At 40.4% G+C, this 144,179-nt stretch overlaps 3 protein-coding genes across 3 annotated transcripts; 1 reads left to right on the forward strand and 2 right to left on the reverse strand.

Moving 5' to 3' along the window:
- Positions 1-15,650: 15,650 nt before the first annotated feature.
- Positions 15,651-47,700, forward strand: CCDC93 (coiled-coil domain containing 93). Its single transcript, XM_030952331.1, has 23 exons — positions 15,651-15,946; positions 16,960-17,073; positions 18,752-18,846; positions 21,354-21,465; positions 23,917-24,015; positions 25,086-25,142; positions 27,209-27,309; positions 28,400-28,439; positions 29,822-29,914; positions 30,384-30,434; positions 31,409-31,495; positions 34,511-34,627; positions 36,049-36,111; positions 36,296-36,369; positions 36,924-37,005; positions 37,368-37,439; positions 38,563-38,634; positions 38,899-39,007; positions 41,527-41,609; positions 43,629-43,666; positions 44,523-44,607; positions 45,270-45,383; positions 46,529-47,700. Exons 1-23 carry the CDS (start codon positions 15,905-15,907, stop codon positions 46,580-46,582), a joined length of 1,854 nt encoding a protein of 617 aa, XP_030808191.1. The 5' UTR covers positions 15,651-15,904; the 3' UTR covers positions 46,583-47,700.
- Positions 47,701-47,703: 3 nt separating this feature from the next.
- On the reverse strand, positions 47,704-60,167 carry LOC115905714 (5-hydroxytryptamine receptor 5B-like). Its single transcript, XM_030952332.1, has 2 exons — positions 59,120-60,167; positions 47,704-52,182 (listed from the first exon to the last, which is right to left on the reverse strand). The coding sequence occupies exons 1-2, from the start codon at positions 59,891-59,893 to the stop codon at positions 51,850-51,852; spliced, it is 1,107 nt and encodes a 368-aa protein (XP_030808192.1). The 5' UTR covers positions 59,894-60,167; the 3' UTR covers positions 47,704-51,849.
- A 5,534-nt stretch (positions 60,168-65,701) lies between these two features.
- Positions 65,702-75,040, reverse strand: DDX18 (DEAD-box helicase 18). The gene is made up of 14 exons (XM_030952752.1): positions 74,851-75,040; positions 74,550-74,735; positions 73,434-73,568; positions 72,799-72,934; positions 72,386-72,486; positions 72,090-72,289; positions 71,888-72,002; positions 70,923-71,062; positions 70,562-70,723; positions 69,504-69,656; positions 68,734-68,847; positions 68,245-68,301; positions 67,056-67,233; positions 65,702-66,429 (listed from the first exon to the last, which is right to left on the reverse strand). Exons 1-14 carry the CDS (start codon positions 74,966-74,968, stop codon positions 66,287-66,289), a joined length of 1,938 nt encoding a protein of 645 aa, XP_030808612.1. The 5' UTR covers positions 74,969-75,040; the 3' UTR covers positions 65,702-66,286.
- Positions 75,041-144,179: the final 69,139 nt, after the last annotated feature.

The following is a 144,179-nucleotide window of genomic DNA, read 5'->3' on the forward strand; positions in this document are numbered from 1 at the left end:
CCTGGCAGCTGAAGCTGGGCTGGGAGCAATGCTGGGTGTTTCTAGAGGTGTGTGTGCTCAGTACCAGGCTACAAGGTCACCACAAAGCACAGCCAAACCTGCAGCACCACACCATCTGCTGTGTCCAGCCTGTCCCTGCCGTGGGCTGGCGTTCAGCTGGCTCCACGGTCCCCAGCAGGAGCTCAAATTGTTATCCAAGCCCAGCTTTGGAGCTACCTGTGCAGGAATACCTGTGTCCAGCCAGAGGCCGAGTGGGTGTTAAGGAATGTGAGAGCAGAAGAAAGGGCTCAAACTCTCATTTAAAACACAATCCTGGTGTAGCCTGTGTGAAATAGCCACCCCAGTTCCAAAGGAATCGGTGTCTCCATATGAGCAGACAGAGAGAGCTTGGCTCTCATGAACCCAGGCCTGAGCAGCCACAGGACAGGAGCCAATTTCTTGGATTTTCCCTCTGTGCCAGAATGGAAGCAGTCTGGTGAGCAGGAAAGCCTGAGCTGTGGCTGCAGTGCCTGGGTGGGGGCAGCTCAGGGACCTGTCCCCAGCTCTGTACCATCACTACATTCCTGCAGAGCAGGCTCTCCATCCCTGGGCTTGTCCCACCTGGCCACTGGGAATGACAGGTTCATGCCCTGTGTTGATTTTGCAATTGGCTTCAGTTTTATATTAATATTTAAGTTTCCTTCTCATACATAACTTGTCTTCAGACACACCAGCTTTTCATGGAAGTAATTAATTTACAGCAATATCACTTAGTCCATCCAGCTGGCTGGTTGTGCCTTATTAGTGCTTAGGAACAAGACTGGGCTTTTTCTTCTTTCTGACAGGGATTCTTGGAGCCTCAGTGAGCAATTAGTTTAAAAAAAGCTGTCCTGGGGAGACAGAATTAGTACTAAAAAGGCCCAAGACCTAACTTGAAAATCTTCAAGATGTCTACAATTTTGTTCTTCTTTTTATTTATCAAAGGATACATTATTAACTAACAATCTTCCCCAAATACATATCACCCATTAAAAAATAATAACAACTTTTTTAAGGTTTGCAAGTTGATTTTAATAATTTTAATTTTAATAAAAATTAAATCATATTCCAAGAGATGAATGAGTGTTCTTCTGAAGAGGTGATGCTTCAAGTGTTGTTTGGGGTTTTTTGAAGAATGACATTTTTATAAAGAAACTTCCCAAAACAGAATTACTGCAGGAGTTGACTTTCAAAGGACAATTGGGGCATCAGTTTCTTCTTTTTATTGGAGCTGGTGGGACCCAAGACTAGACTGTAGACTTTTTAACTAATGTAAACTCTGCAATATCTGCTGCAGTAGGAAAATAAATAACCAACAGCAATACATGAAGACATTATAGGTAACATGGCCTGAACTAGTACCTCACTAATGTGTACATAACCTGCTTTATAAAACCATATCTTATCCAGGCTAAGGACTTAATTATTATTGATTAGTTCTGCCCACTCTTCCAAGATCAGTCATTATTGAAATAATCTCCATATCCCTCATTAAACATGCATCTGTTTCCATGGGAATGCATTTTTAAATAAGAAGTGCTATTTGAATATTATTGGTTTCACTGGTTGTTCAGGCACTTGGTACTGTGGTTGCCCAATCTGTCATAGTTAATCAACTCTCATCTCTTAACACTGGCTGCAGTTATCAATGAGTTGAGGATTAATATTCTGGGCGAAGCAGATGATAAATCATTTGTATATAATTAGTGTACAGCAAGGTTACAGCTGACATGAATTTTTATCTTAATTATGAGAGAAATTTGTTCCATTAATTTAATTTAGTTTGCATGAGTGGCTAGACACCTAACAAAGTTAATCTTACACCTGTCATTACAGCAGTAAGGAGAGGCTCATTTTCAAGCTGTAGACACAGAATCTCTGGTATATAAGGATAATGTTGCTCATTCTGATGTGAAAATAGATGATCGTAGACAGAAGATACAGAACCTGCTCTCTTTAAAGGCTTCCCAAAGGATTTATGTGTGAATATTACAGGGACTCAAATCTGCTTGCTTCTGTACCAAGCAGACTAATTTTCCTTCATTCTCTTTCTGTACTTCTTCACAAGAGAAGCATGCAGTGCCTACAAACAAAGGCAAAGGTTTTCCCTTTATTTTCATTTTAATTACTTGAACTATGTACATATAGTTAACATGTGACAATACCATAGCCCTTGTGTGACATAATATCTGCATTAATAGCTATGGGTGAGGAAATTTTGCTGCCTGCAATCCAGCCTTCATATTTATGTGAAAAAGAATTATTCATAACTTCATCTACTACACAAATGGCAATTATGCAGGCATTTCTGAGGTTTCAGCAGACTGAATAAACCTAAATTCTGTGTTAATTATCCAAGCAATTATCAAGTCTGATAAATCATACATGATTGATAGATAAGGTGGGGCTGTTTGGGTAAGAGGATATGGTGTTAGTTATTTTGCTGATAATTAACCAAGCACCGAAATGAAAGAAGACTATTTGTGGCATCTCTTATAAAAATGTTTATCTTTATAGATTTGTTGATTATAGCTATTTTATTTTGGTAGGATGACATGGAAAAAGAAAAGCCAATACCTGAATCTTTTTACAGCTAATGAGATGAGACTGAATACAGTGGAGAGAGAAATATAAGTGAAAATTGCATTCTGCACTAGCTCAAGCCCAAATACATATTTGTAATAGAAACCACAGTCTCCTTCACATTTGCAGCATAAAAATAACCCTCAAACAGAAACATTAATTGAACAGTAACTCAGATTAATGTTTTGTAATATTAGTTCACAATTATTACTCTCAGCTAAGGTCAAGAAGTATGTAGTTGGATATTCACAAAGAAATGACTGATTTAAAAACAAAGAGCTCTAATGGAATTCAATAGTGCTTTTCAGTCATTCCAGTTGGCATCTCTATTACCTGAAATGATTCACAGTCCATTATGGGAGCTTCCATGCTAATAGAATGTCTATCTTCTGTAATACAGACACATCAGGGCACTAACTGAGAATCTGTCACAATGAATTTCATCTAGATTTCACTTCATCTCTTCATGGACTGTAAAATTTGCTCTTGTACAATGCCTAAATTTACTGTGGGTAATTGAGAGAGATCTATAGATGCAGCACACAGTAAAAAGCAGTTTTCCGAAGATCTGTTGTAAATGGTGCAGATTTGGTTCAGTTGGGAAAAGATTATGAAATGCTGGACACCACTGGCTGCTAATTAAATGTTTTTGGTGAGCTCTGAAAATATTTTTAATGGATCACGTTGAATAGAAAAGTGAAAACAGCAGCCTGGGTAAAATATCTCTCTTGCAGCTAGAAAGGCAATGAAAAAGCTTTTGAAATATAAGAAACCCAAAAAAAGAGATAGGCAAATGAGTAAAAGCAAGCTCCATTACCCCTTGTAAGACTTATGGATCATATCAAGTAGACCTATGATATTTTTTATCTCTCTTGTGTTTACATAGTGCAAAGTGGGATATTATCCACTTAATCTGACTTCTTCTAGTTCTTTAGAAAATCCTTCTTACATAGGCAAGCAACTCCATTTTATTTTTGCAACTGAGAATATCCATCCTATCTGAAAATGTTGATGTTAAGTTCTATGCATGGATTCTTGATAAAAAATTAAAATAACGTTTAATGCGAGGTTCATTTTTTTCCCCAGATGAATACTTGCTCCTCTGCTCATGAAATAGATATTCTGAGCATTTTCAACCATTTCTGTCTATTTTTTTTTAATTTTACTTGTTTCCATTAATAGCTAAACGAAGTTATTGGTATCCTTACTGATCACAGGCTTTAATATTTGTTAGCCAATTGCAATTGTGATATATTCTATAGCTTTTTTCCTAAGCTACAAACAGAATAATAGCATCACGCTTCACTGCAAGTGAAGTGATCTCAGCCTTTACATTAGGAGAAAATCAGAATGGTATGACTGCAGTTCATTACTGAAATAGGTAACTGATGAACTGAAAAGACAAAGGGCATTGTTAAATGAAATGTCATTATTAGAGCTGCTCATGTTTAACAAATGTACTGTAAGTTAATTCAGTGGTGTTTTCTCCAAAGTTCTCTGTAGGACATTCACCATTCATGCTTATGTCTTCACATGTTCAAAGTATTTTTATTTTCTTTGTGGAAATAAGCATTAACTAAATCTTAAGTAAACACCAGTTAAACTGTTGTAAAAACTGCTACATCGGTTTTTGGCCAAGGTTTACTTCCAGAGCTATGGCTCACCCAGTGAGCTTTGAAAGACGAGCGTTTTTGAATGTTTTTGAATGTTTATGTATATTACGTTTGAATAAATGCCTTGTTTTCCTTGAAGGAAAACAGAAGATAAATCCAGAATTTCATGGGAAAAAGGTTTAGTCTTTAGGCTTCCATTCAGCAATTTGTGACTATGCAACAAAGCGCTTTGGCACGTGTTTAATGTCAGGACCTGAAGCATCTGTTTTAATATGTTGCTGAATTGGGGCCTTAAAGCACAAGCAGAATCTTGGACCTTGTATTTTAAGAGCTGTGTAAAAGTGGGGTTCTGATATCAAATAAAAAACATATCATACTTTCAGCATCTGTGGGAAACTGTTTGCATTGCCCCAGAGGTGATAAAAATAATTTATGGACTCGGTATTTTTCACAACAAGGAAATGACCTCAGCTTTGGCAATCTGAGGTAGTTAGTGAAGCTTTTCTGCTACATTTATAGATTTACTTGAGCTACATATTCTTTGACCTGTATTTGAGATTTATTGGCAGATACAGAAGTCACAGTGAATAACCTAAAAAGAAATTGATGCTCTGTGCATTTTGTGCATGGATTGACTGACAGATTATGAAGGGCTGCTTCTTCACAAGTGATTGAGGCCTGTGCCCTTGCTTGTTATACATATGTCTGCTGGGGTGTCATGTGAATTTTTTAACTAGAAGTTTTAATACAACAGGAAGATTAAAAGCATATTGAGACTATTGGATGTGTGAATATGAGCTTGAAAAGAGGATATATGCTATGGATGTCACAATAAGGCATCAAACCATCCAACTCCTGGGAGCAGCCCTCTCTTCCCTGAGCAGTCCCAGTGGCCTGGCACCTCTTTAAGAACAGGACTGCAGAGTCCCAGCCTGTGTGGCAGAGCATTAGTGATCCAAAAGAGCAGGGCAAGAAAGGTTCCCCTGGTTCCTCTCCTCCTGCTGTCCCAGTAGTGACACTCAGGTCAGCACTGAGAGCAGCCAAGGCTTCACCCAGAGCTTGCTTTGTCTTGAAGGGGTTTGGAAATGAATTCTGGGCCTTTGAGGTACATATTCATGGCACTCCTCAGTGCTTTGCATGATCCTACAGGAATGAGTGGTTACCTTGGGATGTGAGGGAGGGAGAGTCCTGCTGGGCTTCCTCAGGTGGATTGAGCACTGAGCAGTAAATAAGGGAAATAGGTGCTCTATTTATTTGGTGGTCTAGCATCTGACTGGAAATCACAGACCACACAAGCACCCTTTTTACATGACACTTCCATGGAACTAAGCTATTACTGACATTATGTAGATATCCCTAATAACTTTTCATCCCTTTTTCACTTTAGGCAAGGAACTTAGAAGCTGCAATCAAATATCTGCACTGGCAGTTCCATCATTTGCCTGATGGAAATTGGAAAACAAACAGCCCCTTCTCCCATCCTCCCACCAGAAATGAGAATAATTTAAAATGCAAGGCAAGGCTGTAAACAAAGTTTACTCTTTATCTCTGTTCTTGTGGCCTTAATAACCTTTTCACACAGTTTTTTGGCAGCAAAAAATAGTTGGCAATATAAAAGTCTTAAAGCAACCCATGGTGCTGTATCTTCATTGTCTCAAAGGAAGCACAAGACATAATAAAGAGTAGAAATTTACTCACTTGAAACTGAGCTTCATCCTCATAAGTTCAGTTATGCATAGATTTTAAATGTATAAAAGAAGGATGTAAGAAAGAAACTATAAAAGATTCTCTCTGTTCTGCTGTCACCAAAGACGTCACAAACAAAATAAACGACTTGGACTACAAACAGATATGGATGAATTCATATTTTCTGCCTCCTGAATGTGCTACAGGAGATCTCTGCATTGGAAATGAACCTTGCCCTGTCTCAATATGCCCAGAGCTCTCTGAGCTATCTGCAGCAACACCAGCCACCAGGAAAAACATATTTTCTCGACTTATTTCCACTCATTTGTTTAACTTCACTGCCATCTGCTGTTAAGGAAGAGAACCTGGCCTGCAGGCCTGGGAAATGGCTGTGATGTGCCCAGGTCTGGCTTGCCAAGGCACTTCCAACTCTTACCCAATTTTACTGTGTTGTAAAGGCAGGAAGGAAATTGTTGTTCATAAGGTTTGTGTCCTGTGCATCCTTACCTCATCCCAGGGAATGTTTTATCCCTGTCACACCTTGTGAATACTCCAGCAGCACCAAGCTAAGTCATGCCATCATTCTTTGGGCACGTTTTCCTTCTGCATCTTCCTCGACTTTTGCTCCTGTTCTTTCTGACAGCACTATTGCCCTATGTTCCTTCAAACAGATCCTGGAAAATCTCATCTTTTCCATTCAGCATAAAAGTACATAGAATAAGGGCTTGAAAAGTAATCAGTAATTATGCCATCTCTCATTTTGTGCAATGGAAGCACCATCAGTTTATCAGGCGGAGAGTGCTGGAGCAGATGGATCATCAGCTCCTGTCATTCTGTATATCAGGAAGTTCCTTCCAGAATAGTTACTTCATCCTGGCATTTTCACTGCATCTAAAAAATAACACTCAGTGTGGATAAGGGGCTGCATCCAAGAAAAAGAAAATAAAATACACTCAACCAACTGAACAGCATCCACTCAAAAAAACCCCCAGAAATATATATGTATATTTAGGCTATGAATTGAAAAAATAGTCTGCTTATGGAAAAAGATGTCAAAAGTGGAATATATTCTGCTACTGATGGGTGCAGTTAGAGACAGGAAGTCTGTAAAAGTATGACATTTTCTATTGCTTCCTATGTACATGTTTCCAACTTTGACTCAATGACTTAATTCTTTGGCCTGATTAAATAGAAAACAACAAAACTTTCCTTTGACCACAGCAGGCTTTGGCTGAGACTGCTAGCAAAATTACAGTGGAAGATAAAGGGAAATTTGAAAATTAACATAAATGTTGTGTTCAGATAGTTAACCTAACGGCCTTGAAAGGTAAATGATATTACAGTTATACACATTTATTGCAAACAGTATATTTTTACTCTATAATGTCAGAATAGGCTCTTGTCAGTGGCATTTTACTACTCTGGCATTAAATCTTTCCTCATGGCAATGCTTTCAATCTCCTTGCTTTTCTGATTTTCTTTTTTTAATTACTAAAAGGCTGATGATCAGTACAGATGTAGAAAAAGCAAGATATAGTCTTTGTCCTCTTAAGTCCAAGCAATAAAATTGCATTTCAGTCCTGATCTCAGAATATCTGTTGCTATCAAAGCTAAGTTATGAACTGAAAAAATGTAGTTCAATTTTCAGATACTGTGTTAAGTGCAGACCAGGCAGTTAGAAAATTTTATTCTGCTTTATAAATGGGGTGAATTTGATATGGAGTTCAGTGAAGAAGCATCAGAATGGAACACCAACGTGCTGGTTCCTTAGTAGAACAACATCCCTCAGGGCAACAAGGTGTATGTGAAAAAGTCTTGTCCAGCATTTGGTAACTGTTAGCACAGGAGTGTGTTCTGGTGGGCAGAATGCAGTGACAGTCAAACTCATGTCCAGATCTCCTGAAATACCTCAGTATGAAACATGGAACAAAAGACTCTGAAAATGAAAGGGTTATATACACTTTGCAAAAAAATTGGGCTAGAGCTGACCATGGCCTAAGGCCAGAGATGTTGCTTTTTTTTTCCTTTTATGCTTTATTTCTCCATAAAATATTTTAAATACTTGTTCTGAATCCAGCCTTTTCCCATGCATTTCTTTGTTTCCTCAGTTTCTCCCATGAAACAAATGGATGCTCTACTGAGAACATCCACTCTTCTGCACAACCACCCAGCATATGCGGAGGCAGAATTCATGAGCTAGATCTCTTCAGATCTGGCTCAACATTTGAAATTCGGTGTGTTGGCAAGTTTGTGGAAAATTACTGGTACTTGGTAGTTCTGACTTACTGCATGGCACAAGAGCCACTGCTGTCCTTCTCACTTTGGAGCTCCCTGTTCACTTTGTCTCCCTGAAAGCAGGCTTGGCTGCTCTGTCTCTCAGATCAGCACAGACCTGTTTTCTCTGAGCCACTGTGAAACATGCTGCTTCACTTCATACACACTTCCAGAAATAAAGGCAGGAGAATCCTGATGTGATGTTCTGATAGAGCATATGCACTCAATTCATCCTACTTTCTAAATCAAAAAATTGCAGGATTTTTTTTTTTTGCTATACAAAGGGAAGAGTATAGTCAATGGATTGACTAGATGACAGCCAGTTAGGGAAGCAAAGACTGGCAAAAAAGAAAATGCTCTGTCAGATTTTTCTTTAAATCTGCAGTAAAAAGGGAACTGGGAGGTAGTTTCAGCAGAAGAGATGAACACAGAGAAATGGCTTTAAGCTCAGTATAACAGTAGGCAAGATAAAAGGTTAATTATTCCTTTGGTGGAAGTGATAGTCTTGAATTAATGGGAGTGACTTCATCTCCTCCCTAGAAGCAGTCCCTGGGTTCAGTCATTTCTGCTCCCCATGGCTCCAGTTATGGCACTGCTCTGTGCTCTCTGCTCAGCTTCCCACCAGCTCCAGGCTTCCCAAAGTGGAAGGAAGTCATTTCTGCTGAGTCCATCTGTAGGAAATGAAGAGTTTGGCATGGCTTTTTAGTTTACAAAAAGTCTGAGTAAGAGAAGCAACACATCTCTACAACTGCAGGACATCACAGCCTGGAGTGTGGTAGGTTGTTAGAGCAAGGCTGAGAGATGGGAAGCTGGAAGAGGTGATATTCCCTCACAGAGACAGATTTGGGAACCAGGATGTAGCTGCATGTCTATTTCTTGTAGTGAGTAAAACTAGCATGGAACCCAAGAAAGAAGACAGCATTAGTGGGCAGCAGAGCTTGCAGGAGTTTGTAACACTTGGCTTGTGACTGAGCTGTGGCTTTAACAGCCATTCCAAACGAACTGTGCCGGGCAGCACATGGCATACCCCAGTTGTGTATGTACCTGTAGGAACTTTCCTCCTAATTTCAAAAGTCATGGAAATTACAAGGCATCCTTTTCCACCTTGTTTCTAGAAGGCATAGTTCCTGATAAGAGGGCACGCTTTGGAGATAAGCAGTGTAACTCCAAATGTGTTACTTCCAGCCTTTCAAAATCATGAGGATATGAACTACTGGAGACAGTGGAGGAATTGCGAGGAGAATTCTACAACAAAAGACTTCATTAGCCTTGAATTGTAAAAAAATCCAACACAGTCACTGGAGTCAGCCATGCTGCTGCTTTTGAGGTGACTGATAAGAAAAAAAGCTGACAATCTTAGAGGTAAATCTTTCTCCTGAGTGGCCCTGCATAAAGGATGTGAAGTTGCATAATAAGGCATTGACAATTGTTATTTTTATTATGAGCCTTGCAATATTTGATGTTTGTTTATAGCCTAGCTCCCAGAATCAAGGGATTAGGTGAAAGTCTCTGTTTTAATTAAGAAACAAAGGTTTTCTTCAATTTTTCCATGCACTGTTGTGAGATGCTGGGAGGAAGCACAACATACGACTTTTCCTTCATGGTAATCATGAGATGCTCTGTGCTGACTTATTCAGACATCCTATTCAGTTTTATGCTAGGTGACATTCTGAGAACTACCTTTACACTTTGGAGATCTAACTCTGTATTATCATACTAAATAAAATATGAAATCAATATTATGTGGACTAGATTAATATGATAAATTATAAAATAATTTGGTAATTACATGACCATTTTTTCATGAATTACATACGGAATTACAGTTAAGAACTTCAATGGTTTCAACGTTGTTTATCTTTACCTAGTTTTTGGCAAGATTCCCTGATGTTTAGGGGCTTTGCACAGCTTTTGAAGTGTGAGGGAATCAGGCTGCACAAACCCCAGCCTTAGAAAATCAGTTCTTTGCAGAAAGTGTTTCCTAAAGTTATTACAAACACTAACTGCTTTTATTAACTCCTGATGAAGCTCATATTAGCTTGCCCTTGGTTTTTAATGAAATGGGTGCCATCAGCATTGAGATGAAGAATCCATTCAGAAAAATTATGTATTTTATTTGTTGGCATATTTGGCTTCTATTTGTGCTGAAATGAGCTATGATTTGCAAATAAGAGTTAGGTTAAGATCCATCCTTTTTCTTTATTTCTGGATAGCTAGAACAGCAAAAGGTAATTCATTTTTCTTAATAATTGCTTCTGTGGAAAATCTTTGAAACGACAGTTCAGCCAAGTTTCTTGAATACTGAAAGAAAACACTTGGATCACACTCTGAAAAGCCTTGAACTGTCCAGTGCAATAAAACTTGGGACTGCATTTCATGGTGCCCATAAAACCTGCTCCAAAACCTCCTAAAAAATGTCTCAGAACAATTCAGAAAATGTTTGATTCAAATTACAAGAACTGGGTGATTTAAGAGACAGAAGTAAGGTCACTGTCATCCCTGATTTGTTTTCAGGACGCTCACTGTTGTACTCGCTATGTATAACCGAATAATGAATTAAAAGCCACTAAATAAAGCGCATCCAGGCGGCTTTCCAGAGCACCGCCCGTGCTGCGGGAATGCATTTCCCTGGCAGCGGAGCACGGCGTGTGCCTGCTGTCACCAGAGGGTGCTCTCCCACCATTTGTCAGTGTCCACCTGAGTGCGAGCAAGATTTGATTCGTAAAAAGACTCGTGGTTCTACTGGCAGTTTTGGATTACACCAGAATCCCCTGCTTAGAAGCAGTCTGAAGATGGAGGGAGTGGTAGTGAATGGCAGCAAAGTTTGCTTTTTTTTTAGGGTTAAGTTGCAGTGAGGCTAAAATTCCTAAAAAACATTGCTTGGCGGGACTGTTTCATTTCAAAATGCGCATTTCAAAATGTATAAATTACTGATGTTAAACTGGATGTCTATCCAGATGGTACACAGTCATTTTTTTTCCTGCAGGCTATTTTCCTTTTTGCTTAGCTCTGTCCAAGGTTACACTTCCAGTGCTCACCTCGAATCTCTATAGTTCTGTCCTTTTTATCTCTACATCACTGATATTTTAATCTTACTTTTCTTACCACTCATCTGCCTTTTCAAGTCTCTTTCAAAATATCAACATGGAAGAAGAAAAGCTAAAAAAACCTCCTCCATCTTAGATCATCATTCTCTTGGGAGTGAGGTGTACCTGTGAAAAGTCTGTTACTGTTTCAGACTCTCTCACTCCACTGGGAAATTAACTGTTCATTCTTACAACTATTTTAAGTGAAGGATGTGTCATAGTATTATGGCATGTAGAAGTTAAAGTCTAAATCCATATATTTTCCCTAAGAATGCCACACACTCCTTTGTAAGGATTTATAAATCAGTAATCCAGTGACCTGTAGTCTCTTTGAACTTCAAGTAAATCTTACAAGTAATTCTCTTTGGAGAAGTTTCACCTTTCACAAATATATTATAAGTTCCTGGGCACTTGGTTTTCCAACAATTCCGTATCAGATTTGCTCAGTCTAAATATAAAAACGAAGGAAAACATTTCTTCACGGAGCTGTGATCGGAAATTTAATATCCTGGCCCAAATCAAGGAGTCTGTGATGCACTTACAGTGCAAAGGTTCTCATTTTGTTTGTTCCTTCTCAGGTCGAGGCTCAGTGAATCAGATCTAATTAGTTGTTCCATGGATGATATGTGAGTTAGAAAGACCCACTTCATTCTCCTGGAGATTAATTTATTTTGAGCACAACAGCCACAGATGACCTGAGACTTTCAGAAAAGATGTGCAAAGGCACTGTCCCAAACAAACCTCTCTGTGGGTGACTGCTCTGTGTCAAGGCGTGCTGTGCCTGTCCTTGCCTGGACTTTGCAGTGTGCACCCATGTAGAAACTGAAAAACTCCTCAGCAGCCTGGTTTTCAAAGAGAGCACAGTAGCTCTGGAAATCCAGCCTCTCAAAAATTGAAATACCCAAAATGATTGGCTACTTGCATATCGGTGACTGCGGTCTTTGAGTCATGCGATCAAAATCACGACACTAGAAAAGAAGTCTGGTAAAAACTTTATATTCATCACATACTTAGTTATAGTATTCTCATTACTCTCCAGGAGGCTTCTAGATCTGCCACAGATGAAATTGTAGAGAGGACTGGCCACCAATTCCGTCAAGTTCTGTCATGTAGACCATGAGGGAGCTGTGATTTTTTTCTTACTAGAATCTCAATATTTCCACTATCAGATTACCTTTTCCTCTACAAACTCCACAGGCCACAAAATCTTTCCTCTTCCAAGTAAGTGAGCTAAAAATGTTTGTGTTCATATTGCCAATCTTACAAAACAATATTAAAATGACACCAACATAATTTTCAAGAAAAAGATGTCTTGTCTGCCGGTATGTGTTAAACAATTAAGTACTGAAAATAGGAATTGTTCAGAGACACTGAACAGGACCTTGGCTGGACTGGACCTTCTAAATGTTACCCACAGGTACAACAGCGAGCATGTTTAAAACACCACTATTTCCTGTTATATGTGAGAGCTGAAAGGGCACAATACTTTGCAAAGAATATCAGCTGGTCTGATGGGATGCAATGGTCTGCTGCAGCCCCTAACACAGTGGCCACTGTAACAGGTCTGTGACTTTTTCATTTCACAGTGCACAGTCTCACTTTCACTGACAATAATTGGGAATTTGCAATTGCCCACTGAATGGTTCTCTATGCCTACTACATCTCAGGAAAGAGATGAAGGGGAACTGAGCAACTGTAAGGAGATGGGATACAACCAAGACAACAAATTAAAAGAGTAAATGCATGCAGAGGAAGATACTTGTGCTGTTACCACAGTATTGCTGATTCCAGAAACCTGGATGAAAACCTTTATCACAGGGATCATTTCATTAGGGAGCAGGATGGAAGTGATCTCTGTGCTGGGGCTGCCAGGCAACAAAATGAGTTGCAAAAAGAGCCCACCCAAGATATAAGCCACAGGAAACAATGCAAAATCTGATACTGAGTATGGAAGGCTTGGGCTTAGTTCCCTACAGGTGGCTTCAGCTTCTCCTGTAAGTAGGAATCCAACTGGGAATATGCAGTCATGGCAGTACCAAGGTCCATGGCCTGATGCAACCACTGAGATCCTGTCCATTTACTCCAAGATCTGTCCATGACATTTGTTTTATGGTATCCTAACAAGAACGTTGCACCCTAACAAGAAATGCTGTACAAAGGACCATTGCACAGGAAGTTATACATACTTTATTTTATCTATCATGCAAAATGGAAATAAATCTCTTTTAGGCCTTCTCAGAATAGAGAACATTGGAAAGTTACTTAAATTACTTTATCTAACTGTGTCTGCTCTACAAACAGTAGAGCCCTTGCTGTTGCTGTTACAACTCAATCTCATGTTTTTATTTTTATTACAAGAAGAAACAAATATGTGCTAAAAGTGAGATCTACTGCTACATTTTCAGTGGTGACTGAGTTTAATGTTGTCACAAGTCCAGGCTGAGCAGCAAAATGAATCACATGGCTATGCAAAAAAATGAGGAAGCTTTTTTAGCTCAGCTTTGTGGGATCAAGATTAATGAAATAGAAAAATCAAGACAGGATTGCTGAAAGCAGCAGCGCCAAGAACCAGAGCTCACTTACCTTCACAGATCAAACAGATCAAATAAAGTAGGGAAAGGGAAAACTAAGCCTAAATTGAAACTGCTAGAGATTTGCAAGCACAAAATCTAAAAACCTGAAGGAAAGGAGGTTTTTCTTTTTTAGATGGTACCCCTCTTGGGACTCCTTTTAAAACTAATTGGTATTTAGAAGATTGATTATCCAAATGTCATAGGGGACAGCAGCTCTGTCTGGGTAACTGAGTGAATTTGCATCACAATTAGGTGTTGGGAAGCAGTGCTTTTGCAAAGTATTTTATTGAGGTTTAAGTGATCCAAGATGAGTTGTAATGACCATAGATTTTTGTATTTTCATGCCTTACTCTTTTCTTTCCTAACTACATACCAGATGAAGGAAAATTCCAGCCTATAAAGGAGAAAAATGTTTCCAGTCTTTGTTGTCTCATAGACATAAAGCAAATTAAAAGAACCTATTACATTTCTGTAAGTACATCATTTCAAGCCAGCTTTGTGATTTTGGGAGCCAGCTGCATGAGTTATTAAGTTCATAGCAGTTAATTACCCGTCTCCCTCCTTTGCCTTACTGTGCTTTAAAAAGCCAGACAAACAGTTCCATTTCCCAGGGTAGGTTAGTTCCCTCCCTTGTCTGATACTCAGTTACTACTTAAACCCCTAGTTCATAATACCTTTGGCTTTTTATTTATCATTTTTATTTCTGCACTTGCTGCTGCATCTGAAGGTCATCTACATCCCTCCCTAACACTCTCCTGTTTCAACCCTCTTTGCTTTTTGTGGGCTTCAGTCCTCTTCTCTATGGCAGTCAAATTAAAGCCATACAGTTCGCTGTGAGGAGAAGACAGACAAAACACAGAAAGCGCAGTTTGCTGTGGTGACCACATTAACCTCTGGGGCTGTGAAACAATGTTCTGAAGCTCTGTTTAAGATGTGGCCTGTGGTTACACAGTCTGAGCTGGTTTGGCCTATTTTTGCTTTATTATTATTATTATAATTATTATCATCACTCTGTCAGGGCAGCAGTCATAATGGATTAGCTCATGTATGCTCTGCTGCCCTCCAAAGGACGGGAATGCTGCACTCCTGTTCCTTCACCTTATTGAGAAGCTTCCAGCCACAGCTGAGTGCAAGGTTATTTTTTTTAATATTCTGTGTGTGGTGAAGAGTCTGGAAACAGAACAAGGACACCTGTGATAGACTTGAAAAGACACCCCTGTCAGGTATTTCCTAAGCCATCATCAAGAATGCTACCCATGAAATGCTTCCATGGTTTGCTATCCAGCTGTTCAGCCCATCAAATCCTTGTGCTTTGGTGTGATTTTATTCATGAATGCAACGTGCTTAGGGAAGTGGTGGAGCCAGTGTCCCTGGAAGTGTTTAAGGAAAGCCTGGAAATGTTTCTTGGTGCCAAGGTCCCATTGACATGGTGGTGTTCAATGTTGGACCTGCTGATCTCAGAGGTCTTTTCCAACCTAATGGATTCAGTGATTCTGTGACCTGTGTGCAGGGGAGAAAAAACAGAATTAAACCCCACTTTAGCTCTTAGGACACCAAAGGAAACACGGATGGCAATGAACAAGTGTCAGCGCTCAGCGGAGCATGAGCGGCCGTGAGGCGCCTCGCAGTAAGAGCACTCGGTAACTTGTCCTCCATGCTGGCGGGAGGCCTCAGGACCCCTTGCAAAAGGAAAAAAGGGAGAAAAGAGCGGCGGGCGAAGGGCAGCGCCGCGCAGGGGAACCGCCCGGGGCCCGCGGGGCGGAGCCGCGCTCTGAGGGGCCGCGGGCACGGGGGCACCCGGGGGCGCCCCCAAGGGCGCAGCCCGCGGGCGGGGCCGCGGCCGTTGCGCTCCGCGCAGCCAGTCAGTCACATGAGCCGCCGCCCTCCTTCCCCGGCACCCCTCGGCCGCGAATGGCACGGCCCGGATGCGCTTGTACGCAAGGAGGGTGCGGGCGAACCATTGAGCGGGGGCGGGGGAACCCGGCAGCCGCCGGCCGGGAACACCCCTTCGCCGGGGAGCTGCGGCGGCGGGGAGCGGACGTGACAGCGGCGCGGCCGGCGGCGGAGGGCGATGGGGGTCCCGCGGGGACAGGAGCGCCAGGCCCCGCAGGAGGTACCGGAGCCGCGTCTCTCCCAGCCCCCCGTCCCCCGGGCGCTGCCGAGGCCCCGCTGCACTGGCGTCCCCGCGATCCCCGCCTGCTCCTACCCCGGTTCCCGGCCCTCGCCGGCAGCGCGGGGGTCGGTGCCGCGCAGCGGGCTGGACGCGGGGGACGCGGGGAGGCCTGCGGGGCTGCCGGCAGCGCTGTGCGGGTCACCTTCGGTGCTCCATCGCCTTGCCGTGTGCCCGCTGCAAGCCCGGCTGGCCGGGTTCCCGTGGCAGACAGCGGAGAGGAGGAGGGTGCCCGGAGAGGTGGAGGTGGGCAGGGTGTGCAGGTGGGGCCGTGCAGCCCTCGGGGCACACCTGGAGCCCTGTGAGCGGCTCTCCGGCCTAGAGCCGAGGTGCTGGGGAGCTCTGTGCCTCTAGGAAATCGCGTGTATCCCCGGAGCTGGGGGGTTTCACCCTGTAAGGGGGGGACAAAAGCCCTGGGACGGGCTGGCTGTGCTGGTGAGGCTTCGGAGCACTGGGGCTGTCCGGGCTGCCGGTCACAGTTCACTTTTGTGACTGCCGCACTTAGAAATTGCATTGCCCAAAAAGTGGAATTCCGTGTGAGTGTCTCCTCCTGGTTTTGTAGAAGGATTAGAGAAGTGTGTCCTGGTTTCGTCTGGGATAGAGGTTAAATTGTGGTGTGTGAGTTTATGAACCCTGAAATTGGAAGAAATGTGTGAAATGGAGAATAAGTTAACTGGCTCATGGCAATAGGACAATCTTAGTACCTAGAGGCAAGCAGTGGACCAGGAGTTTGAATAGCAAAAGCAGATTAAAGTATTTAACTGGGTGAAAATATGTGATGTTAAGTCCATGTACAAATGTGTTACCTGTTTCTTTAATATCTTTCAAATTTACGACCATGTTGCCAATGGAAGGCAGGTTTCTCCTGGAATGTGATCCATGCCAAGGCTCAGAAAATGCTCATTCTTCAAATGAATGAGAAAAACTGAATTAGTGTTTTGTTGTTTGTTTGTCAGGTTGAAACAAGAGAAGATGAGGAACAAAACATCAAGTTGACTGAAATCCTGGAACTGTTGGTGGCTGCTGGGTATTTTCGAGCAAGAATCAAGGGGTTATCACCCTTTGACAAGGTGAGGCCATTACAATATTTTAGACCCCTCTTTTAAGTATAAGAGGCTTATACGTTTTGCTGGTTTGCTTAGCAATTCTGAGTGACTTTATAAGACAGTTGCAACCTATGAGGCTTCCCTGTGTGAATAATTCTGCAAATGACCTAGTTTCAGACAGACATGGACCTCCTCAGTCTTGAAAGACAATTTTGTGCAGCAAGGCCTGTTCTAGAGGAGACGATTGGATGCAAACTAACTGCTGTCTGCTTTTTTTTGGGTGCTATGGCCTATGCTAGAGTTGTGTGCAGGGAATTTTCCTCTCTCTTCCAACAGCAGTTAGAATAGCTAGTCTTTGGATACTTGGAGATAGCATGGTAATTTTTAAAACAGCATTGATGAGAAATGAGGAAGTGTCTGTGTAAGAAAGGAACAGTTAGCCTGGTGAGATTATTTTTGGGGCTGTTTTTACATATCTTTAGACTGTCATATTTATTAACCTTTCATTGTTCTAGACAGGAAGTGTGTGATGCTAACAGTGAGCAAAGTGCAGGTTGAAGAGAGATTTCTGAATTGCTTTAATGCTGACTCTGTGAGAAATTCCTGAACCAAGGTTTGAAAACACAGAACTACAGCAGCCTTGAAATGGATTCTTCTGTTTTTTGCTCTCTCTCTGATCATGGCACAGCCTCACTTTGCAATGCACTTTTATTTTATTCTTGGTATTGTTACCAGTGGCTACTCAGGAGTCTGTGCTCGCAGACAGTGAAGTTTCAGGGAGACTGCCTTAGGATGTAACATTGTTGCATTTATGTGTAGAAATCACTTATAGGTACTTAAATACAATTGCAAAGTTGCCATTCCATTGCGGGGCCCAACCTCACCAAAGCGAACCTCTCTACTGAAAATGATCACACTGCTTATGCAAAAGGGATATGCAGGTTATCATAGAGGGGAGTGTGAGAGGGGGAATATGTCAGAAACCTTGTTAGAAACCAAGGTTCCTAATCTGCTGTGTGATAATGGCAAGTTATTCCACATTTTAATCCCTTTTTCTCTTCTTTGCCTTTGCCTACATTTAGGTTATTTTGCACACATTTCTGCAAGGTTGTCTTTAAGTATTTATGTAAAGTTGATGAAATGGGTCAGGAGTTTAAATATGCCCATGTCAGAATAGGGCCTAAAATAGAGATTTCTGCAGAGCTGGGGATTTCCTGTGTGCTGATGCTGTGTCTAGCACTTTGTGTTGCATGTGTCAGCAAGCAATAAATAATAGTAGCAAAGATGTGTATAAAAAGGTAAATATAAGACTGCAGTAATTATGATCTTTGATAAAATTTTGATATGGTCCCTTTTTAGAGGTCATGACATTTAACATACTGTTGTGTTTTATCCTTTTGGTTGGTCGGTTTTCTTTTTTCAGTCTGAGAGCTGTTTCAAAACTAATATATAAAGCTAAGAGAGGAATTTAGATTGTCAATAGCTGCTGAGTTGATTTCTGTCTTCTTGTACACATGTATTGTGTATAGTATTGTATGAAGTTGGTATACTTGTGTTCTGAATCTGTCTCAGAGCAGAGAGGATACTGAGGATGGTGAGCTACTGAGATGTAGTTTCTAAAATAAATAAAGCCTGGAAGATGCATTTGGGTTTACCTCTTCAGTTTAGAATGGCCCTGACCATGCTGTTGCTCCTTTGCCAGGTGGTGGGAGGCATGACGTGGTGTATCACTACCTGCAGCTTTGATATCGACGTGGATTTATTATTTCAGGAAAACTCTACCATTGGTCAAAAAATGTAAGTTGATTAAATGGCAAGTGGGGGGGTTTTTCTTCTTAGAAAATAAAAAGTGGATGGGGAGGGGGAAGTTACCTGCTGTGTTTCTAAGGAAGAGTTTTAGTTCAAATTTCCTGCTTTTGAGGACTGCCTGTTTACAAAGCATTGCACAGGTTTCTGGGTTTCTCAGACTGTAGTTCTACAAATCCTAAATTCAGAAAGAAGCTTATTTCAAAAAAGGCAGGGCTATTCCCTTTGGGCTGCCATGTTCTTATATCCCTACTAAGCACTGAAAGCATTTATGTGGCTCCGCACTGAACTGAATTGGGAACTGATCCAAATTAAAACCTACCAAAAAAAACCCCAAAAAACCAAAACCCAAAAGAAAAAAAAAAGAAAATAGTTTTAACATGAATGAATTCCTGGATCGAGTTCTCTGTGCAGCTGTACAGATGCTTGTGCTGGCACAAGGGGATGATGCAGAGGCCAAAGCAAAGGGCAGAGGGAGACCACGCTGCTGGAGGCTGGAGTGCAACATTAGAAGGCCTTCCCTGAGTTCCCTGTGTCTGCAGTTCTGCTGTGTAAATAACCTCTGACTCCCTTTTATGGTTCTGGGTTAGAATTGTAGACATCAGCAAACAGAATTCAAAGCATTTCACTTACCAAAATAGTTACCTGCCCCATACTGAGGAGGAGGATTTCCTTCCTCAGGGTGACCCAATGAGAGCATTTTGTTTTGATTCATTTCTTATGCGTGGAATTTGCTCATAAGCCAGCTACTTCCTGTGCCAGAGAGCTTATACACATTGTTTATGTTGGGAAAAGGAACACGTTCTAAACTCCATTATTTCTTTATGTATATCTGGCATAAAAGAGGCATAATTAAAATTTACAGGAAATAAGTTTAGCCTGATAAGTTACAGTGGTTTATTAAGAGACTTCTTTACTCAGTGTAGTTAAAAATAACATCTTCCTATGTTTTCTTGAAAGTCATAGAGAATTGGCAAGGGTTTTCAAAATAAATGTTTGTGGGTATTGCATTTGGAGACACTCAAAGATATAGATAACTAACTACATAGATAACTAACTACATCATAGATAACTGAGTACATAAAGCATTGCTGAGTGCAAAGAATTAAGTAGAGACTAGGAATGAAAATGGTAGTGGTAGTTTTTTGTCCTTGCTGTCCTTAAAAACAACATGGTAGGAACCAGTTAAGTTGTTCTCAAAATGTTCAGTTATTTTTCCAGCTGACTGGATGCAAAACTGGCAAAACAAAAATCAGGCTTCTCTCCCAAAACAGCAACAATGATTTATTTGTAAATCTAAAGTGTTCAGAACATAGGAGCATAGGCTGTTTTGATGTCCATGTAATGTTTGTGTTGGTAGAGGCTCAGGGCTTCTGTGGTGTTTTCAAGATTAAGCAAAGTTAAACTGTGTTTTCTCAGTATTATTCCAAAGTGATGGTGTTACACCATTGTGATGGTGTCCTGCTATTTAATTGCTGGGCTGAAAGAAACATGGAAGCATACATTAGGATAAATAGTTTTTTGTTTTAATTGCATTTGCTTTGACTGTGCTTCACTTCCCTTTAGGAAGTAAGGTGTTTCAGGCTCTATTCCCAGATTTTGGTCACTGTCTCATATCTCTTGATCCCCTTTTGTTCTCCCAGGACCTTACTTGTCCATTTGGACAGTACTAAATATCAGTGAGGTCAGCACTGGACCAGTTAATTTTTTTTTCCTTCAAGGGAAAGTAGCTTTGGTTTTCCAAGTGAAGTTCTCATCCTCAGTGGTTGCACCTGCTTTAAAAATGTACTTGCCAACATTGACAGCAAAAAAAATTCTTGCCCTAAAATTAGGTATTCAGTAGAAACAGGATGAATTTCTTGCAGATGGATCCCTTGTGGCAGAGTAATCCTTTCACTTAACCAGCTCTTACTGAGCTCTAGAATGAAATTGCTGCCAGCAAATTCAGTTTTAGTCACTTGAAAAGTATGTGAAGTGCACTGTGTATTTAGCTTTTAAGTGCAGTATGTATTTAAATTCAAAAAGTTTCAGGTGTAACATCAATATTTATTTTGAGAGTCCTCCTAAATAAAATTTTAAGTCGTTACATTTGTTTCTGGATTTGCTTGGAGTGTACATCTCTTACTTAATGTAACTGTTCTTAAAGCTACTGTCTCTTCATGTTGGGTGTACCCTATAACATGCAAAGGTGTTTGTAGGTGTATTTTATCTGGATATTTTATCTGTCCAGACATGCAGATTTTGAAATTTTCTGTAGTAGTTAAATGAATTTCCAAGGTAGGAGCCTGTAAGTGGGGCTTAATCACCTCTTCACAGACTGATGATATAAATAGTGCCTGTAAAAGCTGTTTTGGAAATGAGTTTGATTGCTTTTCATTATATATAGTGGAAGTTACTAGAGGGAATCTTTGAACTACTGTATTTGCAAAAATAATCTGTAATTTACAAAAGAAAATTGTAGCATATATACATCTGTCTTTTTGTTGTTTTTATAATAGTGCCTTAACTGAAAAAATCGTGTCAGTATTACCAAAAATGAAGTGTCCACATCGTTTGGAACCACATCAGATCCAGGGATTGGATTTCATTCATATATTTCCTGTTGTACAGGTAATAATTTGGTGGTGTATTGATACCTTGCTGAAAAAGGCCATAAAACTTGCATAAAAAAATAGAACAAAGCTTTGAATTATTTGGCTCTTTATTTAACTTCAGAATAAATAAGCACAGAGAAGTAGTTTGAATTAATGTTTTTAAAGAATGAAGTGACATTATGGAAGATAGAATTTTTAAGTATTGTTTTATCCGCATTTAGAAAGTAAACAAAACAAACTCTCTGAATTCTTTGCATTGGAGTGAGATTGTGCCTATTGTGGAATGCCTGCTGAAAGAAACCTAAATTTAATCTTGTTGTGGAATCTGATAGTCTGCTTTGGCAGATTAGGAAATAGAACAAATACCTTGCAGTCTGTGTTTAACTTATGGAGTAAGTTATTCAGATAAACCTTGAGTCAGAAGGATATGAATAAGGCAAAAGTCATTGGGGTCATTTCTTTAAGCATAATTCATCCTTGTTTCCTATCACTTAAAAACTGTGTTCTGACAAGTGATCCTCTTACTGTGTATTTGCTGAGCACCACTAACTTACCATGTGCCTCATTCTCAAGTTTATTAAGGTTTAAGCTAACACTTGATGTGTTCCAGTTACATGTGGTATTTTGAGAATCCTTGGCATTTTTTGATTTTCCTTTCATCCGCACACAGAAGGGTATCTTTTGACAGATAGGAAAAATGAAGACTGTTAAGCAAACTTCCTTTCCATTAAATATCTCCTTACCTCATGCCTGTGAAGGAATTTAGCAAGTAAGAAGAATCTAAATTTCAATCTATAAGAAGTGGGGAAAACTTCCTGGTGCTCTTTCCTCTTCTAGTTGGAAGCTCCTGAGGAAAACCACACTTAACTGTACTCCCCACAAAACATTCTGTGGTGTGTGCTGCTCTTACACAGCTTTCGGGCTGTGATGATGCTGCTTCAGGTGGAAAGTTTGTATCTTGCTAATGTGAGGTTTTGCTTCTGAACCTTTATTTCCTTCACATAAAAAAAAAAAAATCAACCTAGGTAAGTTTCTTGCCCTGGTCACTGGATGGCAATGAATGGTTACATTTATCAAACACTAGGCTTCTTTCATAGGATATATATTCCTCCTCCTGTAAAACCAATAGCACTAGGTGTTCTTTTCTTTCACCTGCTTTGTCCCAAATTCTGGTTTGGGATATTTCTTCTGGAAAGGAGAACTATTAATTCTAAACAGGGAGGAAGTCTGCTTCTGGGTTTTTCTGAGAGCAGGGACTCCCAGTATTTGTAGCTGACCAGCAGGTGGTAGAGCTGACCCATACAAGTCTTTTTTGATGGGTTTAGTTTTTGGTATGTAGAGGATCTTGGTTTAAAAATTGTGGCTTTCTGTCAGGTCCCTGTAAAGTTCTGCCTGCTCCACATACTGCAGGTTCCTCATTTCATCCCAGCCAAGACAGACTTTCAAGAAAACTTGTTGGTGTCACCAGAATACTGTGTTCTGAAAAAGACCATGCAAAATATAAAATGCTGACTACACCATGTAGGAATTATGTGTTTGAAAATGGCACTTTATTCAATGCCCTGTTAAAATCAAGATTCCACTTGTTATCTGTAAATCTCAAATCAGTTTTCAGATACTACAAATGCTTGATCTTAAATCTGGCATTGTCTCCCATTAGCTCTTGCACTGTGCAAGAATTTAGATGGATCCTTCTCTACAGGAAGAAATTAGGCTGAGTTGGCTCACTGCCATAGGCTGCAGCAGAACTTTAAAAAAATTTTTTAAAATCTTACAAATATTCAATTGGGCAGAAATGTCATTGTTCTTCCTAATAAATTCTGCATATGATCAGAGGCAAAAGTATGTACACAGTCTTGTGTTGAGATGTTCTTGGTAATTAATATTCTTCATTTTCATCTCTTGTTGTCATCATGTTCCCCTCACTTTCCAGGGGTTCATGGTTATAGCACAGGAAACAGTTGCTGGTTCAAACTTGGATCCCACAACTGATCTCATCTCTTCTGTGACCTCCTGCACAGGCTGTCAACAGTCTGCAAGATTTATCTTCTCCAACATTGTTTAAAATGTACTTCAGTATTTTGTGGCTTTTTGTGTGGTCTTATAAATGTCAGAAGCCTTTTTTCTTGCACAGGCATGTGGTTCTTCATGAGCACTTCATAGGCTTGAAGATCTGTCTGTTCCTGGTGGAGCTGTAGTCTTTTAAACCAGTGAGTGATCTACAGTAGGAGAATTTCATACAGGAAACATATGCACAAAAAAAAAAGAAATGTTTATAAAGTAGCAAATACTGACACATTTTGTTAGGGTTAGGCAAAGAGTTGCTGTGTTTACAAATAAATCACATGCTCTTCTTTCCATGCTTAAACATGTGCTTTTAGCTTTTATCATGTGTTTAAAAATTAGGCAGCAGTTTGGTGCTTGCTGCTATTATTGTTTTGTTTTCAGCTAATACATTTTTTTTCAGTGGCTGGTGAAACGTGCAATAGAAACAAGGGAAGAAATGGGAGATTATGTCCGTTCCTATTCTATATCACAGTTTCAAAAAACTCACAGGCTGCCAGAGGTAAGATCAAGGCAGTTCTTGTTTCTGTTAAATGTCAGATGTTCAGTTACAGTACCAGCCACACAGCTCTGAAATCTGCACACTTCACCAGAGTTGCTCTTGTCATTGTTTTGTGAGTGAGTCCTAAAGAAATCCCCTACAAATTTGTCTGGGAAAAAATTGAAGTACTATTGTGACAGAAATTTTGTAGATTCTGGTTAACTTTTGCCCAATGATTGCCTTAGTTTTTCTGCAGTATTTGGTATTTTTGTGTCATTCTAGCTGTTCAGCAACACCCAGCATGCTGTGGAGAACCTAGTGTAGTTAATTGAGAATTAATATGCTGTTAATGCTCTGTGATTTGGGGTTTCTTTCAGAGTGCTGAAAGGCAGCTCTCATCTTCCTGTATCCAAACCCCAAAATTTGCTCTTGAAAACTTGATTTGTTAAAACCTTCATTCAATAACTGAACTGTTCTTCAGCAATGACGTGACGTTTCCTTGGTAGAGGAGGAGAGATTGCATGAGCTGGGGTATGTGCCTTGTGTGTAATGCAAAGCCATGAGTTCTGTTCTTACGTGTCACAAGGCAATTCTATTTTTAACATCTAGAACCCAAATTTTGTCCCTTAGTAACAGGATTAAAGGTAGATGTCCCTAGTCTTGGGATAGACTAGATTTTATTAACTTGAGGTGGTTTAAATTTTGGTTTTTTTTAAATTATTATCTTTAATGCTTAGAAACTAAACAGTAGAGGAAACTTCTCTTTTCCACGTCAAGTCTATCCCAGCTTCACTTCTTGCTAGTGTATTAAAGATTGGAGATCCCATTAGGGGGCTGGGACTGCTTTTGTGTCAGGTACTGCCTGAGCAGAGAGCAGCCAGGCTGCTGATCTGGACACAGTTTTGATGACCTATCTCCTTACTGAAGGCAGAAGCAAGTACCTTTTCTTGTTACAGCAAATCACTAACATTTCACCAAGTCACTGGGCAACTCAGAAACTGTTTGACAGCTTTGTTTCACAGAATCATTAGAATGTTTGATATTTAGTGTCCATTCCTGCAATTTTAATTATCTCCACTAATGTCTTTCAGGATGATGAATTCATGCAAAGAAAAGAGAAGGCACTCAAAACAGTTACTGATATCTTTGTAAGTATGTTAGATTTCTTTTTTTTTATGGCCAAGAGAGTGGTTTTAATAATGAAATGGAGGTGGTTAATTCGGTGTTAATTGGGTTTTCTCATGAGAAGATCCCACTTAAGTTGCATGTTGATCTTCATCCTTGAGGCAGGTCTCAAATGCCAATATGTCACATTGATAGATGTGCACTGCATGAGGAGATAAACCATATCCACTGCCTGCACGGGCTGTGTGGAATCCCACACTATCAAACAAAACTCACAGGGTAGCTTACAGACTATTAAACCCTCAGCAGATCTAAATGTGTGTTCGAGGCTATCAGCAGTTGTGCTGTTTGCCTTGAAATTAGTTAATATGGTGATGATCTCAATTATCTGCATTTCAGAACTTGACTTCTTCACTTGTAATTAGCAATGAAAGTAAACACCCTGCTTCAGAAATGCTTTCTTCAAGTAGCAGATGTTGGTTGGGAAAGGTGATCTCACCTGTGTTCTCCCTTTTCACATGCAAGTCTTCTAACTCTTGGATAAACTGTTTGTATATATTTTTGATAGCTTGTTCATGAATGCTACAGAAGTAAAATAGTAAAACACCTAGACTCTCTCACGGTCATACCTGAATTCAGCTGTCTGTCTGGCAACTGGAGTTTCTGTCCTTGCTTTCTAATTTCCCTCTTGCTTGGGACCATCTATTTCTGCCTCACAGTAGTTCACTATTGCTTTGGGGGTTTTTGGACCATCTTGATAAATTCCAGGGCAGCATTTGACGAGAGAGGAGGAATCTAGATTTGCTTTGAATGGGACATTTTCAAGTCTCTTCAATAGAAAGTGAAACCCTGCTCTCCTCAGAAAATCGTTTTTTCAGACAGCTCTAGCCAGGCACCCTGAGCTCTTCATGCATAGATGGAGGTGCTCAGGGCTGGTGTAAGGAGCCACATGAGAGGTTGTGTAATGGGCCAGACAAGTCACCTTACTCTTTTGGCAGGTTTTGGAGGGAGGTAGTTATTTTTCTGTACAAATGACCTTAGTGTAATATTTGTGGTTGAATTACAGCATGTGTTTGTAGAATAACATTGCAATGAAAGTCTCCAAGTGATGACCAATGTAGCTCCTTTGTTAACTTATTTGAATAATTGTCCTTGCTTTGGAAATTTCAATTGCAGTTTCTAAAGTGTTGTTCCCTGTGTTTTGATTGGGTTTTTTAATTATTAGCAGACTTACAATGAGTCTTTTACTCATAGAAACACTTGCCTTTCCAGTGAGACATGTATTCTGTTTTACATGTTAGCTCACCCTCTGTCAATTTGTACTTGGTTGAAATCTCCGCTTTGGGATCACATCTTTGAAAAAGATGGAAAGCCATTTCAGCAGTATTATGGTGTAGGAATTGTTTGTTGAAAATAATAGTTTATGTGGTATGAAAAGCCAGATTTAAAAAGAAATGTTCTCCGTTCTGTTTTTAAATTGGAAGCAGCTCTATCCAGTACAAAATAGTAATTGTGAATTCTTGTTTTATTTTATGGGCTGTTGTTGACCTATTGGATTACACTTGGATAGCAAGAGATTAAAGTCATTTTACTACCAAACGTCTTGAGACTTTTTTTCCCTTAAATTGTAATAAAATCTGCTTTAATTCCATTGTAACCTGTGATCATTGAATAAATAATAATTGCATTTCATTATCTAATCAGAGTTTAAGAATATAATTAACTCACAAAGAAGGTAACATTTCTAGACGCTGGCATTAGCCAAATCATTTTAACAGATGTTCAGTGTGTTACTTTTTATTCTGCTGTCAAACATGACAGAGGAGATGGTTGAGACATTGTTTCATGTTAAACAGTCATTTATAATGTTTTTTGAACTCAGAAAATTTCTATAGCAAATTGCTTAGAAATTAATGCAGTAAGGTTTTATAATGTAATTCCAGAAAGAGAAAGTGAAGGATGTTTATTTGGGTAAGTATATTGAGTTGGAAAGCAAACAGTGTGTATATCACTTTAGATGACAATTCCTCATTTATTTTTTTATAAAAAAACCCTTTTAGAAGCTCTGAACTCATTCGCTGTCTTGCAGGAGGTTTACAAACCCCAGAGAAAATACAAACGTCAGACAGGAGCTGAGGAGCTGCTGGATGAGGAATCAAAGGTTCATGCCACACTTCTGGAATATGGCAGGTGAAAGGCTTTATTAGCTCTCTCTGGATTTTACAGTGTGTATTGCAAGCCATATAGATAAAATTTGGATTGTGGTAGGGTTTTCCTACTACTTCAGAATTGAGCTAGTTCAGATTTACTCCTGTTTGGTTTCAGATTTTGTTTCCTTACCCTATAAGTTCTCTGGGGATTGGACAGTCCTCATATTTGTGAACCATATTTTGTACAATGGGAGGCCAGGTTTTATGCTCCTTCTAGGGTGTGTTTTTTTAACATACCTGTTTTTTATAAAAACAGCTTAAATACATCATCCTTCCAGACAGTGTGTGTCAATCACTGAAATTCACTGAAAATTTGGTGATAAAGGACCTGCAGTTGCTGTTGCTTCTTTTTCTCGTTCTCATGTGGTTGCTGCATCAGGAGGCTGAATCATGGTTGAATGTTTTGTCTTCTCACTTTGCTGCAAACTTTCATTCAGAGACAAAGTTACCAAGGCTTTCAATTTTCCATTATCTCTGAAAGTCCCTCTGGTTTACTGAGAGCTCTCCAAACACATAAAAATGAAGTTACAGAGCTTCTATTTCTAGTTTCTATTTCCAGTTTGCTTTTCACAGTTTAGTGGTAAGGACATCTTGTCTGCTGTCTGAGCTCTTAATACTTAACAAGTGCAGATTACATCTGAATTCCATTTTGTATCTTCTGGGGCTTCTTTTCCCCCATAGCCATAGATTTTTCGATTTTTTTTTTGTCTCACTGTTTTGAGTACTTTCCTTTTAACAGTAACATGGGCTGTAGTCTAATAGCTCAGGATTAACTTTCAGATTGGAAGAGAACATTGCCTCTTCCTCTCATGAGCCTTACATGACAATATTTTATGGAAAGTCAAGATTTGCAAATCTTGATGGGATATGGAATATTCAGATAATGGATCTGAAACCATTCTGTAAATATGCTCCAGTACCTGCTTATTTCGTTTACTCAAAACATTTCAAAACTAATTTGATCCTGGCTCCTGGTGCATATCTTATGTTGAAAATTGATAAAAATTTAATGTATTTGTGGAAGTCATAAACAACAGTATTTTTCCTTCATGTTATTATTGTTCTTTTAGGAGATATGGATTTAGCAGACAAGCAGGAAAAACAGAACAGGTAAAAAATATACTAATTTAAAATACTCAAATTGTGGGAAGAACTGCATTGTTGAAATGTTAGTTAGTGTTAAATCTTAAAATACAGCAGAATAGACAGCTATAACTTCTACTGTTAACAGATTTTAAAAATTGCTAACTGCAATTAAAAATCTGCATGCCATGAAAGGTGGAATTGATTGGCCTTCTTAAAGAGTTTCTTTAATCTCTACTTACAGATCACATTTTGCAAACTTATTTTTTGTTTAGAAGAAAGAGGGTTTGGGCATTGGGTTTGTTTTGGTTTGACTTTTATTGTTAGGTAATAACATATTTTGTCTGTTTATATTTTTCAACTGAGTGTTCCATAATGTGATCATTAAAGGGTCTTTCTTTTTAAAGAACCATTCAACGTGGTAAGAAATATGGTAGACATTTATTACAAAGCACTTTGTTTAATGTGATAGAGAAACCTATAAATAAATAAATCATTGTTCTTCTTGAAAATTAGCATCCTTGCTGTGCTTTTGATGATTATGGCATCTTAAAATGTCCATAAAATGCAGGGTACCTGCAGTTTTGTGATTTCAGTGCAGATATTAATTTGGCTACAAGTCTTTATTACAGAGATAATGAAGGTAATGCATTAAACACATCATGGACCCTGCAATACATTGAGTAGATTAAAGTTGCTCTTCTTCATTATCTCAATATTCCACATACAAATGTCACATTTATGTTTTTATAAATGGAGATATTTCTCAATCTAGGCATGCCTGTTTTCCCCTCAGAGTAACCCCTAGTCATGTTTATAGAGTCCATTTTGTTTCTTCAAAAGTTCTGTTCTCTTTGGGATATTGTATATTAGATGTTGTGGAGTCTGAGCCTCCAGTAAGGCAGAAGTGGACAGTGAAATATGTTAGTGATGTGGTAGGGTGACCTAGAAATTGAGTCTGGCTGTGCCCAGTTCTCTTTACTTCAGTGGTACAAATTCTTCTAACTGAGCCAGGCATGTTTGCATTTTTTATGTTGTATGTTTGTTACACAAACAATATTAAGTTGCAAAACCAATTTATTAAAAAAGAAAATTCATTCTTGTCCTGCGTAGTAGGCATCATATTCTGGGTTGTCTCCTGAGGCTGGCAGCTCTCAGAAGGCTGTGCAATAAGGAACCTTCAGGCCAGATAAGTCCATAGGAATCCAGAGACACAGTTGGAATACTTGTGAGAAATCAGGAAGGCTTACAATTTCAGTTGGCATGATTTGGAAGGTGAGGGTGTTCCAGTAACTGAAATGTATTCATATAAACAGAACAGCTACATTCCAGTTTTCTCCTTGATGTCTTTCTTAACACTTTAGAATATTGGAACTAGATATAATAATGTCTTAATTTTTCTTTAAAAGGCTGAAGATAAAAAAGCAGTGCTACCTCCAGGGCTTGCAGCAGCAGGGAAGGCTGAGCCTTGTGATGAAGATGACCTTCAGGCTGCTGAAGAGGTGAGCCCCAGACACAGCAGGCATGGGAGTTAATACCCTGGGGGAGAGAGCAGCAATTTTCACTGCCCAGTCTTTCTCCAAAAGAAGGAAAATTTCCATGGTTAATTGAAGTGAAAGTTGCTTCCCACAGGAGAATACAGAGCTTGAAATTGATCCACAAAATTAATGCTTTTTGATGTTTAACAACCCAGAACCTCTTTATTATTTCTTGAATCTGAGCATTTTTAAAAAGGTTGATTTTTGGTTGACAGTGGGAGCGGAATAGTCTGAGTGAAAGTTTACTGTTACAAGAAATTTTCCTCACATTTGGTAACTTTATCCACCTCTTCTTTTCACTGACTTAGGGCCCTGTTGCCTGTTTTAAAATACACATTTTATGATACTAATTTTATGTATGTGTCCCTGGCAGAAAGATAACAAAATGATAGAAGTTAAATTGTTATGTATAATTCTTCATATTTTGCTGTAGCTTCGCATTAAAACTCTGATGACTGGAATGGCTGCAATGGCAACAGAAGAGGTCAGTAGCATTTAAAACTGATACAGCTTTCTTTAAATTATGGCTCATTGTGGTAATTATTCTTAAAATCAGGCTGCTGATTCAGGTCTGAAGTCATGGAATGACTGTGTTTAAATTTTCATAAGGAGAGTGCATAGAAAATGGTTGAATTAGGAAGACAGTAAATTTTCCAAGGGTAATTAGTTCATCATTTGCCTTGAAATGATAATGACAATATAAATAAATGCCTATTTCAAATGGTTTCTACAAGAATTTCAGGGGAAAGACATCACTCTGCAGCTGTCCAGGATGCACTATCTTACTTTATTCATCTTGTGGAATTATTCAGAGGATTACTGGGGAGAGTGCTGGAAAACTGTGCCTTTCAAGGTTCTTTTCAAAGCACTTATAAATACAACATTAGTCTAAGACACAGAAAATACTGGATATGCATCTTCTTTTCTTAATTCATTGTTTTCAGTGATATAGTGGAACTTGTAGTCTGTTCTTTGATTTCTGGGTGAAAGGACTGGAAATAATTTCAGCTGTTAAACATTGTTTCTGTTTATGCTGGAGTCATGAAAAAAAAGGTAATAATTAGTCTAGTCTCAGAGTTGACTGACATGCTTTCTACTGAAATCCATTGGAGAATCCAGTTCTGTTTGGAAACTGGTTTTATACATGCATGCAGTTTAAAGGTGAATTCTTGCACGTGCCTGCATGCTTAGAGGTGTGTTAAGCAAAGCAAAATTCAGTATAAAGAATAAAAATTAAGTTTCTGAAATAAGAATAAAAATTTGCTAAAAAGATTTAAGTGAGAAATTTCTGTCAGCAAAATTATGTTTGGAGGGTGGAATGTTTCCTGGACTTTTCTTATGATTAGATATTTTTACTCATTTTGCAAATTTCTGTTTAACATTAGAACTTATTGGAAATTATCATGTAAAAGTACAGGCAGTTCCAAAGCTCCAAGCATTTTCTTGATACAATTGCAGGGCAAACTGACAGCAAGCACTGTTGGCCAGATTGTTGGACTTCAGTCAGATGAGATCAAGCAAATTGTGTCTGAATATGCTGAGAAGGTAAGTGTGTTACCTGAGTGGGTTTAACAATGTGGTGTTTGATAGCTTTTTAATTTAGGCTTTAAGCTGCCAACTTCACTGCCATGATTCTCTTGAAACACACTTTTTAATACATGCTGTGGGCAGCAGCACAGCCAGAGTACTTTAAAGAGACTTTAAACATACCCAGGCTTTTGATGTGATAGTACATGTCCCTGAATTGCATTTGTGACTAATTTGGGTTTCAGCACCTGCCTAATTCCTTTCATGGATGGAGAGAGGCCTGAGTTGTATCTATGCAAACCAGCAGCCTAAATTCTTGATATGCTTTAAAATGTTCAGTGTTAAGCACAGAAATACAGCTCTGTGGGCCAGCTCAGAGAAAAGTCTAGGCCTCCTGCACTCAGATTTCCAGATGTTTGCACTGGACTCCAGTCCTCAGTCATGCCCTGGATCTCAAGTTTTGAATCTCATCTCATCAAACCCAAACCTTTGTTGCTTTGAGAAGTCAAAGCAGTTAAATGTGTGTGTTTGCTCCAGTTACTGTGTTCAGCTGTGATTGTTTTTTCCAGTAATGTGAGAAGAAAATCTGGCTCTTCAAGCAATTAATGCATCCAATACATCACTGCCAGATATGAGTTATAGGTCGCTCTTACTTGTCCAATAGTCTTCTCATATTTCTTCCTTTTTGTTGACACATTTGAGATATGGAGCTTTCCCATTTTGGAGATAAACCCTATAGCTCAACAGCAAATTCTTGGCCTTTCTTTATTATAAAAGATTGGAAGAACAGAAGCCCAAGAGTCATATTTCAATGTTACATTTCTTCTGTTCTGAGGGAAGGGAGCAGGACCTTGACTGTTATAGTAGAGCAATGATTAATACTCTAAAAAGTAAGAACTGATTCAAGTCAAACCAAAAATAGATCACTTTTCAAATCTATGGGATGTGATTAAAAAATAGAATTTCTGTGCACGTATGCATGCACCAGGAGAAGAATTAAGGATGTTATCAAAGAGTTTATTGAAGCATCAGCAATGTTTGGATACAATTCTAATAGTCTTAGCCCCTGCTAACTGTACATAGCCTGAGAAACACAGCAGTGCTTAATTTTTTACCAGAGTTTTGTCTCACCACAAGCCCAGTAAAGATACCTGACAAGCCAAATTCTAGGTCTGATGGTGCCATGGGCCAGGACCTTTCTTATACGAGGCATTTTTGCAGAAGATCAATGCTTAGAATTTCTGCATTTGCCCCTCCATTCTGCCATGTTAACCTGCTGAGTGATGAACTGGAGGAAGGATTGTAGTGTCATTCCTCACCTTCTGAAAATACTGGCAGAAAATTATTAATGAGCAGCAAATTGATCATCTTTAAACAGTCAGAGACATTAGTGATGGTTCTTTTCCATTTTCAAAAAGCAAGCTGTAAAGTTCACTTCTTGAAATAAGATCCACTTTTTTTTAATGGCAAAGCTGCACTACATGGATTTTTACTATTTCTGCAAACATCAGTCTCAGAGTAGTTTAGCTCATGTTTGTTTCACTTGCATTTCCATTTTTCTCCATTTGTATCTTATGCATGTGAGAGGCTAAATGTGGTGGTGAGAAGGATAAGGTTTTGGAATGCATTACATGATGAAGGAATGTGATTTGACTAAATAATGAGAGGAATTAAGTAAGACTGAGTATGTATTTGTTGAGTAGTTCAGGGTCTCAGGTGTTGCTTAGAGGCATTTCTTTCTTTCCTAACACAAAAGCAAAGAAAGCCTCTGAATTGTTGGGTTAAGCCATCAGAATTGGTCTTTTCTTGCTGTGGATGTAAAAACAGAACAGATCATTAAGCTGCTCTTCAATATGAATTACATAGAAAACGGAGAGGAGGAAGACAGGCTTTGCCTCTTATTTTCATTTAAAATTAAGCTGCTTACCCATCTGCCTGGAGTGGAACCAGGAGCAAATATGAGTGAAGAGTATATCACATTTCTTGTAGCATTTTAGCTGATTATGCATTGTAGCAGTTGTCAACATTGGGTAATTATTCAAAAAGCACTTAGTATTGAAGTCTTTGACAGACTATAAATTAGCACTTGAGGTACTTGAAAATTAACTGGTTTTCTAGTGAAATATTGGAAAATGGATTAAGTGAAAAAAAGAAGTCTGAGTGCATGAAGCAAATTAGGAAAACAGATGGATGTAAGTATCAAAGTGAAGACTTTCAAAAGGTACAAATAATTTTTAGGCAAATAATCCCTTAGAGATCAAGATATCAATGCTTTTTAATGATTCTTTTGTCTACTGCAAATATACAATTTCTATTCTAAATGTTATTTTTATAAAGAATGTTTCTGTCAGCTTTGCTTTCACAATTCAGAGAGAAGAGGAGGCTGGATCCAGATTGCTGTCTCTGTTATGCATTTATGAGACACTCCTGGCAATGCATGCTGGATGGAGTAGTTCTCAAAGGCTGGTGTCAGCAGTGCACATGCACACACAAAAAAACCCCAGAGTGGTAAATGCATCTACCACACTGAGTATGTCATTGTCATTCAGCATGGAGATGCAGCCAAGCCTCTATTTCAGAATACACTCTTGTTCAAGGCTTCTGAAAATTCTGGAGCTACTTGTTGGGGTGTGGAACATCTCTGATTGAACAAGTTCAGTGAATACCACAGCTTAAGGGGTTTTTTAATATGCTTGTATTTTTTTCCATTGAAGAACTCTACCAGGTTTAACCATAATGCTGATGCAAAAAAAAAAAGAAAAATCTATCTTCTAGTACACTGTAGTATTTTCCACCTGTCCCAGGGCAACTGACTTTTTTAGCTTACTTTACTTGCAAATTCTAGAATATAATTCAGTTGCTCAGCTGCTTGCTTATTTTGACGTGAGGTACATCAGTCAGTCATTCTTTTGGATAGACACAGTTCTTGATAAGGAATATCATAGGTGTGTCCCACCTTGGTATTTCCTGAGCTTCTGAAGAAGCAGAAAACAGTGCTGTGAGGTCCAAAAGGCTGTTGTTATTGTTTTTCAGCAATCTGAGCTTTCTGCTGAGGAGAGACCAGAAAGGCTTGGAGCTGCCCAGCAACACAGAAGGAAGGTGGCATCTCTCAACAAGCAGATCTTGCAGAAAACCAAACTCCTCGAAGAGGTAAGTATTGTGTATGTAGTAAAGAAGAAAACATTGATAAAAGTGGTTGATCACAAAGTTTTTGCCATCCAGAAAATACCTGCAAGGTATCTTCTGCACCAGCAATTTGTCATGCTGAACACTCATTTCTCTGCTTGCATTGCCCTTGGATTGTGAGAGCAGGTTGTATTCCAGGGGGCAGTTAGCTCAGCCTTAATTTTGGGGAGGACCATGATTTTGCCATTTTAACAGTTGAGGGCCCTTTAATTCTGTGCAGCTTGTTTTCAGTACATAACAATCTCAGTGCTGTTTTTATATGGGGAAAAAATGTACTGACAGCTGTAAGCCAAATATAATCCTTTAATCACTTTACTAAAGTAAGAATTTCCTGGCTGAATTTCATTTACCACTTGCCAAAAGCAGCTTTTGAAATCAGTGACAGTCAAGAACCCTGTCTTTTAAGAAATATTTATGGAGTTCTGGCTTCAATACTGCAGTAAGTTTTGGCAAGATTTCTCAAAACTAACAATTCATGTCAGATTTCATGAGATGTGGACTGCAGACTTAAATTTTTTTAGTCAGAATAAAATTTGTTGGTCAACTATTGGTAAAAAACTATGAAAAACAATGAAAAAGCTTTATTTTTATACATTTGGAAAGGGAAGAGTGGAGCATGAAGTCACAGCTCTGTGTTGTGAACAGCACACTAAAATAGCATGAAAGGAAGTGGAACTGAGCTACATGTGCATTTTTTATTTGCTCACTTTTGCTCCACTTTTGTAAACCATGTCTTATTTTTGTTGTTACTATTTGCAATGTTATCTTAAATCATAGGGAATTTAAAGAAGGATGTTCTTCTAAAATTAGCTTCTGTAAATTAATTGAGAAGTGAAATACCTAATATTTTTTTGTTTGTAATACATATTTTTCTAACTGCCTTATTAGACTTTCCATAGTTACACAGAAGAGAACCATAAAGCAGCTTGGTTATTTGGTGTGGCAATGCCTGTGGTTTGGTGCCATGGTGCTTCTGTGCAAGTCTTGAATTGCCCTGACTTATTTGGAGAAGTATAAAATGGGACTCTTTCTTAGCTTGGTGTGAAACTAGGCCAGTACAGCCAGGCTAGAAAAGTTTGAGCAGTTTAGCAGAGTTTCTGTCCAATTCTATTGGCCTGTAATTTGGGAAAGCTCTTGTTTATTCTGGGACTTTATGGACCTAAAGGATCAGGTGGTAAATGTTTGCTATTAGTAATTAAATATTCAGTCAGAATTCTTGCAATCAGTTGCAAGAGTAGCTGACAAGAAAAGACAGTGTTTGTTATGCTTGGCCTGCTGTTTGACAGACAACCATTATGAACAGCTCAAATATTCTCTGTTCTCCATTACAGGTGTAATTAGTGTGAATATAAAATCCAACTCTTTTTTTTTCTCTTTTGTAACAGTTGCAGGCTAAATGTGCTGATCTGCAGGCAAAATGTACCAAAGCAAAAGAGACATTAACAGAGGTAATCTTTGGTTTTTTTCTGTGCTGTTTGTAGCTGAAACTTTTTTGAAGGGAATTCTGTTTGTGAAGGGATGTATTAAACACTGAAGGTGTTTGCCAGCTTAACTCACTGATCTCATGGTGGGGGAAAGTCAATTTATTATTAATCAGTTTAGTATCAATTTATTATTAATTGTAACCCTTAGGTTAAGAGTTACAGTGAAAAGCTGGACAAGGAATTGGCAGCCTTAGAAACAATAGAATCCCAAGCAGATTCTAGGTAAGTTTCTTCCTTTGTTATCTTTGAAATTGTGAAAAATAATGGTTTTTAAATGAATCATTCAATGATTCTTGGTTTGTCAACCTTAACAAATAACTAAAATTTAAAAATTAAATTATTCTCCAGCTTGCTTTCCAGAGACAGGGTAACATTTCAATACGATTCAGTCAGAATGAAAAGTGTCAGTCTGTAGTTCAAAATAATTGTAGGTGTTTAAAGCAGAAGAACCCTAGACACATCTGACAAGTAGATGAGGCCTTCTTGATTTATTTTGTTCATGTTTGAAGCCTTCATCTCACATAAATTAAATGGAAGTCTCTCAAAACTTTCACAGTAATGAGGTTAAAACATAACAAAGCCATCAGAATATTCAGTGTAAGATTCCATCTTTATTTTGACCTTGGTATATCAGTGCTGATATTTTGGGGTTTAATTTACCCAGGTTTTATTGTAAATTTATTTAGAACTAAGCTTGTTTTAATATATGTTAATTCTCAATCTGTTTAAATTAGAAACTAAAAATCTAACATAGTTTACTGGATCTTCAAATTTAGCATATTACAGAGTCTGAGAGCACTGGTGGCTATGAATGAAAACCTAAAGAGCCAGGAGCAAGAGTTCAAAGCACATTGTAGGGTAAGTTCCAGTGTCTCCTAGAAGGATTCATTTAAAACTTGGTAAATAAGCACTTTCCTGGTGTGTTGTTGTGCTGTGTGTCCATGTCTGTCATCTGTCTCACACCCCCAGGTACTGCTAACTCCAGGTTTAAATTGAATATTAGCACCCCTGGAGCAAGGAAGAGTGAGGAAGGATCTGAGCTGGTGTGGCCTTCCTTAATACCCTTAAGCAGGGAATGCTGTTTAATCTTCCAAATTTGAATACTATGTGTGTGGTCAGCTCTGACATTTTGTTAGAAGTTGTGTTCAAGATCCTTCCCTCACTTCTCTTAAGAGAAGAGGTCTCAGTTAAAAAAAAAATCAACTTTTGTTTGTTTAAAGGAAGAAATGGAGAGACTGCAACAAAATATTGAGACTCTGAAAGCCGAAGCAGCGGAAGATGGGGAGGAACAGGTAATAGCAAAAGCCTAAGTTCTTATTTTCAAATTGCATTTGGGAATGTTTGTTTAAGTCTTTCTGACTTCTGGAACATTCTTGTAAGCCTTAAAGTATCTGCTGGAATATTTAAAAAGCTCTGTAAAGCCACAGTTCAGGCTAATAATCCTAGAAATACAGGAGTCTGCAAACAGCAACAGCATTATCTGTTCTTTTCACAGAATCCATGCCTTTGGAGATGCTTTTGTGCCTTTTACTTCTTTCTTTGTAGTAGCAGAGAAGAATCTCGGTGTTGTGCTAAAAGCTGTGCATATCTCTGACAGAAACATGTCCTCCTTAGAAAGAATGTCTGGTTTGGTTGTTTTTTTCTTAGAAGTGGGGTTATCTGAAGGATGAAAGCATGAGCTTTCAGTGGCTCAGTGCACTGCATGCAGTGAGCAGCTGTCAGAAGTTAGACTTGAACACAAGTGCATCCAGACTGATGGCAATGAATAATGAATGAACAGAAAAGTAAAAGCTTCAATGACTTTATTTTCAGTGGGTAAACATTTGATGCATTCATACCTCTGGAACAAGGCAGATTACAGCTTCCATGATGCTGCTGTCCTCCTCAACACAGCATGAAAAAAATTAAAGTGCAAACCAAAATCTTAAATTTTTTAGCAAGAAAAAAAAGTATCTAACATAGTTTACTGGATCTTCAAATTTAGAAGCCCACACTGCAGGAAGTTAACACATGTCAGAGGCTTTATGTTCTGTTCAGGTGCCTTGTTTATTCTTAATCCCACCACTGAATCAAAGTATAAACACTCAGACTAAGGGGTACTGACAATCTTTGAATTTGTATCTTCATTTAAAGTGTGACTGTTGTAAAGCAGTGCAAAAGATATTGATAACTCTTAAAAACTCAAACATCAAAAGTTAAAAACCATCTAAATGTCCTTGTTTAGAGTAAATTATGTCAGGCTTTTAATACAGATAACAAATTATCATTTAAAAAAACCCCAAACAACAAATGGTGGTGTTATTGTGGGAGCCAAAGATAGGCAAAACCAGAAAACAAACCAAATCTGCCCATTTTTGCACTGCAGCTCTCGTATGCTACTGTAATACACAATTGTTTTGGGTTCTCAACTTCCAGGAGCCAAATAAGATTATAGAACAGCAGTACAAAGCTGAGAAAGAGAAACTTCAAAAGATCCGCCTGCTACTGGTGAGTTACTCTTTGTGTCATTACTTGTGCAAAATTGCTGATGTTTGTCTTATCTTGGAACTTCTAATACTTTGTCCTGTTGTTCTAATTATAACAAGTGTTTCTGTCACAAATCAATTGCAAAAAAAATGATCCTCAGCCAAAGCTTTTTTTGTTTTTAAAATCAATTATTTAATAACAAAGTATTGCGGGGGGGGGCTTCATCCATTTTAAGAAGAGAACAAGAAGAGGCTTTGTTTTCTCCCCTCCTAACTTTCTATTCAGGCACGAAGAAACAGAGAAATAGCCATTTTACAACGCAAGATTGATGAAGTACCCAGCCGAGCTGAGCTCACACAGTATCAGAAGAGATTTATTGAACTTTACAGTCAGGGTATGTATATCAAGCAGGACCATCCTGCTGAAGGCTAAAGCCCTGAAACAAGGGCAGTTGCATTTTAAACATATGGCATGTAACAACAGCACCTGCTAATTTGGTGGTATTTTAAAGGTTTTTGGTATTCATGTTACACATCGTATTTTTGAGGTTTTATAAGCTGGGCTTTAAGAATACTCCTGAGGGTGAAACTCAATGCACAAGACCTCTGGAATGAATTTTATCTGCAGCAGGTTCTGTCATTTAGGTTAATAGCCAGTATGTTCTGAAAGTCCTTAATTCACCATTTACAAATGAGGTTGCTGTAAGTTTGAATCGTGTTTAATTAATTTGCCTTACCATTAGATTGCTTTATTGTTTCCACTGACATGACATAACTGGTTCTGAACCAAACTATGTCAAGAACTACCAAGTAAAAACAGGTTCTTGAGGGGATTGATTTCTTTCATTTTTAATTAACACAATCCTGCTATATCTTGGTAGAAGCAGAATACAATTTGTCTTTAACTGTTATGATCAGAAATTGTAAAATTGGAAAAGGTGCAAATGGAATAAAATTTGACAGTTGTTCCACTAAACTGATAACAGACCAGTATGCTTACTGGTGTATATTTAACTAACTTGTGTGTTAGCATAAGAAAACCTAGCTAATGATTCAGAGGTATTCTGCATTTATTAAATAAATGTGTGAAGCAAGTTCTGGAAGAATGAGCTGTTCCAAACTGGTTATCTGAGTGGGATCCAAATCCCCTGCCCTGGTGAGGCATCTCCAGTGGCACACTTCTGTGCTGTCCTCCACATGTATTATCTAAATACAAGGAATAGATGTGAGTACAAGTCCAGTGCTTCTTCCTCCCTCTGCTGTGCCATGCAGTTTATTTAATCAAGTCCAGCTATGAAGAGCTTTGTTGTTTTTCCTTAAATTTTCTGCACATTCTCTGTCGTGTCTAATTCTCTGTCATGTCTGGTCAGAGCTACGTGCTCAAAAGATGGAGCTTCCTTTATATCTGAAGTACAGAGAGATTAGCATCAGAGAGACTTGGGCACTTTGGGTGTAGATTTAAGATGCTTTGAATTTTATGGGACTTTGTTTTCTAAAGTACAAAGTGTGAGTAGTATCTCAGGATAACACACTGCTCAGTCGTTGTTGGGAACCTGCATTATGCAGGCTAAGCTTCTAGAGAAATGAGTTGGTAATCTCTAGCCAGTTTTTCTGTGAATTGTTGTATTTTTAGAGGCATTTAGAGGCTTTTCCCTTAGCCAGATTCAGGTGGCCTTCAGTTGCCAAAATGTGTTTTTTAAACTTTTCTTCAAGGAGTTAGACAGGACAATCTTCAGCACTAACCTCAAACCTTAGTGATTTTGTGATTTTTGTACCAGAATCCTTTTCAGTTATATTCAGAGTTTTGGTTTTGACCTAACTGAGCCTCTTCCATTGAAAATGTTTAAGAGAATCAATGAGCCAATTGGTTCCCTCTTCCTCTCCCCCCTTTGTTTTACTCTGCTTGGGTTCTGGTGTGTGCCCATAAGGCTCCAAAAGTTGGCACAACTTTCCAACGCAGATGAAATCTTGAAAGGCTTTCTGAGTTGTTTTGTGGAATCCACTCATGAAAGACTTGTGACTACCAGAGCTGCTGGAAGAGCAGGAGTTGCATGAAGGAAATGGTTTGGGAAAGGCCTCTTTCATTTGGCAGCAGTTCTGCAAATCCCAGACTAATGAGTAACATTTCATCAAGGTTTATAATTTTTAACCCATACATTTTTTCCAGCTTGTGGTTTCTAGCCAGAATTACTTTTGCTGCCTGTTGAACTCTTTCCTTGGGAGTCACAAATATATTGGATTTCCTTAGGCATTGAAGAACTAAAGATTAGAGTAAGACTCAGCAGATTTGAGTACCATCTTGTGAGCCCAAAGGGAAGGCATGTCTGAACCTTGCCTTCCCAGCTGAGCTCTGACCAACACATCTGCTGTAACCACCTAAACCAGAAAGTATTACTTAATTCTATCACCACACATAGTATAAAGAAGATAAAAATAATTTAAAACAGCAAAAGCTTTGTTGGGCATCTTTGCACATGTGTAGCTTGACATTTATGGTCTAATGCACTTTTTTTCCCCACAGTACTACCAAGATTATCTGCTCTTCCCTGTCCCTGCTGAGCCTGTGCCCCTCCAACAAGCCAGGCAAGGCCACTGTGAGCAGCACAGCTGCCTGGGTGGTGTCAGGGTACAGCACAAACAGGCAGCTGATGGTGCCAACATGGGCTGCCAGAAAGGGCTGTCAGCAGTTGGGGCTTAATTTAGACACTGAGCTGTGTTGTTCTTACAAGAGATGATAGCTGGAACCCTGCTGAGAGAAACTCTGGGAGGATGTTCCCTCTGCATGTACATTAGTGACTGTGTTCCATTCTTGATAGTGGAAAATATGTTATAGAAAGCCTACAGAGTATTTTTACAGATTCCATTTTACCTCATATTCTTTTATTATTCTACCCCCTTTTTTTTTTGTTTGCAGTCTCAGCAACTCACAAAGAAACGAAGCAGTTTTTTACTCTTTATAATACACTGGATGATAAGAAAGTATATTTGGAAAAGGAGGTAAGAAAATGTTATTACTGTTTTCCCAGTATTCAGTCTGTGGGGAAAGAAATAAAAAGTTTTTGCTTGGCTTTCTCCATATTCAGTCCTGTTAGAGCAGACTTACTGGTCTTTGTAAACAAAAATGGAACAACAGATTCATAAGAATATTTGTAATCTTGGAGGGGCAATGGTCTGTGTTGTACAAGAATTGCTGTTAGTACAGTATGTTTAAACTCACTGTGCTTTTGAAACCTGAGTAACATTTGATCAGCAAATGTAATCATAGCACCAAAATCAAGGTTTTGGCGAGTAAATATTGTCTAATGGTGTATAAAACATGTCTTTGCAATCTGTGCTTCACAAAGATTTCTGGAATACACCTGGACTTTGTCTTGTTCCTGGGTTTTGGGGAGATTTTTTCCCCTTTTTCCTCCCCAAACCAGCCCTTTTGTAAAACACACTGAGCATCATTGCTTTAAAACAACAACAGTAAGAATTGTTGTACAGTTGAATTTTGGCTATGAGGGTTTTAGTTTTGACATAAAAGGTCTCTGGCTCATATTTAATCCTATTTTGAGAAAGATGTATTTTTTAAAAGGCTTTAAAAGTAATTTTTTTCATAATGTCTTTCAATTTTGGGGTGTGTATGCTGAATTCACTGTAGTGTAACACATCCACACTCTTCCTATGCCATGGTTGTGCAGCACTGCTGGGCAGGGCTACTTTTCCTGGCTTGAATATATATATGTATAAACTGTAATTATGTTCTCAAGCACAGGCTTAGTGGAAATATCTTGAGGCAGGGATGTGAACATGGCAAATATTGATGAGTAATGCAATATTTTCACTGCTGTAAATTACAGGAATTCTTAAGCACCTTGGCTGCTTGGGAGTCTGTTCAGAATTTGTTTGAATTTATCCAAGAGAAGGCCAGGAATACCTGCAGATTCTGCCATGCCTGCTTATTTTTATCTCATTCAGGTGGAGGATTTTTGATTTAGGAGATGAGTTCAGTTTTCTCTGGCAGTGGGGCAGGTGATTCTGTTTGCAGCCCTTGGGTTTGCTTAGTGCAAAACTCTTCAAGTACTCATCAAAAGGAGAAACTGCTTGGAAGGCTTAACCACAGGAGACTTGCAAGAGGTATTCAAAGCTGAGAGAAAGGATCACATTAATTTCCAGTTGCTGAATTTTAATGCTCTAGGCAGTATGTAAAAAACAGGAAAAAAATCAAAGGCAGTTACATAGGACGTATCCCATATAGTTTTATTAGTTGGAGGAATTCATACAAGCAGCAAAATATTCCTGGGAATAAATGTTTATTTTTGTCTTCATTGAATGCAATGTTACTGTCTTGTAAGAGAAGCCACACGTCTGAAATGCCATTCTGTACTTTTTATGAGTTCACCTTTTAGCACCCAGTAAAATACACATAAGCAAAGTGAGTAATGATGCCTGGCTGGCAGGGAATCTGTAAACCTCATCTGCACAATGAAAGCAGTGCAGGAATTCACCTGCTGCTCCTGCACTGCCTGGTGATTCTTCAGAGCCCTCTGTGAAATAGATTGTGTTGAGTGGTTCCCATCTGAAAAGCAAAAGTGGTTTTTTTTCCTGTTTATTTGTGATGTGCGTGTGCACATGTCAACAGTCGCTGTTGAACACTGGACCAGCATCTGCTTTTATGTCAAATTTCAACACATGTTGAACACGTGTGCAGGCCATTTTACTTTATTGCTTTAGTTTGGGAAGGCATCATGCTGGAAAACTCTCAGTGCTATAATTGAGTGCCAGTAAAATTTAAAATATCAGTTGTGGTCCAACACTTCTGCTTCTGTCATTCAACCATAGATTTTACTAAATCAAAAGGATTGTGGTTTATCTTCTGAAAGAAAGCTCATGGTGATTTTAGTACATCTGTCTGCTTTTGAGGGCATTATCTATATAGTAACTTTTTAAAAAATAAAATTAATCTTATTGTCTGTGAAAACTCATACCAGAGAAGACAAATGTGTATTTTCTTCTTTTTTTTCCAACTCACAGGTTAACTTACTGAATTCTATCCATGACAACTTCCACCAGTAAGTTATGGTTCTTTATCTTGTAATAGCTGCAAAGAGTGGTAGAATTGGTTGGACAAATAGGAGTGGGCACCAGTTATAGAGACTAAAAATTTCTTAGAAGATTTTATAGTCATAAACTGTTTTATAGAATAGTTTATTAACTCTGTTTAAGCCAGTTTGGGGAATCACGGACTTGGAATTATGTAACTTTTATAGCCAACATATGTTTTTAATATCTGATTCTTTAGATGTGGAAATTCAGTCATAATTTTCCTGGAGTTAATTTTAATCTTTTCCTCCTTTTAGTGGAGTTGTGGTTATTACATTATGTACAAAACATTAGACTGGGACATATTTCAGACATGTTTATTATAAACTACCTCTGTATTTGGAGATTTTGATATATTGTGGAGTCTGTGTAAAATTGTGGTTGCCTTGGAAGTTCATGGTCAAAAATCAGTGTGTGAATCAGCCAGTGTTTATTTTTCTCTAATGATTTCGAGGTCTAAAATGACTTCTAGGCTTTCCCTATTACAGTGTGAAATTGTACAACATTTGCTGTTCTCCTAGACCTCTAGTCACCTTCTTACTATTCACAACAGAGGCTTTTCTTAAAAAATAATGTTTTTATTTAGTTAGGAGCAGACTTGAGCTGACAGGGAGCACACCTGTGAGGGGCTCTGAGCTCTCTCTGTGCCTGTCTCTTTGGTAGCTGAAGAGCTGCACTGTCAGTGGTACCAGTGATTAAAAGAATGAATTTTTCCACGGAACACTAAGCAATGAGAACTTTGGACATGGGTAGATGTGCAAGACAGCAGCAGCTGAGATACAGTGTCCCACATCCCTGTCAGGTGTTCCATTTTCTTCTTTCCAGAGCCATGGCATCGTCCGGATCTCGGGAGCAGTTTTTGCGGCAGATGGAGCAGATTGTAGAAGGCATCAAACAGAATCGAATGAAGGTCTGACTCCCCTCACTTTCTTTGCTAAAACCTGGGAATTATCTCAGCAAAGCCTCTTGGATCTTTCTATGCACTATTATTATCCATTACATGAGGTGCAAATTAGGCAAACAACTAAAAAGGATTATTTCTTTTCACATTCATCAGAAACTTGTCACCACTAAATGTCAATGAATAGAGTATGACAGAGGTGTTGTAACACCTCTGTCCTGACAGGAATCTTATACCCCTCAACTTCATTACTGGCAATGTAGTGATTTAAATGCCTGAGATAACTGAATGCCACTGAAAGCAGTGAGAACTCTTCCATTTGGACTGTGTGGGTGCAGTCAGACCTGCACCTCAGGCACAGTTTCTCAGACTGTGGGAGCTGACTGAAGCTGCTTTCTGCTGCTGAAGAGGGTCAGCAGCACCTCAGAGTCTCAACCATCATGTGCCCTTTTCCCAACTGCACCTACAATGCCACTGGTACTGAGACTTCAGCATTAGGCTCTTAATTTTTAAGAGCTGACCTAAATGTTCATTGCATTTCAAGTATGAGCCAGGGGTATAATTTATGAAGTATCTGTCTCCCCTAGTGTGTTGCAGATAGCTGTTCCTTCTGCAGTGTGTCCATGTGTATCCCATACATATGATCTCTTACCCTTCCTGCATACCAACAGATGGAAAAGAAGAAGCAAGAAAACAAAATGAGAAGAGACCAGTTGAATGATGAATACTTAGAGCTTCTAGAGAAACAGAGGCTTTACTTCAAAACAGTGAAAGAATTTAAAGAGGTAAGAACCCTTTTGCTGTGTTCAACTGTCATGTTCTGTGACCTATTTTGATGTACTTGTGCATTAATATATGCACAAGATCTTGATATGATGCTTATCACACCATGTTCATGAGGTATCTTGGTCGTTTTCTCCATGTGAATCTTGGACTCTGAATTTGATTCTGGGAGTTCTTTCACTGCTAGATTGGCACCTCTCCATGTTACAGGGAGAGGTTATCAAGCAAGTGGTGTATTTAGGTTTTCAAGTGGAATCTCTTGAAGGTCTGTGAGCAGTTAGTTATTGGAGCAAAGAGGGGTGTGGAAATGTGTGTGAATGAGGAGGAAATGCAGGATCTTGGTCATTAATCTTCAGGAACCAGCCTTGTTGCCTAATGATTGTGAAAGCACTGTACAACACTTCATTGATTTAGCCTTTCCCAAGCTTCTGTTACTTGCTGTCTCCATGAGAATGAATGAATGAAAGGGAATGCTGCAGGCAAAATTGTCATCTGGCTTCATATGTTCAAGGAAAAACATCTTTGTGTAATTATTCCTGCTTTGTTCTGAGACAGTTCCTTCCTGCTTCAGACACTGTGCTCTGGCAGAATGACAGGGGCTGTTCAGCTACTCTGACATGCAGAATTTTACATCCTACTTGCAGAATTTAGGTAGATTTATTGTTAGGTTTTTTACCTATTTTTCTTCCATGTGAGCTGCTCAACTCTGCTACCCTTAAAAATAAAAAAGTCATGGTGTGGTACCGAACACGGGTACTTGTGTGAATATATTTCCTGACCAAGAGTTGTTCCCTGAGCACTGGCTCTTTTGCAAACTGTCCTGAGAAGTTCCAGATCACCTACAAGTAATCTCCATTTCAGATTTATTCTACTTACAAGTAAAAAGCTGAATTGCTTTAGCAAAAACTTCAGATGGGTGGTCAGGCAGTGTTCCTTCTGGCTTGCATATTATAAATTTAATTAATATTGCCATTGAAATAACATTATGGATGAATCAATATTATCTTCAACTCATCACTCACTCCAGGCTGCTTTGGATTGTGGAGATGTTTCAAAATGAAAGAAAGAGTTTGGTTCTGTTGATGTGGTGATACAGGTGGCAGAGTTAGCAGAAATTCTTCCTTACTTGTTTGCTCTCTGTTAACAGGAATGCCGTAAAAATGAAATGCTGCTGTCCAAGCTGAAAGCCAGTTCTTCCTGAAGAGCTCCAGCTGGGGAAATTTACAGAAGATTGTTCAGTCCATTGAATCTCTTTTGGGAGGTGACAGTTATAACTGCAATGTAGATGTATATATATATAGATATATATAAAAAAAATATATATACACACAGCTGTAAAAGTCTGGTTTTTCCAGTATGTGTTCAGTTTACATTCCCTCATCACATGGCTGTATTATTCATTATTGCCTCCCCAACACAGTAAAGAGTTAACACAGTACAGCAAAATAGAAATACTGTCTAATTTTATTTATTTGGGTTTGGGGTTTTTTTTTCCTACAGTAAGGACAGTGGGAATGTTTTCTTTATTTGGGTTTTAACACTGAATTAGGTGAAAATTTTGGAATAAGTTTACATTTACTGTGTAGTATGTCCACCACCCCACAGGATGAGCACTGCAGAATGCGGTAGTTTGTTAATTTTGGCCCAAAAAAACCCCACAGAATGAGATTCTTCAAACTCACTTTTCCAGCTAATAACTTCACATTATTTTAGTTTATACTGTAGCCATATATAGGATTCCAGAGGATAACAATTAATTTCTAATGGCTAAGAAAATGAAAACTTACCTTGGATAATTCCTGGTGTAAAATTATAGATCTATATTTTTATAAAGTCTAGCTGTTGTATAAATTTCTTTGAAATTTCATTTTTATATATAGAGAGTGTGCTTGTTAAATTAATAGCTCCAGGAAAAAAACACCTTAATACTAGGATCACCACGTTATCCCTGGCTGGGATGAAAATCAGAGCGTGTCACCTGTAATATAGGAAGATAAAGATTGAGACATTCTGCTCCAATGAACTGATGCTCACCTCTGAAGACAACAACCTACTTACCCTGCTGAAGATTTGCTCTTGAAAGTTCAGAAACTTTGTGGGACACTTTCTGAGACATTTTTATATCTGTATATACAGTATTTTATAATTCAAACAGTTGCTTTTTGTACTTAACTCCAGGATTTTGGACTGGCTTCTTAATGTACATGACATCTTCAGGAGAAGAAGACCCAAGTTCCTTTTTGCCACTGACACTGATGACAGCACTGTTCAATTACTGTCTATGGCAGCAGATATAAAATAAAGGATGTTTGGAATCCAGCGACATTCTGATATCGTGTTTTTAAGGTGGAACTTGCCTCAGAAACTTTCCCAGGTTCCTAAATTACAAGTGCATTAAAAGATGAACTGTGTCCATAGTCAAATGAGTCACTGTGTTTGTGATGTCCTGCTCCTTCAGCACAAACAGAAAGGAAACCTTCCCACTGAGCCAGCTGGGACCTTGCTCCCCCACACTGGTTAGTGAGGGAATAGATCTGGGCTGCCCCTCTTGAATCTGTTCAAAAAGTCAGTCTGCCCAGAGCTAGCAAAGTAATGAAGGCAAAATCAGATTCCAAGTCCCTTCAAAGAAGGAGAAATTTACACTCAGCATTCCTTCAAAGAAGGAAACCTGCATTGAGTGCTGCTTCCAGACTTTCTGTACTCAGCTTTGATATAGAAGGCATTATTTCTGTCTACAAACTTTGCCCTCTATAAAAACTATATAAGGCTCTTTCCAGTTTGTAAATTGAATAACTCAGCTTTGGCACCAAGGAGACCTGCTTGGGAATTCAAGCTGTGCTGTGTTTGTGTACCATGCAACTCTAAAAAAATATCTTAAATGGGCATTTCAATTTGGGATTTATCATTTTAATTACAATTGCTTTTTAGCGTAGAGTAAATAATGAACTTGCATGTAAGAGTAAGTGATGTGATTATTTGTTCAGTATAATGTTAAAATTTATGCTTACCTGCTACAAACACAGTAACCTGGAAACTTCCACAAGAAATATAAAAATATGAGATCTGTTGCTCTGACTAGGGTTTGTTTGATTTTGACTAAGATATAAATCTGAGGTTTGTAGAATGCCGTTGTTGCTCACAAAGGATAAATCAGAGTCCAGATCATAACTCACTGCCTGCTGTAGATGGAGCCCAGGGCAGATGGCCACAACCTTTGGTGTGAGGCCCATGTGAAAAGGAGAAGAAAGGAGCTGGTGAGGGTGTGAAAACAGTTCCATCGGTTGTTTTTGCTTTCTGGCACAGGCTCTGTGCGTTGGGTGCCATTTGTCCTCGGACCTGGGGAGGAATTGACAGCAAGGAAGAATCTGCCTTAATTCTCCATCTCAGCTGGTTGCAAGCAAGGAATTCTGAGAATTTTTCTTCAGTATTGCTGTATTTCCTTGTTGAAAGAGAAAGGTCTTGCCCTGAACTCATTTGCTGTTACCTTGTAAGGCTTGTAAAGTAACACTTACAGGACTTGCAGCAAAACCTAATTTCATTATTAGGGTTATTAGCATAGTCTGCTCACACTCATCTTCCAAAGCCCTTTCATTCCTGCACATCCTGGGCTCCCACAGTGCCACTGCTGCAGGATTCTCAGAGCCTTGCTGCAGGATGCAACTCTGCCCTTCTGCAGAGCAATAGGCTTCAGTAAATTTTTCTAAGAGCAAATTCAGTGTCAGGAAATAAGTTTAAAACTAGTAGTCCACTGCTTACAAGCAGAGATGATTGGTGTACTCCAAATTGGCAGCTTCTATTGGGGAAATAAACACATAACCTCTAAGCTGTGCCAAATGATGTCCCTTTAGAATATTTGATTATTTTTTTTTCTGCTTGGATAGTCAAGATACTGTGTCATTAATCTTAGTTCATATGGGAGCATGCAGCAGGTTAGGCAGCAACCACTGATACATATTTTCTTTGCCCCACAGCAAGCTGTGATTAAAAACCGGAATTTTAAATCCCGAATCTGAGCTGCCACTCTTCTCAATGCAGTCTGCATTTAGAGCCAGTGTGGGAAGCTGATTTTGTTGAAAGCTTTCTAAAGCCACTGCAATGAAATGAAAGCTCTGCTTGCCTGTCGTTGCCTCTGGGTGTGTAGGGAGGCCGGCTGTGTGAGCCCGTCACTGTAACACACTGCTGGCACAGATGCTTGGGTGGGCAGAGCACTGCCTGCTTCGCTTCAGAACTCCTCACTCCAGCAAAATCCCAGAGGCCCAGCCTCGCCTCCTAAGGGAACTAAATTCATCCTTGAGGAGGAGGAGAGCTGTGTCAGTGCCCTGCTGCTGCTCTCCTGCTTGCGCTGCAGGTCAGTGTCTCAGCAGTGCCCTGCAGGTGTGCGGGTGCAGGAACTGCACAGGCGCCTTGCAGCTCTGTGGTGTCCTCCCAGGTTCCAGAGCTATGGCAGAAGGTGCCTGCACAGCCTGTGCTGCTTCTGCAACTGGAGCTGGGTGCTGCTCCAGTCAGTCGGAATGTGCAGCTGGAGATCACTGCAGCCAGACTGGGATGGGCCAGGGCATCAGCGTTGGCATTGGATTTGTGTGACAGTAATGCCTTGGCTTACCAGGCTCAGGGAGTACAGGCACTAAAATTTGTCCAAAACATGACTATTAGAAACTTAGAAGTTCCAAATGCAGAAGATTTGTATGCTTTTCAACTCCAGCTCAAGATGACCTCTGCATTTCCTCCTTCCATGTCATCTGTTTGGATTTTAAATGTTTTACAGCAGTGACTCTCTTACATGAAAAAAAAATCAATTGACTTGAAAAATTTGTGAGTGGTTCTGAATGAGGCTGCAAGTTTTAGTAACATTCAGTCTCTTACATATGTGCATTCCTTCTGGTTTAATTACGCCTCCAAACACTGGTTTGAATAGTAGCTATTCCATATCCAGGCAAGTTGAGAGTCACAAGGGAAAGTTATTTAAATCAGCATTTAAGTCTGAGTCACTGTCTAACAACTCTTTGAAATTCTAGGTAATTAAAACTTCTGAATTCCTGCTGAAATTGAGATAAGCATCCTCTGCAGGAATGCAAGACACACAGGTGGCTGTGGGCACAGCAGGTCACACTGGACTGTCACAGCACTGCAGGTGTGAGGTACAGCACTGCCTGTGCTCCTGAGGTGCAGCCAAGTTCCCTTAAGCTTCCTGGGACTCTGTGCCATGCTAGAAATAGTCAGAGATGCTGTCAGCTCTCCCACTCAGAGCAGGGGAGGAAGTAAAACCCACCAGAGAAACAAATATGGAGCAAGATGGACTTAGCAGTATGCAAGGAAATAGATTATTTCTGTATATATTGTTGGATCAGGGATGTTTGTCAGATCTTGTGAAAGTGATTTAAGGCCTGGGTTTGAGTCTCTTTGGGTTTTGGGGAGTCTCTTAAACTTGGTGGCATCAACACCTTTGTTACAGTAGGAGGAGGTTTATGCCAGCTGACAAATTGTGGCCTTCACCCAGGTTGGGTGCTGAGCACATTGATGGTGCAGGGCCCCAGACACGGTGCAGACACTCACCCACCACTGCCAAGCAGCCACACGTTGCTGCCAGCACACCTGGTGTGACTGAGCATCCTGTTTAGTGTTTGTAGCACAGATGCCTGCTCAGTTTTATGGTAGCATGAAATAACCATGCACACAGTCCCAATTCACTTGGAGGTGTTGGCGTCTATTTGAGCTCACCTGGGTTCCATAAAACAGGGAGAGTCTGAGCCTGGCAGAGTGAGAGAGGACAACACAAGTGAAAAACCTCACTGGACCCTCCTGTGCAAGCAGTGAGAACACATTCTTGGGGGCTCTCAATAATTCTGTGCTTGCCTCTTAAGCTTCACTTAACCACAGGGGACACAGCTGACCCTGTCTGACCAAGCCTGCCCATCAAGCCCTGCTGCTTGCAGAACACACAGGCCCTCAGTCCTGGCAGGCTGTGTTTCTGAGCTGCTTGGTCCTCCACTTCAATTTCACATCAACTCAAGGACTGATTGACTGCAGCACGTTTATTTCCTCCCAAATAAATCTCAACCCCGAAGCCAGCATCCTGTTCATATCACAAACACGTCAGGATTGCTCAATTAGCAGCTCCCACGGGTGCCTTTGCTAATGAAGAGAGAGCTGCAGCAGGGCCCCGGGGCTGGCTGGGTGGGATCAGCCGCGGCACCGGACACACCTCAGCCTGTGATGACTGAAGAGCAGACGGGAGCCATTCCCTGCTTCCACCTTCTTTGCCGAACACTGGCGTAGCACATCTGCATTTCCAAGGGGAGACTGTAAACTCTCAGTAGGTTTATATCCAGACATCTTCCATCTTCTTTTTCACTGCTCCTAAATCCCCTCAAGTAGCTCTTGTGCATGGAAACTGTTCATATCACAGGCACGTTTCCCTCAAGAAATCTCTCTATTATGCAATAATCGTTTTCTCCTCTGTGTCCCCTTTTATCTTTGCTTTACAAAAAGGTTCTTGAAGGCATTGTTGTAATTTTTGTTAAATGCTGTATAAATGAGAGGATTAAAGAAAGAATTTGAGTAGCCAAGCCAAAGAAAGATGCTTTTCCAGATGGGCGGGATGTTACAGGAACAGAGGGGACTTATTAATTCTGTGATGAAGAAAGGGATCCAGCACAGTACAAAAACTCCAATTAAGATGCCAACCATCAGAGCTGCCTTTTTCTCTTTCTGTTCTCTCCATGTTTCCCCATCTGTCTGGAAAGTGATAGCTGCACGACGAGCTGTAAACACCATCTGTGGTTCCTGCGAAGCTTCCTTCACCTCAAACAAAAGCAAACACAGTTTCTTACCAAGACAGTCTGAGTGAAGTATTACTTTTAAATGACAGCACAACATCTGTGCACCTACCACAAAAGGCCTGGACTTCATTCCTTCCATGTTAAAAGAAAGAAAATGCCCCAGAGTGCCAAACTCATTACACTGGAAAAGCTGCCAAGTGTAGCTGACAAACAGAGCTAAATAAAGAGTACCTGGTACCATGTGTGTTGTGGTACTGTTTTTTCAATTTATTGTCTTCATACCTATGGGAAATGAGGTTGTTAAGGCAGGCTAACAAAGGCCTGTGTCTGCTGCCTATCCCTGCACCAAACTCATGCTGCTACATGGCCTTCAGACCCGCTCTAGGTGAGCTGCTTCAGCTTCCAGGGCTTGGACCACATCATCTCCAGAGGTCCCTTCCAAGTCCAACCATTCTGTGATTCAGTACTTTCTCAAAAAGTACACTATTGCCAGAAAAACACCATTTCAACTGACCTTCAGTTCAAACTCTGGCTTCAGTAGAGGTTATACAAGAGAGGAAAGAATTTCAGCTACTCCAGGCTGTCGACAGTGCTTCTTGTCTCCTCTCACTGAGGGCAAACAGCTTCTGGGCAGAAGTTATTTGTGTGCTTTGAGTCTGACCAGATGAAGACACTCCTTAGAGATTTTAATCTGAAGATGGAAGTGTCTGTGATATTAAAGTTCTTCTAGGCACTACAGTTATGAAGAGAGCACAATAAAAGCAACAGCTTAAGGCTGTAAAATTTGCCTGAGTGATAATTCACAGGCACTCCAAATATGGGCCATTGTTAAATTAGCTACATATTGCACATGCATGTGCTACCTCAGTAATAGAAGGGGGGCCTGTACTCAGTATGAGCACAGCAATTCAGACAGTGAAGCACTGGCAGGGGCTGAACAATCACTCTTCAGGATGGATATCCCTGTCTGCACCCTCAGACACGAGCCGGGGCTGCAGAACGTAAGGGCAGCAGATTATGGGCACAGGCAAATAATGGAGGAAAATGAAAATCACATCTGTTCTGACAATTAAAATGGGACACCCCTCATGTAGCAAGGATCACACCATTTGTCTGCAGAAGGACTTGCTCTGCACGTCCTTAATCACACTCTGCAAAAAGGGATGAATGAATGTATGACACGAGGACAAATCTCTGACAAGCAACCCTGAAAGATTATGTCTTAGCGCTGAGGAGCAGTTACGTAAGTGCCTCTTGGGAACAGCCATACAAAGGACTTCCTCACAAGCATCAAGCACACTTTGGTACTGTATTTAACCTTCAACTCTTCCTCAGCAGATGGAGCTTGCTGTGTGCCATCATCAAATCACAAGATCAAATCAGAGCCTTCCCACTACTTCTGACTGCAGAATTTCCTAGCAGTGACCCTTTTGTCATTTAATTGCATATTGTAGGAAAAGGTTATTTCGTTTCCTTTGCTAGAAGATACCTCAGTCCTCAGGTGTTTTCCACAATGAAGCCTGCATTTACAGCATGGTCAAGCTCCTCCTGAAGTAAAAGGAGTTTTTACAAACTTCCCTGGTTGTTAGGTCAGGCCTCTGAAAACAAAACAGCAAGTGAAACTAGATCATGGTACATTTTGTAAATTACTTGCTAGAACTAAATGCAGCTCTAACTGTATCAAATCTGCAGTTCCCAGTGCCAGCCCCAGAAGCTTCTCATACTCCAGTTTCCAATGTAAGTCACAACAGCTGACCTTTATCCCCATAGCACACAGAACAAAGGACAAGTATAGAACCTTTGCCCCCATTTTGGGCTTTCTGATGAGCACTAGCAAGCAGGCTGTGACAGCAGAAGAGGTGGTCACAGACTGTAAATTATTGCAGTCCATGGAGATGCCTTGGGTTATGCTGGAGCCATCTCTGCAGTGCTGCACACTATTCTCACTCAGTGTCTAGCGGCACACTCTGCCTCAGGCACAGATTTCCTTCCATCTGCCCGGGCACTGCTCCAGGAGCTGCGAGTCAGGAGCACTGGGGAAATAGCTGGCATGAAAGGACTGCTCCTCTGAGGCCAGAATTTGCTTCAGAACTCGTGAAACCAGCTATTTCCAGGACAATGGGCTGTGAGAACTGCAGAGATAACTGCTGTTCTGTGAGACTAATAAAAAGTAAATGAAGGAAATGAGCTCAAGTACAAATCCTTCTACAGTCACAAAGGAGTTTGGTTTTAGTTCCAGAATTTATTCTTCTGTACATTGATCAGCAATTACAGTTCAATGCCTCTTCTCTTGTTTGTCTGTCCCCAGTAAATTACTATTCCTAAATGGATAGATGTTCCCAGAGCTGTACGTTCCCAATTCCTGAGTTCCTAGAATGTCATAGAAAACATGCCACCAAGGAGCTTCTGACAAAATCCCTTGATTTAAAATGTTCCTTATAGCTTTAATGGCTGTTATTATTGGTCCTTCATGGCAGGTGCTCTGTGTGTGTCTGTCCTGCACCTGCAGGGCCTGCAGTAACAAAACAACAGTAATGATAAACATCAATCAAATCTGCCTTAGTACCACAAATGTAGAGCTTTGCCTACCACAGTGTGGCTCAGCAAAGGTCACTACTGCCTCAGTGCAGCCCTGGCACACTTCTTGCTCTTCGAACAAGAGCACAAGAAGCTAAATGCACAACAAACGATCAAAACACAGAAAGGTCTACACTGTCTTGGATGCTCCACCAACATGACAAACAGCTCATTTGACAGGGAGAAAAACATCAGCTTTCTGTCACAGGATTCTCTTCTGCTGCAAGCAGGACTAACTGTATTTCTCCTAGGAAATCATTAGCCACTCCACTTTGCTTCCTGCCTCACTCTTTTCTGGACATTTTTTGCACCTCTTCTGGACAGCTGAACTTTGTTTCCTGACCCATCTCTTCTACTTGTGCAGAGGCACAAATAAGAAATAAAAGGCCCTTGACCCCTTCAGAAAAGGAGAGTATTTTTTTTCTCCCACATTGTCCTGACTGGTAAAGTGAGTTGGAGAAGTGGAATGGGCCAAGGTGCAGAACAACACAGCACCTCTGGAGCTCTGGGGTCTGATGTTATCCAAAGGGGGAAGGACTCTCACAAAACTCTAAGGTTTGGATCGTGCCTAATGCTTTTATGCACTATCCAAGTACTTTGAGAGGGGAGAAATAATAATAATTAAAAAAACCAAACCAAACCAAACCAAAAAAAAAAAAACAACAAAACCTCCACCAATCATCAACAGAACTGATTTTTAACTCCCCACATGAAAATTTAAGCCTGACTTTTCAATTACTACATGTAAGTAATGCAGACATTCAGATCCCATGATTCTCGTTTTGCTGGGCTATCCCTATGCTACAAGTGATTTCACTGATTTAAAAGGGCACTATCCAGCAGCATCTGCTGGTTTTCAAGCAGTCTCATTTATTTCAATTGGACTGCTTAGAAAGAGAATTATTGCCTGCTGTCAACCAGGTGTGACAGAGCACAGCTCTCTGTCAGTGATGATATGTCACTAGGTTTTTAATGAGGGTCACCCACGTCAGTGTTGCCTGCAGACTCACTTTTCAGAGAGTTTCATAATTGGCTAACCAAAAATTATAAAAGCACCAGCTTAATTTAGGATCCCAATTTGGCAATTATTTTATTTAAAGGAGAGCAAAAACCAAGCTGTCACTAAAACCAGAAGTATCTCAGATGTTTCACATCCGTCTCCCTCACCTGAATTTTTTCAAAGGTTTTGAAAAGTATTTTTCAAAAACACAAGTAAAATTTTAACCAAAGAATGACTCAGAATAGTTATTTTGTACCTATTCTATTCTGCAGCTCTGTAAGACCATAAGGTATGTATGCCAACTCCCAGTTTGAAAGGAATGCCTTTTCTCTGTGAAAAAAACCAAACCATTTTATATATATACACATATATATATACATACATATATATATATATATACACATATACATGTATATACATACACACACACGTACATAGACACATATATAGGCAACCTGCAAAGCACTTTGGTGCCTGACTCTGCTGGCTGACAAACATCAAAGTATCACCCTCACTGCTCCACTTGGTGCACTGGTTTTTCCAAGATTCCCCTACTGGCACCTGAGTGCTATGAGCTCAGACCTTTTCTGTCCTTAGACGTGCCAGAATTAACCAGCTGGTTGTAGCTCAGGCCACCAAGTGCAGCCCTGCTGTGCAGTTCCAGTCCAGCACTACCTGACAGCTCATTCCTGAGTGCAACACAGACGTGTCTCCCAGCAGGGATCACTGCTGTTATTGCTCACCTCCAGACTGGGAAGCACTGCCAGCCTTTGGCATCGTCTGCCAAAAAAACCCTGCTAATACTCCTCAGATCAGCTGGTGCAGGGCACCTGGAGTGAGGACTGACATAGATGCAGAGGGGAATTCACATCCAGAATCACAATGACAGAAGGAAAACGTTGCCAGGGTGAGCATGACAGGTGAGCATTCTCTGAGAACAGAGATGGAAGAAAGTAGAGGGAGGAGAGACATCAAGGGAGAAAGAATGGGAAAATCAGAATGAGCTGATGGGCAAACCATGAGAAGCAGAACAGAATTTGCCCCATCAGAGAGGACAGAGCTGATGCTGACAGCCTGATCACCCCTGCATGCAGAGAAGCAAAGCTTGGCAATGTTACCTTTGTGTTTGCATGTTAAAAAAACAACAGGGTTTTGCCAAAGAAGAGCAGTGAAGTGTGTGAAGATTCCCGTCCAGAATTCACTGGGGAACTGCTACTCTTCCTGTGAAAGTGATGGATCCTACTACCACAAGCTTAAAAAGGATCAGAGCTTAAAAAGGATCAGGATAACACTCAGTGAGTAAATCTCAGCATCTTAATTTAGAAAGAAAACAAGAAATGCATCCTGAATGCCAGTTTGCTTGATCCACAAGTTCATTTAATGTACACATGTGCAGCATCAGCTCTTCCTTCAGGTGAGGAGTAAAGCTTGCATGTGAATCACAGAAGTCTTTTAATTTAAGTCAGCAAATGGAGCTGCTGGGACAACAGGGGAAGTTGCCACTACACACCAATTGCAGACTCAAGAATCCCTGTTAGGAGAAGTCAATCACAGTTGATATGTCAATCACACCAATGAGAAAGAAGACTGGCTTGAGTATCTGCTGGCGTTGCAATAACTCCCCCAAAATGGGTGTGTAGCCCACTGTGCCAGAGCCCTTTTGTCAGTGCAGCCTAAACCAGCCCCCAGACTTTGCATCACAAAAAGCACTCACCTGGCAGCCATGCTCAGGGCCTCCTGCAGACAGAACCATGACATTTTGCAGCCAGACTCTGTCTTGCTAAAACTGTCAAGTGATGTGTCTCTCCACTGGCTCAAGCAGCAATGCCTCAGCTCATTTCACTTCCCAGAATTTTAGATTCCAGACAACTACTCCTGTATGGGTCTGTGTGTATGTAAAAGATAGAGCATGCAAAAACACTACAAATAATCAGCTGGCTTTTGTGTTTGAAGAGATTATACCTTAACTCCAAGCAATGCTTTCATTGTACTTAAAACAATTTGGAAGACATTTGGTGCAAACTAGGGGCTGAAGATCGTAGGAAAAAAAAATGCCACTAAAGGACTAGAGGAGACATTCCCTACTTTTCTAACAAATTTTTTGCTTTTTCATAGAAGATACCTTCATAAATCAATACATATTAGAAGCAGCTTCAAGACATTATGATCCAAATCTGTGAGTCTAATCACACATAATTACCAGTGCATTATGCAATTATTGCCAGTGAAATTATGCAATTATCTGGGGACACAACCTACAGACTCTTACTTGTGACCATCATAATGAGCTTCACTGCCTCCAAATCTAAGATAGAATTTTGCAGGGGAATGAGGCTCTGCAGGATTAACCCCAATGGAACAGAAATGTTCTCTGTAGGTATCTCTAACAACCACACAGCTCATCTCTGGCTACTGGGAAGGGACTGGGCTTAGGAAGTACAACATGTAATCACAAAAACATAAAGATTGGTAGGAGTGAGAGCAAGAGTATGTGACAGAAAGCAGGGAAAGTTTACAGAAAGCACAGCCAAGCACGGTGGAGGCATGGAATGGGTGACAGCAGCATCATGCAGAGAGCCTGACTTATGGAGCACAAGGAGCCAACTCTTCTGAAGGGACACAGCTTTCCTGTCAGCAAGGTGTATCCCCAAAATGAACGAGACCTCCCAAATGGCTAGGGCACTGCAGGATTGTAGACAATCTTTGGGATAAGAACATGGTTTTGAAGCCACCAGGTAATTTTAAACCAGAAACGATTGCTCATTGCTTCAACACTATGCAGTGAGCAGCATTCAAGGAAAAACAACCCAAGCACATCAATATATAAGTTTATATTGTGAATAGTGCTTAATCTGCTTACCAGAATGTATTCAGACACACAAACTCTGTGCTGGTAGATAAATGTGCATTTATCTTGGTACAGGACCTGGGGATTTGTTTGTCTTTTTTTAGAGAAACCAATGCTTTTTTTGGTTTTGCTAGAACTTTGGTTTCCTCCACCAATGCTTTAAAAAACATAAAGAGGAAAAAACCAAACCCAAGGAATGGCAAATTCAGAACAAAGAGACAATTTTCAAACGTCTCTCCTGACTGGCAGTGAATGCGCCTGTCCCTTACTCTTATAACACAAAGAAAAAAATAAGAGCAAAACTCTTCTCCAGAAGCTGCACTTTTTGACTGGCTAATTACTGCTCACGTCCAGTCTGTGACAAAGTCAAACACACGGGAGCCCCAGGGCACCTCGCAGCCTTCTCGCTGTGCCGAACCCACCATTGGGGGCAGAAAAAAACCCCTCACCACGGGTGAGGGCCGGAGCGGAGGAGAAGCAGGACAGCCGCGCCCGGGGAAGCAGCGAGGGCTCCCTCCCCTTGCCCAGCCTTACCTGGGCAGCCTCGGGCAGGGGCAGCACGGCGTTCCTCTTGCGGGCCCCCATGTGCAACTTGGACGCCTTGTAGATCTTCCAGTAGACGAAGAGCACCACGCAGAGAGGCAGGTAGAAGGCGCCGCCCGTGGAGACGATGGTGTAGGACGGCTCCTGGCTGAGCTGGCAGCGCTCCTGCTCGGGGCTGTAGGTCTCGCCCCAGCCCAGCAGCGGGGCGAGGGAGATGGCGGCGGACAGCAGCCAGGTGAGAGCGATCATCACGTTGGAGATGCGGCGGCGGGCGAGCAGCGTGTACTGCAGCTGCCGGGTGACGGACCAGTAGCGGTCCAGGGCGATGGCCGTCACGTTCCAGATGCTGGCCGTGCAGCACAGCATGTCGAAGCACACCCACACGAGGCACAGCTCCCGGCCCAGCCGCCACCGCCGCCCGGCCGACAGCTCCTTCACCAGGCTCAGCGGCATCACCAGGGCCGCCACCAGCACGTCCGACACCGCCGTGGAGGCCACCAGGTTGTGGGGCACCCGGTGGAAGGCCTTCACTCGCAGGATGGTCGCCAGCACCAGCAGGTTCCAGAGGAAGGTGGCCACGGTCAGGAGCACCAGCAGGGTCAGGATGAGGACGGTGAAGATGGAGAAGGGCTCCCGGCCCCTCCACGCGCTGCCGCCCACCACCGAGGAGGAGGCGTTGGCGTCCACGTTGGCAGACGAGGTATTGGCGCCCATGCTGGGCTGGCACTGGCCCCGTGGGGAGCAGGGGCTCAGGGTCTCCGCCATGCCCGGGACTAGGGCTCGACCCCTCACCGCTGCCCCTTCCCAGGCCGCCGGCACCGTCCCCAGCGCCGCTGCCGACGAGCGGGAGCCCCACACCGGGACGCGCCTCCGCTCAGCAGCCGCCCCACATGTGCCGCCGCCGCCTCAGCACTGCCCGCGGCTCCCGCCCGCGCCCGCCGCTCCGCACGCCCATCCCGGCCGGCTGGAGAAGGGAGGCAGGCTGGAGAAGGGAGGGAAGCACGGCGAGGCGCCGGCATGGGCAGCGCGGACGGACGGGCCGGCGGGCGGCACCGCCGCTGCCGCCCCGCCCCAGCGGCCGCCTCGGGGGCGGTGGCGCGGCCGGGCCGTGCGGGGCGGGAGGCGGCGCCTCCCCGGCTGCTGCCCGCGGCCCCGTGAGGGGCCCGCGAGACACCCGCTGTTCCCGGGTTATCCGAGCTGCCGGGGCTGGAGGGACCTCTGGCGATCACCCCGTCCTACCGCCCTGCCCAGGCAGGGCCACCTCGGGCAGGTGTCAGGAACGCGTCCAGGAGGGTTGGGAATGTCCCCGGAGAGGGAGACTCCACGCTCTGCATGGGCAGCTTTTAGTGCGCTGCCGCCCTCAGTGTAAAGTTCTTCCTCATGTTGAGGTTAAACTTCTTGTGTTTTAGTTTTTCAGTGGTGTTGCTGGGCACCACTGAAAAGAGTCTGGCACTATCCTCTTGGCACCTGCCTTTGAGATCTTAATGTGCATTAATGAAATCCCCTCTCTGTCCTGTCTTCTCCACACTAACCAGGCCCAGCTCTCACAGTCTCTCCTCATAAGAGAGATGCTCCAGACCCCTCATGATCTTTGTGGCCTCTGTTGGACTCTGTCCAGTAGCTCCTTGCCTTTTTTTGTATGGAGGAGCCCTGATTTGGATATAGTGCTCAGATGTGGCCTCACCAGGACCAAGTAGACAGCAATGGTCTGTGTCCCCACAGACCCAGGTGGTGATGAGACGCCCCCGTCTCCCCATGGACCCCATGAGCCTACAGGACACCATCTTCTCTTAACAGCCTTTTCCTGCCATGTTCCCTCAGTGCTCCCACCAACCATTTCATTGCTCTTAAAATAAACAATCAAATATGTGACCAAAGGCTTGGAGACAGACAATAGAATCAGCAGTGAATACAAGGGAATGCCATCTTTCCATCGGGATGTTTGGTGCTTTGTGGCGCTTTTGAGAAGTCTGAGGGATGCAAAACACAAAAGGGTGGAAAATAGCAATCTCTTGTAAGTCTAGATACTTCACATCTTCCTTTACATCTGTTCTCACTTTTCCCTGTTGACCTGAGAATTGATGAGAAAAGGACTTGTGACAGAGGGGAGGAATTGCAAAACATATTTCCTAGTCCTCATCACTTCACCAAACGTCACTTCAGGACTCTCAAACTGAATCTTTTTGGACCCAGTCTTGTCATACTCTCTCTGTCAGTCTGAAAGTTCTTCTTGGCTTAACCATTCCTGCATCCTTGTAATTCGTGTCCAAGCTCCCCTTTGCTCAGCTGTGTGAGGAGGTGTCTGTTCTCCCCAGGGAGCAGCTGCCCAGGCCAGCGTTGTCACAGCACCATTTCCAACCATGTCCTTTCAAGGACAGCATGCAGCTTAGTAACAGCTCTGGAGGGTGATGATTCATCCAGAGATAACAGAATTCCAGCCTATTTTGTGAAGTGATGCAGTATTTTTATAGCAAACATATAAAATTTAATATTAGATTTTCCAGAAGTTTTTTTTTATCCATTACAGGCAGATTATTTTTAGACCATTATAAAGGGACTACACTGAACTTGACTCTTTACATATTTTCCATTTTTTGTTTTAGATTCAGAAGTGCTAAAAAAGGTTCTAGCAGATGCAGTTTTATTCCATCCTCTTTAGTAGAAAATCAGCCTCCTTTCTAAAGCATTTTAAGAAAGCTCAGTTATATAAATCCTGCAATTGATTTGAGAAATATACAGAAAATTTCAGCTCAAGACAAAAAACAAACCTTCCAAAGTCCTTTGACAGCTGGTTCCATACATCCACAATTGAAAATGTGATGAAGAATCTAGATGTCACATAGATGCCAGGTAGTATTGATTTTATTAATAATGAAAACATTCATAGGTGATTGCAGCCGCTCATAGAGGAGCCCAGAAAGCCCTGGATGTCTCATCATCTTTAGCTGACAGCCAGAGTAGAGAGGAGAGTTTGGAAATTTTGTAACTGTTGTACAAGATTTTGCAGAGCCCACAATATTCCTTTTTTTTTTTTTTTTTTTTTTCTTTAAATTCTGACCAACTGGGAAAAAATAGTAGATGGTTGTGTTTTTCAATATTGCAGCTTACAAAAGTGTCTGGGAAGATAGACTGCTATTGAGGAGTATGCTAAGGTTTTGGGGTTTTTTTTGAAAAGTGGATGCAGTTCTTAAGCTGGATGACACCCATATAGCAAAGTGAATGTGTTTCTAGACAGGACCCTGATTTTCCATTTGTCTTCCCTTCTTCTAATGGCATCTTTCCTCCACCTCTCCTCACAACTCCATATCAAAAGTTTATCATGGTGGCTAAGAGGAAAAACCAAAAGTAATCTCTTCCCCATGTGGCTGTGCAATAAAGAGATTTGACAGAAGCAACATCATGGTATTTATGACTCTGATGCAAGCCAGCAGATTTTTTAGCAGCTAAGAGCATTCTAGCTCAAGAGGCTGGATTCTCATTGTCAAGGCTTAACATCTTCTATAAATCCAAAAGGATCATAAAACAAAAGCCTCAGTAAGCATTGCATGAATTCTAAAATCCTGAGAAAATCAAGCCAATAGAGCAAAAGCCAGGAGCAGTGATAGACATTTATTCTGTATGCTTAGCCCCTTGATTATAGGCTTCTTTCAGCATTACTTTAATTTGAAAAAAATTTAAAAAGCCAAACCCAGCAACAAACCCACCTTTCAAGGGCTAATAACTGGCTCTTTTCTGGCTGTTTTCAGGGCTCTGTAAAATCCCTTCTAAGTTTTGAGCACTTGAAGTGACTGGACAATGGTCTCCTAAGTAGGGCAGTGGTAGAACTAAAACCAAAGTCACAGTCCTGTGCACTATCCTGTCAGCACCATGTCTTCCTTCACAGTGAGACCTCCACTAGAATATTATTTTTTAAAATCACACAGCCCTTTTCACCATCCCTGTGAGTTGCTTTCCCTGAGCCTCAAGTCACTGGCTTGAAAGGAAATCATCAGAGCTTTGTTAACTTACTTAAATTGAGTCATCAAGTCATACATCAATCAGAAAGGCTGATTACTGCCAAAATACAAACATACTTATTTACAGCAGACCTCAGTAAATATCTTACTCAATTCTCAACTACTCTTGCTCTACAGTGTCAATAAAGGTGCCTTCTACCTGTGACATTCACCCTGAAAAATTTGATGGCAACCCTTTCTGACCAGCGTTGTGCTTGTCTGTAACTCTGCAGCTTTATGGCACACGAAACTCTGACCATGACAAGATTTTTCACCATTATGAGCAGTAACTCAGTGGCAGAGTGCTCCTTTATGGGCCTGTTCCAGGAACTGTCAAAACCATCTTCCAGTTCAAGCAGGAGAGTTTTGATCACCCCCTTAAGTGGTTTAAAGAGCCCAATTTCTTTGTCAAGGTTCTCAGAGGAAGAAAGCAATTTCTCAAGGCACATGATATTAGTCCCTGAGCGATTGGTCACTGCTGTGAGACAAGCCTTGAGAGCCTGATGGCTGAGGTCTATTAACTGCTCACAAGATTGATAACAGGGGAAGCTGCAAAGGAAACCTTAGAATTCCAGTTTGACAATCTTTTGCACTTCTTGCAATACCATGGTGGAACAGATGCTGCCCAATACACAGATATTTCATCAGAAACTATTTGTCATTTACGATTTCATAAACAAAGCAAAAGGTAATTGCACCTGCACAAGACAGAAAGCTTTTGATTCCCACTTAGCTCATGAATTTCTGTTCTGCTTAATCAGGAAATTAGAGCTGACTTTGTAGCTACTACAGGCAGGGAGTAGCCATTATACCTCTATGTTCAAGTAATGGTGTTAACTTCTATTTTTTCTTCAGTGTAAGCTACTATTACTCTAGAGCAGTAATATCCAGTCCTTCCATCTCCTACAGAAGTTTGTTTCAAAGTTTTCTTTGTACTAGAAAATTAGGAAATACAACTCAAGTATCACAGGGAGGAGTTGTGCAGGCTCTTTGTCAGTTTTCCATGTATTCAGACTTTAGAAGTGGCAGAATTTTGATGCCTTTTTAAAGCCAACCAGTTCTGGCCATGAGCATGTGGTCAGACAGGTGGTCACTGACTCCATATCCCAAATTTTTCCTGTTCCAAACCAATACTCCACACTACTGCAACCACTGCTCACACCCACATAACCACACTGCTCTTCACAGTGGTTTACTGCAGCTTTGCTTACATCTCTTTCCCAGTAATTAATTTTGCAGTTCATCTAATGAGTCCCTCAGCATTTCTTTTGTTTTAATGAAGGATAATTCCCATACAGTAACTGCACAGCTGGCAGGTATAAACAGAAGCCTTAAACTGTATGATGATGTAGATCTCAGAGAGAACTCCTAAGATGTGCTATTAATGAAAATAAAATTAAATTAATGACATGGAAATTAGTTGGACATCTATTATTTATAAATTTTTAAGAAAACCCAGAATCAAAGATTAGAACTCAATGAGACAAGCATCATAACTAGCACTGCTTACACTTCAGAGATTTTGCTATTTCATTGCAAGATTAGAAGCACAAGACATTCAAATTCTAGTAAAAGAATTACTTCGACATTAAAAATCTTAAAAGCCCATTAGGGTCTAAAGTTAGCCATTTCATAAGAGGGAAAACCAGACAATGCTCAGTTCTGAATGGTGGAAGCACTAGAAACAGAATGGTCCTATTATTTCTCCCCATCTGCTTTCCCCAAGGATGAAAAGGAAGTCCACTGATTTTTTAAAAAATACTTCAATGCATGCTACCTCAGAAGACCTAAGAAATAACAGTCCAGTTTATATTGGAATAACTACCTATGCTTTGTATTTGTAACTGCACCTGGGTTACATTTTAAATGTAAATTAAAAGCTGGTTTACTGTAATCACAGATGGCCCACATTTCTGGATCTTGTGACATTTTAGTCCTTGCATGACACATGAAAGAACACTTTTGAAACACTTCTTACCACCACTGTAGCCTCTAAGAGCAGTTACCTACTGCTACAATGGCAGAGAGATGGAAATAATACGTGTAATACAATTACTCTTTTACCCAACTTATGTATTCTTGTACTGAAGCCTCCACATTTTTTCTGTCTGCAATGTGTATTCCACCCTCTTCCATTTCAGTTTTTGTATTCCTCCTTCAAAATACTCTTCTAGTATATTTATAAGCCATTTCACTTTTTCACTTGAGTCTCTCCCAGGACCTCCCAGTCCTGTGGCAGTATCTTTGACTTTGCTCATTGCTGATCTGATAGACTAAGACTTGAAAGCACTTCACTTTTGTAATTTACAAGATACAATTGCAGAACTTCTCACTGCATCAAGGTTATGAAGCGTCTTTAAAAAATACCTGGTTTGAGTGCTTTAATTTATGCAATCTGCTTTCCTTAATTCATTGCAGAGTACACTAGACATCCCCAGATTAATAAATTCAGATTTAAACATGAAGGAAAACCAAGTATTTCAGTATAGTGTTACCATTATATCACATTTAACCAGTATTACTCATTAAATGTGATATAATGGTAACACTATTATACAGACAAGCAGATGTACCAGAACTGATGTAAGATATTTGTTTTATTTTGGACACTGTACTTGTTATACAGATACCATGTCTGAAATTATTCACAAGCTCATACAGCCTTAATTATTCATCCATGGTTCAGTTCTAAAGGAATCTTCTTATATTCTTCAGTGTATTTGATGGCCAAAGCAGAGTTCTGTAGCATTAAAATCCCTTGCAATGATTCATGTGAGCAAAACCTTTTTATCTCACAATGTCCTTATGCTGTCCACTCTAGTAATTTTCAGAGGCATGCATAGAAAGAAGGGTAAATGTAAAGCAAATTCTTCTATAAAACCTAAAGGTATTCTCTCTTTCTTTAATAACAATCTCTGTAGTATTGACTTCAGGTAATTTAAATGATCTTCCTTACAACCAGTATGGCAAAATTCCCTGGCCATATTCTTCTTTAAGCCCCAGTTCTGAAGAGTCTTCCTGAAGTGAAAAATAAAAGATGTTCCCAGAAAAGAAAAAATCCTTAAAGAGACCTAAAAATGGGAAAGGAGCTGTTTAAATTGGAAGTAACTGCCAGATGGTTTTGATCAAGGTAGGCTGCTGCAAGGCATTTTAATGGGCAGAATTAACGAGAAAACTGCCGATTGTCAGATTTCTTGCTGATGTGTTTGAAGATTTTTGCTTTGTGGACACTCTTTGATTTCTGGTAGCCAAATCCCCCACCTCCACCTCTCTTCTGTAGTCTTCTGCCATGGTTGCTGTTCACATCTAAAATTTCATTGGTTAAAGAATTTAGAAAGGAGTAATTTGAAATATTGCATTTTGGGTTTACTAAGGGTTATTGATCTGAGAAAAAAACAGAGAGAAAGTTGAGCTGCCTAATTACAGAGAAAGCCAGAACTTTGTGCCTGTGGTTCTAAATACTCCTCCAGCTGTCCAATTAAGCTGTTCAATGTACTACTGCTTAAAATTCCATACACTGTCAGTTTTGAAAGTAATTTAGATATAGTCTTCTAGTTCTTGCTCTTGCCCCTCTATGCCAATATTCCATGACTAAGAAACTTAAGCAAGTATCTTTCAATGAAAATAATTTTGCATGGAGGTGAACAATACTTTGGAACATGGATGCATTCCAGTCTGCCCAACAGCAACTGAGACCTGTACTGCACGGACAGGTGCTAAAAGAGATGTTTGTAGGCATTTCTGCAGTTAATATTTACATTTCCTTTGATAAAATACTGTTGGAGCATGATGCATTTTTACTGTTATTAGCAGAAAAACTCCAAACCCAACAACAAAACAGCAGAACTTGAGATACCACAGGAATTCAGCAAGTTGCACTGAACATTTATAATGCAGAAATTCAGCTTTGAAACACTGCAGTAAAAGGATACTGAGGTCAACAAACGGAGGAACTTTAAAACCAAACGAAAGGCAGACTTTGGGAAGATCCAAGTTATTGACATCATAGATCTGCTTCAGAGAATGGGAGTCATAAGCTCTGATGTAAGCTTTGTAAGCCTCCTGGGCTGACTTGTGAAGGAAGTAGTTCTTCTCTATCAGTTTTTCCAGCTGGTGAGGGAAACATAAAACCATAAGAGACATAAAGAATTATAGCTGTTAAAAATTAACATTATATTCAACATTATACATTATATTCAGACTTTTTTTTTACTGTATGAGTGCCAATGATATTCACTCCTTACTTCAGCAACACTGCCCTGTGACATCAAAGTGCACATTCAGGTGTAAAAATGCTTTTATAAACAAGAAGAGGGACAAAAAAGAATCCTGAAGTTGACTTACAGTACAAAGCAAGCCTCAGCAATATGAAAATTTCCAGAAATATTAAACTGGGTTGTCCCAAACAAGTTAATCAAGGACAATACACCTGCAGCCACACCACAAAACCATGTGTATGAAAACTGCCAGCCTGACATGTCAGCTGTGTGATTCCATGCAATTCCATGCAAAGTCTGATATATTATGGTGCCAATGCACTGTGAAATCAGCATTATTAATTCTAAACAAAAAATGCAGATACACAGGCTAAACTATCATTTTATTTGATGTGGGCCAAGTTCCCAATACTCACTAGATCCCAGTGTTTCATTTGATGTTTAATGTACATTAACTCAGCATTCTAAAAATAAGCTACATTAGGCACCACTTCTTCCTGATTATGCTTAATTAGGAACCTCTCTCTGTAAGGAGTGTCTTCACTGCTTCCTGTACTTGCCACTTTAAATTCAAGTTACTGCAAAGAAACTTTACAGGACTCTTATCAAAAGAATGATTCACAGAAGTAATCAACAATAGAAACTCACATCTTCAGAATTATCTGTGCTACTCCCCATAACCCTGTGTTCCTTGGCTATTTTTGTAGTCCAGAGCACAAAAGAATTTTAGCTCATATTGGGCTTTATTAACACCAGATAATTAAAAATACACATGGGCTTATATACTAACATTCCTAAAGAAGCACACATATTTTTGATTTGCAGTCATTATAGACTGCAACATTCTCCATGCAAATTATAACAAAGGTATTCAAAGTAGTTGAAGTGTAAAAACTTGTCATACCTGAGATTGGATGTCTGAGATTTTTGACCAAGAAAATTCAAATTCACTTAGTGGTACCTTAAAAACAGAAGAAATGAAGTATCAACATTATTTACACTGTGTAAATATAGTGAATGTGCTTCAAGAACGAGGACAAACAGAAAACAATCTGCTAGATAACAGATTTTTTTTAATACCACAGCTGTATCTGGAAAGTGCCTTTACATCAACATGACAGTATTATCACTTCCTTTAAGCCAGAGTAATAGAGACACTCAGTATGACACCAATTTTTTACCACTTTTGCTTTAGAAGTTAAATCACTTTAATTAAAGTCACAAAACAAGTCCATAAGGAGAGCAACCAAGCAGCTCTGTGCAGTTCTGTTAAAATGATTACCTTTAAAAGAAGACTATTCTTTTGGAATTAAACACAATGAAACTGATCACTGAAAAAGCAAAGCAAACCAAACCAACAAGTTTTGCCTTTAAAAACTGGACAGAAGTTTACCCTGGCTTGTTTCAGGTAACGAAGGAAGCCCAGTTCTTCTGGTCGTAAGATGAGCAGAGCATGTCCTCTACCATTTATTCCTCTGGCAGTCCTACCAACACGATGGATATATTCCTTTGGGAAAGAGTAACAGACAACAAGGTCAGGCAGTCTTAATCATCAACAAAAAATGCACCAGAGTTAACCTTAATATAATGTAATGCACCATTCACTATTTGCTAAGACTTTTTCTTGGCACAGACAAATGGATAAGGGAAAACAAATGCTGAAGGTGCAAAGCAACATCAGGCTGAGACAGCCCCTGACTAAAGCATTTTGTCTTTTACTGAAGAAAAAAAATTTTAGTCCACAGTAACTGAAAATTAAACCTTGATTTTAGAGATTTTTGAATTTCCCTTGTTTAGAGTAGACTTTTATTCAAGTAAGAATATTATCTTTAAACAAAAAGCAAATTTCAACTGGAAAAGCTCAGGGATGCATACGTAAACTCACACTCCTCTTGAGAAGTGTTTGGCTGTTTAGCTGATTAGATTTTAATTTCATAGCACAAACAGTATTTTAAAATGCAATTCTTAAGAAGGCAATCAAGGTCTTGGCTAGGAGCAGCATTTCCTAGGAGCTGGTGAAGGGCAGTGAAAGAAACCAGCAGCTGGATATGACCAGCTGAATCCTGCCCTCAGTCAAGCGGCAGTTTCAGCTCTTCTCTGCAACTAAGTTTGTAGTCAGAATTTGATTTCTTGCTGTGACACTTGTCTATTTCCTTAACTTACCTTTGGATCATCTGGAGGGTCATACTGGACAATCCAGTCAACCTCAGGAATGTCCAATCCTCTGGCAGCCACATCAGTGCACAGCAGTATTCCAGACTCTGCATTACAGAACTGGAAAAACGTTGTAGTACGTTTGGTCTGTTTCTGCTTGCCCTGAAAGGAAACAAACGCACTGGGGATGAAATATCAACTAAAAAAGTAATTTGAGGCATCTTTCCAAATCATGGTTTTGTACAGACCAAGCAGAACCATTTGCAGTGAAGAAACAAAGAAAAAGATAAACCACACAGGGTTACAAGAAGTGGCATCCCTCAGAGGTTACAACGTATCTCCCAAAACATTAAAAATTGCATAAACATTCTTCTCATGAGCACAACATGCATGTTTCAAGTTCAGAAAGAGGACATTTGGAAGTCTGGCAATATGTGAGACAGATTAAAGGTTATAAAAGCAAACAACCAAACAAAACCGACACCTGTCACATTTCTATCAAAGAATAGCAAGATATTTTCCCCCAAAACGAAATAAAAAGGAACATTTGTGATTAGTTGCAACTGTTTCATAGACTTTCACTCAATTCTTTGTTCTCAACTGTGCATTTTGTGGTTTTGACAAAAAATTTACAATGCTCATCCAAATGGTAAGAATTGGCATAGTAAATCCAAATATCACCCAGGCCTCAGAAAAAGCATCAAACACTTTAGGCATCAGACTCTGGATTTCTCTGACAAGAAATTCACTCCACATACTGAATTTTAGTGCTTGGGAAAGGTAACTTCTCAGAAGAAAACAGAAATGTTGCTACACAGAGAGCATAAATTAGTATCACTGTTCAGCACTGATTCAAAAAATAGCAAGTCTGATTACTGAAGTGTTATTATATAATCTTTGCTTTATCTCCTTCCTCTACAGACTAATCAAGACCATCATCAGTTTTATGAGCAGCCTGTCAGTTTATTAGAAACTGGACTGAAACAAACTAGGCAAATGTAAAGCCAATAACAACTTACAGGTGTTGTCAGAATAATTCCAAATAAATCAATGAATAAGATACTTACATGAATGGCCAAAACAGGCAGATCAATGTAGTTGAGTAATTCATAGTGGTACTTCACTGACATACATGAAGAAAAAAATACCATCAGTTTCTTCTTCCGGTTCTTCTTGAGGAATGTGAAGAGCAAAAGGAATCTTTTTTCAGATGGACAGACCACATAACCCTGCAAAAATTTTAAACATTGTTAAATAAAAGTAGTAAGGAGCAAACTTGTGTTTTAGCAACACAATTACATCAGGGAAGGGCTACTTTGTGAAAAAAACCTCACCAAACAGTTATACATCTGAAATACCCCAGGTAAAAAAAACCACAGGGGTTGGTATGGTCACAGATCTCAAGCCTCCCACTAATGTTTGTCTTACCTGTTCCAGACCATCTACAGTTGCTGTCTCCTTGTTATCATCAACCCCAACATACAGTGGCTCTTTCTTCAGAGAGATCTTGGCCAGATCTTCCACCTTTCTGGTTTGTGTGGCAGAGAAAAGCATCGTCTGTCTGCGCTCTGGAACATATTTGAAAGACAGCCTCACTTTTTAAAGAACAATTCAGTGATTCCATAAAATCTAACTGCAAACTTCCCTGGGCAAATCTTCCAACTAAATTCCAATTCAAACATACTGCTACTGACAAAGAAAGAGGTGTAGTTGTATTATGGGGTGTACACCATGTTTGTTTCACCTGTCCCCACCCCCAAAATCCTAACCACTATCAGAAACACAGTGTTCTTTCTCTGTAAAAATGTTAATAATAATTTGCAATCCAATTCAGACACAAAACAAAACCAAGATCAATCTTCTAATTCTGAATTAATTTCCATGAATACTACAATATTTTTGTTTGAAAAAACAATTCAAATTGTGTTTAATACATCAATTACAAGGAATAGTTGAATGAAAAATTAGGAAAAGAAAAATTTCAGGTAAACACTTAAAATTTTCAAGATACTGGTCTTGGAGGTATCAAAAAAGATTGAACTGCAAGTCAGAACCCCTTTTTCCTTGAATTTAAACCTTATTAGGAAATAATGAATTGCAGGAAATAAACAGGCAGAGGAAGATGAATGAGAAAATGGAAACATTAAACTAAAAGGATTTTATATGAACAGAAATATATCTCTGAAGAGCATTTAAAAACTCTGTTCTTCAGATAAATGATGTTGAATAAGTAATATATACTGGCTAGCAGAAAAAAGGATAGAGTAAGAAAACCACTATGAAGTTCATTTACAGAACTATAAAAATTAATAACTTCTCCTATAATAATAGAGTCAAAAAGAAGACATAATATTAGTCAAGTGATTTCCAGGAAAGAGAGGTTTTTTTCTTACTTGGTAAAAGTTTTATGATCTGTTTCATTTCTTCTTCAAATCCAACCTCCAAGATTCGATCTGCCTCATCAATTACCAAACACTGCAAGTTCTTGTACATGAAACCTGGAGTGTTCTAGAAGATTAACAAACTCACAGTCAGACAGGGAAAGGAGTTTTTTTACGTTTTAACAACCAGATTAGACATCAATATTGTATCTACCTGCATATGATCCAGCAATCTTCCTGGTGTGGCTACAATGATGTTGATTCCATTTCCAAGCTTCTGTGCTTCTGCTGATCTGTTACTGCCCCCCATTATCAGACCATAGGTATGAACGTGATGATTCATAAGTTCCTTAAGAACTCCGTAGGTTTGCATAGCCAGCTCTCGGGTAGGCGAAAGAATAATAACACCTGTTCCTAAAAATACATCAACCAGAGAGTCACTTACAACTCATCCAACCCTCCAAATGGCTGCTTTGCAGTAAAATTCAGCTGTGAAATGAAGAGCCTTACCATTCCTAGGCATGAATTTCAGCTTGTAGATGAGCTCTACTGCAGGAATTAGAAAAGCGAGTGTTTTTCCACTGCCTGTTTTTGCAGCTGCTAAAATATCCCTGTAAGCAGCAATAGCAAAAGAAGTATTTAGTTGACCATACCAAGAGAAGAGCAATCTCACTCTGATCCATGCTGACAATGTAAAAAACTAACATGGCTTAAAGAAGACCAGTGGAGTTGGTACTGGGAGCTTGCTGGCAGAGGCAAGTCACAGCAACCAGCCAGTGAAAGGCTGGCCTCAATGACCATGGAGGTCTTTCCCAACCTTAATGGTACCATGATTTGATTTTATGATTCATGTATGTAGCTTGCCAGCAAAATTTACAAAAAACCTGGGGTCATTAGAGTGACTAAAAAGCCTTATTTCTTACCTGCCTTCCAGAAGAGGCTTAATACTTTTATGCTGAATTTCGGTCATGTGTGTAAACCCCATGTCGTTTATGCCTTTCAATGTATTCTCACTGACAAAACCAGCCAGGGAAGCAAAGGAATTGTCTTCAAAAGCACCTGAAGTGAGGGGTAAAATAAAAATATTTAAATTTATTTCTTCTGCCATCTGAGATTAACCAGTTCAAACTGACCAAAGGACTTCTTATTGCATTCTATCACAAAATCCAAAGACACTGGCAAAATACTCTGTATTAATAAGTTCATAAGAAAACTACACAGAGTTAATAAAAATGAAGATGAATGCACTGCTTCTTCTGTCAGATTTACTAGTTCTACACCTCCAGCATGCTCTTCATGAACTCCTTCCTTTACAGATAAGCATATGTGTATATAGGTATAAAAAACACTTTCACTAGTAATTGTAGGACCAACAGATGTGTATATAATGCAAATTTCCAAGAACAGCAGGTGGGTGAGAGCTGTACAGCTGCCAGTGTCAAATCATGTATCCAAACACCTGACTCACAAAGCTCACTTGAAAACTGCAACTTGCTCTGGAAGAAAAGCGTTAGACCTTGGGATTTTGCCTGTGCATGAAAAAGAAAACACAAGATACCTGTTACACCTAGTGGCAAACTGGGCACTTCATCCTCCTCCTCTTCCACTTCTTTTTCTCCAGAGTCCTGCTTATCTCCATCTTCTGCCTCTGCAGATTCATGTTCTTCAGTTTTTGCTTTTTTGGTTTCTATATCTGGAGTGTTATTTTTACAGAAAACAAGTCAGTTAGAAATACAAAGATCATGGTTATCATGAAAAGCTGTTTCACAGACTGAATTTCCTTTAGTCTGTAAACTATGTATAAAGATCATGATTTTTGGGGTGGAAGGGGGCTGGAGGAGAGACAAGGTTTCTATGGAATTTTCTGAGGCACAGAGCAAAAATTCCCCAAGTTCCTTCCATACAGCCCACTTTGTACAGTGAAACAATGTAGCTTCATGTATATCATGTGACATCTTGTGTGGAAGCAAGATAAATTGTCCTTAAACCGATTACAAAATTCTTTCCCATTGGCAATGCAGACACCAAATTTCCTACACCATTTGTGCCCAGGGTATGTGAGAAGTTGCATTTTAGGTACCTGAATCTTTAGAAATGAAAGCACCTCTTCATTGCCATAACCATGATGTGTGTCCCAAAAATCAAATATATTTTGAAAGCTTATATTCTTCATGTATGTCTAGATAAGTATCTATAAATATATGCATATAAAACCATATGCAAACCTAGCAATATTTGTGTGGTGCTTTTTTTTTTTTTGTAGTTTTCAAGTATACTTCAGTTTCATAATATATAAATGTTGTCAAAGGCTGGACATCTTGCTAAAAAGCAATACTGGCTGCACAGCCAAGTACAGACAGCACTCATCTACTACAGCCCTGAAACAAAGGGCATGTATTGAAATAATAAACAAGCAAAACATCCAGTCAGCGTTACAAAGCACAACCCCATGGAACAAATAACTTGGCTACTAGTATGGATTAAGAATTCAAATCTCGCAGCTGGAATGAAACGTGTAAATCTTTAGACCTCAGGGTCTTTAAGGCGCACACCTGACCGGCACATGGCATTTCAAACTTTCCCCGGCGCCGCGGGAAACCTAAGGAGGCGCTTGTGGGGTCTCCCAGACTAACTCAGTCCTGGGATACACGCTGTCTTTGCTAAAAACACGCACCATCTCCTCCGTTAGCCACCGCTTTTCTCTTTTTCTTCTTCTTTTTCTTCTTTTCCCCGCTGCGGGGTCCGGCTCCGTCCGCAGGCTCCGCGCCCTCCTCGGCCGCGGCATCCTCCTCAGGCACCGCCGCCTCCTCCACCTCCTCCTCCGGGGGTCCCTGAGAAGCCGCCTCGCTCGGCGAGGGCACTGCACGGCGGAGACAGAGACAGAAGGAGGAGAGAGAGGGGAGAGAACACGAAGTTAGTCACGGCTCCGCCGGCGCTCGGCCGGGGAGAGGCTCCGCGGCGCCGCCCGCCCGTACCTGCCCCCTGCGCCGCCAGCAGCTTCAGGTTGCGCTGCCGCAGCTTCAGGTTGCGCTTGTGGATCTTCCTGCGGAGAAGCCGCATGGGCAGGTTGCTGGCAGCAGCCGGCACCGACATCGCGGCAGCGGCAGCAGGAACCCCGCGCTCCCGGCACACGTGGGGAGGCCGCGACCGGACCCGCCGGAACCGCCGCCCGCGGGGCCTCACGGGCCACGGGCAGCGCCCTCTGGGGGCCCGGCGGAGGCAGCGCCGCGCGGGGCCCGGCCCCAATCCCTGCCCTGCTCGCGGACTCGATTCCCGCCCCATTCCCGGCCTCCGTCCCTGCCCCACTCCTGGCCTCGATTACCGCCCCATTCGCGGCTCCCATCCCTGCTGCGCTCCCGGCCCCGCTCTCAGGCGCCGAGGCGGAACACGTCCCGGGTTTCCCTGAGGGGGGGGGCTCGCCGTGTCCCACACAGAGCACCCCAGCCTCACAACGCCTGTCTGCTCGGTGGTGCCTTCTTGGAAAAGAACTCTGAAATCATCGAGTCCAACCTACGATCAAAATCACCCCGTGGCACTGAGCACCATGTCCAGGCTTTCCTTAAACACCACCAGGGATGGTGACTCCACCACCTCCCTGGGCAGTTCATTCCAATGTTTAATCACGATTTGTGAAGAAATTCTGTCTAATATCCAGCCTAAGCCTCCCCTGCCGCAGCTTGAAGCCGTGTGCTCCTGTCCTGTAGCCTGGGAGCAGAGCTCGCCGCCCCGGCTGCCCCCTCCTGTCAGGGATTGTGGAGGGCAGAAGGGGCCCCGAAATTCCTTTTTTTTCGGGCTAAACACCCCCAGCTCCCTCAGCGCTGCTCATCAGCCCTCGCCCAGCCTCACTGCACCCAGTGCAGCACCTCGGTGCCCTGGGACTGAGGGCACAGCACGCAGGTGTGGCATCGCCAGTGCCAAATACAGAGGCAGAGTCACTTCCCTGCTTCTCCAAAGAGGATTCCCGGCTGCTTCCTGACAGCACAGGGCACAGCCAGCACAGGGATGCGCTTTGCCACGTGAAACCAGAAACCAGTGCCTTCTGAGAGACCCGAGACTGCAAACTAAGTGAGGTTCAGCCCTTGATACCTTGCTGTAACACAGAATAAACTGCGGAACTAATTCCATATTAAGTAACGAAAGTAATTTTTCACCATCTGTAATTATTTGCTTCCATAGGTCGTTTGGATCACCAGGATGAGAATTAAGTTTGTTTTACCAGAGCTTCAGTCTGTAAACCATGCCATCCTGTCCAGACTCTCACAGACTCGATGCCACTGCTTTAATAAATTGAATGGATTATTGCTATTTCCATCAGCTGCATTTGAATCTGAACTGATCCATCCTCAGCAAGAAAGGCTTTTGGTACAGACTCTGGAGGAACTCAGTTTTACCTGCTTAATTTTAAGCAGGGGAAAGTTCCTTGCTGCAGCTCAGTGTAATTTAGGTTTTGTGTCTATTTTCTCCAGGCTACCTTATATTGTATTTGCAGAATGTATTTTTAAGTAGACATGGGTTTGCTCTTCCTAGTCTGTAGTGATTTATATGGATGTGACTAGGTTTGCTATTTGGACCCAGATTAACCTGGACAGTGCTTCTTTCTGGAATATGGTCATTGTGCAGATAAAATGTATAGAGGTCTGGACATCAGGGAGCTGACACTAATACACTGAGGGAGGACAAAGTTATGTCCTTTGGGCATAGCATGGTCTTCATGTTCCCATCTTAACCAGTAGTGCCAGAATTGTCATTTTTTTTTTGCTTTCACCCACGTCATCACACCCCCAGCTCTGCCAAGAATTAGGACCTGGTAAAGGATTCTGGTCAGGTAAAAGCCTTTATATAAAGAACTCACCTCAGTGTCCATGCTGGGTTCTGCCTGACTTGGCAAGTCTTTGTGAAATTGCATTAGTGTGGCACAAGGCCCACATTGATAAACTGTCCTGAACAGTTATGTCAGGTCACACTGACCTGTTCTGTTGGCTACAAACAGCATGGCACACAAGGAAAACTTTATAGACAAAAGATGGTCTTGCATCTGTGTACACAGATGTCAGGGCATTCTGTATCAGAATTCAGGAAGTACAGATTTTTTTTTTAGGTGGCAAATTATCATAAGCTCCAAAATTGCTTTCTCTCAATATCTTACAAAACATGTTACTTAGCATTAACAAACAAATGTACTTCTCTTGAAATTTCAAAATGTGTTTTTGAGCTTCCTTCTTTTAGCATCTATTTGGTTTTTTTCAAGCTGTTATTGTGGAAAGTCACACACAAAAAAAAAAAGAACACTCAGAAGACAGAAGATAATAATGATAATATTATTGTGATAAGTCTAGACAGTAATTTAAACCACTAACTCATGTTAATGGTTTTTCTCTGAATTTTGGCATTTCTTAGATAGCGTATGAATCCCCTGTAGTACAAGTGTCATTTTTGTCCAATACATTCATTCCTAATTGCTTGATTTATCAGGCAATCATTACTAACAATGGGATTTTCTCAAATGGTTATTGAATTGTTGTCAAAATGTCCCAAATTTTCTGCTTGTGATCTTGCAGGAAGGTTTGTAGGGAAACATGTTTTGTGTGAGTAAAACCCTTATAGAGCTGAGTAAGTCCGTATGAGATAAAGGTGAATATTTTTTATGGGCTGCCAATGTCAGTATTTTATCTCCCAGAGTTATAGCCAAATTCAGAATATTTGTGCCTACTTACCATAAACTAACTTATGTTGATTAAAATGTAGCACAGAAGACAGAAGTAGTCATTGATTTCAGTTGTATCATTTCAAGTAGAAGGTGTAATTTATACAAAAAGTACCAAAACCCCATCTAGAAAAGGTTGTGAAATGAAAGTGTGTAGTCATTTTTTAATAACAGGATTTTGGGTACAGAGCTGAATTAAAGAAGACAAGTTTTATTTTCAGAAATCAGAATTTTTGAAGAAATGCTTTTTTGATGTCTTAGGTTGAACATGAAGAAAATCAACACTGATGTAATTTATGAACATCTGCACTATTCAGCTAAAAGTTCTGAACCAGAAAGCTAAAGCTTTTATTGCTTGCAGCCACAAACTGGAAAACTGTTCAGAGCTGTCTTTTAATTTTTAGCAGATTATTATTTTCCATGTTATGCAAATGCAAATTTATCTGTCAGTAATACAAAAGGACTTGGTTTAAAATCAGATTTTTTTCAAATGTGTCTACCTTACCATTCTATGTACATATGCAAATGATGGCTACATAGGTGTCTGCAGAAATAATAAATTTTCTAATTTAGTGGAGATATATAGTTCTGAAATGTGGACTTTGACAGAGAAAAGTAACCCAAACCTGAACTGATATATATGGCAGAGTTACAGATACATTCAGATACATCACATGGAGAATAGATGACTTGATTTATAGAACATGTCAATGTTAGCGTGAGTTAGAAATTGGTGGTACAAATCATGTCTTTATAGGGTATCACTGAATATCACTGAACTTGTGAGGGAATTCAAAGTATGGCTGACTAGGAGAGTAAGGTATCCATGTTTGGAAAAAGCAAGGTAAGCTATCGCAATCACATATTTTTAGGGGTTTGCTTTAAGGCTGCTTTCAGCTAATGTGTCCCTTGTGCCACAAGGCAGTTTGGTCTCAGTCATAAGTGACAGCAGCAGGCCTTGGTGGACATGGCAATAGAGCTGGATTCAAATCACATTTGTGATTTTTTTATTTCTCATTCAGCCCATATTTTACAGCTGGAACTGAAACCATTGCAAGTGTTCTAATGCATGATCTCCTCTTTGTCACATGGAGGACCAAAGTCCAGGAAATGCACCTTGTAGGAAATGTTCTCCCTTGCAGTAAGAGATTATTTTATATTTATCACCCACACATTGCAAACAAAAAGTCTTCAGGAAAACAAGGTGCTATACACATTTTTATCCTCACAGAGGCAATGAGAGAACAAAAAATACATAATGCAAGAGCAATGCACAGTTTGTAATGTACCACTGGCAGGCAGGAGGGTACCATGAGGATAACTGAAGTGCAAATTTTATGCATGACACACAGCTGAAGAGGTTAGATTCTATTTTATTTAATTTTATTTTTATTTAAAGTTTGTTTCTGATGTTTGCAATTTAAACTTACAAAATATTTTTGGGGTCCTCAGAAGCTGCTTTTCTGAGTCAGATGAAATAATATTCAAACATTTTCTATTTTAGGAGACTGTTTACAGGTTTGCTTCTATTCTACAAACCCTAGCAAGTGTTGATAAATAGCTTGTTTTGCACAGGACAATAAGCTACAGGCACTTTTATTAAGACAATGTAAATCCACAATATTCTTTTTTTACCAACAAAGATCCAATTTTTAATGTTTTCCTGTTTTTAGAAAACTTAGTGAAGGTCTCTCAAAATGCTGCCAAGACTACAAGTAGGATCAAGTGATTTATTAGCAGATTAATCAAACTGCAGGTCGAGCAACTAGTTTATAACTTACAGACTGACAGGTTCATAACCCTTAAAATAACAAATTTCTCAGGCATAAAAGGCATTCCTTTTACAGTACCCTCATTAATTTAAAGAATCCTTGTAAGTATATTACTGTCTCCTATTCAGAAGGAGTGTGTCTTTTATATTGCTTTATCTTTTACAGATCTTCATTTAAAATAGCTCTGTTCAAACGATATAAAGTCATGATTAAACTCAAAGAGAGTATGAAATCTGACACAGTAAGGGAAATATATAGGGTCAGCTAAAACTCTTTGCAGCTCCGTTGAAGATAAAATTTGAAGGGGAGGAATATTCTGGGTGCATAGCAGCTGGATGGAGGCTGATTAGTGGCACTGTGTGGCTGGAATGAACACAAGATGTCACCCTCGCTGTGAGAGAACTCCAACACACCATTGCCCTTAGCTGAAGAGGAAAGAGAACCAAGGATTGAGGATTTTTTTTTTTAAAGTGTCCATCACGTGTGTTCCTTCATTTACCTGTCCTGGAACACTGTTTCACTGCAAAATTTTCTCCACCTTGCTTTTAAAAAGTATGTTCTGAAATTTGGAATTGGGTTTTACTTCCTTGAGTAGACAGAGAAGGCCCATGTGTCTCAGGGAGCTCTGGGCACAATTGTAATATTGATTAAACAAAAGTGTGTTATTCTTAACGACCAAAATGTAAATTTACAAGTGGTGGAAAAGTGCTATTTTATTGCGAATTATACATCTAGTGCAAACAAATTCTCATCAGCCTGGAGAGAGGAGAAGACTTAATAGGGAACACAGACCATGTCAAATAATCTGTGATGCCTCCAGCTGGCTGTCATTTTAGCCTGTTCTTGAACAACTTCAAGAAAATACCAAAAGGATTCATTCTCACATTTTTCTTGGAGCGGCTCACCCCTCCCTTGCCCAATATCATTATTACATCCATAGTTTTACAGGAAGGAGTCTTCTGCTCTGCATAATTCTACATGTCCCTAAACACGGTCTAAGTCACTTTTACTCCTAAAACCCTTTCAGATTGGCATTTAGAAGAGATTTAATATCCCTGAGAATGAGAATGATTCGTTCCTGTCAATCATTATGTAATATTGCTTTTCCTGATTGAAAGTCAGCAGAAGATTGGAGAGTCAGCACTCCAGAAGAGAATGTTTAAGTAGCTTGTATTACTGGGCTCTGAGCTTTTACGGTTCAGCCCTTTATAAACTGTGTCAAGCTGTGATAGTTATAATTATTGCACACATTGGCTTAACCTAGATCGTGCAGTCATAATGCATTAGCCTTTCCAGCTTTCACTTTCCCGTCCTTTATTAACTGTGACATTTTCCCTTAAAGGTTCAGAGCAAGCATGACTTTATGATCAACCATAAGCTTTAACTAAACCGACTCTTTTTTCCCAAGGAAGGCTGTTGTGGAAGAAACCAGGAGATGGCAGTCTTTCTTAATGGATCACAATTTAATCTCTTGTTGACTACAACTTCTGTTCTTGTGCCCCAGGATAGGCAAAAAATTTAAAATGAGGCGAAGGAAGGGCGACGTTTCTTGTCTTGTTGGCACAGGAAACAATTTCTTGCCCTGGTATCTTCCAGAGGGTTTTCTTTCAGTTGTCAGATCTTGAACTGTCATAAATCCAGGGGGAACTGTGGTTCACATTGGCCTTAGTGCAGTTTTCTTACCTGGCTCTTTCAACATACCTGAAGTACAGTTCCCTGTTCCCTGGTAACACAGAGGAGAAGCCAGCGAGTAGCCAACCTTGCTGAGACTGTGCTCTTGATCTGAAGGCAGGCCATTTCACAGAAAACCAGCTTAGAAACAAAACTCAATTCATTCATCTATGTTTAATCAGCAAAAGCATAGTAACCCAGAGACTGTATGACCTACTCTGTCCCTCAATTTATGTGTCATCATTCTTGGACAACTCAGTGCCTCCTCAGGGCATCAAGATGGTTTTAAGTGGCTGTGGTGCTTTTGATCTCTGTTATGTAATGTGACAAAAGGCAGTGTCACATCTGTTTATAGCCCAGTGGGATAACACTGTCCTGGTGTGAGATTGTCTGTTCTTTGTGGAGAAATAATTATTTCATGGCAGTATTAGATACCAGGTTTTTTTGAGCTGTTGGCTGCAAGCAGGAACAGAAACTTCTTTCTGTATATTTTTCTGCAGACTAAGGGCCAGAAAATGGCACAGGAGGGCACAAATGTGGCTTAAATTGTCTTTGTCTTTATTGACACAGTGCAACTCAAACACAGCTTAGGAAAACCATGATCTGCCTTCAATTATTTATTAGAATAATAAACAACAATTACAAACAAACAAATAATCTTGTATCTCCCCAGTCATCATGACCTTTGGATTCCCAAAGCTGCCTCTCAGCATTACCACTGCTTCCCTTAAACTGCATTAAGATGCATGGGAATGGCAAGTGTGGAAAGACCAAGAGCATTAATTATTCATGACAACATCAGGCTCATACATTGTTTGGACCAACACTTTGTCTTTCACTGGGGAAAATTCTTGCTTTGCACTTTAAAAATAGTTCAAATTCTCTTAAACAACATATAACTGCCTAATAGGAATATTAGAATAATAAAATAAATACATTCTTTTAGACAGTGTTAGATAAGGGGAGCAGATATAGAACTTAGCTGATGTTTATTAGGTATTCTAATTGCTACCTGAACTTGTTGCAGAACCAAACAGAAGGAAAACAATACATTGCTCCAAATGTCCAGCTGAATTCTTATTCATCATATTTGTCAGTAGCGTAAGGGAAAGGTTTTGTGTTTTCAAGTTAGTGATAACAGACCTCCAGGTCATGTTTTTTGTAAAGGCCCTTAACCTTTCTCCTGCAGCTCACCTTGTTCAGTTTGGTGCACGTTACTCAATGTCTTGGCACTGTTTTCCTGAGCATCCATGCCTGTAGACAACCAGCAGAGCCCTGTTTTTAACTTGGTATGCAGGAAGATGATCTGTTCATATCTAGAATGCAAATATCTGGAGTTGCCAGGATTCTGCAGGTGAGAATTGTGTACATGGTGAAGTGTATCTAGGTACAGGTTTGGAATACTGAAAGTTTGGATACACTGAAAATGTAAAACTCTTTAGTATGACAAAACTCCTTGACATATGAATGACACTGAGTGTATTTACCAAAGTTTGTTATTTTATCTGCGTCACAAAATATCAGAAAAAAGTGTATGACATTTCAGTTGCTAGGCAGCATGATGCTCCAGGCCTTTAAAAGCCATGTCAAACATTTAGCTTAATCATTTGCCAGAAATATTTAAAAGCATAATGTCTCATTAATAATTATTAAATCATTGAGTCATTCAAAGAGAGATGTTCCATCTCTACTTTTATAATGGTGAAACACAGGTCATTTACTGGGTATGCAAGAGCACACCACATATTAGAATCACAGAGCCTTATTGGAGGATATGCATTAATCAAAGAAGAAAGCCATGGTATACAGACTAGATGCTATACTACCCCATTCTCTGACAGCTCAAAACATTCTCATGTAAATTGACAGGTGTAAAGAAAAAACATTAACAACATAACCAAATTTCCATGTTGGCTGTAGGACTGAACTCAGAAAACATGTGGAGCTTCTACCTTTACCACAGACATCCTGCATGATTGGGATAAATCATTCATGGTCTCATTCCTGCCAAGTAGTCAGTATCAGAGAGCCTGTGATAAAGCCCTCACTCCAAGCAGTTCTAGTGTAAATTGAACTCCACAGTGGTGGCAGTCTCTCTTCATTGGCTGTTGGGAGTACAGAGTGAACAGGCTCTGAGCAATCCTTCCGAGCAGTTTGGGAAATCATGCTGGGTGCTCCTCTGGATTTATAGGCTCTGAGTTTCACCTGCCTGGGTTGAAATGCTGTACTGCCCTAGAATGTCACTCATACCATTTGGATAGAGTTCAGTAACCATTATGCTTGCTTATCCATTAAATGAGCAATCCTTGACTGGGGTCCAGGGCATGAAATGATCAATCCTTGTCTGGCATGTCCAGGGAATCCTGGACACTGTTAGAGACATTGTCTGGAGGGCTTTCCTGTGTCCTTCTGCTAAAGCCCTGTCCTCTCAGGATATGTTCTGGCAATTCAGACTTAGGGCACACACAGATCTTGGCCTCCTCAGAACAGACACCCCCTTTGAAAGCACTATTTTCAGTTGTATTCTATGTACGTGATTTTGCAGTACTCTGGCTGATGTTGTACAGCTATTTGTTGGTCACTATGAGGCCTTTTCCAGACTCTGATTACTTGGGATAGGAATTTATCTGCTAAAGTGAAGACATTTTGTTTGTGCCACAGAAGTGTTCTTACTTTATTGGTCTGACAGAAGATAAGGCATTGAATAAGTCTGGCATGGGAGGTAATGGTGAGAGACACTGGGAGATAGATCAAATTGAATTCCCTGGCCAGCCCCTGTCTGACTTTAGTGCAGAATGTTTACTTCCTCCAGGGAAGTTAAACCTCACCTCCACTGTGCACTTCTACACATTTACACCTTCTACAACTTTACACCTTCTAGATAGTTCACTATCTTTAAGAAGAATAAAACAAACTAATTGTAAACAAATTTTAATTACATAATTTCCAACATTATATTATCTTTAAACAGCACAGCTTTACCAGAGACACAGACCTGTGACACAGCAGATGTGGATCTGTTAATCTTTCTATCATTATTATTGTGTTTTTCATTGATTTTAAGACAGAGTCTGTGAGTTTCATACTCAAATCACCCAGTAGATTAACACACACAATTTTAAGTGTGATTTGAAAGCTCTTCATCTGACTTCTCTGATTTTGCCTTTCTATGTAAGAGTGGAAGGGCAGAATGAAGACCTGATCCTGCTTCAAAATTCTGCTTTCCTCTTGTTATATTGCACTTAATGGGAAAATGTTTATAATTTCAGCATGTAATTTTCTGCTATTACCAGACAGCTTTAGTGATAGAAGCAGTACTCAGGGTATGTTTGAGAGATACACTTTCATCAGTAAAGAACAGTCTAGTGAACTAATGTAGAAAGTAGAAGAACTGTAGAAAGATTAAGATTTTCCTATGCTATTGGAATTGAAATAGACCCTTGAGTAAAATATTTCAGGAAACAAATCCAGTAGGGTCCTATTTAAAGAGAAAGTCCACTTACATGGATAAGTACAGCTTTCTGACTTTTCCTCTCTTTCAGAATTTCCCCCTAAGTTATAAAATAAGAATAATTACTTCAAGCAAATTTTTCTGATCATTTATTCTACTAGGATTTTCTGGAGTACATTTTCAGATCATGGATTATAGGTGCATTTCTCATTATCACTAATGAGAATTTCAATGCATGAAATAATTTCACAGTGCTATTTTGTCTGACTTGTATTACACCTGTCAGTCTGCTTTCTCCTGCTATTTCATTAATATTTAAATATTAATATTTAAAGGTCAAACTTAGCCTTCAGTGCTATTAAAATATATTATTCCGTTTCATCTGACTTTAGGAGAACATTTCTGGGACAGTTCTCAGTAGACAGGGAAAAAGGCAAATCACCATACACTTTGCTGCCTTTTTAATCCAGGCTTTTTCTTCTCTTTCCAGCAGAGATTGAACAGTTTCCATCTCAGAGGGGGAGGAGAGAGGCTTGTAAAGGAATGAAGTGTAATTCACAGTGCAGTCAATGGGGTGAGGTACCACTATTCTTTGTGCCTGGAGAGCCTTGCAATAAAGCAGTTGCAGAACTGAAAGGCTTCACGGGATGTTTGTCCAGCAGAGTTTCTCAGAGCACATCTCAACAATATGGCAAATATCCTGCAATAAAAGGAAATGTTATGTTTTTAGTGCATTGGTGTGATAAATTGAGCAGCAGTGCTTCAAATTGAGCAGCATTTTTCACACAGATGTATAGACAGCTGAACTGTGTTTCAAATGTGGGATTTTGGATTTTGAGCAAAACTTGATTATCCTAGAAACTCCATATCTGTGTAAATATTTGTGGCATCAGAACTGAAGGTTATCAGGTTGGGTTTGCAAAGAATTATGAGTATGGAGTGTAAAATCCATATAACAATGTTATTTGACTCAAGACCATGCTAATGCTAATATTTTCATGTGACTCAATCCCGCTGAAAACACCAAAGCTATTACAAGACCTTTATTTACTTGTTCTGTTCCAGATGTTAGTCTGATGCTGCTGAGAAGGTGGAGGAGGTCCTGCAAAGCATAGGATGAATTTGCATAGATAATATTCGCTGTATCAAAGCTGCTTCTCCTGTGAATTTCAGGGATTCTGCCATGCGAGAAAGGTAAATACTGAGCTGCACATATGGAGTGTGTGTAGATTGTTGCCTATAGCCTGCACTTGCAGGAGTCCTTGCAATATTTGTTCCTGTGCACACAAAAGAGTCTCAGAAAAGACCTTGTAGATGAGGAGTCTTCTAGAGCTCAGCCACTGCTCTAAGAGCAAGTGGGATATGTGGCAGCAGGCAGCTTAAATGTAGCATATCTGTCCTATCAGCACTGGATATTGATGCAGTTGGACTTATGCTAAGGGACACGTGGGATCCAGTTTTTCCACTGTCTTCTTTCAGTACACATCAAGGGATTATGCAGATTTGAACCCAAATTGTGTCCCCACAATGTGGACACAGTAGTGGTTTGGACTGAGCACAAGTCTGAGCAGATGTTGCTTATAAATAGACGCAGCTCTGGTGCTGAGAACCTGTGCAGCTTGATGCATTTTATTGTAAAAGACTGTCAAACAACAGAGAAACTATTTAGTCAAAGTGTCAAACCTCTACCATGGATGTGAAGAGAAACATAATTGTTCACTTCAGTGGAAATAAGATCAATCTCCAAGTGCCTAACAGTGAATAATCCTGAGCTGCTATTCTAAACCTGCCCTTGTAGTACTTCACCACTGCTGATTGCCAGGCTGTATTTCTTTTTTACCATGGGTCTACATATTGTGCCATGTGAGAATATATTGGTCTTCTAATGGAAAGAGATCACAGTCTCTGAGCCTGTGGACTTACCCACTGATACCTGGCCGTAAGGTGGAAAATTAAAGTGGACTCTATTTCTTTTGTCTGCAACTTTTTACCTTATCTGAACATGTTAGAATGTAACTTTCCTTATCTGCAACATAAGTTGGTGATTATAGCTCTTGCTAGCAGACACAAAAGTAGAAATTGTAAATGCATATACTTTTAATTGGAGAAATTATCTTCAGCTATATAGCTGATTATCCAAACCCTAATGTCATTCTTATCAACCTAGAGCTACCTGCTTCTGAAGGTCTGCTGTAAATTATAATTAATTTTGTGGCTCTCCTCAGCTTGGTGTCATTATTCAGTGTGGTTTTCTGACCTAGGCTGGTGCTGGATAATCAAATGCCCTTGCTATATTTCCAAACACCTCTTTTTGGTGGAACAGCAATAAGAAAGTACAGGTGCAGACACATTGAAGGAAATGATAAAAGTGAGATATGATAACAAGTAGCTATCTTTTATCACTTTTTGCGTATTATCAAATAATAAAAAATATTTTAATAAGCTAAATAATTCTTCCTAAATTCAATAGTTGAGTAATTCTTCCAGGAGGGTGTGTATGGGAAAAAAACAAACCCCTTCCTTTCTGCTGCCATAGAAACCAATCTTAACCAGAAGGTTGTAAATAAAAAGAGCCCCCTCTGGCTTCCTATTTATGTTGAATATGCATTGCTTTTTAAATAGGAAAAAAACAATTTCTCAAGCAGGTAGTCTGTTGACACCCCCCCTTAGATTTGTCTGTATTTGCAGAAACAAACTTAAGAAGCGATTTTTGACTTAGACCCTAAAGAGTTTGCAGAGGCAGCCTGAGCACCCCTACAGATTTTTCCTGTAGAGTCAGAAAGCACAGGACACAGCAGAGTGCATCTCTCCCCTTGCTGTGCCTTCATCCTTCATCTGCCTGTCATGGACAGTGGGTTCTCATAATTTGAAGTATTTTTGGTAATAAATCAAACATTTTCTTGGAGTGGGGCAGCTGACACAGCCACTTTCCTGTAGTTCAGTTCTGATATAAAAAGGAGTGACTCAGGCTCTCCACAGAAAGGAGCTAGTTGGTGCTTTGATTGATGCGTGTCCATCTGACAGCAGTATTTGCATTGTAAAGGACTATGTTTCACTGAAGTGCCACAAGCTAAAATCCCCACAATGAAGGCACTGAAATGACAAATTAAATACTCCCTCTACTGGCATGGAAATTTTGGCACATATCAATTGCATCTTGTCAAAAAAAAAAAAAAAAAAGTTATTTTTGCCAAAATCATGTTAAAAGCTGCAAACATTTTCAGTTCATTTTAGTGTTGAATCTACTTTTTTATATCCCAAACATTTTTTTAATGGCTGAAATGACCTTTTTTTTTTTTCTCAGTGTGATTCTGTTCTACCTTTATATTTCTAGAGACAACTTCAAAATATTCCAGGTTTTTGGAGGCAAAACTCTGCAAACTACTAATGCAGCTGTGAACTGAATTAGCAGCTGGTAGGATCTTTCCACACGTTGTGTGTGTTGTCTGTGTGTCTGCTTTTGGTGCACTGCAAAACTGCACATTACTCATAGAAACTTCAGTGCTCTGTCCTTGACACTGGGGAGATGAGACTGGGCTGGACTGGGAGCACAACTGTGGGAAATGAAGTTCCATCTGTTCTGCTCAGTGCAGTTGTACTTTTCCAGCCATTTATTTGGTTTCTACATTTTATTCCAGAATGAATATATATATAATGCCAACAGAGGTTAAAAAGGCTTTATGCACTCACTCCTGCTGCTTCAGGAGGGACACCTGTCTGATTGCTGCAACTCTCCAGAATAAGTTGAAATGCTTATTTTAACATCTAAGAGTGAATCCAAAGACAAGGCTGGGTACAGCTCATTCTGGAGAGCTGTGGGGACATTCATATATACACTTTTTTGTGGGCCATATGTAGTCCAGCTGCACCATTGTAATGAGGAGATGTGGCAAAAAGCACACTTAGGAAGGATCCTACACTGTTTTTTGTCTGCAGTCAATCATACAGCACTTCCACAAGAATAAACTAGTAGGTGAAAGCAGCCAGATCACAGCCTAGTTAGTTCGACATATTTTGCATATATAATGGAAGGCAGTCAGCCTCCCACAGGCTGGGTGATTGTCAGTAGGTAAAAAATACTGTGTCTGTTGCAAGAAATGTATAAATATATCCTGCAGTAGCAGCAGGATGAAACCAGGAACATTCTGTATGGAAATCTGCTGTCCATTTCTGTAGGGTCTGGGTCAGCCATCAAGGCTTTGTGAAGGACATGTGCTGAAGCTGGTTGCTCATGCTGCAAAAGAAAGTATTTCATGATAGTCTTGTCTTTTTTGCCATTGCTGGTTTCATTCCAGATGAAGTAGCATTTCTTCTCTGACTGGTCTTTGCGTTCTCACTTTCAAATACATACTTCTACCTTAAAATACAGTGTAGATCAAAAAGTTACTATGTAATGATTGTCTCTTCCTTCTCAACCGGGCTGCACTCCGAGAGTATATATGTAATACTCACTGGCTAGCATGACAAGAGACTCCTCAGAACGATTTTTCACTGTTAGCACAGTGCCTGTGAGATTTGCTCAGCCAACACCACAAAGAAAAACACTCCTTTCCTTGTCTCTCTTTAGCATCAGGCCCATTTGCTAAGCCACAGCTGTGCAAACACACTGACAGCCAGGGCGTTACCCCGGGGAAACCGGGCACCTCCTGCCACCTCCACAGCCTCCCCATCCATGAGAGGGTGGTACAAGAAAGAGAAAGGCTTTGTAAGCTTTAGATCTCTCTGCTTTTCTACCTAGCAAGGCTGTTCTTTCACAGAAAGGCATGATTCAGTTCAAAGAAGAATTAAATGCAGTCTCTGGGACTTTTCCAGGTGCTAATGGCTGGGGTGTGCCATAGGATGTGGATGCCAGCATTGGTGTTTCTCAGGGGGAAGCAAAGTCAGGGATGACTCAAAGACAGAATGTGGGGAAGGTAAAGAGGTGTTATATCCATTTTATCTCTTTGGTAAATGCTTGTTTGACCCATGGGTTGGGAGTCTTACAGGGCTCAGTGATACCTTCTACATTCAGAAGTAACTTCAGGCAAACACAGGCAGACCCCCATGGCATGGGGCTGGCAGCTGTGTCCACAGAATGACTAACAAATGACTTTGGGGATGTGAGTTTGGCACAGGTAAAGACTAAATATAAGTTATGTTATTTAAATTTATTCCCATTTCAAAATGATGCTTGTCTGTACTAACAGTCTAGTTTTATTTGGAGCAATGAAGCTCATTAGAACAGTTGCTTAGGCTGCAAAATCAAGTATTTTGAGGCTGAAAATTGTCAGATTAATGCTTGTCCATGCAACATTAACTATATGTCCGGTGTCTTCAATTATAACATCCTATTTTATTTCTCTACAGGGTACCTGCCTTATTCAGTGTTCAAAAAGTGAAAGGAATCAGGGCAACTGAACTGGCCTTGACTAATTGCCTTGTGCCCAACTTTGTTCCTAAAAATCCCCATTTCACTTGTTTTATATTCAACTGATCAGCCCCCTGTTGTTAGTCTGGTGACACCAGACTGCCCTTCCACCTGAAGACTTCCAGGATCTTTATAAACTATAACCTTTGTAAGCCTTCTGCAAATGAAATTCTTCGTTTTACAAAGGCAGCTAGGTATGAAAAAATGAAATTATATACTTGGACTCACAGTCACCTAGACTCAACCTAGAAATATAACCTAGATTTGTGAGTTCCTGACCTTCCATTTTAATAACAAATCTCTTGTCTTATGCCTAGTTACTGATTTTCAATACAAATGGGAATCAGAAATCTATGGTCCCTTTTAATTGATCTGCAGTAAACTGCTGACATTATATTTTATAAAATTTCAGATAGGGTGTTTGAAACAGGTAGAAGTAATCAATTAGAACCAGCTCTAGATGTGTCTATAAATTACTAAGTGACAAAATCTGAAAGTGAAATCTCTTGATATATGCAGCAATATTAGTGAGAGAGGAGGCTTACATGGAAATGATTTTTCTTTTCACAATAACACCTTGTGAAACTACAAGTTGGAACTTTAAACCCATATCTTCACCACAGTTCCATCTCTCTGCTTTCTTCTGCAGTAAATGCACTTCCCATAAATCCCTAAGAAGATATTGTACTCTTAATCCCATCTACCAAATTTTGTGTGACTCTGTGGAGGTGAAACTGGGATTGTGACTGCATTCTACCCCAGCAGCCAGCACAGCTGGTTAGGGTGGGACTGGGAAGGCTCTAGATAATAGGACTGCCAGAAGAGCAGAAGGAAATAGGTTGATAACTCTGTATGGGATTGTTCATGATGACAGGCCAGGCTCCGTGCTAAGCCAGGTGGATTTTTGCTCAAAAAGTTTAGTGTTTCATTAAAGGCATAAACTACCAAATTTTTGGCCCAGTTGAAAAAGCTTTAAGGGTGAAAATAAAAACATATAATCCTCAAAAAGAACATAATACAATTATATATTAAAAAAATCCAATAGCACCAAAAAGAAAGGTCTGGCTCTGAGGTGTTGTCAAGACCTTGGATTGTTTCTTCATTCAAGAAAAGCTGGTGTAGTCTGAGGAGCAGAGGGAGAAGAGAACAATAGTAGAAGTTGTTCTGGCTCTGATGGAGGCTTGTTTATAGAGTGAAGGATATGTTTACATGTCTGTGTGGAATAAGGCTGCCAAAATTCCTGCCAAGGCATAACCACCAAAATAATCCTGCTTGTGTCTTTGGTATTTTCTAAGCAAATTTCTTTACTTAGCATGAAGTCTGCAAGGGGATATCCATTAACATGAAAACCTACTCTGTAATTTAAGAAATAATATTCGTCCTAATCCTTTTTTCCTTCTCTCCCTCCCCCTTTCTGTCTCATCCCTGCTGCTGAATGCTGTAGTTCTACTGAATGCTGATGAGACCACACCAAGCCCAAGCCCAGCCATTCACTATTGACCAGCTAAGTTGGCACCATATCAGCATTTAATACTTCTGACAGGGAGGAGATCGATGGAGAAGGCTAGTCATGATATTGAATTTTCTAGAGAAAATGGAACTATGTTTCCTTTTAGTTTGTTTTTTAATATATTTATTCAAGTCCTACCTAATTATATTCCCTCCTCACCATAGCAAAGTCTTCCTGTGTTCAATCTTCTCAATCCGTTTTCTGATGGTGCACATGCAGAGAGAAGCCAAGACCTTCTTTCAGCATGCAGTGAGAGAGATTTATTGTTCATATTTCCTACTATTTCTGCATGCTTTAGTTGAAATGCTTCTTGATCCAAAAAAGTTTATAGATGAGACTAGCGGATTCAGAAAGGAAACCAAGGCAGAGAAATACCAGAATGGTAGGTGGCATTTTGTAATTCAATATTTGTGCTATTTGAAACATATATACACTACATTTAAGTAAGATCAATCAGTAAAGAATTGCTTTTGAGATCATACTAAAGCTAAGAGGAAAAACAGACAGGCAGTGGTTGCTGTGAAGCAGCAACTGAATACAAGTGTTTGCCTGTGGGTGAAGCAGCTCTTCAATGAAAAATATGGATGTATTAGAGGGAAAAAAAGGCTCTGAGAAACGAGTCCCAGAACTTAGAAGCTGTAAGTATAATCAATAACATGTAAGTGCTGGTATCTTTGAATTATGGAAGCTTTAAAATATATAAAATATGTTACAGTTTCTTTGTGCATTAACAAAGAGGCTGAACTCTTTCTTAGACACATTACTTTGGAAAGAGCAATGGCATCTATTTTTTCAGGTACTTCTGTCTAATAACAGTCCCTAGACAGTAGGAGCAGTCACACTAATGCACTGCAATATAAAGTATACTTCAAAACAATTTCCCTGACTGCAGCTGTCAAGCACAGCATCAAATGTGTCCTGCCTGGTGGCATACACACATTTCTTAAACTAAATAATATACATCACACAATTTTGTTGAACTACCTCACTGAAAGATGCGTAGACAATTAACCAAAAATGGTAAATTCCATAATCCCAGAATGGTTGATGGTGGAAGGCAACTCGGGAAATAATCCAATCCTTCTGAAAGCAGAGGCAGCTAAAGCAGATTGCTCAGGATCCTGTCCAGTCAGGTTTGGAATAGCTGCAAGGATGGACACTTTACAGCCTCTCTGAGAAGCCTGTTCCAGAGCATGAGAACCCTCTGAGTGGAAAAGCTTTCTCTTATCTATACATATATTTGTATTTCAGTTTGGGGCCATTGCCTCTTGTCTGATCACTGGGCACTGCTGAAAAGAGTCTGAGTCCATTTTCTTTACTATCCCGTAAGATGTTATACATTGCTGAGACCACCCTGAGCGTTCATTTCTACAGCCTGAGCAGCCTCAGCTCTCTCAGCTTCTATTTGTATCTAAAAGCCCTTTTTAGTCCTTGTTGATTGGCTGGATCACCATATCACAGATTCAGAGAGTCACATGTGCATGTTTGGAAAATCCAGAGCTTGACACAGGACTCCAGATGTGTCTCATCAGGGCTGAGTAGAAGGGAACCATCACTATAAGTCACAAGTATGCTCTGCCCAAAATATGAAGTATTGCAATCCAGCCTGTCAAGATAACCCAAAATGTAATCCCCTGGTCTGGAAGTGCACGAGTGTGGCTTGTATTATTCTGTTCTATGCTTTTCCTTACTGGTGACTCTGTGTGTTTCTCTGCAGCTGTAAGCATCCCTGAGCATAGTACCACATTTCATTATCAGAAACGTAGTTTTAGAATGAAATACAAATAATTTATTACAGAAAGTTCACATTAGAGCAGATCTATGTGTGCTGCCTAATGGTGGTGTGCTGCACTGGTCTGTTCAAGGCAGTTGAATTATGCTGAATCAATTCTTATCAGAATTAGATGAGAGTATCCACTCTATTCTTAGGTTTTATGATAATTTGTGTAGAGTCCCTCTAAATTAGAGAACAAACAGATAGTTGCTTAAGCAACCTGAATTTCTACCTGAGAGGCAAACCCTATAAACCAGATCATCTGTATCTGTTTTTATTTTCCTATTTCCCTGGGTTTTCCCGGGTTTTCCTTTTTCAAGGAAAGCTTAAATGGTGTGCATGACACTGTGGTGCAAAATGCTTCAGTTGCTGCTGAATCAAAGCTACATTTAGCTGTGGCTGAGGCTTATGAAAAACAGTGTTTACCTTGATCTTTATGCACTACTCACTTGCTGTGGCTGTGCCTGTTTTGCTTCCTGACAGATTTCTTGCTAGTGGTGTAAGAAATCTATGGCAAATGATTTGCAGGGCTTTCCTTCTAGGTCAGCAGTTTGCAAACACTCTTTCAAAAGTCAATTAAAATGTTCCATTTTCTCATTGGCATGAGGATAGTAAATGGAAGAATTTCAAGGCTTAATATGTCTCTCTCTCAGAAACACGTTAGCTTGCACAGCTGTGAGCAGAGGCACTTTATCAGAGATTAGTTTGTTCAGATTTCCTCTTGAAAATTGTTAACAAGGATTCGATTACTGTTGTGGGGAAGGAAGCTAGAAAATAAAGGCAATTGCTGGCTATTTGTAGGAGGAATCAGTTAAAGTAATAGTATCAGTTAAGGGGAGTTGGTGCTGCTTTGGAAGTTCCTATTTGCTTAATTGCACTCTTTTCCAACGTAGCATCAGGTAAAAATAGAATTCCAATATGTCCTGCACTTCAAGTTTCTTGTGTCTTGTACAATGTCTTATCTGTAGTGTCTACAGGGGAGATCCAAAATGGGAGAGGAGTGTCTGTGCCTCTCTTCTGGCAGACAAGTATTGCTCTGCTGGACACTTCCTCACCTTGGAGGGGAAATGCTCCCTCTCTGCTCCCTGTCCCACAGTGGCTGTGGGACACTATTGCAATGCTGTGATGGCCCCAACCAGGGGAGAGAATGATGCATCTGACTCCATTGATATCAGAAGGCTAATTGATTACTTTATTATACTATATTATTCTATACATCTAAAACTGAATCTGCCAAGCACTCAACCCTGCACATAACACTCACACTGCCCAGAATCTCGTGACTGTCAGCTGTCAGTCCTGACACACACACACACTTGGCCCTGATAGGCCAAGGAAACAAAACACCATCACTTTGGGTCAACAATCTCCATATTGCATTCTACTTTGGCACAACACAGGCACAGCAAATTATAAGAATTGTGTTTTCTTTCTCTGAGGTTCAGAGAATGTGAATCCCAGAAATATTCTTGGGAAGAACTGTGCCTTGCTTTTCTCTTTGAAGAGAAATGTGCGGCTACAGGGCACGTTTCAGCTTGCAGCCACCCTGTGTCCCTGGCAGCCTCTAGAGCTGAACTGCACATGTTTTCATCCACTCACAGCATTGCTGTCAGAGCTATGGCTTCACCCAACAGTAGTTGTTGCTCCGTGCAGCTAATTCAGGCTCAGTTAGTCACACTGCCCTTTGGTGCACAAACTGTGCTGTTGCTGAAGAAAAGTTTTCATTGAATAGAAAAAAAGAAGTAACTTGGTGCTTTTGTCTGCCCCTCACTGCAAAGAATGGGACTGCCTCCTGCTTACCCCAGCTCTTTTCACCCAGATATCAGTGATTTTCATACAGCCTTCCTCACTCTTGATATGTTTCACCTCAGGTTGATTATGTTCAGCCTTCCATGGGTATCCCCTGGATTGTTTTCTTCATCAGAGGAATTGTCAAGCTCATCACATCTTGCTGCTCTGTCTGAACTTTATAATTAGCTCTGCCCTAAGGGCTTGTGAGCCTGAGGAGCTCTGCATTGACCAAAGTGGGTTTTCTCCATAGGCTAAGTGCAAATTTTCGGAGTCTTTCCTGGTACCTACCCAACCTAGCTCATCTTTGCATTGAGCTCCCTCATCTATAATTAATACATGTCAGAGATGAATCTCTGCTATGAAATTTTCTTATGAGGATAAGTTCCTCCATGAAAATATTTATCAAGTTCTGCTGACCTTGACCATAGTAGTGAGTTCCTTTGTTCAATAATTCACAGTCCTGTGAAGGACTCAAAAGTTCAAATAGCATTTTAATCACAGATTGGGTGGGATATGCCATAGGCTTTGTACTTTGAGTCTGTCTTCAGAAGAATTAAACAATTTTTTCATGGATATGTTTTGATTTTAATTACTTGAAGAAGGTAAGTCAGTACTGCCTCAGAATTACTTCTAAATATGTGAAATTTTAGTGCAGGGATATTAATAACCTGACTTTTCCCACTGTGCTTAGTCTCTGCAGCGTTCATTAACTTCAGAGAGACTTGCAGTCACCTGCACTTCCAACCATAATTTTTCAAGCTTTCTTGACTCATCAGTGACAGAGATGGGAGAATGAGTCATATTTTTTTTCATTAATGACTGGTAATTTTGAATATATCAAGGCTTTAATTTCCAGAAATCTCACAAGAATCCTTTTCCTTTGCCTGCCTTCCTCCCAGCCTCCCACCTAAATAACATGGTCAAAGAGCTTGTTTTGAAAAGTCAGGCTTCTTTATTTCCAGGTTTCAGATTAAAACTGAAAATGCAAAGCTCTGAAAAGCACCTGTCACTCACAAAGGTCCTGGCAATGACCCCTTTCATTTAATTCATCTCCAGTATTCCTCAGAATTCACTCTGCTAGTTCTGTGAAGCTGAGTCTAGTGTTTTTATCCCATCCTGCTAAATTGAGAAGAATATTTCTATTGATTCTGAAAGCAGGAGGATTAAGCTTTAGTGCCTGCTTTGCTCCATTGTGCCAGGGAGTGCCTTACAACCAATTTATAGCATATGCAGCTGTGGTTTTCTGAGTGAAGTTCCAATATCTAACTGCTTACATCAAGGGTGACTTTCTGACACAGAGGGTTATTTTATTTTGTTATAAGTGATGCAGATGTTATGGAAATTAAAATGAATATATTTTTTAATATTTGCTGCAGCTGCCTTCGTAAAAACCAATCAGTTTAAGAGCATCTCTCTGACTCACCTGAGGTGGGTACAGCTGACAGACACCTGCTTTTGGCACAGAGATAGAACCATAAGGTCATCTGGGTGATCCTCTTCTTCAGCAGCCTGTGCTTGGAGAGCTTGTGCTTACAGTTTTCAATATTTTTCCTATTGAAATAGTGTGATAGTTGAAGACTACTCTTAAACTAATAGGATTAGGAGTAGTGCTTGCTGTTGTGTCTTTTCTATTAGACTGAGACTGCTCACTGTGCTGTTTCTCAGTCCTGAGTTTCTACAGGCCAAATAATTGAATAGGCAAGAAATTGGTCACTCTAATGGTTATTTTTTGAAGGCTGTGATAAAGGACCTTTTCTTAGTTTGATTATACTTAGCAGTACATATTTTATCCAAGCAAAAATTCAACTACAATAATTCCTTGAGATGAAGGTGAAATCAGGCTAAATCCACTTAAACATATAAAACATAAACATTAACAGTAACACAAAAAGATGTTACTCTGTTTGCAAATATTTGGAAAAAAGAGATCTGCCAGTGTGAGCCAGCAGCTGCTATTCTCGATCTTGGGCATGGATTGTCCATCTATGTAGAGGATGTAGAGAGGACTTGGAAGGTGCTGTTTCATCCTTGTTCCTTATGTTGTGTGTTCTCCCTAGTGCCATAGGTGTAAAATCCTGGGGAGATGATGGTCCAGGCCATGGCAATGGGGTTTGGTGGACAGAACACTGCGCTGGAGGCCTGGGCACCATCTCCTTGTAGCCAACAGGAACATTCCTCTGCTTCTTGGGAAAATGAGGCTGTGTAAGGCATGCAGCCCTAAAAATGTAAATGTACAAGTCCCTCAGCTCAGCGCTTGTTGGAATATTCTATGTCCAAGCAAGGGCTGCCAATTTTCCCTGGCTTAGCATGGGGCTGCTGCATCACTGTTTTCCTCAAACATGTGCCTTTGGAGGCTCCCTCCTCCCAGGTATGTTCCTGTGCACATAATCCATAGAAACACAGAGATCCCATGGCTCCTCCTTGCTCCTGGGTGTGGCTTAGGCTGCCAGCCTGGTGACTATCGGTGGAAATGAGAAGGCTGTGAGCACTGCTGGCTTTACACAGCATCCCACGTGCCAGGGCGTGCTGGTGCTGATGATGCGAAGACCTGGAGAGGGCTGCACCTGCAGGCTCATTGCACCTGCATCGTGAGAAGATGTTACCCTTTATTGAAAGCTGTGCTTGAGAAACAACTGATTAAGACCTAAAGACATGGGATAAAAGGGCAGAGATTGGTGCTTAGCTGTGCTGTAAACTCTCTTTGGAAAAGACAGATTTATCTCGGTTTTGAAATGTTTAGTTCTTCCTTTCTCTTTTTTACATTACATGAGGAGGAGAAAACGGGAAAATGATCAGAAAAGTTGCCTGAATACATTTTAATAATAATTTTAACATAAAAAGGGAAAAGTCATAATTTTGTTCAAGTAGTTCATCTCCATTCAGACAATACAGAGGTTATTGCAGAGCTCATGCCTTTGATTTCTTACTTTACTTTGGTTTGTGTACCAACCAATTCTTGTTAAATATTTATGGACAAGATTAAAGACTTTATAAAACTTAGCAGCTGGCAGCTGTCCTCGCCTAAAGGATAATGCAGAGTTTTCATTTTAATTGGATAACTGTGTGACTGAAATATGCAAACCCCAAGGGGAACATGAGAATTGAAATATGTAAAATATTTTTTTAAAGAAAATGCTCTTTTACATTCTGTACTTTCTTTTTCTCTTAGTAGCTTTTATCTGAAGGTGAAGTTACGATTTCTCTTCTGCTTCTTCCTTTTTAAACTTTTATTTAAAATTGCTTGGTTTTGGGTTGTTTTTCCCACTGAAGTTAAACTTTTTTGATGGGGTTCCTTCTGTTTGTTACAGGCCAGGCATGGATTAATATGCCTTGTATTCTTTCTTTTGAATTTTTTCTGCTTTCCCTACACTATTTCCCTTTTTTCTGTTCTTAATTAACTGCTCCTATTATGTTAGTGGGAATTTTTGCATTCCACCCCTTGAAGATTATCTAGCAACACAATCCTACAGACCAAGGTCTTCCACATTAGCTGCCTATGCACACACACTCTCCTTGTGTCTGTCAATATTTCACATGCACCTTGCAGTCCAGCTAAAAGAAAGGGCAGCTGTAGCTGAGCAAAAACTGAGGATTGTATTTCAACCCCTTTTCCCTCTGGACCCATTGCTTCTGCCTTCCTAAAACTGTTTTCTTCAGTGTCCTAAGCTGTCCTGTGGCTACTGAAGTCAACAAGGCAGTGTTTGTCTCTGCATGAATGTCTGCATGGAGTGTGGCAACAAAACAGCAACAGTTTCTTTCTTTATCCCTTCGTTATTTCTCAAAGATTATGGAGAATGGCCTCACAACAGCAACAATCACTCTCTTAACAGCCTCAGTGGATGTTGTCAGGGTCCGTCAGTTCCTAGAAGTCACATTCCTGTAGTAGTTCAGTTTCCAGCTCTTCCTTCTCTAATGATGGGTCAGTGTTTGCATCAACGTGGAATGTCGTTCCTAAAGCCTGGGTCCCAAGAGTGCTGGGCCAACAGTTCAGCTTAGCTTTGCCACTGAGTTGTACTGGCTTTAAAATCGCTGCTCATCACTTCATCCAGGACATTGTGACCTAAGCTAAACCAGACATCTACTGTCCCACTTGAAGGCGTGGGGGAAGCCAGACACTTCCTTGCAGAGCTGGTGCAGAAGAGAGCACACAGGGCAGGGAAGGAAAGGTAAAGAGTCTATGGAGTGTCACCTGCAAGAGTTTTACTCAGGACTGTATCTTGGATTTGCATTGCTCAATTGGAAATTAGGCAGGACTGCGGAACCGAAGGCTTTCTTCAGATGTGTCTTAAAATGACTCACCAAAGTTCATAGCTGAAGTCCTTATCAGAGAATAAACCCCCAAATTTGCTTTGTAAATAATAACTTGCTATGTCCCTATGAGCCCTGGTTTTTTACTTCCAGTGTTACTTCCCTTTTCCCTCTTGGCACTTTGAAGCATTGACAGTTTAGATTTGGCACATAAATGTGTCATTAACATGACCTGCAGAAAGCAGGAGTCTTTGGGGCTGCACCAGAGCAGCTGTACCTTTGCGCATTTTTATGTGTTTTCTCACCTTCCAGCAACAAGAAAAGAATAAGGAGTTTTTGAATTTTATTTAAGGATGTAATTATTTCCCAGGCTTGTTTCCTAAAATGACATGGTTGCCTTGCATTTGTTAAGAAATGAGTACTGATAAGAATATCATCATGAAGAAACATCTAATTAAACTACATTTTTTAAATTTGTTCCTTCATCTCATTGTAACAGATAACAAGAATCAACAGATGATATTATACTAATTATGATTTATTTTAATAAATTATATAACAATTGTATAATATCTCTTTAGTTCAATTTGGATTCTTTGAATATGAAGGGGACTCTTATTAGAAGGTACAAACAAGTTTAGCTGATCTTTTGGAAATGAAAAAACCCTTTTAAATACTCTTATCCAGTGCTGTATTATTAGTGTATCTTTTTCCTCTTAAACGTTGGGATGACATCTGTAATGCCAAAATTCTTAGTTGGATATAAGGATGTTCAAAAGCTGTAAAGACAGCTCAGCCAGGGTTTGCATAGAACAGATCAGAGTGGTCAGAGTGCACCAGGGAGCACTTACCTGCCTTTTGTACTTCTGGGAGGAACACTGACCTCCCAGTGGAGGGTTTAGAGGTACACTGGGATTGTGTCCTTCCCTTCTACAGAAGAACTTTAAAACTTTTAAGAGTGGTACTTAAGTCCCCTCTCTGTCATACTGTCTGGTGTGTGGGCCAGTAATTTCCATTTTCACCCATCTTTGTTTTAACTGTGATTAAATTCCACTCTGTGTGAAGATTCAGGCACATAAACTTCTGGGTTAACTTTTGTAAGGATTTAATATCAGCCATTTCAAATAGGGACTCTTAGCATATACATTGAATAGATATTATCCATGCAGATTAGATGCGTTAATTGTACATGTCTTGTACACTTTATATAAGGCATCTCTAATATCTCATTTTTTAAAAAAGGCCTGTCATGTTATCATCATTTTCCTACTCTGCCACCCAAGCATTGCTGAGATGCATCCTCACCCTGATTTTCTTCTTTTCTAATGGAATTTCTGTGACTGAACAAATATATTGAAAGAAAAAGAAGGTAGGTTATACCCCCAATTTCTTATTCTCATAATCACATTAGTGCTACAAGTAATGTCACCCAGCAAGAACCCCATTTTTACTCTGATAATTCACTTTCTGTGTCAGGTCTGTGAGGAAGATAAGGGAGTTATGTCTACTGAAGTGAGTTCTCTATTAACTCTTCTAGTTGGTGTTTAGGATATATAATATTTGGCAGTTTTACTGCTATCTCTTTTCATATGATAAAAAATGTTTGTTGTACATAGCTTCTGCAACCTCTTACTTGATGCTGGACATCTAATCTAGATGTGACAAAGTGATGAGGAAAGGATATCAGAAGTAATATCTTGAAGGCCTTATGATGTTCCATTCTGGTTTTTTCTGTTTGCCAGAGTTCTTGGGTTGTCCCTCTGTGTGAGAATGCACGAATAGAAGCAGAAATCCTTTCTATTGCATTTTGGGAGACTTTCACTGGGGTGCATGGACTAGAGAAGTGTGCATCTCAAGGGTATCTAAGCTACTAGGTTTTGCATCATGCTTGTGACATCACCACCCCAAACCCCTCTTTTTTTAACTATTTTCTTTTGGAAGTTTTAAACAGAAAAAAATTAAGGAAAATGTTGAAAAACACTGCTAAAAAGTTTAAAACATTGGTGATTTTTTTTGCCCTCAGTTGTGTCTAGTTTAGTCTTCAAAATTCACATAAAGAGGAGGAGCTCTGCAACACCAAGAGAAGCAGGGAAAAGCAGAATATTTAGTTTCTTGGCAATGCTATAAAGACCCATTGGCTCTGCATAAGCCTTACATGAATTAAAAAGGAGATTTAGTGTTTACTTTGTTGCTGCAAGCAAAATCTCTGTATTACTTTGACTCAGATGAGTTACGCAAAGGACTGTAATACACTGGTGAGCTGAAAATTGTAGTTAAGGGCTCTGTGGAGGAATCTGCTTTGCTTGAGGATGCTTGAGAAAGGTCTCTGAGGTACAGCGTGGTAATTCACAATGAAAGGGATTTGTGGGTGCTTTGCAGCAGGGAGAGATGATACTGATTAGCTGCAATTGCTCTTGACCCAGCCTCTCTCCAAGACCTCTGGTTCAGCCCCTGAAAGACATCAGTTTTATCCTGAGGGACATCTTTGTTCCAGTCCTGTTCTCATGACTCATTAATCCAGCAGCTTGTAGGACTTGGTGCCAGCTTGTCAAGATCTAACTATAGATGATCTTCTGCCCTGCCACTGCCTTCCAGCTGCCATCTGTATCTGCACTTCCCATCTTGGCTGCACCCCACCTTTGCAAACTGGCCTACAATTTCAGAGCCACTGAATAATATTCAAACCAGGAAAGAATCCCTGACACACAGCTTTTCCCCCTGCTTTCACCAGTTCCTTTTTTCAAGGTGAGTACAAAAAGCTTTTCAGAGATGAGCTGTCTGTGTGTGAATTGTCTTCTCTGAGGACAGCTCTTTGCAGTTCGGCAGGACTTGGGAATTCTGTGAGGAAAACAGATCCAGGGCTGCAGCAAACAGCTGTGGTTTTGAGCTGTGCAATGGAATGTCCTCTGAGAAGAGAAATTCCAGCATTGCATGGATGGGTTACATGCAACGGGGAATGACAGCACCCCCTCACCCAGGGAGTCGAGGAAGGGAGATGTGACCAAAGGAGAAATAATGAAATATTAGGGAGATTTCTCATAAAAGAAAAGAGAAAGGAAAGAAAAAAGGAAAACAAAAAAACCCCAAAAAACAACAACAACAAAAAAACCCAAAAACCCAAACAAACAAACAAACAAACAAAAACAAAACACCAAACCAACCAAACAAAAAAACCTACCAAAAAAGACAACCCCCAAAATCCCAAAGTGGAGGGATAAGAATTCCAGAGTTGGCAAATATATAACAAGGCCTCATAAGGAAATGCAGAATAAGGAGAAAAAAGTGGATCACTGAGATTGAAAAGCCCCCACATCTTGGGGAGCCTGTTTATCTGCCATACAGCCTTCAGCTTACAAGAAAGGTCCCCACTGCTTAAAGGAGAGGCATTGGAGCTTACCCACATGACCCACAGCAAGATTTCAGTGAAATTGATATTAAATGGGTCAAAGGAAAGAAAAGAAGGCGGATTTGCTTTTGTCATTAAAATCCTTACAAATGTACTTTTCTCTCAATTCTCCTTTTGCTTTTTCTTTTTCATTTTTACATTTAGGATTTAATTATCAGGCAACTTTAGCAGAGTTCTTTTTTTCTGATCACTCAGATGGAAAAGCAGGACCTACTTTTTGACTTTCAAGCCATCACAGTGAATCTTCCTCGGGGCTCAAGGAAACTTGAAAAAGTGATTACTTTTCTGTTCTCACCCTTCTTCCCCTACCCTGAAATTTCAGTAGGCTTTTGTCACTGTACATTCAGATTGAAAATGAAAAAAGCAATTAGAAGAAATACAGCATATTCCCTTGGGTCCCCACAACCTTATTTATCTGCAGCCTTTGGCCTTAATAGAAGAAGCCCAATATCTGCTTTCTGCCACAGCTTCCAAGGATGTTTATGCATAATAGCACTGGCATGGGGAAACTTCTGAAATGAGGAGGGAACTATGACTAAAGACCCTCCTAAGGCATTGCCTTGAAAAGCAAGCTCAAGATGAAGTATCTAGTTGCTCACAGTTGGAATAGCAACACTTAAACTGTATAGCATGAATTTAATCAAACTTTTTTTTTTTTTTTTTTTTGGTCAGAATACATGGCTGTAGGACAGCTCAATTTTTGTTACTCCCAAGTGATGTTTTATGAGTATCTCATATTTCTTAGGTGGTTAGTAGCAAGTGTTCCAAGTGCTTTGAAGATTGAAAGGAAGACACACTGTTAGTATCAAAGGCAATATCAGCAAAAATAAGCACAAGCAAACAGAAGAATACATCCATTTTGGACTTTGCTTTACTGAACTAGCTGTTTTACATCGGGGAATTTTTTTTGTCCTGGAAGTTGAAGTAAAACAAAAGAGTAAGTAGCAGATTGATGATGAGGCATTCCTTCTATGGACAGTAAAAGGCAGAAGCAGAAAATCAGAACTTGGAGTTAGATGTGTCTTTATCATCCCTCAAAGGGTCTGTGGGGAAGAATGTGGGATTTAGAGAGCAGTGTTTTTATCTGTTATCTCTCACTTGCTGGGAGCAGTATGCCCAGTTCATGAATATTTCCAGTTGTATTTCTCAGGTGTGCAATCCAGTGGGAGTACAGAGACTGAGAGTGTGCTTCACTTTTCCTCCCTATCCTTGTCTGATAGGATTAAGCAGAGGCTGGTGAGATTTGCTTTTCCCTCTTTTATGTCTTCTGGAGAAGGCAAGGTCTGAGGAAAGCCACAAGCCACAGTTTAACAGAGCTGTGGGGGCCTCATTCCCTATTTTACCCTTTTGAATCCATCCAGGGTTAGAAAATTATCTGGCATAACCAAAGCAGGGCTCTGGCAGTCCAGATGGAAGTTGGCTTATTCTTGAATGTAAACTCTCTAAATACTCCACTGGCCATTAGGTATCTTCTGCAAAGAAAGCAGCTTTCTGTAGAAGTATCTTTGCCAGGAGCTTTTCTCCTAGTAGGATTCATCCCTCTTCTTAATACTTGCTGGTGGCAGAGTGAAAATGCTTGCTATAGATTAAGCAATTCACTGATAACTTTGAAGTCTACAGGGTAAAATTCATCTAACTTCATCATCCATTCCAGATGAGGAAATTAGATTTTCTTCATAATGATGCCTTGCTTTCTAATTTCTCTCTCTGGCAGTCCAGACTCCCTAATCAAGAGACAGACCAGTTCTATGTGGGTGTGGAAGAGATTCCCTGCCCCAGAAACAGGAACAAAATAATTGCAAGGTGGAGAAAGCACCTTAAAATCTTAATCTGTGGATTGGAATGCTGTTCTGAAAAGAGTTCTGAAAAGATCTGTCATGATTTGTTTATAAGAGAGCCTGGCTGAATTTATATTTTGTGGCAGCTTATCTGTTCACTCTCACCAGGTGATTTTTCTTGCACAATCTATCATCCTAACCAAGGGTCCAAGGTGGTCTGGTACAGCCTTGAAGGTTTTGCTGCTGGACAGATTTGCTCTTGGCAGCTGCACTGGCTGTATTAAAGTTGTTTGGGTAGCTGTGTGTGTGATGTGTGCTGAGGCACTTTGAAAATCTCCAGGGGGAGGGAGCACTGTTGCAGACATCTTTTATGGAAAATCTTTTCCTTAGGATTTTTCCTCTTGAGAAGCTGAGAGGCCTCAGGAACAAAATGTAAACAGTGGTTATCTGCTGATGTGGAATGCAACAGGTGCATCTGTGATTGGTCTCATGTGGTTGTTTCTAATTGATGGCCAATCACAGTCAGCTGGCTCGGACTCTCTGTCTGAGACAGAAGCTTTTGTTATCATTCTTTCTTACTCTATTCTTAGCTAGCCTTCTGATGAAATCCTTTCTTCTATTCTTTTAGTATAGTTTTAATATAATATATATAATAAAATAATAAATCAAGCCTTCTGAAACATGGAGTCAGATCCTCGTCTCCTCCCTCAGCCTGAGACTCCTGTGAACACGGTCACAGAGCACTGTTTGTGTGATTTTATGGGATTTCTCAGCAGACCATGTATAACCCTGGCAGCACTGTGGCTTGGGCACATGCCCTCACTGCTCCTCTTCCTCCCCAGCTAGACTGCCTGCATGCAGGGCTTGGTCCCAGCCTGAAAGAGTTAGCAGGGTTGTTGAACTGACGTTTATCCTCCCCCCAGGCAGCTGGGGAAGAGGCAGGGATGTGGTTATAGATTTTGTTTGCTGCTCCTGGAGCACTGGCAGCTTGGCAGGAGATGAGGTCGGTATCAGGATCAGAGAGCTGTAAAGCACCTGTCAGGAGGAAGAGGTAGGAGAGGGATTATGACTGTGATGAAGTGAGGATTATAACACTACCTGTTATTTGTGACTGTGCCTAATGACAGGATGCAGCTCTGTGAAGGCTAAAAAGAAAATATATAGCCAGAAATGTGTGCTGGTGTGTAGATCCTCACATTCTCTCTTCAAAATCATTGCATGGGGGTGTCAGAAGATGTCATTTTAACCCAGCAGAGAGGCAAAGTTGCAGCTGGGTGATTCCCTTCCTCCTTGAGAATCATATTTTTTGTTTTGCTGCAACAAATAAACCAGCAGGCTGGAGCTAATGAGAGGCTACTGGAAAGCAGCATGTGAATAATGTAAATGTCTTACCATGATAAGATGATGTATTTTCATTAGGTTGGAGCAGCATTGACAGGGCAGCTGAAGGGCCCTTTGGCAATATGAAGGCTAATTACTTGCCATGAAGAAACGAAAACTTGTCAAGTGGGAGCTCTGTCATTGCTCAGTTCAATAAATCAAGGCAATAAATCATGCTCAACAGAGTCCTTGTGCCATTTTAGGCTATCTGAAACGTGTGTGGGAGTGAAGAAACCAAACACTGAAACAAAGTGTCATCTCAAAAAGGAGCTGATTTTATACAGTTTATGAAAAAATTATAACCACATTTGGGTTTTATTGGGACTTTTTGAGTAATGCATATGCACTGCTTGAGGTGGAGAATGGTGAGGAGGGTGCATCTGTAGATTAATGTAAAGGGAAAATGGACATAGAGTGAAAGAGGTTTATGGTTTTCTTAGGTGCTCAGGATAAGAACTGTAAACCTGCTCCTTGATTCTGGTTCCTCACTGTGTACCCTCCAGATTAGCCGGTCAGGAGTGCTTCCAGAGGCACAAATAGCACCTCTGGATAAACTGGTGGTCAGGGGGCAGTGATGCCTCTGTTTCCTGGTTGCCTTCTGGACCAGGGGACCACAGAATATCCCTGAGCTGAGCACTGAGCTGTTCCAGCTCTGCTGCTGACCCTCCCCACCTGGGTAACACTGCTGCTCTTGCGCTGCAGCCTTTGGTAAAATGAAGGAAAAAACACAAACCTAATTTCTAAACTTACCTGAAAACTAAATATTAAGACACTTTATAAAAATTAGTTGCTAAACCTCCTTTATTGTTTTTATTGTAAAAGAGGTTATTTTAAACCAGGATACCCAAATTAGCTTCACTAGTGTCACAGAGCTGGATTAGATTCAGACTGGAAGGGGTTTCTGTTACTGCTCTAGGCTTGTTTCATGGTCTGATTTGCAATTGCAAATGTCCTCTGAGGAGAGCTGAAGTCCTTTTTGATCCCTCTGAGGTGGTCAGCTTCTGCTGTGTCTGCCTGCTAGTTTCTAATTGAAACAAACAATTTAGGAGGTCAAAGATAAATATTACTCTTGCTTGGTTTTGGCTTTTATTTTTATATTTGTTCTGAACAAATACTGTATTGGGTATTGTTTTCTCTGTCAGTGATCACAACAATTTAATTTCCTCACAAATTATGAGTGTAATTAGTAAGTGGCACTCTACTACTTCTGTGGTAATTTATTTGCTTAAAAAATTTGTTACAGTTGGAGATGAGAGGATTTGGAATTAAAAGTATGTAAAAGCTGTGACTGTCAAAAATAGCTTAGACTCAAGAAAAGTTTCTTTCTCCTTTTCCATTGATTTTAAAATATTATAAATATTATCTCTTTCCCTACTGCAAATGAAGTGACTGTGGAGATTCCCATTCTATTTTTTAAGGGGAATGTGATAGCTGTCAAGTAAGATCTTTGTGTTATTGTGTTGGGAAATGCTCACAGCTGTCTAATCCCACACAATCCCATCCTCCTTCCTGGGTACAGGGGTGCAGAGAATAAGCTGGAGAAGAGGAATGCTGGTGACAGCAACAGACATACAACTGGAAAGCAGGATCCTATGGAAAGGGGATCTGCATGGTGCAGAACAAACATCCAGAGGAGTTCATACATAAGGAAATACCAAACATCCTGATAATGACCTGAAGGTAACACCAGAAAAATCTAGATCATGAGTATTAGCTGAAATTTCTGAGATAAGCCTGTTGATCCCTTTTTGTTTCTGAAACAAAAGGCTGAAGTGTTATAACTAAATGCAATGTTAGAAATTCTGCATTGAGGTTATTTTGCCAAGACTAGCAAAACATGGCAGGAAGATGAATCCAGTTGGTCAACTTTCAGTGTTTGGAATAACAAGGTTTCTGCTGCTGAGAGAAAAGCATAAAGGTGTTTTTGTGACTAGCACTACAGAACTGCAACAAGAAGTATTAGGTCTAATTTAGCCCTTCTGTAAAACCAGGAAGAATGACAAATGTTTTCGTGGAGATGTGTTTAGTCTATTGTGATACAAGTGTAGTTGTGGAACAGGGAAAAAAAATCCTTGTGAAATTCCCTTATCTTTACTGGGTAGCTCATTAAAATCTCATTAATGGAATAGTTCAAGTTTTGTCAAGTTCCTTGAGGCAATTCTTTTTATGGAGATAGCAAGTTTTTTTGCTAGCAACTGAAAGGTGAATTACCCTTGGGTAAAGCATGGAAATACCCTAAGATCTTTTCACAGTGAAAAGACTGTATTAGTGGTGAGGTTTCATTCTTCCCTTCTCCTTTTCTTAAAATTAAATTGTAGGCAAGGAATTTTAAAAGCATTGGCGTACATCATATTACAGAGAGTCCATCAGCAGTTTTATGATAAACTTCCATTTTTAGGTTGGGTTGTATAAAATCTCATTTTAGGCTGATAGTCAGCAGTGAAATAAGTTGGAAACCATGCTGCAGAAGAGCTGTGGCATATTTATCTCATATTTCAAAATCACTTCTCAGAAACTGAAATCCTGTATTTAGGTCATCAGTAAGGTCTGGAGTGTAAGCCTTTTGTAACCAAAAGTGATAGTTCCTAGCACAGGGAACAAAAGCCTGATGGGCTGAGGCTAGAAAAAGAAGACTTGCAGGATCCCATTTCCAGAGGTATTTAAGCTCCTGACTCCGCTGTAAACAATGGGAGGCATCCATGTAAATACCTATAGAATATTGAGTTGCAGCTATGGCAAAGCTTGTGCTAATGTGGATATTCTTGTACATATCCCAGTGCCTGCAGAAGGTCCAGGAATGCTGAGTTAAACACAGTAGAAGGGGACCACAAGCAAGCTGCTTTAAGTGCTGCCTGACCTAGATGGACACGGAATTTGGGTGTCTTTCAGTCTTGGACTCAGACCTGAAAAAGGATCTGGGGAAGGGTTTCATAAAGCTGCTAATCCAATGTCTTAGTTCAAAATGTGTCTCCTGAACACCATTTATGCTTAGTGAGGTGCACTGGCTTTCTGTGGGGTAAGGCCAGTGTCAGAGCAGGGTGTGTGAGAGGCACACAGCTAAAATACAGGAGGAGATGGTGGAGCTGGATTTCAACTCTGAGACAGGAATGCTGCAGTCTGGATTTATTAATGGGAGCCAGCATAGCTACAGTGCTGTGTGGTAATCACATCTCCTCAGAACAGAGAGACATAGCTGCCCCAGGATTTTCCTGGGAAGCTGTGAGAAGCTGTGGGAAACTTACAGAAAAGAATTAAAACAATTATTATCTCTCTTTCTGTAACCGTTTATAGATATACACTCTCCAGAATGTGCTATTCATAGTTCACCAATAGTGTGAGAGTTTTTTTACTTTGAGCCCAATTAAGTCTCACCTTAGTGAGTCACATTATAAAAGGACCTGCTGCTTTCATTAAACTGCCTTTTGCCTTCTAATCCACCTGTTGTCTTTCATTCCATCCCTGACTCAGCAGCTACAGTGCTGCACTGTGTTTTGTACCACCCAGTGCCTGGGGCCCCTCTTGCTGTGTGACCTGACTTTCCTGTCAAGGAAGAAGAGAGGGCAGGAGCCCTACGACCTCATGCACCAGCTGTACCCACCAGGAAATGTGGCCCAGCAGATCTCCCTTTGCATGCAGAGGAATGTTTAATGTGCTCTCCTCTTGCCAGGAGAGCACTGTAACCACTGCATTTCAGAGGAATCCTCCCTCTTAGCCTCCCCTGCTGGAGCCATGCTGGTGCTCAGCGAGAATCTGGCAGTGCTGAGGTGGTGATGAAAAGCAGCCCTCTCCATCTCTCTAACCCTGAGGTGGGTAGGGGAAGAAAGGAGCTTTCTGAGTCTCACACAATGCCCTGATCCAGCCTGGGCTGCTTTTGCTCACTCAGGCTTTCACCTTTCGTCTGGGACCACAAATACTGCTTGAGATGGAAGACCTTGACATGTGGGCAAAGCTGTTCACCAGGAAACTTCAGGGCCTCCCATTTGTTTCACAGGGGCCATCATGCTGCTATGAAACAGTAATAAAGTAAAACCTGGATCGATTATCTAAAGAAGAAAGGTCTGTTATCTCCGAGATGTTATTAATCCCAGCTCATCCAGTCTAAATATATTTCAAACTGATTAATATTCTGAGCTGTAGCTGTAGGGGCATTCTGTACCCCTCTCAAGCTTTCCATTTATAAGCAGGCTAAATTTGCATCCACAGAGTGCAGCTTGAAGACAGGTGATTTTCCAGTGCTAACAACAATTTTGTACCTGGTTTGCATGCACAACACTGTACACAGCCCAGCCAATCAATGCTGATTACTGAGAAGCAGGAAAAGAGAAATCCACTGATAACATTTGAAGCCACTTTCAGAAAAGAATCCTCAGGACTTCTTAACAAAATCTGCATAAAAGACATTATTTTCTCCTTTGTGGGCTATGTGTTAGCTAAATTTTTTATGTTTTGTTTTTGGTAGTCTCTGATGTACAGGCATCCATCCACACACACTATTCCCTCTAGCACACATCCAGGGAAGTTCAGGAGATCAGCAGGGCCCCTGTGTTTCTGATCACTCTCAGTGGATGCAAGTGCAAATGCAGCAAGGACAATGAGATATAAGCTGATTTTTCCATTGGAGGCTTTATTGATCCATCTGTAGTTAGAAGGTTTTAGAAGTCAATAACAGTTTTTTAAAAAAATTATTTATTTTTTTTATTTTTAGCAAATAGGTTTGATCAAATAGTTGAGGAGGTAAAGTAGAACAAGCTTTAGAGAATGTCTGGAACGGAACTTAGGATATGGGCCTTTCATTCTTTTGGGCAAGGTAGATTTGGGGAAGAGAAATCAGTTTTTCTGGATTTTTTCCTCATAGGTGGTTCTAAAGTCCCTCAATCCTTTGTACCTTGTATCAAGAGAAGTTGGGTTTTTTCTTCCCCATTCTTGGAGTGTCATTGAGTGGAAGGGCTTACTTGGAGTAATATGAATGTATATTTATCAATAATTTCCATAATACATAATTTTCTGCTTGGATAAAAAGGTGATTTTTCTTTGTGGTAAAAAAATAAATAAAAAGGCACAAATCCTTATCTTCTGCTCTTTGCAAATCAGGTTACACATGTGTCTTGGGACCCCTCTAACTCTGCTCTGCCATATTAGTAATTATTTTTATGCATTCTAGTAAGAGGTCCCAAGGAGCTCTATAGAAATGTAAAGAAATGGTCCTTGGGTATCTTGTTGTTTAAAGCTGGCTGTGAGTCTTAACTTCCCAGACTTAAAATATTTTGTTTATGTTAGGTCCAGAGCTGCAATCCAGAAAAAATGAGAAAAAGGCTTATAAATGACACCTGACAGATTTCATTTTGTGAAATGAAATGTGTTCCCTGTGATCTCCAAGAGATTAGAACCAGAAGCCATGTAATTTGTCTCATTTTAGGTGAAACCTCACTCTCCCAAAAGCACCTGAGTGTGACGGCATTCACAGGGGTTTTAGGATGAGGGAAGAGATCAGGATCTGACTCCATGTTTCAGAAGGCTTGATTTATTATTTTATGATATATATTACATTAAAACTATACTAAAAGAATAGAAGAAAGGATTTCACCAGAAGGCTAGCTAAGAATAGAATAGCAAGGAATGATAACAAAGGCTCTGTCTTGGACTCGCTGTCTGAGCCAGCTGGGCTATGATTGGCCATTAATTAGAAACATCCAACATGGGCCAATCAAAGATCCACCTGTTGCATTCCACAGCAGCAGATAATCAATATTTACATTTTGTTCCTGAGGCCTCTCAGCTTCTCAGGAGAAAAGTACTAAGGAAAGGATTTTTCTTAAAAGATGTCTGCAACACCTGAGCTGCTGAATAATTGGATCTTATGACTACACACTTGCAAATATGGGTCTTGGGTAGCCTGAGATTTTGGAATTTTATTTAATATCATCATTGTGGAACAGAAAGCTTGTAATTTTAAAGATCAAAATTTTGTTACAGAGAAACTAGATCTGTGAAATGCCAGCACCACCTTGGCCCTAAATTCTTTGATTCACAATGGGATTCAGAATGCTTCTGGTTCCTTGGGAGCAATATTTTAAGTGTTTCCAAGTTGAATGTACTCCAAAGTTGAAAAGTCTGACCCAGGTTTCCAGTAGAAAAGCTTTATAAAATTTGCAAATCTAAGCCTTCACCATGAAACATAATTTTTTTAGAACTAATTGTCCTTTTTCAACAGAAGTCTGTGTCATCATAAGGCTTTGACTGCTTGTAGTCATAACACTGTGAAAGGTGACAGACAGTAGTGTGGGAAATTAGTTCTTTTAGAAAGAAATAGTATTTAAACTGAGCAGAAACCATTCCAGCTGCATGAAAGAGTAGTCAGAATCTCTGAAAAGAAAGCCATTTGGGTTTAGGTTCTTCATTATCTTCCTAGCTGCATCATTAGAAAAATGACCAACGATTTCTAAAACACTGAGATTTTTATTCTGTTGTGGTCAATTATATTCCTTATTCTTTCTTTTTTTCCTTCCTTCTTTAATATTCAGAGTCATTTATCTCTGACTCATGTCCAAATCCCTCATTATTTCATTGCCTGGCTTACTTCCAGAACAGCGTGGACTCACAAAACTTTGTGCTTCATGATGATACAGGCTAACTATTAAATTCTAGTGCCTGGTAAAATAGCAGCTTAGTGACAAAACTGAAATTTATTAAATTGCTTTTTGGTTTTATTCTTCTACAATGGTTCCCATGTTTGGAATACAGTATAAATATTTTTAATATAAATAATGGTACTACTTTTTAAAATGTATTGTGATTTTTATTATACAGAGAAAGGTCTGAAATCCTCATTGTCTGTCTCCTTTGAATTTCTTACTCCAAGTAAAGGCGAATGACTCCTAGGAGTCTGTCAGCTGATCATGGAAATATTCTGTTGTCTTAGGTATAATCACGTGCTGCCATCTGGAAATTCCTTTGCAAAGTATTCAGAATGCTGCATGGGGGGGAATTGAATTGCAAAAAAAAAAAAAAAAACCAATCCTGTTCTGCTGAAATTCTAGGCAATACTGAAATACCATAAAACAGTTTGGGGAAGTTACTGTACCTTGGAAAGCCTTGGGTCCTTATCCTAATTAAGCTGCATTCCCTCCAGGAGGTGGTACCAAGGTGTTTAATGAGCCCTTAATTCTCCTGTGCTGAGCAGCCTCTGCTGTGCTGCCACACGACCTCCAAATCCAGATAACCCTCTCAAAAGCTAAAGGGAATTACATGTATGGAAGGTAATGCATTAGAGACACCAGAAATTACAGTTCTGTTCCTCTTCAGGTTGTCTCAAATAAATGTGAGACCTTGCCATTGTTACCCCGCAGTACCAGAGGCAAGGCTGTATCTCTGCCTGCTCTGGATTCTGCCACTGGTGAAGCACAGAGATAAGTAATTATACTAATTGAGAGGGGAGCAAGGTGCTCACCAACTCTGCACCTGAGAGAACCAAGTTTAATGCGCCTAGCAGAAGGGTGACCTTTTTAGTCTGCTTCAAGGCACACTGAGCAAAGATATTTAAATTTGTGCTCTTGGAAGACCAAAATAAGCAGGAATTTCAGATACTAGTTACTGATGGGAGAGGATGGAAAATGTAATAGTAGACTGAAATAATTTATTCCCTGATACGTATATGCAGACTTACAGGCACCCTGGCATTACAATTAGTAATGCTGAGGAAGTCTCTGACTTTTTCCAGTGGTGTTCTTCCTTTCATAATTGTCAGCTCAGGTGGGGAACTTTTACATAGTGATGATAGTGACATTAACTTGTTCTTGAAAGAAATTGAAAATGGCACTGCTAATAATGCCTGAACTACTGCAGCATCTCTGAAAATTACAAGAATGGTTCAGCAGCATTGGAGGAAGATGTAAATTGAATGAGGTCCCATATATCTTAATATCAAAGGCATATGATATTTGTCTATTTTACTGATTGCTAAATGTTAAAACCTTGGAGTTGGAAGAAAAATTGCCCCTTGGAGAGGGCTATAAACACAACTTAATCACTGAATCTGGCCCTGTAAACAGAGGGAAATTTCAATGAATTTCTACAAAAGCAATGTAGGCCAATGAAAAATTGTCAGTGCTAAACAGAGCAGTACTCTGGTTATGGATGCAGAAGAATTGGAAAATATTGGTTTATAGACAGGGCAATCAGTAAATTTAATAAGTCACTCCTGTAGTTAGTCAAAGTAATTAACACAAGGGCATATAGGGCAACTTGAGCCAGCAGGCTCTGGCATAACTGACTGTAAGAGAGCCATTAGCTCATGATTAAGTAGTTTATCACCAGAAGTCAGCTTATGTAGTCATAAGTACTTATTTATAACTATTTCTGACTGGTGCTGGGGTTACACAGGGCATTGCATTGCCTGGGGAAATGGAATACACTCTGTTTCATATGGGAACATTTTCTGCTTTGCTTGTTTCAAGCCAACAGGAAGTTTTCACATTCCTGATGAAATGGGGTGTGTTGCTAGCAAAAAGAAAAGATTGTCCTCTGGTGATCAAGTAGGAGGGCAGCAAAATTCACAGGCAGCATTTTCATTTCTCGGTTTGTGTTTTTAGAGCTGATGTCAAGAGGACAAGGCAGAAGGCAGGAATGTGTTTCCAGGTTAGTGTCTGGAAAAAGGCTCTGCATATTCTGAGAAAGAAAAGTTGCTTGGATGAGCATGTTTTACCACTAGAGATACAGCTAGTATATGACTGGGATATAGCAAGGATGGTGTCTCCAGACATATGACATCAAAACCCTCTAAAATGGGTTAGAGAAGTCTGAGTGCAGTCTTTGAATGTAGGGAACCTGTACTGAGCTTCAGGAGTTTCACTGAACTGAACTGGAGTTGAGTAAGATCATACAGTATTTGCCAGATGAGTTTGTGAAGAAAAGAACACAACTAGGGTATATCAGCAGAGTCCCTCTTTGTTAAACTTCAGTCTAACCTGTCATCCATTCTGCAAAGATGAAAAAAATATTCTCTGATACAATGAAGTTCACAGTGCCAAGTTGCTCCTGGAGGGTGGAAAATTTGGGAGCAAAAGAACACGTTACTAACTGTTAATAATGCTTCCTTGTCCCAATTTCCTTTCCTTCTGAAAATGCCCACCTGTAACTTGAAAGGCTATAAATTCTGCTGCAAGAGCAACCTTTGCATAGTCTTTCCTTGAGTTTATAATGCAAATAAACTGTATTACTCAAAATTTCCCAGACTGATGGGATTAGTGTCGCACTACTTTATATTGTTATGGGGAGGGAAAGAGATTCCTGAGAGCAGAGCTCATCCACAGAAACACACCTGAGAATTTGTCCCACTTCTTGTTCCTGTCCAGTATAATATCTGCGAATTGTAATTTCCTCTGAATTTCAGTGCTCAGATATCTCTGCTCAACCAATATGAGTCATATCAAAATGCAGCGACACAGCTGTACACTACAGCTGGGTGTGGATCATGGAAGATTTGTGTGGACCTACTTAGAAATGGCCAGTCAGTTAGAAAGGCTTGAAAGAGAATGAGAAATGGGAAGAAATGAAGGCAGCAGGTAGATGAAGGTGAAATTGTAGAACAAGAAGATGGAGAAAGCTAAAAATAAGAATAGAAGGTGGCAAGAAATATCTTGACTTTACTAAGTATTTGGCAGTGGCAATTTTAATAAAAGAAAACTACATAAGAGACCACATGGGGGCAGGGCTAAATCAAAGATCAATATCTCTGTGAATATTCCTAGTGTTTATGTTAAAATGGTCCTTTCATGTGAATAGACCTCACTGCTACTGACTCTTGGTGCAAATAAGGGTTAAGTAAAATCTTATATAAACACAGAAAGATCACTGATGACATCTAAAATATCTGGCCTCTAATAATGAGCTTTATTTGGTTAGAGCTCCTCTCTGAAAGTCCTACAGGGTTTTTCAATGCACCATGTGCTCTATTGACCAGACTCCGTCCAGTGTAGGAAACACAGCTGGCATTTGTTGCCTAGTGTTGGCTGGCCATAAAAATAGCTGATAGAGCTCATCAAATTATCCTTCCATAGCCCAGTGGAAGTTCATGGCATACATGTTACCAAAAACTTTACTTTGATACAGTGTGAGAGTAGTAAGAAAATTTCTAAATTGATAGCACATACATTAGGAATCACGGATTTGTGAAGTCCTAGAAATTGAGTCCTCTGTATTGAAACAAGAGACATTTTCTCTCTTGGGAATTTTACTCTTTGTTATGTTTAAAGAGAAGTGACAGTCATTCAAGCTCATAGGAAGCAAGGATTAATTCCCCAGATTTATTGTTGGAAGCACAGTGCATGTTATCCTTTAATGAAAAGAATTCACAACATGAAACAGATGATATTGCAGGTTTTCCATAACACAACAAGCAGACTAGATCCAGCCTCCTGAGGCTCTTGGGATTTTAAGGGATTTAAAATTTTGTCTAAGCAGTGATTTTCATGTTATGAGTCCTTTCTTGAGTTGCTGTGTCTATAGCTTTTTTGGTGCTTAATGTACGTCCACCTGTAATAACTAGGGATCTGTGTATTATAAGTCTGTGACAATTTAAGAAGTCTCTGCTGAAAAGTCATGGTTTAATTCATCAGTGTGGGACTAATTCCTGATTGTGTCACTCCTCCTGAGGAGTTGCAAGTGGTAACTCACACTTGTAGATCTAGCACGTGCACAACAAAGAGTGCTGCTGCCTCAGCCAGCCTCATGAATTGTTTTGTTTAATTGACAATGCTAATCACAGAACTATTAAACTTTAATAATCAGGAATCAGTGGGTTATCAATTTGAGATTGCTATAATCACAGGATGCACAAGTGTAGACTTTCATTGGTGAGGTTGAACAATTAATTTAATTTCCTAAAGACAAATGTGTCATAAGTAGGTATTGAGCAAATAGTAATTAAGTGGAAAAGTGGTTTTTTGCTTTCAATCATATTTATTTACTTTTCAGACAAACATGGTTCTCCTGTGTCATGCTACCTGAGAACTTTTCTGTTTCTAAATAATCTTAGGAATTTCAGAAAACTTCTGTGGTTATTTCACCCCACTGTGGTTTTCTCTAGGGCTTGTCCCAGCTCTAGCAAGAAAAAAAGGGAAGCAAAACAATCAGCACTTCCTTGACAATAGAACAAGACTGTCTGCTGGACCCAGACAGTTTTGCATTGCCAAAAGCACCTAAGTTACAGAAACTCAGGCCTTGTCCTTTTCTTATACAGGGATTCAGCACTCCTTTTGGGTGCAAAAAACCCTGTTCATTACTAGAGCTGCTCCAAGCCTCTCTGGATATCTAATACTTGTCCTTACAAGTATAATGCTCTCTTCTCTGCAGGGATTTAGCACACAGCAGCTGCTTCATACCTGGCTCTCTGTGCTACATCCCTTGGGAGAGCAAGCAGGGATTTGGAGATACTTTGCTTTATTTCTGAAACCTTTTGTAATTTAAATTTCTTGCTCGGGTACTTGCAGCAGATCCTTATTTCAGGGGGCAAGCAAAGCTTGGCCTTGCCGTGCCCTGACTGTGTGCATGAGGGACCTGCAGGATCGCTGGTTTCACTGGCTGGCTTTGCAATGCTCCAGGATCAGGCTTCAGAGCAGCCACCTCTGACACACCTCAGCTTCCCACTCCCTCCTTCTAATTAGTTTGTCCAAATTGAGCTTGTGCCCTTTGCTGGGACAACCAAGGGAGGTACTGCAGGAGTTTGGTGTGGGAGCGTTCACAGCTCTCAGTGGCTGGAGGTCTCTGATGGGTATGAATGTTTTATCTCTCCCTAGGAAGACATTGCAATGTTCAGGGCTTGTAGACTGAGCTTGTCACAATTTATGGAAGCAGACTGAGGCACACAAAGTGGCCAGGATCAAACCCATCTGCAATAGATAGTTAATTCCTTAGCCTCCTGTGGAAACCTCAGTACATGGCTGGATAGACAGGTATGTCTGCACCTCTTGAGTCCTTAGGTATTGCTTTAATGTTCCTGTGGTTTGTTTTCAAAGAAATAACACACTTCTGTAAGCCAGTTAAACATCTACATGGATGTGTCCATTATTGTTGCACCTCACTGCAATTCCTACTTCTAATTTAACCAGAAAAACAGAATAAAAATATGCACAAGTGAAGTCACTCTCATTTTTGTTCAGTCTCAGTCCTCAGTGCAGGAAACACTCCATGCGCCTTGTGAAGAATTAGGCCTAGTGGCAGCTGTGAAGATCTAATTGTCCCTGCAGGCTGCTGGCAATGTACTCCAAAGTAATGGTTTTCACTAATTGCATGCTGCACTGACCATGGAAACCTTTCACTATCCCATGGCAGAACAGTAGGATTCCTATGGCTTTTCCATTTAATTGAAAGTGAATAGAAGGGACTGTTGCCATTGTCTTCTGAGACACAGCAAGGCTTCCACAAGTTGCAGAATTTTAGACAAATGGTTAACACTTTGTTTTACTGTTAACTATCCCTCATTTCATTTGGAATAAAATGAACCCTTGACATAAAATCCAAGAATTTTCAGTAGGCAGGATTCTCTGGAGGTGTGTCATGCTGTCACTTCTAAATTAAATGGGAAATGGGGTTGCTTTGCTGTGGCTCAAAATTAAAGCTCAGGAACAAGAGAAAACCCAACCCACCAAATAAAACAGTGAGTAACTTCCTGGAAGTTATATGTTTTTTTTTCCTCCAGCTTTTTAATACAAATTTTTGAATAATACTTTTGCAATCATCCACAAGTGATTGTCTTAACTGACATAGTGCATCATTTAGGTTCTAAGTATGTTTTCACCTTCATCAGTTAGTGCTTAATCTTCATGCTACTGAATTAGTTTGGAGAAAGATAGGATTAAACTCTAATATGTACAAGTAGTCTTGATTAAACAAGAGAAATCAAGTCTTCTGTTAAACATTATACTGCAAACTGTGTGTTATATTGCACTCTGTAATGTTACAAATGTGTCTTTGAGCAGTGTAAGGACACAACAGATGGACCAGAGCAGGTTCTTTAAAGGGAAGAGCTTTATCTGTCCCTCTGTTTTTGGCACCAAAACTCGAGCTGCCCTGCACCTCTTTGTGGCAGTGCATGGCTCCTGAAGTGACATTCTTTGAGTGCAGAGAAAGTAAAACAAGGTACATGGAGGTTGCTCTAATTTACAAGCCTGTGGAAATGAAGGTGATCTTTATTTTCCATCTGTACTGGACCAAAAAAGAGATTTGCTAGAGAAGCCATTCAGTGATAGCAGCAAGCAGGCAAAAGTGAATTCCACTGAGAAGAATCTGAATAAGAAAGATGAGGGAGCTCCATTGAATGACAAGAGGAGCAAGATATGGATAAGTGAGGAGAGATCAGTTCTTTTGTCAGCAGAGAAATGATGGTATTTGTTACATTTTTGTGAATGTTTGAAATTTTGTCGGGTGGAATTAGGGACCTTTTTTTAACTTGTTTTTCCTTCACAGCTTTGGTCTGAATACCTATTTATAGTCCCAGCTGTGGGGGCTGCATAGAATGCTGGTGTATGACTTTGACTGGGATTACTTTGAAGACTTTCAGGCTTCTGCTTCTTTCATATTTGTCCCTCAAAATCAAAGGAGTTAAACATTTTGCACACGTGACTCTGTGAGTTTGTTGTCAACTGGGTCTTTCTGAAACAAATTCTGCCATTTACAAGGACAAATAGAGTAACTTAAATGAAGGAATATTTGAAAAACCTTGAAGGGAATTACTTCTGCATGTGAGAGTTGTTTTCTGAAGCATTAAGATGAGTTAATTCTGACAAGAATGCCAAGGCTTTAATATGCTAGTTTGTATGCTTGAGGCAGCCAGTAATCAAACGCCCAAGTACCATATGTACTGGCATTTACAAATCACAAACAGATTTATATATTGGGATTCCACAACTCTATCACAGGAAGATCAGACTCTGCTGTTTAAAACAGATGATAGAAGAAGAATTAAAGATTCACACTTATGAGAATACAAGCATCTGTCTGGTGTTTGTTATATGGAACAGAAAGTGAGAGGAATGCATTTTAAATATCTGAAACAGCCTTTTGAGTAAGGTGCTAACTAAATGGTTACCCAGAAGATTTATTCTGGGTAAGCTGCTTTGCCTCTCTGTTTCCCTCCTCTCAAGGAATAATTATTCTTTCAACTGTTATCATTGGTCTTGCCCATTTAGGCTGTGTAAGAATTAGAGCTGCATCAGAATATTTTTCTGTTGAGGTGTTTGATTTCTTAAAAAGTGTCTCCTACTGCCCCTCGTAACATCCCTGATTTGTTAAAAGTGAAAATATCTGGAAATGCAAGCTCTTACTGAAACTGAAAGTTTGGATAATTTTGTTTTGGGAATGTATTCTCAGGGCAGAAGGTTTCTGAATTTGGCTGATGTCACCTAAAGCAGTCATGACATTCTGAGCTAAGGCATTTACCTGTGGGAAATGGGAGAATGGCTCAGCAGGGAGTTAATCCTGGACTTCTTACAGCCCAGGCAATTATCCTCACAGTGGATTCTCAAAGAGTCTGGGATTTCTCTTTTCTATTTTAGTATATCTGTGATGCATATTAATATTGAAGAGCTCTTGTGGCTCTTGTCTAGTGCACTTGGGAAGCACAGTCACAGCTCTCAAAGTATGGTGCTGATTCCTCCTTTCTCCTTCTTAAAATGTTTTTGCAATACCAATGTAAATTTAGCTAAGAATTTATTCTCCTCTGAAACAGCAAGCAGAATATAAACTAGTATAATCCTAAAAAAATGGATAACGTTTTTAAGTGGCTTAATGTTGAGCAGTGTGTGGTGTAAATGTGGTAGCACAATATGAGAGCTTTCAGTCCTGGCTTGGCTTCCTGACCTTGGACCTGCCTTGTCCCTCTGGATTTCCCCAGTGGCTGTGGGACTGAGACAGATCCTGAGCAGTGATTCTGGGCCAGTTCCTGGCCCACACTTCCATCTCAGCGTCCTCCTTCCATCTCAGTGTCCCTCCTTCTGCTCAGCCAGGCCCCTCCACCCCCCTGCCCTGCTGTCCCAGGTCCCACTCACTTCCCTTCTGGTACCATTGCTGCCCCAAGCACAAACCCTGGTCCAGAAAGAGAAGTTGTTTCATTTTTAACTTGTAAAATTGATGAATGTAATATTTAAGTCAGGCACTTCTCCTGTGGCAGTGTAATTTCCGGGTGTGCAACACAGTTAATGAAGTGAACATGTGAGTGAGCAATTGCAATAATGGGAATTCTCCACTCACATTCAGGCTTCACATCACAGAGTCTTGCCATAGCTCCAAATGCATGTGGCTTTAACTTTATTGATCTCATTATTTTTAAAAATGTTTCCAGCATTTCATTATTGCCTCAGTTCTGGTTATTTTAATCCCATGTTGGTTAAGCAGCACAGTGTTAAAAGCTGCAGACAAAGAGGAGACAAAATAGACTTGTGAGGAGGAGCTCATCACTGCCTGGAAACAGAAGTGTCTGGAGAATTAGACTGTAAATACCAATATGGGAAAAGGTGATGCACAGACAAACAAAAGCAAGGGACAGATGATAATCAGAAGGCAAGCCTTAAAGGGAAATCTTCCTCTTGCTGTGGTACAATCCCTGTGGGGATTTAGTGCCCTGGTGGGAAGTTGTGGTCTGTAGCTGTCAGAATCATGGTGGTGAAGGTGCTCAGGGTATTTGGTGTCAAATCCCAAATGTGTCACAGCCTTCTTGAGTGGCATCAGTCATGTCAGCTTGATGTGGGGACAAGAAGCTCACGCATCACTGCACAGAAACCCTGCGTCAGCTTGTCACCCATGGTATTTAAAAGCAAGCAAAAGCTGAGCTCCAACTTCTAATTCTGCTAAAAAAGAGCCTGGTTGGTGCTGGTGCAGCCAGGTCTGCCTTGGTGATCATCTTTGCTCTGCTGGCCCCAAGGATGGGACAGGTATTTGGGACATGTCTGTGACCAGCAGAATCTTCCACTTTTCCATCCTTCCCTAAACTAAAGCAGGCTGTATACAACCCTTGGAGAGAGACAGGCTGTCCAGCAGAGGATTTCTAGTGCCTGAACAGCAGTTGGTTTGGTTTCCCTGCACTACCATCAGTATAAATTACAGAATTGTTAATGACAATGGCCCTGAAGGGTGCTTCTCCTGGTCAGGCAGCAGCTGTTCTGCAAAGCCAGGTACTTAAAGGGCTTCTTGGTCTGTGCAGTGAGCCAGCCTTTGGTGTTTGCAGCTGCAAATACAAGGCAAACAAGATGAAAGATCTCTTTAATTCCAGTGTTGTACTGTCAGCTTCAGGGCCTATTGCCTGAGCTGTACATGATCCAGAGTTTGCTCTTGTCTCTGTTGTTTAGAAGGAGAGGCTCAGGTTCAGGCTCAGGCTCTGGGGCCCTTGCAGCTGTGAGCAGTGAGGTTCTGGGAGCTGCTTGCTGCAGGGTAAGGGCTTTTCAGCAGTCCCCAGTTCCTCCCCTATGTGCAGGACAGCCACTAAATAACCAAGAGGGAAGATGGTTGTGGATAAACTTACTGTACCAGAAAATAGAGCCCCAAGAATCCCAGCAGCCTTCCTCAGCAAAGGCAATGCTAATGTAACTCTAATGCATTATAGTTCAGGACTTGGATTGCACTATTCTCGTTTAAATGGAGCACAAGTCACATGTGAAGATAGGAGCTATCCATTTGCAGTTTTGTTTCTAGTTTTATATGGTGCACATGATTTTTTTTGTGCCGTTTGCACAATGTCCAGCGCACCAACACTCTCCAAATCCCCAGCTCACCACAACCATTGATGAGAGTCTGTGTGTGTACCCAGTTCTGGACTGCATCCACTGTGATGGTTTACATTCCATCAGTCTGGAGAATCTGGTCCTATCTGCTTTGGAACAACTTGTGGGTGAATTGAAATAGCTGCTTCCAGCAGCACTTCCTGGAAAAGTGCTTACAATGGCAACAGAGCTAATAGCAGAGGGCTTAGCTGACTCCTGCCCCTGACATGGTGTTTTATTTGCACTAAAAGCACAGATCCTGTGATAGCAGCCTAGCCGTGGGTCAGCTGTGCTGATGTCAGTGTAAGCCCTAAGATTTATGGCTCACATTTACTCAGCAGAGGAGCTCTGATTGTTTAAGACATGGCCTTTCCCCAGCTGTTTGTTTTTCCAAGTGCAGTGTCAGGCCAGGCTCCTGTGGCTGAGGCAGGTGTTTGTGCCAGCAGGGCCATCTGTGAGAGCTGCACCCAGCCCTCCACCTGCATCCCGCTTTCCTGTGTTTACACTTCCAGCCCCTCTGACCCCTCAGCTCTGCTGGGTCCTCATGGCAGGAAAGCTGCTCTGCCTCTTCACCCCTCTTAGTGCCACTTACTGCCAGATCCCCCATAAGGGAACAGCCTCACAGCACTCAGGCTCCTCCTAAATATTAAGAGAACACACGTGTCAGTCCTTTGGGAAGTGCTGGATCTCTCTCTCACTGTTGGAACGTGGATTGTCTGTCAGCACTTGACCATGGTGTCTCTCCAAGGGGGAGAGCACGAGAGATGCTGGCCATGCTCTCTGCCTTGGGGCACCACTGCTCTGGTGAGGCTGTACATGGTGTGTATTGCAGGTCCACCTGAAGAAATGTCAGGCTGGAAACATTCACGCTGCTATTTGGAAGGAAAAAACCAGCTGTGAAAGTTTTAAGGGAAAAGAAAGAAATTCAGGAAAGATCTTACGCCTGAATAGCCGCTTCTATCTGGCTTAAAAAATTCCAATGTTGATGTAGTGTCCAGGATAAAGCAAAATGAAGGCTTTTGTTTAATGTGTGATCATTGAGACCAGCAAGGCAAGATGTGCATATTGTTTGTGAAAAGAAAAGACAAGAACTCTAATGGGCTTCAAAGGTTCCTAGATGTGCTGTGGTGTCTCTGGACTATAGTCAACATCATATTTTTGCTGGTTTTGAGGTTATGTCTTTTTGAGAAAAAAAAGGAACAGAGAAAGCAATCTAGGAGACTGCAAAGGAAATAATGGTGCTCACCAGACCTATTTGATATGCATGTCAGAAAGGCTCCAGGAAATGAAGTTTTTGCTTCCCATCCAGTCCCCTTTGACTGGGAAGCCCTGACTGTGAAGTACACCTGTTGTCCTGCTGGGATAAAAATCAACCATCTCTCTTCTTTCAGTGTCAGATGTAACCTCATACCAGGCAGCAGCTCTGAAGCTGGGCAATCAAAGTAGATTCCTTTTCAAATCTGAAAACTCAATCTCCAAAATGCCAGCTTTCTTTTAAGCCTACAGTGTTTTCCATCAGCTATAATGCTGCCACTCCAATTCACATACATGCTTAGGACACATGGAAAGCAGGAGAGGGGAGGAAACACAAAGAACAAAGTAAAGCTGAGCACATCCCTCCTGTTTTCTCTCTGGCACTGCAGAAGGGGCTGTGTTCACAAGGACACAAGTAGGTCCTAATGAACACAATTCAATTCTCAAAGGAATTTGTGAAGGTAACTGTTTTATAGTAAACATTTCTTTTCTTTAGCTCTGACTGAACAACAAATGATAACATGAAATCAAACATGACACCTTACCTGCAGGACTTGACTCTGACAGATGGAGCTGTATTTAAATAGCGCCATGTTGCCAGTTCCAATAAAGCAAAATCCACAAAAGTTAAAAGCTAATGGGAGAACTAAAAATGTTTGGTACTTGGAAGCAGACCAGAAAGGTGGGAGCAAAAACCATGGAGGAGAAAACTCTTACATGGAGATGAAAGGAAAAAGCTGGTCACCAGAGCAGAAAACCAGAAGGACTGATAAATGTATTTCTGAAGTACTGGAACTTGATATTATCAAAGAAAGCTCAAATGTTTCAAGACAAGCATGGTCAAGGTGCAGATGTATTTAGATTGCTTTATAGGTAAAAATGGGACTTTGAAGATACTTTTTAACTCTGAACAGAAGTTTTACTGAAAAGAACATCTCTTTTTGGTGATGTTTGAGATCACCTTTAGATGTCAATGAATACAGCTCCACTGAAGTCATAATATGAATTGCCAATAATGTTCAGTGAGGATCTCAAAATCTGCAGATAACCCTGGGAGTAGCTTTGAGTCTCCTGTGTTGGTGAATTTCAATAATTAAGAACTTCCGCAAGTATAGTCATAACCTGTTTTGGAAATATGAATTGTTCAGACTTCACAACTTCTGCCTTTGTTACAGTATTTACTGTCCTGCTTAATGGATCAGTTTCCAGTTCTTGGCAATTAATATGAGAATTTTAGCCTCTTAAGCTCTTGGGTTTGTGAAGAAACTTGCAAGTAGGTATTGACTGAACCTTGAAAATGGGAAAAAAATGTAATCAGAAGGCAAAGAGTAAAAAATTGCAGTTTTTAGTTGAAATCTCATGTTCTGAAGCTTCCAACTCAAGATTGCTAAATTCTTTGGGCTAGCGACCCTGGCATGTTGCTCAGGATAGCTGAGTGAGTAGCACTTGTTCAACAGGAATAGCCAAAGCTTCTCCTCTAGGCATATTAAAACCTCAAAATTCAAACTGTACAGACTACTAATTGCATACTTTTCTTCCCCAAATGTGTGAAATTAAGTGATATCAATTCCAAGCACACAGAGAACAGAGCAAAGAACTTCTGCGCTTCACCTGCTGTAAAAGTGAAACTTCTCTTTAGCACCCTGGCACATCTTTGTATCCTCAGGTGTGGTTGGCATGAGGATTCACATTGTTTATGACATGGTGCTGCTGGGTGCACAACCATGAGGCAGAAATAATAATCCTAAAGATTAAATGCATGTGAGGAGTCTCTGGTGTCCAGCCCCAGGGACAGCTGGAGCCCCTCAGGGCAAATTGCCGTGGAAAATTGGTATCAACTGCATCTCGCGGAGGGTGGGATGGAGCAGGTGGCCAAGGCTCATTGCAGGAAGGGAGATCTGGAGGGAGGGGTGCAGGATAAAGGGTTGGATTTAGACCAACAGTATTTGAGGTTTGAGTGGATTTACAGTGCTCTCCAAGAATTGTGGATGATTTTCTAATAATCCATGTTAATAAGAACTGTAAAGGATACTGCTTGTTGAGCTGCCTGCTGCAAGGTAAGGGATGTGTCTTCTGCTGGATTTCACAAGCTACCTTGTTCATATGTAAAAGGTCTGTTCTGGTGTTTATTTCTATTTCTGGATCTCAGAATTGGAATAAAATCGATTGTGTGTTAGTAATAGAGCTGTAGGAGCATGCAGAGCCTATCTAAGGAGAGCCAAGTGCCCTCAAGCAGGGACAAGTGACACAAAGCTTAACTTGCTGGGACTAAAGGATTTAGCAGGGGTTCTAGAACAGCTGAGTACTGTATAATTCATCAATAAGTTGTGAAGGAAGCTACTTAAACAAGAGACCCAGGGGCTGAGGGGTTTCCAGGCTGTGCCATGGGTGTCTGGATTTGGTAAAAGTTATCTTTGGACCTCATCTGAACAAGTGGGTGTGGGGAGTTCCTTTGTGAATTGTTGTGCCTTTTGAATTGATAGTCTTGAGGCAGAACCTCAGCATGGGCTCCCTTCTCTTTTCTGGCATCTGCTTCTCTCTGCCCTGTTGTCTTGACCAGCAGTCTAAGTGGAAATTCACACATCAAGAGACCAAGGTAGAGCAAGGAAATCAGTGGAGTAAGGTGATTTTTTTATCAGATGACCTATAAAGCAACACCTAAACTCTTCTGCTGACTTGTGTGTAGTAGTAGCACAGTAACATGTTTCATTGTATTCAGTCAAGTATATTTCTTCTGTGAATAGTTGTTAGTTTTGCCTTGCCTTAATCTGCATTTTTTTGTAATAAAATTATTGGAGGAGCTGGTGTTTCAGCAGGTACAATGGTATTTTTTAGCACAATTAGGTAACTTTAATAAAAAAAGCCATTTTCATGTGGTGGCTTGCCAGAGAGACAATAGAGAACAGCACAATTTTACTGTAACCATTTAGCAGAAACCAGTGTAAAATGCACTTATAATCTTCTAGCCACATCTTGTCAAAAGCTGGCACAGAACTACCATCTTGAAGGCATCTCTTGTAGCAGTTCATACATTGCAGCTTGTTATTAAACTTCATTTTTTTCTTTCAGAGTTATTACATTGATTCCTTTGTTCCTTTCACCTCAATAGTAAAACTAATAAAAATATTTTCTTGGATAAAAGAAAAGATATTATACCTTTTAAATTACTTATGACTTTGTGTTCTCCCACAGGAGTTCTTGCTTCTATTTGTACAAACTATAAAAAAATTGAGGCCAGACTTCTTTATTTTTTTCCCCCAACAGCTATTTCACCTTTTCTTTAACTAAAGACTTTTCTTATAACTGGGTCTTCCACGATTTATTGCAATAGAAATTGCTAATGCTGGAAGCTGCTATTAGTGATAGCTGTAAGTACAGGAGCTGTATTGTACCAAATACTAAGGTATTGTGTATAATACTAAACTAGTGAAGAAATAACACGTAACTTGGATTTCTGTGGCTTTCTGGCAACTTCAGCACTGACTTGAACATTATTTCTTCCCTAATACTTCTGTCTGGGAATGCTGTTACCACATTCTGATCCTTATTGAATTTTTGTCTACTTTTGGTTCAAGCATTATTTTCTAATTTCTTTTGCTGCTGTTTCTTCTCAGTGTGCTTGGTTAAAGGCTGTGCATATGACATATATAGTAACCTAAGGAGATACAGTCTCTATTAGTAGATTAAAGGCTGCCTTTAGGTAAAGGCATTTTCTTAGGGGATCCTCCATCAGCTCCTCTTATTGCTGTTTTCCCTGAGGGTCTCTTTTGCAGCAATCCTTTGGATGCACTGGAGTGCCATAAATTTATTTTTAAATTGTGGGGCTCCATTTGCAGAATTGCATCCCTGTGCTGTGTTTTTCCCTTCAGTCCTCCCTGCTGTGTGGCCTGTAGACATTTGCTGTGGCACAGAGGGATGGCTCCTGGGGGTGTCTGTGCTGCTGGCTGGTCTCTGATTTGGCAGGGGAGTTGCTCTCCATTGGTGCCAAATTTGGATTTAAAACCTCAATCCTACAGATCTGAGTATCTTGTTAAAGAAAAAACAAACACCCATCTAATTTAGTACCTCAAAATATGGCTCAAGTCTTTCAGTTTTGCAGGGAGCTTATTTAAAACCTGCCTGCTTAGTCCCAGCTGAGCACCTGATTGTGAACAACTGCGCTGGAAGTTGAATTCTGGAGCTGCGTGCTTTCTTTCTTTTTCTTCCTCTTTGAGCTGTCATGGGTCTAATTACAACCTCTGTGGGCAGGTTTGCTGGGCACAGATTGATGCTTGCTCTCCCTGGCAGGACAGCTGGGAAAAGGCGCCTGCAGGGGAGTATTGATCTCCAGGACTTGCCTCGTGCTCAGCCGCGCTCTTGGCAGAATTTCAGCTTCCGATTGCTGCGCTTCATATTTTTGTTCTTTGGGGATGTATAGCAACTGATGGAAAGAAAACAGAGGATTTTGTGAACTAAATGGTCTTTACTCACTGACAAAGTGCTGGGGATATGGCTAAAGTGAGTTATCTGCGCTCAGTTCCCCAGCTCTGCCAGTGGGGATTCCTGCTGCTCCTTGGAGAAACCCCTTGAGCCTGTACTGCTGCTGCTCCCTCTGAGCTTGATGATATCTGCTGGAAAATTGTGCCTGTTGCTCAGTAAGCTAGGCTTACCTTCTTACAGGCTCTTTTTGAACTTAAAACTTACTCTTTATTGAAAGTCAGCTCTGCTTGGTTGCAGGTTTCCTTTCTCTGTTGCCTCAGTGCAAGGAAGCAGAGCAGATGTGATTTCTTTCCGTTTATTTCCCTTTATTCTAATTCACTCTCCTTAACAGCAAGATGGCTATGATAATGTCCATCAGTAATTTCTGGCCTGGAATATGTAGCATGTATTACACCGTGCAGCTGATTAATGAACATTTCACTTCATAATCAATGTGAGAAATCTGCCCCTTTAAAGCTTTTAACATTAGTTTGAAATTCTGATATTCCTTAAATAGTCAAGATTTGCATTTTTAAATAGCAGTTATTGAATAAGTTGAAATAGGAATATTTGGTATGACTTTTTTTGCCCTCAAGTGTGGAGGTTAAGTCAATACACTTGACAGTTTACTCAGACTTAATAAATCTGAACCATAAGTAACTGCAGGAACACTTCTGGAGCAGTCTGATCTGAGTAAGAGCTATCAATGGGATCAAGTTAATTTGGGAAAATTTTCTGATATGTAGAATAAGTTTTTAAAACTGAGCTTCACCTGTTAATTTAGAATTGGCCAAGAGTCTGTGTATTTATGATGGCACCTACAGGTATTCTCTGGCAAGGAGACCCTTGTAGACCACTAAAGCAATTGCTCAGGACAAAAATCTCACCTCAAACAGAACATTGTTATCTAAGAGTGAAGGTTTTCTATCAGGGAGGAATTTTCAGTCAGGCCAGAGCAGTGTAGGTGAAACAGTTTTTATGGTCTCCTCACATATAATTAATGATTCTTCAAGTTGCTCAGGTTGTGTTAACTAATTAATTCTTTGCACTGTCAGAGCAATCAAACAAACCTATAGGATAACTTAAGCCATGCTTATGGGGAAGTTTTTTTCCATGCCTGTTTCCATGATGTAACTTCTCAACTGGGTGCAGCTGCCTGTTGCATCCTTTGCTTCACAAACTACTTTTGAGGTTATCTTTTAAATCTGATCCTACCCAACACTGATTAGCTTGTAGATGAAAAAATGGAAGAAATCTTCTAGAAATAGTTTATTTTGAGGCTTTGTTTTCTTCTCTGGCTTTTCATTTCCATTGCAGGGCAAGCTGATATTTGCATCTTTGTTTGCAGAACCTCATACTTGATGCTCACAGTGTAAGTGCAAGAATTACCATTTATTAGGTAGATGCTTATGGGTGAAGAGACCTTTCACCTTTTCTAATAAGAAGCTGATAGTTGGTTAAACTTGTTCCAAATAAAGTTGACTCTTGTGTCCCTTGGTTACGGCAAGAACCTACCTAAGCCCTGATGTAACATGTACAATAGAGAAAATACAGCTGGTGTCATCTGAGAAAGCAGTTCATAAAGGTGTCTTGCCATCAGGGTTTTGGGAGTTGCCATTTGTCAGTCTTTGCAGAATTCAGTTGGGAAGTTGTCCTCAAAAATATTAAAAAGTTAGAAAACAAAACATGCTGTTGAACATTGGTTGCAGAAAATTGATATTTTAAATGAATGATGATACATTGCAGAGATTAGTGATGACACAGGAGAGTTCTGGGGAAATAATGAGCTGTCTAAATAGTCAGGAAGAAATTTACCTTCATTCTGTCTCCTCAGATGCGCAGGAGCGAAAAGTGAAATAATTTATGACAAGGCTTTGTACCTCTTAACACTGTAATACATCAGACTTGTGATGTTGTGGCACCAATCACCACAAAGTTCTAGGGTTGTGTTATAAATTAGATTGTGCTGTGTCTGATTGGGCTTTTTGTGCTTTACTCACATCAAAAGGCAATTACATTTTGTGCAAACTTAATCTTACTGGTTTAATGGCACGTGTAAAATACACCTTGTAATTTGTCCTTTATTAATGTTGTGTAGAGGGGGTTTCTGAAAATGAGAGACAACTAATTATTTTGTTTCTTAGGTAGTGGGGGTGCCCCTACAGGATTTAGTCTTTACTTAAATTAAATGTACATGTAAGAAATTTATTTTGACTTAAGGGCTGCATCTGTACTTACAGGGATTATTTTAACAGTCTGTATAAATGCCTGAATGATCTCAGCAAGCCAGGGCTCAGTAGATTCTTACATAAAACTGTGATGAATACCAAAATCAGATCTGTGTTTGCACAGGGACAGGGGAGAATGGCTTTAAACTGCAGGAGAAGAGGTTTAGATTAGATGTTAGAGAGAAATTCTCTCATTGAGAGTGATGAGGCCCTGGCACAGGTTGCACAGAGAAGCTGGAAGTGCTCAAGGCCAGGTTGGATGGGACTCTGAACAACCTGGTCTAGTGAAAGGTCTCCCTTCCCATGGGAGAGGGATTGGAATTTATTGGTCTTTAACATGCCTTCCAATCCAAACCATTCTATGATTGATCCTTTTCAATATTCCTTTTCCTTTGGTAATGAAATAAACTTGGCAACCACCACAACTCCACAAAATTTAGGTTAATGAAACTTCTTGACAGATTATATTTAAAAGGAGTGATTGAATACGAAGAAAGGGTCTCTACACGAGAAATGAATGATCTTGGAGTAGAGAGCAGCAAGAACAGGATCCAGCTCAGCAGCCAGAAGGCAAAGCCATGTCTACTGAAGGAATGGTGAATATTTGCTGGTCCAAGCTGGGAGCTCTAACAGAAACACAGTGGACACCAGTGTGATGGTGACAAATGCAGCAGGAGGATGAGTTAGGAGAGCTATTTCCATAGGTTAGGTATTAGGAAAGGGTTTTTTACAGAAAGAGTGATAAAGTTCTGGAATGGCCTCCCTGGGGAGGTGGTGGAGCCACCGTCCCTGGATGTGTTTATAAAAAGACTGGATGTGGCACTGGGTGCCATTGTTTATTGAGGTGTTAGGGCTGGGTTGGACCCAGTCTTGAAGGTCTCTTCCAACCTAGTGATTCTGTGAGGTTTTGGGATGCTCTGGTGCCTGGTGAAGCCTCTGCAGGGACACAATGCAGGATGTGGCTGCGGGCATCCACTGCCAAGTCAGGTTTGCAGGCTGCAAGATTGTACCTGGACTGGCTAGATTTTTTGGTTTTGTTTTGTTTGGTTTTTTTTTTTTGTGCCTGACTATACATACGTTTTCACTTATGTCTATAGAATGTGATTAAAACATCATAAAAGAACATGAGTGCTTAAATTAAAGAGTACTGTTGGGGTTGAACAAAGTTATAAACAGTCTGGGAATGTGTGTGGGCAGGTTTCAGGATGAGATTGGGAAAAATGCTTATTGAAATACACTCAAGTAGGGGTATGGGGAGAGAAAACGAGGTTATAAAGGAGTTATGTGGTGCTGGTTGTAATAACAAGAACAAAGTGAGGTAGCATATAGCTTGTGCTTAATTGGGCTTGTTAATGGGCATGTCTCTGTGAAAAGAGGCTAAAGAAGGTGTTGTTTCCAAAGTCTGTAATGAGGAAACTGCTTAAAAAAGGCCAAAGAAAAAAATAGCATAGTTGATGTGACTTATATGGTTGGGGTTGATGATTACTTCAGGGATTGAACAGATATGACAGGTCTCAGTTCTGCACTCCTACTGCTAATCATTTAAGCTAATTTTCCTAGCTGGAAGGTGCAGCTATGCTTTTCTTTTTTGTTGTTGTTTATGTAGAAAACTTATTTTCTAATGAATGAACAGTTCTTTTTTCCTTGAAAAAGAGGTAAAACAAATTATTTCCAAAACTTTTTTTAAAAGGGAGGGAAATTTGTTTTGAGTTTGGTTTGGGGATTTTTAAGCAAGGGCAAGGAGGATAATTTTTTTCTTAAGTAATATCTTTTTATGTTTATTAAACCTAATCCTAGCTATTTTTCATTACTGCATTCTGAATAACTGCAGTTCAGACACTGATTTCAATTTGCAAGTAGTACACATTTGACTGAGGCTTACTATTTTTAGAGGATATACATGTCACATCCTGTAGTGAAATTGAGCTTGATATTAGTTCAAGCCTAATATCAAGCTGAAGGGAATTAGTTAAAGTGTCAGAAGCCACACATTTATTCTGTGCAGAAAGGTAGTGGTGATTAGTTTGTTATGTCATCAGCAGCAGCTGGACAGGAAAGAGGAATGATTTAAATACACACTGAAAATGAAGATAGCACTGCTTTTCCCATTAAACTGTTTGCAAGGCTGATGCATGAACACATTTGCTTGTTTTCCAGCACTCAGAGTTGTTGTCCACCTACAATACCTGAGAGACCAGTGATATGATGTGAGGCATTATATCTTTACCCCACTGATATGTAATTTGCATTTCTAAGCAATTTTCTATTCAGAGCTTTAGAGCTAAGTTCTCTTTAAAGCATCACATCAGTATCACAGGCAGGGCTCTTACCAAAACTCTGAAGAAAATCAGTGGTTTGGGCATTTTTGAGGCAACAGAAATGAGCTGGGAACTTCAGATCCAGTTTTAGTTTTGTGGCTCTAGTCTTGCCTCCAGAAGTGCCTATCTCTGGGCTACAGGTATTGTTTTGGCTGAATAAATCCACATTTGGATTTATAGGAGCAGAGTAGCAGCCAGGGCATTATTGGTCTGCAAGCTCAGCAAAGAATTGTGTGGTTAGAACTGGGCAGGGCTCGTGGCCTTGAGTTGTCAAAAAGCTTCATCCCTCCCCTTACCAACCTTGCTCCTCAGCAGTCAAAACTAAGAGAACGTTGGGCTAGTTCACATTTATTTCATCCATGGGGCTGCTAAGTAAGGTCAAAAAATTACAGGGAAAAATAGTCAAATGATGATTTTGACAGCTACAAGTGGTCACAGGTTAAAATTGGGAAAAGCTGCTTTTTAACAACAGGCTTTTGGAAAAGAATAGGACTGATGGGATCTTCTGGTCTTTCAACCTCTTCTGTGACAGGCCTTTGTGTCTTGGAACATCCCAGATCTGGTTTGGGTGTACATTGGGAACGGACCTCTTGGTGCTCCAGCCACGATGAGGGAAGGAAGAGGGGGGAATGAAAAGTAAAGGCTCAAAAATAAAGCAGATCAGTGTTATGTGATATGAAGCTGCATATGAAATAATGGTAGCTGAGAACTGGCCTAGAAATTATGGTCAGGAGCAGCTGGACTTTGTGAATCCCTCTGTTTTTTAGTGTCCACCAACTGAGTTAATAGGAGGATTTGAATTGCAACCTGTCCCATAGCCACTGTCTGAGCTGGCTCTTTTCTTCTAGCCCACCTCATTGGGACTCTTAAACCAAGCACATTTGTATATCTTGGTGTGCATCCCAGCTGAGCCAAACAGGTGGTTTCACTGATTCCAGCACCTCTGGGTTGGGTTTTACACTCAACTCAATAAATGTTAAATTGGCTCAAATTCTACTTTGATAGAATCAGTGGCAGATGTCATTTGGCTGTGATCTTGTCTGCACTCAGGCCACTTTATGCTCTTCTGGCATGATAAAGGAGGAATGAATGACATGGTGACTCGTTTTAGAGCCCCTCTGTGCTGCCAGGGTGATATTGTGGGTTTAGAATAAATGAAATTTCAGGTTAATTTGCTTTAGTGTAAATGAGCACCAGGGCCATGAGGTTGTCTGGACTAAGTCAATGATGAGGTGTTGTAAGAATGAGTTCCCAACAGGTTTTAGCTGCTCTGTTGCTGAAGGGGACCCTCTGCAAGGATGCAGGAAGATAACAGAGCACTGTGCAGGTGAGGGGGAGCCAGGGATGAGCCCTCCTGGAGGCTGCAAACCAGCAGGCAAGTGACTGAAATCTGATGGGAATAATATTCATTACATAGTGCCAGGGGATGAAATTGGAAAGAAGTGACATCCCTTGAGACAGATTGAGAAGTAGAAAAAAATTTACCCTGCTTTCCAGGTAATCCATGAATGATTTGCTGAAGTGTGGCTGATGTCACTTTGGACTGATATGATCTGAAGTTCTCTGCAGGCTTGTTAAGTGACTTTTCCTCCCCTTCCTGAAATAATAGCAGCAAAGTCCCTCAGAAGTTTCTTATTACAGAGGATTTATTCAAGATTTTGCATTTCCATCTGCAGTCTGAACCTCTTCAGTGGTTCACTACCTCATGTGGTGTGTGAGGTACTTCAGAAGTAAGGTACTAAATCAAATAAACCATTTTATAGCTGTATTGCAGAGTTAAATGGGAGCGGCTTGCTGAGACATAACGCATATTTTGTAAAAATAGCCAGAAAACTATTTCCTTTCAGTGGTTACAATTAAGGTTTTCTTTCAGAAGAAAGGTGGAAGAAAGGCTCCTCAATTATACAGAGGGCTGCAGAAATTCCATTGAATGAATCATTTAATCCTTTTAAGCACAACTCTCTTCCAATTTACCCTGTTTTGGATATTTCCCATCTTACATGACACATCCAGGCATAAAAGGGAAAGGTTGGTTAGAGCTTCTCTTGTGCTCCCTGTCAGTCTGTTCTTGAGAAATACTTGAACATAGAAGTGAACCCCCCATGTACATCTGCATTTGCCTAATCCACATAGATGTGAATGGTAATTTATTTACTATCTGGTAATTATTTAATTTATGGTTGTATTAATTCATAATGTATACATTATAATTAATGTATAAATATGGTTTGTGATGCACATTTTTGTTGTGGGGTTGCACTGTTGATCCTCTGTGCCTTGCATTTAGGATTTGGTCAACCATGGCCAGCATAGCTCTCTGAAAAGTAATACTAGATGGTGTCTAGCATTCCATTCTAGCAGAAGATGATTTTAGACTTCAGTGTCCATGAAGAGGTAGTGGCTGACAGATTAGGTTTTAACCATGAAGGAAAAGTGTTTTCCAAGCTGCAAACTAACCTGGGAGGTGTAGCTGGTGTTCAAAAGGAAGGAATAAATTCATTTCACTCATAGGCTGCTGACCACACCAGCAGCCATGGCTGAAAATGGTGTACACCTAGAAATGGGATTCATATCCAAGGCTGGTTTGCCCCTTTTACTAAACAGTGTCTGCTGTAGTTGTGGATTTTTTTCAAAAAGAGAGTACATAAACATCACAACATGAATTGCTTGCAGAAAGAAAATTGGTTGCTATTTTCCTACAAAATAGTCATCTGTTTTGTTTATTATTCCTGTCACTGTCTATATTTAGCATTATAAAGTCTGCCTTTTGCACTACAGTAAATACTGAAGCCCTTATCTAATTTTTAATGTAGTTTGCATATGTTACTATGGAATTTGTATCTGTTTAGTGAATCCATCTTAGTAGGTGTGCAGGGACTCTTGCTCATCTGATTATGTTTAAATCCTCTTTATTGACAGTTTTTAAATTTCAAAGAAAATGTAAGTAATGTCTTAGCATAGTTAAGCTAAATTGGAATTTAATAACAAAGTTTTAAAATGTGTTTATTTTGTGCTTCAATGTGTGTGCCCCAGTGCTAAATTTTAGCAGGTACTTGCGTGCCTTTCTGGAGGGAGGATTGTTTTATGTGCTGCATGAATTGAAGATAAGTGAAAAATTATATTCTGTGGAAGTATTCCTGTAAAAGCAAGACCAGCATTTATGAGCACTACATACAACATTGTCACTGGGGCTGTGTCTGGGTACCCTTTGGTGTCTTTTTAAAAATACAGCCAATATAACAGACTCATTCTGGTACTTAATGGTGAGCATCACAACACATACAGCCCATCAGTTCAGATCCTTCCGCTGATGTTAGAAAAAAAAGATTAAACTGGTGGTGGTGGGGAAAAAGCCTCTTTTTTGATCTTTTTTTGTGCTCTGCTTACCAGTGAGCATTGCAGGAGTTGTACAGTTGTCCATCTCCTCAAAGGAGCAGCTCTTACTGGCAGACCTTTGGCCCCAGGTTCCCTCATGCTTTGCAGTGTTAGCTGGCATAATTCTTCTTCATCCCTCTTCATTGTAATTTGGCTTCTGGGAAATTTGTTTAGTATTGATTTAACTTCATTTCTGTTAAAGAAAAAACCTGAGAGCTCTGTATAGCTGTCTGTAATAATGGAATATCCTCAATATCTGATTAATACAGCTGGGAAATATATTTTTGCTCTACAGCCAAAGCAATAAATGGGGGGATCAAGTCAGACTGCAATGAGGGAGAAACTTTTCAGGGTATCTGATATATTGAACTTGGACTGATCAAAACAGCTGCACAGAAAGAATTCTCTTTTATTTAACTTTCTTTTTCCAATAAAATTCTTAAAGGAAAAATACCAGGCAGTCTACATGAAATCCTAGTTTAACCTTTTGGTATTTCTTCAAGCAAGCTGATCTTTTCTTAAGTACCAAAACAAGTTGAATATTAGGGTTTTTTTTCCAGTGCTTTTCAGGAAGATGAGCTTGGAGATGATCTAAGGAAGCTTCAGCTGCAATCCTGACAGGTGGTGTGGAGCCGTTGGCCACCCTGCTCTGTATCACAGGGAAGCCAGATAGGAAGAGACGCCTGGACTCAAATGAAAGTTGTGAATATCCCTGCCTGAGAGATGGGAGTTAGGTGGTTGTGCTGCTCCCTGCACTACAGGGATCATGGTAACCCCCCTGTTTCTCGGAGAGATCCCATAGGAAAGGACTGGCTTGTGTGCAGGAGCTCTGGATCCTGGAGGTGCAGGGCTGAGCTCAGAGCCTGAGCCACCACCTCCTCAGGCCAGGTACCCTGCTGCAAAGCCGTTCCCTGGCCTGGGTAGATGTCAGGCTGCACTGTTGTGCTCTCATCATGATGTTCCTTGAGGAACTGGGGCCAGAGGGCCTGTGGGACACAGTAGATCCTGAGTCACAGCCACGCGGGACAGATGGGATTGCACATAATGTACTGGAGGAGTAATGCCGGAGCACACAACTCTCCGAGCACAAACCAGCTGCTTTTACTGCTCTCTTTTTGTTTTCAAATCTGGTTTGTGTCATACTGTCATGATGCTTACCGCTCCCTTTGTGTTTTGAAGTAGATCAATGGGTTTCTTGTTGGGTCAAGACAGCCCAGGAAACAAATTACTCATATTTCCTCCCCTGTTCAAGCTTTGTCACAGAAGTTGTTAGCTGTGGAAGAAACTTTCTTATGTCTTTGTCACTGAGCTGTGTCAATGTCAAAATATCTGGAACAGATAAATGTAGCTATCTCTACATAGCTCAGCAGCAGCTTTACTGCATTCAGCTTGTTTTCCTGGTAATAATTTGGTATATTACTGGGAGGACACTGCCATTTATTCTTATAGAAGCCCCTCTCTGACAAAAACCAGGCATCTGGGGAAGACCTCCTTCAAGAAGGAGGCTGCCTGTTTGGGAGCAGCTGTAATAATTGCAGCAATAATACTAACAAGCTCTTACTTCAGTGTCATAACAGCCAGGTGTGTTTTTACTGAAGCAGAATTCCTAATCTCTATAGCAGGAAACATATTTTCCATGTCTCCTTTACATGGAAGGCACAAGTGGAAGGCGATTACATCAGAAATCATCCATTTTGTCATGATACTGACTTTTATTTTCCATTGGGCCCTTTTAAGGTTTGTATTTTACAGTCTGTGTCAAAGACCAATTCTGGTCAAGACTTAGTGCACACAGATGAGCTATAAACAGACTTATGGAAAAGGGCACTCGAGGCCTCTGTAAACATACATCACACTGTGCTTCTGGAAAGCCTGGACCCCATGAGTTTCTCAGGCTCCAGTTTCATTACTGTACCTTCTGCTCTCCTTTCAAGTAACTCTTTAAATCTCTGCTCTGGGGCCTTGTGGTGCTGCACAGTGTGTGTGAACACCACTACCCTTGCCTTCTTCCCGAGCCATGGCTGTGCTGAGTGGTCATGGGGCACCAAGGCTGAGCATTTATCCACCATACAGTTCTTCACACGCCAGCACTGCTTGTATGAGCAGTTGCTCTGAGCACCTTACTGGCTTATACTGAAAAATGACAAAGCCATTTTGGTTGGGTTTGTGATTTATCCCTGGGAAGCAGGATCAGGAAAACATTAGTTGCTTTCTCTTGGTCATTTCACTTGATGTCACAACCCTCTGACTGTAATTTTTAAAAAATCTTTACATGTAGCATGGTAGAAGAAGCAAATGCTCAGTTTTGCTTTAACTGTAAAATCATAACTAGTTTTTTCAAATCAGTAAAGCTAGTGCCAGTTGAGAGAACCTCTGTCTATCAGGGTATTCTTAAGGGAACGAAAGTGTCTCTCTCTTCAGTACAGGAGAAACAGCCACTGTGTAAATTGCAAGTGTGTGAGAGCTCTTGCTGATGGCACAGCTGACTCTGAGCAGGGTCAAGGCTGATGGCTGGGCAGGGAGGGCTCAGCTTGCTTGTGGCCACTTCTGTCTCTGCGCTCTGTCTCAGAGACCGACCTTGTTCTGAAGTGTCTTGGTCAAAATGCTGAACATTTTGCTGGAGAGAAATAGATGGAATAACATGGTTATGATTAAAAGTCTGCTAATAAAGGTCACTTGAGGGAAAAGAGATGTCTGGTCCCTCAGTCTGGCTCACCAGGTAGTGTTTCTAATTTGATGATGCTTCTCAGGCTGAGTTCCCTAGTGAGGCTTAAATTTGAGCTCAGTCTCTGTGCTGTGAAGTTTAAGCTCCTGTTTTCACTTGGAGGTGGGGTTGGTAGGTTTCACCCAGGAACTTCTTTTCCCAGCACCCCAAGATGGGAAAACAAATGTGGTAATGCTAGATTAATTATTAGGATTAATGATATATATTGCCATTATGCATGATCACTGATCTTTCCTGTGTTTTGTGCTCTTTCATGTGAAAAATACATGGAAAAATTCCCCTCTTATTCCCTAGAATGTCTAGTTGGGATATCTTTGACATTTAGGCTTCTCTGTAGGACTGTTTTTACTCACGTGGAATATAAATTGCTCTGCTATTTTTTTCCCCCAAAACTGTACAAGTATGAAAAAAGAGATTGAAATCTTGTTAAAAGACAAGCTGTAGTTTTTTTATGATTTTCAGTGCTGCATTTCCACATGTGATTTTTTTTTTTCTTATCCTGGTACATCACATTTATTACCCCCTGCTCATCCTTTCTGTTTTATGAACCATGAAAACTCTGAGGAGCACAGTAAGGGTTTGGTAGCTGTCAAGCAATGCTCTGTGGTATTTCACGTGGTGAGGGGCATCAGTATCATGCTTGGAAGATCAGCCTGATAAAGGGGACACAGAGTAGAAAGGTTGCACAGATGTTCTGGGACCTCAATTCTTGAATTTTGTCAAGCAGAAGTTTGATTATATTCTGAAATCACTGAAGCAAAGAGTAAATATAAAGCTCTGTGGCCAGAAATCCCTGCAGCAGATATATCCTGTGTGCTAAATCTTACAATTAAACCATGGTGGTGCAAAATCTGCCTCCAAAGCATGGTCTGCAGAAGGTGATGCTCACTCCTGTAATGCCCCAGCACCTCAGGCAGGAAGGCGGGATTGCTGCTCTGTGTCTGGAGCAGGGGAGCATCCCCTTCTCCTTCCACAGCTGCAGACACACTTTGCTGGCTCTGGATAACCTCTGCTGCTGTGCTTAATGTTGAGCATGGCACACACTGAATTTCTATGACTCAAGTGTGTCTGGTTTTTGTATATTTGAAATTGTTGCTCATTTAACCATGACTAATAGATAGCTTGAGCAGAGATCTCTGAAGAGAGGCTGTTCAAGTTGAGAGCGCACAAAAAGCCTCATCTAATCAACCTACAATATATACACATCATCTACATTTGCTCTTGCATCTCCCCACACAGTCACTGCTTGTTTGACAAAAAGATGTATTTGGGTTAAATTTTGGATGAAACAAATTGCAAAAAGGAGTGCTTTACTCAATCTGATCCAAACAAGAAGAACCATACTGACTGAGGGCTGTATATCAAATGCATGCTGCAACAGAGAAGGGTAAACATTAATTTTCATTTGGCTTTTTTATGCCAGTACTGTTTGAGAGGTGAAGTATTAAAAAAAAAGGTTGCTGTGATCTATTAATGCTGTGAGATATCTGATACTTGAAATTAAGTTTGCCAGGTCAAGATAATGCTGAGATTAAATGCTACTAATGCTTTCTTCTCTCTCTGTCCAGTTTGCTGGTTGGCATTCTTGCTTTCCTGGACAAGAATATAGCAAATCAAATTTACACTGAAGTTTGTAAGGCTTAGAAGCATCTGTATAGTGGGGAAATAAAATTGACAATTTCCTACAGCTAATGTTTAATCAATTTATTTTCTTTTCTCCTTCAAGAACCAGCAAACACCACAGGTGTTCTTGATTATATTTTTGTTTTGTTAAATAATTTCTAAAATGGAGCTTGAGAGTAAGTGTCACGTTGTGAATAATTGGGAAAATTAGTTCTTGGGTTCTTGGATATATTCCTGTACCTGATGGGGTCAGAGCTTGCTTTAAAAGGATTTGTTCCTTTCTACCTGAGGGACAAACAGGTGGCCATTTCATCTTCCTGTGTTCCTGTGCTCACTGATTGTGGCTCTTTTTGGGTTTACTCTCTCTGGTTGAAGGTTGAATCTGCTCGGTTTGGAGTAGGATTGGTTTTACCCATCATGGCTCTGCAAATACTGAAATGCTCCCTGTGTGCAGCACTTGTTCATTTCTGCAACAGTGGAAACAGCTTAAAAATCTAATTTCATGTGGAGCCTTTCACTCCCTGAAAGGAATTTCCGTAATTTTGGGTTTTTTTAATTGTTGTCTGGATAAAATATATTAAACTGTTGACAGTCACTTGTGTCCCTTCAATCCAGGATGGGCTCAGAAATGGTGTTAATGTTTCGTGAGAAACAATAAAATTTCAAAGCAGATATTTCTGTGCTGTCTTCCTCAGTGATTCATCTTCATGACAGATGCAGAGAAAGAAAAATTGTAAGAGAAAAGAGAGTCCTACATAATTTTTTACAGTCCTATGTACTTTTTATTTCTTAAGACCAGATAAGAATAATCAGCATGGTTCTCATGCTCCCCTTTCATTCCCTTAAGGAGATTTCTGAGGTTTCTGAAGTTTCTCCAGTGTTTCTCAATCTACTTGTTGCTTAGGATTAAAGATATCTGGCTTTATAAATATTATATACAGTTCTTGCATGTACATTTTTTCTCTATTTTCTACCCTTGACAGTCAATGACACAGTACCAGTGCAATGTGTGGTTACAGTCATTGCTTTTGCTGTCTTAACAGCAAATGCTCCTCATTTTAAATGTCACCCTGAATGGCCATGATTTGTTGTGAGGTGATTTAACACTGTGTTGTCCCTCCATGAAGATGCCACCAGCTTCTCATTTGATGTGTGAGAAAGTGCCTGGTTTACCCTTATCAGTTACAGCCTTAGGGTGTGACTTAGGGAACCATTTTAAGAGAAGAACAGTGCCAGAAGGTTTTTGGTCTGCTGAGATGTTTGTGTGAGTAAGAACAAACCCAGGACAGCACAGCTGCAGACTGGGGAAATATTCTCCAGACCTTTTGGGAAGGTGTCAGCAGTGAAAGCCAAGGTCCTTCTGGAAGTCCAATGATGGTTGTATTGGTCTGGGCTCTGAAAAACCCAAGCCTTGCTAGGTTCAACTTGCTAAGTGGAGATTCTGTGCACTTTTGTGGACAAGGTGTCCTTCCTCTACATAATACATTGTTTCTGTGAACAGTAAAGGAAGTAGTATTGTGCATTTCCTACATTTTTCTACGAAAATTTTTATCCCACTTGCATTTTGGTACTTTATCAGCTTTCCTGGACTTGTAATGCTAATGTGAAATAAAATAATTGCAAATCTTTTGCATTGCTAACAAACAGGAAAACCAAGGAAAAAGTGAAGTTAATTGGCATGGGACTTCAGTATTCTGGTAATTTTGAATTGTTTGTGATTGTAATACATTCTTGTAACAACAAGCACTTCTAATGATCTGAAGTGTTTTTGAAAAGGAAGGGGCTCTGAGACACCAGTCACTATGTGTAATTTAGGGGAAAGAATAGAGAGTTGGCAAATTACCAGTTGACATTGCTTAAAATAAAACCTTACATTATAGCATGACGTACCTGTAATCACTATGGCTTCTAATCTGTACTCCCTACCCTCTTCTGAGTCTAAATTGCCTTAATTCAAGATGCTGAGAATGTCCTGAACTCTGCAGGAAATTGGCATGTTAGTATTTTTGTTGCTGTGAGGAAAGACGTTTGGTTTTTATTTTCTTGTTGGTTCTTTGTTGTTTTTTTTAGGGAAAGGTTAAGGGGCACCACCAAGAAACCCTGTTTTTTACATCCCATCCCAGGCACTGCTCCAAAACAGCCAGAAAATAGTTTTTTAACGTTGACTGGACAGTGGTTAGCAAGTTTGGAGCACTCATGTTGCAGTAGTCAGCGTCCCCAGCAGAAGCCAAGGGACAGACCTGGCCCATCCCTGGGAGCAGTGGATGGCTGAGAGGCACCAGGGAGGGCTGAGGTTCCAAGGAACTGCTCTGTCCTGGGGGATGTAAGAGAGAATCCAGAATTTGGGGATAATTAGGGGTGCTGTGAGGATAATTAGGAGTGCTGTGAGGTTAACAGATTGAAATGGAAGACAGGGCCCATCTTTTGGGGAGGAAAGAGCAGTTTGGCAGCTGTCACTGCACATTAGATGGTTCTGCCTGTGTGCGGAATGTGAAACAGGGAGGATCTCAGGAGGAACTAATGCACTTACTCATGGAAAATTGTATTATTCCCAAACCAGACAGATGAGAGATAAGAAAATGGGCCCTTGTTAAAAAATTAACTCCTGTGACTGTGCCTAATCTCCTACTTACTACTAAACTAGACTCAAATGTCTGAGATTAAATCTCAGTGTCTTTCCTGCCACTAAAATTAGTGCTTGAATATGGCTCATAAGTTGTGCCTGGATACATTTACACGCTTTTCAATCTAAGCTATGTAATAAATGTGTAATTAATTTGTTAATACTAAATAACCCCTTCTTTTCTAATTTCCATTTTAGTTATTAATTTATTTCATTTCATGAAAGTGCTGTTTGTGGTGTTTGCAATAGGTTTGTTCATATAAATGCATAGTTATTTATTTTTCTTTTTGACTACTTGGCGCTGCTTTTGATGACTATTTTCTGCTTTTCAAGACAAAAAGAAAAAATAGTGGCAGAGCTGTGGTGGGAATCATGAAATCAGAACCATGTAATGCCTTTAGTCTGCTGTCAATTAGTCACTGATACAAACCTGTGATGAATCCCATGGCACCATTTCCCTGTTGAGTCTAATAAAATTCAGTTTGTGCAAGTCTGCGGATGCCCCTGCTGGTCTAAGGGAATAACAAAAGATGTCAAACTAAAACAATGAGAAAGTGGGAAAAGGAAAGGAAGCAACCTGTAAATGAAAACAAAAAGCCTTGAGAAAGATGTATTTGCTGTGGAATGCAACTGACTTTAGAGGCAGGAGTTATTTAATGAGCCTGAAGTTTAGTACAGGCTCGTGGTGGTAGGCTGTGTTTGCAGTTCATATATCACACACACTGAGAGGTGTTGCCTCTTGTTAAGGAGAGACAGGAAACAGCTTGGCAAGGCTGGGAAATACTGCTGAACTTTCCACATGATTAAAAATATCTTTAATAAAAAGATATTTATTTATAAAAATAAACATATCTTCCAACAGAAGGTGGATCCTCAAGCAAGGCAAGCCTGGGTGTTTCACAGAAGCTCCTGGGAGATGACAGGGTGAGTGGAGAATGTGTGTTTTCCAGGAGATCTGCCTTAGGGATGTGGTGCAGGGCAGTGGGGAGCCTTGAGTGTTCCATGGGGTTGAGAACTCCTGGCCTGAGAGCTTTGCTGCTTCCTGGCTTTAGGTGGCACA

Source organism: Camarhynchus parvulus, chromosome 7 (assembly GCF_901933205.1).
Source record: "Camarhynchus parvulus chromosome 7, STF_HiC, whole genome shotgun sequence".
Lineage (NCBI taxonomy): Eukaryota > Metazoa > Chordata > Aves > Passeriformes > Thraupidae > Camarhynchus > Camarhynchus parvulus.

What these genes read in the sequence shown, in the direction of transcription:
- LOC115905714 (XM_030952332.1), bottom strand. Translation starts at nt 59,893, where the DNA reads ATGGCGGAGACCCTGAGCCCCTGCTCCCCACGGGGCCAGTGCCAGCCC. An exon ending in CCCTGCCCGAGGCTGCCCAG is followed by an intron (nt 52,183 to 59,119) that starts GTAAGGCTGGGC and finishes CTTTTGTTTGAG; the next exon opens with GTGAAGGAAGCTTCGCAGGA.
- DDX18 (XM_030952752.1), bottom strand. Translation starts at nt 74,968, where the DNA reads ATGTCGGTGCCGGCTGCTGCCAGCAACCTGCCCATGCGGCTTCTCCGC. An exon ending in ACCCTCCAGATGATCCAAAG is followed by an intron (nt 68,848 to 69,503) that starts GTAAGTTAAGGA and finishes TCTTTCCCAAAG; the next exon opens with GAATATATCCATCGTGTTGG. An exon ending in TCTCAGACATCCAATCTCAG is followed by an intron (nt 67,234 to 68,244) that starts GTATGACAAGTT and finishes TTCCCTCACCAG; the next exon opens with CTGGAAAAACTGATAGAGAA.
- CCDC93 (XM_030952331.1), top strand. Translation starts at nt 15,905, where the DNA reads ATGGGGGTCCCGCGGGGACAGGAGCGCCAGGCCCCGCAGGAG. An exon ending in ACCTTCAGGCTGCTGAAGAG is followed by an intron (nt 29,915 to 30,383) that starts GTGAGCCCCAGA and finishes ATTTTGCTGTAG; the next exon opens with CTTCGCATTAAAACTCTGAT. An exon ending in CAGTGAAAGAATTTAAAGAG is followed by an intron (nt 45,384 to 46,528) that starts GTAAGAACCCTT and finishes CTCTGTTAACAG; the next exon opens with GAATGCCGTAAAAATGAAAT.